The sequence below is a fragment of the Mercenaria mercenaria genome, chromosome 1, assembly GCF_021730395.1.
Source record: "Mercenaria mercenaria strain notata chromosome 1, MADL_Memer_1, whole genome shotgun sequence".
Taxonomy (NCBI): domain Eukaryota; kingdom Metazoa; phylum Mollusca; class Bivalvia; order Venerida; family Veneridae; genus Mercenaria; species Mercenaria mercenaria.
In genome coordinates, this window is record NC_069361.1 from 31,995,637 (window position 1) to 32,103,708 (window position 108,072).

A 108,072-nucleotide genomic window follows, 5' to 3' on the forward strand; every position below is an offset into this window, starting at 1 on the left:
CTCAGCCATTTTGTCTTTGTCTAAAGAAACAGGCTCAGACATTTTGTCTTGGTTAACTGGAACAGGTTCAGCCATTTTGTCTTTGTCTAAAGAAACAGGCTCAGACATTTTGTCTTGGTTAACTGAAACAGGCTCAGCCATTTTGTCTTTGTCTAAAGAAACAGGCTCAGACATTTTGTCTTGGTTAACTGAAACAGGCTCAGCCATTTTGTCTTTGTCTAAAGAAACAGGCTCAGACATTTTGTCTTGGTTAACTGAAACAGGCTCAGCCATTTTGTCTTTGTCTAAAGAAACAGGCTCAGACATTTGTCTTGGTTAACTGAAACAGGCTCAGCCATTTTGTCTTTGTCTAAAGAAACAGGCTCAGACATTTTGTCTTGGTTAACTGGAACAGGCTCAGCCATTTTGTCTTTGTCTAAAGAAACAGGCTCAGACATTTTGTCTTGGTTAACTGAAACAGGCTCAGCCATTTTGTCTTTGTCTAAAGAAACAGGCTCAGACATTTTGTCTTGGTTAACAGGCTCAGCCATTTTGTCTTTGTCTAAAGAAACAGGCTCAGACATTTTGTCTTGGTTAACTGGAACAGGCTCAGCCATTTTGTCTTCCTTTACTGAAACAGGTTCAGCCGTTTTCTCTTTGTCTAAAGAAACAGGCTCATTCATTTTGTCTTTGTTTACTGAAACAGATGTGACAGGAAGTCTTGTTTTTCTTGGATTATTATGTATGTATAATTTCTCTGAAACATTAAGGTACAGCTGACGACTTCAAATTCTTTTTCCATGTTTTAAGAATAGACAATTTTAAATGTAATGTTTCAGTCATATGGAGATTTTCATAAATGTGTTTTGTCATGTGACCAATGGAAAAAGAAAATATTTTCTTACTGTAAGTAGCTGAGTACATCAAATATTGCCGTCATATACAAATTATATCCCAAGCCATCTGTAGTTTTATAATTTAATCCTTTTAAACCAAAACAAAACACAAAATCTATACTACCAGAAAAATGTCAAGACTTAACACAATTTGCACAGCTTGCTTGAACAATTTTGTAGTGGGTCACACAAGGAAAATATCTGTGGTATCATTAATCCCCCGCCGTGGCGGAGGGATTATAGGAATGGTCTGCGTCCGTCCGTCCTTCCGTCTTTCCGTCCGTCCGTAACAAAATCGTGTCCGGTCCATATCTCCTAAACCCCTTGAAGGATTTTCATGAAACTTGGGTCAAATGATCACCTCATCAAGACGATGTGCAGAACCCATGAGTCAGCCTTGTCAGTTCAAGGTCAAGGTCACAACTCAAGGTCAAAGGTTTGAGCCTGCCATTTTGTGTCCGCTCTATATCTCATAAACCCCTTGAAGGAATTTTATAAAACTTGGGTCAAATGATCACCTCATCAAGACGATGTGCAGAACCCATGAGTCAGCCATGCCGGCTCAAGGTCAAGGTCACAACTTAGGGCAAAGGTTTTGAGCCTTCCATTTTGTGTCCGCTCTATATCTTCTAAACTCCTTGAAGGATTTTCATGAAACTTGGGTCAAATGATCACCTCATCAAGACGATGTGCAGAACCCATGGGTCAGCCTTGTCTGCTCAAGGTCAAGGTCACAACTCAAGGTCAAAGGTTTGAGCCTTCCATTTTGTGTCCGCTCTATATCTCCTAAACCCCTTGAAGGAATTTTATCAAACTTGGGTCAAATGATCACCTCATCTAGACGATATGCAGAACCAATGAGTCAGTCATGCCGGCTCAAGGTCAAGGTCACAGCTTAGGGTCAAAGGTTTGAGCCCTCCATTTCGTGTCCGCTCTATATCTCCTAAACCCCTTGAAGGAATTTTATAAAACTTGGGTAAAATGATTACCTCATCAGAACGATGTGCAGAAATTATGAGTCAACCATGCCAGCTCAAGGTCAAGGTCACAACTAAGGGTCGAAGGTTTGAGCCTTCCATTTTGTGTCCACTCTGTATCTCCAAAACCCCTTGAAGGATTTTCATCAAACTTAGGTCAAATGATCACCTCATCAAGAACTCATGAGTCAGCCATGTCAACTCAAGGTCAAGGTCACAACTGAAGGTCAAAGGTTTCAGCTCTGTATCTCCTAAACCCCTTGAAGGATTTTCATGAAACTTGGGTCAAATGATCACCTCATCAAGACGTTGTGCAGAATTCATGAGTCAGCCATGTCAGTTCAAGGTCAAGGTCACAGCTAAAATCAAAGGTTTACCCTTTCACTATCCATAGCAGTGGCGGGGGATATAGCTGTCTTTCAGACTGCCTTGTTTTGAAATTAGGCCAGCATTTTTCTGACAAGAGGGAAGTTTCAAGTTTGGTTGAAAATGACTCAGTGGTCTAGGAGATGTTCTTTAAAGAATTTATGAACATAGATGTACGATGGACATCCAATGATACTAAAATCCCACCATGACTTTGTGCTCAGGTGAGCTAAAAACAGAAAAGATATAAATAGGCCAGAATAAAAATTAATACCTCATACATAAAGTGAAGAATGCCATCCTTTTAAAAAATGCTTGTTTGCATTGCACCTACCAACACCTCAATCACATTCTAATTTTACTTCTGAAATAGACTTTTTCTGCACAAAAGTCAAATAATGTATCACCTTTCAAACATGATGACTTAAGGTATTCCCATGTAATAGTATACCTCCTTTTGATTAGTATTCAATTCCTACAATAAACCTATTCTGACTTAAATTTTTCAAGGGGCATAGGTTCAAGCCACATTGGGACCAATTTTTCCCCCTTATATTCCTTTTTGCTAATAAGTTTTTACTTTATGTTTCAAGACTAAGATTTATCGTACGAGTAAAAAAATTTCATTTCGTAAGTGATTTCTTGCTGTTCAAAGTGAATTTACCTCTAAAAACAGAAGGGGGCAGAGTTAGACATCTTTAAAAATACTGAGTTACATGTGGTAAAAGTTCTTTATTTTGCCTTTACTCTTTAGATTTCATACTGTGGAAGGAATGTATCTGCCCCAAGGTTATTTCTGAATGAAGTGAGCAAAGTTTAAAACAGTCCCACAGGACTTGACCTTAATTTTTCAATGTTGGAGTTAGAATTCTGTCTCATTAATTCCTTTTACCGGAGGCACCCTAGAAAATGATATTCACAGTTTTATTGTGTTTTATAATTGTTTACCAATAATTTGATGTTTCTTTTATAAAAACTAATGGTATAATAAATTCTCTGCAAACATTTTGGACAGTGGCAATCAATTTGAAAGTTGTCTCTACTTGAGCCTGAGGAAATATCATGAATTATACAAAATTTATTTTTAAAAAAAAACAGCACGATAAAAGTTGTTTAAATTTTGCAAACAAGTCTCTCACTGGATACAATATATTGCTGTAACACTGTTTTGAACATTTGAAATATTCACCATTAGGTGGGTCATACCTTAAATTTATTACAATTTTTGACCTAAGTTATGTTAAACATAAGACTTAGTTTTCTGTTTTCACAGCTCTGTATTGATGGAAAAAAAGTATAACAACAACAAAAATCAACTAATTACCAGCCTCGTAAATTCTGAGCTGAAGCATAGTGGTCAAACAAACACTTTTTTAAAGGTTGGCCTTTTTAAACTTAACTACAATATAACATTTATAACTTAACAACAAGCTTTCTCATATGCAACATTTCAATTACAACAGAATGGAACTCTTTAAAGTAACAAAATCCTTAAGAACAACTGTCTGACATGCATGGATGCCAATTTGATGCCTGCACTATGCATCACTAAACCTGCCCTATATCTCTGACTGTAAACGGATTTTTTCCATTTTAGCTGGAAGAAGCTGAACCATTTCCTTACATATATCCAGTTCACTTTCAACAAGTGTTGCCGCAGAAGGATTTCTTTTGCAGTAGTCCACTATAAACTGGTAACAATCCTTGCTTTTCTTAATGTTCAGTAGGCGAGTTTGCACATCACCTGTAAGGAACTTAGAGAACAATCGACCCATACAGAACATCGCCACCAATCCTGGCCTAACATCGTTAACTGGAAACTCATCCGGATAAACTGGTTTACCTCCCTTGAGAGTATTCAGGTAATCCTGATAGTACTTTATGCTCTCGCTTGTTAGAGAATTCAATTTTTTCACATGGTGTGGAGTTGGACGTGAACCCTCACCGGATGCTTCCATTATTGCTAGCTTAAGATCATACATGGCGCTATATGTATCAGCGATTTCAAACATCAGCTGTCGACAGACTAAAAGATAGTGCTGAATACTAAGCTCTTTCAGGACTTCGGATAACATATCAATTCTTCTCTTGTGCATCTTACACTGCCTTTCTAAGTCAGGTTCAAAATATGACAAGAATTTGAATGACAAGCTGTGATCCTGTACTATGGAAACATAGTCCGGACAGTGATAATCAAACTTGTAGAATTCTTTAGCTCCTTCTATCCATTTCTTTATTAAAAGAAAGACAACTCTAGCTTCCTCGAAGTTTGGTAGAGGCTTATCAGTTACCTTTTCCTCATGGGAAGTTACTTCTAGATTAAACCTTTCATGAACCTGCTTCTCCCTTTCGATTTTTCTTCTCTGCTCTGAATCAAGCACACTTTTTTCTACATTTTGATTACTTTCAGCAACATTTTGACTTTCACCCTCATTTTCATTAGTTCCAGTAGCTTCAGTATTTTGAGACTCTGCATTACTATTATCTTCTGGCTGACTAGCTTCACTGTCATCCTGTTTGATTTGATCATTTTCAACATTTCTTGGAGTGCTAGTGCTACTAACAGATCCTTCATTCTGGGAACTGTCTGCATTGCTAGTAGCTTGCCCACTTGTTGATGTACTAGCATTGCTCTGAGTTCCGCTTGCAGCCGACCCGCTCCTTTTGTCTGTCTCCCCTTCTTCACCTTCTGACTGACTAGCTAATTCTTCTAACTGTTTTTCTTTTGAATATTCAAGCAAACCTAATCCATATTTAATCCAGCATCGCTGAATATCTGCTTTTGCTTGATTGATTTTTTCCTTCATCTCATCAGGACAGTTCACATTATTTGCTTCAGCTTGTTCAAAGATAACTTCAGCACTGGCTAAACAATGACGAGACATTGTAAAATCCCTCTCAGTCATGTAATACTGTGATAAAGTTGCTGCCTGCAGACTCCAGTCCAAAGAATCTAAGTTGTGCGAGTCCAACTGCCTCTGCAGTGTGAAATGACAGTATTGCGCTGACACATCTGCCTGACCAAGATGTTGATAAACCTGTGCAAAATAGAATAACGTATGGGTATATGTACTCTCCAAATGCGTGGCTCGTTCAAACTCTAACTTGTCCATATCATCTCTTGGAGGAGACAGAAACTCGTCAACCATCCACGGTGCTCCACCAATCACATTTTTAAAGTCTATGTACAGCAATTCTGCTTGTTTAAAATATTCCAGAGCCTCGTCAGGCTTTCTCCTCCCTGTCAACAGAATTCCCATATTGTTCAGTGCTTCCAGGTATATACCCGTACCTTTCAGAGTTAATTTAAAATCCTCCATCTTTTCCAGACATTTCTGCAAGTGTTCTTCTCCAGTTCCTTGTTCCTCTGTGCTGGTATAATTGATACCTGAAATGTAAAGAGATTATTCTACATTTAGTTCCTTTTTCGACTAATATGTCATGGCGCTAAAATCTTTCCAGGTTTCCCTAAAATCTCTCAACTTCTCCCTAATTTTAGCCGAGGGAGAAGTGACTTCTTTCTAAAATCTTAGCCTAGCGTAAGCCCTGTTGGTTGTTTTTTCCCTATCCATTTTCAATTCTGTTCCCATATTGTTTGTTTGTTTCTTTTATTGTTTTTATATAAGTTATATAACATACATATTAGGGCCATGTATTGAATGGAAAAAATCGATATAATACGTATTGCAATAAAAGAAGGATCAATACACAATACGTATTGGCGATTCAATACAACAGCTACTTGGACCTATTACTTCAAAGCTGCAACATAACTGGTCCAAAATAATTGTTTGTTTTGTGAGAAAATGAAAATGTCTAGTTGTGTGGGCTCCTATAAAATTGATAAAGAAACCTTAAAGCACCATCTTTTTACCTAATAGATGTATCAGTCTATATTACAGAGCTATACGTTGGCAAAATGCATATACTTCTGCTTATGAAGTGGTAAATTTCGACTGAGAACTTAATATGTATGCAAGGCCTTTATTAGTATATCAGATCTTTAAGTTTGTTTTGTTTTTAATTTATTTCTTTAATTTTTAAAATTGCTAAAATTAAAACAGCAATACGCGTGGTAACAACATCTGTGTAAATGGAATTCACCGAAACTGAAATTATGTAGCTGGTGTGCCATATGGATTTCATTTCATATTAGCGAGTGATTTTCAGTCAGTGTGCAAATAAAAAGCTAATGAAAAACAGAATTTTCTTAAATCATGTGCTTGATTTACATGAGACGTCATGCATGCTTGTTGGCAGATGTCTTTGAACTGAGCTGTCAAAACAAAATATGAAAGTAGGCAGCGACTTTTTTGGGATATAATGGCGGCCCGAAAATACAAATTTAATTTCTCTGAATATTTTAGTGTAAAGTGATAACAAGAGCACCGCCTTGCGGGTGCAGACGCACATCTGATTTTTTTTGTCTCTGTATAATAGAAATATTGTCCTACCCATGATTTTCTAAGTCCTAAAAGGGCCATAATTCTTGCAAAAAGGCAGGATGGAGTTATGTATCTTGCTGTACAGTGTCAGCTTATGATGGTGAACAACTGTTGCAAGTTTCAAAGCAATAGCTTTGACAGTTTAGGAGAAAAGTTTACCTAAACAATAAACATAAAACTTATCCAAGAAATCTGATATTTTCTAAGTCCAAAAGGGGCCATAGTTCTTGCAAAAAGCAGGCTGGAGTTATGTTTATTCATGTACAGGGTCAGCTTATGATGGTGAACAGCTGTTGCAAGTTTCAAAGCAATAGCTTTGATAGATTAGGAGAAAAGCTGACCTAAACACAAAACTTAACCAAGAAATCTGATATTTTCTAAGTCCAAAAGGGGCCATAATTCTTGCAAAGAGCAGGATGGAGTTATGTTTCTTGCTGTACAGGGTCAGCTATTGATGGTGAACAAGTGTTGCAAGTTTCAAAGCAATACCTTTGATAGTTAAGGAGAAAAGTTGACCTAAACATAAAACTTACCGTATAACCCCGTTTAAACGCCCCCGGGGGCAATGCATTTTACGAAAAATTTGATCCAAACAATGTCAGTAACTCGTATAAACGCCCCCCTATTCATCCCAATTCACGCACTGACATATTAACCCGATACGTCATCGTACTGGGAATCTGTGTAAAGTCGCGCGCTGAGTGACGTGATCCGAGTTAAATTCGATCAATACTGTAGCGTTTATAGCCCAGATGTTTATGTGTATTTACCTGCACCTAGCATATTCAGTACTTACACACAGTAGATTTATTTGTGCCATGCCTGTTGACGTGTTTAAAAGTTTGTGCTAATAAAGTGTGTTTTTTTTTTAAATTCATTTGTATTGTTATGGAATTGTTATTATCTGGATATTATTGTGTTGGATCTATTTTTGAAGGTAAGATTTTTTTATTTTCCCCAAAAAACGTGGGGGGGCGTTTATTATAGGGGGAGCGTTAATACGGGGTTATACGGTAACCATGCAATGCCGATGCCAATCAAGTTATGACAATAACTCATCATTTTTTTTCAAAATATCAGATGAGCTAAAAAAAATGAAAAAGTTTAATTCTATTTTGTATTAAAAGGGACATCACTGAATATATCGATACATAAAGAAAGTAGATATGCGTATACATCGGTGTAAACATGATGCTTTTTGTTTGTTTTGGGTTTAACGCCGTTCTTCAACAGTATTTCAGTCATGTAACAGCAGGCAGTTAACCTAACCAGTGTTCCTGGATTCTGTACCAGTACAAACCTGTTTTCTGCAAGTAACTGCCAACTTCCCAACATGAATTATCAGAGGTGGAGGATGAATGATTTCAGACACAATGTCCTTTATCAAATCGTCACGGAGAACATACGCCCCGCCAGAGGATCGAACTCGCGACCCTGCGATCCATAGACCGATGCTCTCCCTACTGAGCTAAGCGAGCACGCAAACATGAATATTCAATTCATATCGATATACCGGTATATTGATCCAGCCCTAATACATATATAACAAGAGCTGTCCGTAAGACAGTGCGGTCGACTTTCCTCAGTGCTTGACTCAAAATTAGAGCTTTGCCAGTAAAAACTTTATAAAACTTTAAACAAACATTCTAAGTTAAAAAGGGGCATAACTCTGACAACATTCAAACCACAGTTATGGGGATTGTTTCTCCAAGTGTTCACTTTGATAATTAATAACTATTTCAAGTTTCAAGTCTATAGCTTTGATAGTAACAGATCAGAAACTTTAACAAAAAAATTCTAAGTCAAAAAGGGGCATCAGTCTGTCAAAATTCAAACAGAGTTATGGGGATTGTTTCTCCTGGTGTAGACTCTGATAGTAAATAATTATTTTAAGTTTCAAGTCAATAGCTTTGATAGTAACAGAGATATTTGACTTTATCAAAAACTTTAATCAACGGCGACGCCGACATCGGGGCGAGTGCAATAGCTCTACTTTTTCTTCGAAAAGTGGAGCTAAAAACTAGGGAATGAATATTCTAACATTCGAAAATCGCGCAGTCTGGTCAGGATCCATGCTGTTTGCTAACGGTTTCTCCAATTGCAATAGGCTTTGAAAGTGAACAGCATGGATCCTGACCAGACTGCGCGGATGCGCAGGCTGGTCTGGATCCATGCTGGTTGCAAATCCACTATGATGGTTTTCTCATGGTGCGACTCTAATCATTATTAAAACAACCATTTCATTACAGTAGCATTATTAATTCATTTAAACAACTTGTTATTTCAAGTAAACTTTACAAGAAAAACATTGTCGTAGAAGTTGTAATAATTGTATTGTAATAATTTGGATTTTGAAAATTTAATAAAAGATAATTTTCTATATTTGAAATAAATTTGCACATTCTAAAATGAAGATTTTTAATTATTCTTTCATTGATTTTCATTGCTTAAGCCAATTTGAGTCTTTCGATCGAAAGACATGTTGTCTCTTGAACAAGAGACAGTGTTTAGATCAAGAGAATGTCCCTCAATCCAGGGGAAGTCTCCAACCTGATTACAAGAGGAACACACTAAGGCAAAGTTTCGAAGTGAGCTGAAATGTTACATACATGTCAAGTCTCCCAGATCGTCCGTGAGACTCACAGATTTTCAGTCCATCTCCCGGTCATACGGAAATCAATTATTTCTCGCGGAAATCCAAAATTCCAAGTTTATTTTATCATGATTGTATCAATCTATATCGCTAATTACACACTGTGGCTGAAGTAATTTAGTACTCTATCGATAAAAGTTTAACAAGGTCACGCACTGATGACATTCTGCCAACAGGTGTGTGTACTATGCTATTTTTAGCTCACCTGTCACATAGTGACAAGGTGTCAGCTTTTGTGATCGCCCTTCGTCTGTTGTCCGTCCGTTGTCCGTCCACAATTTCTTGTCTGCATGATAGTGGTTTCATTAATGATTTTATTTTATCCAAACTTGCTTACAACTTGTATCACCAGAAGATCTTGGTTCCTTTCTTGAACTGGCCAGATCCCGTTATGGGTTCCAGAGTTATGGCCCCTGAAAGGGCCAAAATTAGCTATTTTGACCTTGTCTGCACAATAGCAGCTTCATTTATGATTTGATTTTAACTAAACTTGCACACAACTTGTATCACCACAAGATTTGGTTCCTTTCTTCAATTTGCCAGATTCCATAATGGGTTCCAGAGTTATGGACCCTGATAGGGCCAGAATTAGCTATTTTGACCTTGTCTTCACAACATCAGCTTCATTAAATGGGCAAAACAATGGGATCGGAATTTTTAATTTTTAATAACTTTTTAGCTCATTTATGGATTTTTAAAATTTAAAGTTTTGAAATACTTATAATTTCATATTTTTGTATTCAAGTATCTTTTTTTAAATGAAAAACCATTTTAAATTGACATATAATTTTAATAGCGTAATGATATTCAAAACTTTTAGAAAAACACTGTAAGTTAACTGTTCATAATTAATCCATTTTATTTTGAAATAATAATTAAAAAGTGATTAACAAATTGCTTGTTTTATAAGCTTTCCATTGATCAAAAAAATATTGATATAATTTGTGTTTTAAGAAAGTTTAGGCTGTTAGAAAAACATCACTTTTTACAAAAAACTTGGACGTTCGGCCTCTGTCCACCCGACCAATGACTTATCAGTTCTAAAAATAGAAAATACAATGGATTTGTATACAAACACGATCTCTCCTATTCCTGAAAAAATGCTGGTCGATAAATCTCCTCTTCTTCTTCTAAATACTACACTCCCTCATAATAATGAAGATTATGTGTAGGCGCTGGTGAATTTAAAATAACTAAAAATATAGTGTTTGAGAGCTAAAAGTTTTTTTGTTTTTTTTTTTGGTTGCTTTTTTATTTCGTTTACAAAATTTGTACAGTAGAATGAGTAGTTGCTGTTTAATATCCTATGGCTGAGACAACAACAGGCACAGTGACGTTGGTCTTAAATGTGTATACTGTGGCTGCTTCATGAGCTGTGATAGGCAACATGTTCCACTGGCTAACAGTTCTTGGATAGAATGAAAATTTATAGGAGTCTTTGGATGTTCCTGTGTGCCTGAATGTGTATATGCTACCATACCTTGTTCTTAAACCTGTAGGGACCAATAAATTATTTTCAGGGTAAATAACTACAATATGATGGACTATTTTATAAAACATGACGAGTCCTGAGGACCAGACCACTCATCTATCGCAAGAGATAGAGGACGCCTTCCAAGAGCAGAGTCGTGCTTACAGCATGGATTGATCTGCAGAGGGCATTTGACAATGTCTGGACTGATGGAATCCTTGTCAAGCTGATGAGGACTGGAGTAGGCCACATGCTGAGGTGGATTAAGTCATACCTCCACAACAGGAGAGCAAGAGTCAGTTTAGAACATGCCAACAGTAGGAAGTTCCTGTTGCGTCATAGTGTCGCATAAGGCGGAGTCTTATCCCCTACACTCTTCTTGCTTTTCATCAATGATCTGGTGTCTGAACTACCGAAAGGAGTTAAGGCTGCTCTCTACGCTGACGATCTGGTGTTATGGTGTAAAGAACATGCCACTACAGCCACATACAGGATGCAAGAAACCATCAACAAGCTTTCAGCTTGGGCTGAAGATTGGTGTGTATTGATAAATACAGAGAAATCGTCCACCACTCTATTCTCCCTGTTGTCAAAGCAGAGGGCGGGTAAAATCAAGATGGGAAATACTTCGCTGATTGAAGCAGACAAGGCAAAATACCTTGGAGTGACCTTTGACAAACGGCTAACCTGGAAGCCCCAGTCAAGCAGAAGGGAAGGCCCGTAGGAAGCTTGCCATGATGCGCTAACTTGCTGGAACAACGTGGGGAGCAAATGAGCAAATACTCAAGACAGTATATCAGGGAACATTGAGACCCCATTTAGAGTATCTTTATAGCTCAACTGCCTGGACCACTACTGCCAAAACTAACCAACAGGCTTTAGACAAGGTTCAGAACCAAGCATTGCGGATCATGACAGGTGCTACAAAGCCTACGCCAATCACCTTCATGGAGAAGCTAACAGGCACACAGCCGTTACAAGACAGAAGACATGCAAAGGTTCTGCTTCAAGCAGAGAAGTTCAGGTCTTTTCAAGACCATCCCACGAAAGCCAAGCTAGATGGCTACACAAAGAATCGGCTCAAACGTAGCAGCTTCGTACATAAGGCAAAGCAAACCAACGACTCCCAGGCCCTTCCCCAGCCGCATAAGGCGCCGCGCTACCGCGGCGCCTTAAAACACGAAATACAGCTTCCCGCAGCGCTTAATTATCCCGCGCGGTGCCTCAATTATTAGCGCAGCGTCCGATTTCATCCCTGTGAGATACCTCAGGTAAATATCGATCGGTGAAGTTTATGAATACACAGTGTAGCTAGCTGTTTACCGTGTACTGACGACACGTGTTGATGAAAGTCTGTGTTTTCATAAGTTAACTGGAGCAGGAGTGATTGGATTATAATTAGTTAAAGATCATAATTAGTCTATGCAACGAAATGGGATAACAGCTGGTGACGGCATGCATGGGTAAGTTAATTGTTATCGAGTAATAATTAGCACAGAAAGGCAATTGTATTAAAATGACCAGTGATTCTTTGACTGAAGTTTGAAATCATTGTTCCGGATGAACTGAAGCAAACTTTTTCGAGGATGTTTAATTACCATTGTTTAAGATGCTATTAATTTCTAAATATTAAACTTTATCTACTATGATATTTTTGTTTCACTTTGCTTTTGTATCTCTCAAAGTAAACATGAAAAGACCAAATGTTACAAGTTTCAGTGGAATAACAAAATTTAGGGCAGGTTACCTAACCATCGTTCCTGGGAAAGACCAGTTCCAAATAAGCAACTGCCTACCTTCTCACGTAAAGAACCGGGCTAGTCGGTAAAAGGGATGAATGAATTCTCTTCTGCTGTATTTCAAGGAAGTCAATATTTCTATGCTAAATAAATATTGATTTATTTATTTACTGACTATATTTACAGCATCATGTATGGTCCAAAGAATTTTAGAAGAAAAAAAAAACAAGAAACTTATCAACAACAAAAAAGTTATGATTCATTTTGTCAAGTCATTGAAACATGTCATTGTAACTTCTGTTTTATTTCAGGCTCTTTCATCACTCTTCTCCCTTGAAGAAGACCGGGCGGTTATTGAATGGGCACAGGCGAATCTTAGCCACCCTTACCACAGATGAACACTTTGAGCACCATGGAGTGGATTGTTGGTAATCTGTCCGAGTCTCACCCAAACCTGAGCAAAGTCGCTACAGTGGGACTGCTTCTACCAACCTCCACAGCTGGTGTGTATACATGTTCTTTCTGAAACTTGCTGCTTGCAGTAAAATACATAGTTAAACTTGAAATACAGAACCTGCTTCTGTGTGTATAAAAGCTGCAATGGTGTTGTTAACACCCACAAATATTTAACAGAAATACTGTTGCAATTCATTGTGCAGAAGAACACAAGATAAATGTCAAATCTTAGGAACTTTTACAATATAAATCCATCCTTGGTTATCCTTGCTCTGGGAAAATAAATACTTTTTTGTACTTTCAGATTGTGAGAGAGGTTTCAGCAGTTGAATGTGTAAAGACCACCCACCATTCACCGGTGCGCATGAAAGTGCTTAATGCCTTACTCATGGTGTCCATGCAGGGACAAAAACTGAATGACTTTAATTTCAGTGGTGCAGTAAAGGAATGGCACAGAGCCAAAGACAGACACTTACCGGTATATGAAAACAAAAATGCCTATGTGTTGTTAGTGTTAGTACAAAGACAAAGAAGTGGAAGGACATATGTGTTGTTCGAAAATACATATAAAAGAAGTGGACATCTGTCATGTCTGTGTAGTGTATATGATATATTGATGGTTATATGATTATGTAAAAATGTAAAAGTAATGAAATACATGTTGTTGTGTTTTTTTGCATATGGTATACTTAAAAAAGCACCATTTGGGTTCGATTTTTTAAAAAAAAAATCGATCACGGGAGGGGAAACCCCTCCCGCACCCACCCCTTATCCCGCCACGCAAACTTTACCCCAGCGCCTTAAAAAATTTCTGGGGAAGGGCCTGGACTCCCCTAGGTAGTGAAGACATTATAAACCCACTAACAAATGATCTGTCCTCAGTGACTGTGAGACTTGCTGTTCCTCATCTTGACCGCGGGAAGCAAGAGGATGAAGGCATTCAGAAGAGCCCCACACTTGCTATGATCAATGAAGACTATCCTCCGGAATCATGGACTCTTGACTATACAGACGGATCAGCCACATGCGCCGTCAATGTTGGAGGAGCAGGAGTTTTCATTCAATACCCATCTGGCAAGAGAGAAACACTACAAGCAGCCACAGGAAAACGCTGCAGCAATTACAAGGCAGAGACTGAAGCACTCATGAAGGCCGTCTCAATGATTGAAAGACTCGGCAGAAGAAAGCTCCTCAGTCGTCTTTCTCACAGATGCACTGTCTGTCATGGAAGCTCTGATCAACAATAAAGCTCCGCAGCTAGCCAGGAGAATGCAGAGCCTGAGTATAACCTGCAAAGTAGCACTTCAGTGGATTCCATCCCATTGTGGACTTGCAGGCAATGAAGAGGCAGACAAACTGGCTAAGCTAGGAGCTCAGTCAGAGCAACCAACAGAACCTGTGAGTTACAAGGAGAAAGTCACCATCATCAAGGCACTAACGAGACCAAGGATGGAGAAAGATGCTTTTCATCTCCTTGATCGGTCTGAACAAGTGATGATGGTCAGGCTCTGCTCAGGGCACAACAAGCTCAATGCTCACATGTACAAGAAATACAGACTGGCGTCAAGAGTCTTGCTCTAGTTCTTCTGATTTCTAGGGTTGGCCAATTCAAATTATTTAACATGTCTGAGACCGAGCTAGTGTTATGATAATGGCTGGTGACAAATCTTGCAGCTCTTCTCTGAACTCTCTCAATCTGATTTATATGATTTTTAGTGTGTGGGTCCCTGACTGTCAAAGAATATTCCAATTTGGGTCTAACTATGGCTTTATAGCGAGCATAGCTCGCGAGCAATTGCGCTACGTGTAGCTTGCCTTAGGCAATGTGAAGGCGAATATAACAAAGGTGTGCCGAAAGAGGCAAAGTGATGTAGCTGAAAAATTTTCGCCAACGTCTGGGCACCGCCATTTTTTTCTACTTCCGTCAGTCGGGAATTTTTTTTTTTTAATTTCATATTTGAGTTACAATCTCTATATTCATTTAGGTGTCTTCATTTTTAAAAAAGTTTTGTTATGGAAATAATTTCAATTTTACTTTTATTTTACGAAAAGCGCGTCCCTAGCGGACAGGTGCTCACAGGCAGTGAATACAGAACTTCATTTGATTGTATAATATTATCCATCACTCAAAAATAATGCAAGAAAGATTTCCAGTTGGTAGAAAAAATTATCACTTTCTTTTAAAAGATTAAGCATTGGCCAGAAAATGGGATAAAATGTCATTAATAAGCATAAAGCCGAAAGAACGCAGCAAACAGGTAATGACTTCACCGTGTCCAGGTTTTTTTTCCGGCTGTTTTTATAGCCGTTATTCGGCTATATTCCCAATGCCAAAAAGTATGTTTTTTTCCCAAAATGAGTGCAAAAATTCCCAATCTCTACATTCTGAAAAAAAAATCCATAAAATTGCACAAACATTGACCAAATTATAGACAATCTTGTAATGGAAGTATGTTAAAGAGGTTGCACAATGTGAAACAAGTGTATGAGGTAGTGCTTGAACAAATCCTTACTATGTCCTATGGGACTAAATATTTCCCAACTTGGAAATTTATGCGTCAAAATTCCCAATTTTGGGGGTATAGGCGATGTTCCCAAATTAGCTAGAAAAAACCCTGGTGTCACCGGCTTTACATAAATTTTGCAACGTATGATATTCGCTGTTACAGGTATGATGACACTAAATTTTTGTTTGACTTTCTTTTTAAGTGAATAGGTTCTCGTGAATTATTTTAAGCAGTGAATAGTTTCTTTGTTGTTTAAGCTAAGCTCGCTCAGAGGCTTTGCCTTTTTCATACTTTTGGCATTTTCTTTTACTTTTGAGGAACTAATTTTTAAATTTCTACGAAGAAAACCAAGTGACTGATTTGTAGGGCTGTGGATCGTCAGAGAAGTGGCAATCCGATCCGCGAGTTGGGGCTGACGATTCACAGATCGAACAATGGATCACAAGCAACAACTTATAATGATACAAAAAAATATTTATGCAAGCCTGTTTTCTTTATGGAATCTAAACTTTGCAGCTCTCATAGTGTTCAGTTTAATAGTTCTGACTTATGTTTATACGTTTTGCTCATTAATTAAAGTCAGTTTTCTCGGGTGGACTTCTGTAATACTCGGCCATTCTTGCAGATGAACGATATGACGTTGGTCATAAATATCACAATATTTAGTAACAGTTTTGCATTTTTTGATAAGAAAATTAAATTTGTTGGAAAGAAATTTGGTATTTAACTTTTTATTGAATTTAATAACTTAAACGATAAAAATTTATTCTCTGTTTTGACAGATTTCATATTAATTTTAGTTCGAATATAAGACCGATGCTAACTCTACCAAAGACATTTGTTTACATCCGGTTTAGAATCTGACAACGCGTAATCGTATTATATGTGCAAGAAAATTCATTGAAGACGTTTAATGTGGCTTAAATTTATTTTTATTGATAGAATTGTACATATTAGTTTTATTACATGTATTAATGAAAAATATCGCGATCCAACGATCTTGACAATGACGAATATCCGCAATCGAACTTTTGGTCGAATTCGTGGATATCCAAGTACTCTGATACCCGTTACAGCCCTACTGATTTGCCTTATTCAGGGCTTTTTCTGGCCATTTTGGGAAAAAGGCCCCTGTGCTTTTTGGGAATTTTCGACTAGCGAATACTGTCATATTGGGAAATATATGTATCGGTTAAACATCCAAATTAGGAAAGTATTTCCATGAAAATCAGTCTTTTTTTTTCCTTATGTATATTCCTGTGATTTCTACTGCTAATATTCATAAAAGGAAACTGCTTTATATTCAAATTCAATAAAATCTATAATACTATGGTTGCACCACTATAATTTGCAACAAAATACCTAGGTCTAAAAAAAAAATTTTTTTTTTTTTTTTTTTTTTTTTTTGCTTTGATTGGGAATTTTTGAACAGCTATTGGGAAAAAATATGCATATTTGCCATTGGGAATGGGGCCGAATTTCGGCCCCGTGGGACACGCTGAAAAAGCACTGTTATTTGTAATGGAATTGATGTGTTTGTCCCATTTTAAATTATTCTGGTTTGTGTCACCCAACTTCCCAAGTATTTTGAGGATTCAACTTTTTCTAAGGCATGATTATGTAATTTACAGCAAAACTGGAAGATTGTCCAGGAAACTTGGCATTTATGAAGTTATAAACTACAAGATTTGGTTGCCCAGGCCTTTTTTCTCATATTTACGGCATTATCCTGTTATTTGGTCCGCGGACCAAATAAATTCCAAAACATTTAAATGATATGTTTAGCTTCGGTTTTGTAAAAAATCATAGTGTATCCATCCGCCATTCTAAAAAAAAAAATCATAGTATATCCATCCTCCATTCACTGTTGAGGTCATGTAAGGTCGCGTAGGAATACACATAATAAATTATACATGTGCGGACCAAATACCAGGAGTATATATATAGAGACGAAAATGTTTTCCAATAGATTCGTTCTAATGCCTTTTAAGGGGAAGTAAATAAAGTAAAGTAATAAAGTAAGGTTAATATAGAAGTTTTCAGATGCAGACCAAATACCAGGAGTATATATAGAGAGATGAAATTGTTTTCCAACAGATTCATTCTAATGCCTTATAAGGGGAAGTATCCCCGGGAAAAGGGTTTTCTTTGGGGGATCATATTTTCAGAAAATGGGGCTTAACAGTCTTTTGGGGGTGACATTCTTAAAATAATTCGTTAATAATAATATAGAAGTTTTCAGATGCGGACCAAATACCAGGAGTATATATAGCGACGAAGAATTTATTTGGTCCGCGGACCAAATACCAGGAGTATATATAGAGAGACGAAATTGTTTTCCAATAGATTCATTCTAATGCCTTATAAGGGGAAGTATTCCCGGGAAAAGGGTTTTCTTTGGGGGATCATATTTTCAGAAAATGGGGCTTGGCAGTCTTTTGGGGGTGACATTCTTAAAATAATTCATTAATATAGAAGTTTTCAGATGCGGACCAAATACCAGGAGTATATATAGCGACGAAGAATTTATTTGGTCCATGGACCAAATACCAGGAGTATATATAGAGAGACGAAATTGTTTTCCAATAGATTCATTCTAATGCAGTCTTCGTCGTAACTGGGTTGCCCGAAGTCCGGGACAAGTAGATCCTGTTTCGGGCAAGCCAAAGTTTTCAGGTGGTTGCCCGAACGGACAAGTGCTTTTTTCCAAAATTTAAATCCCTTAATTTTCACAATGATTACAGAATTTCATGAATCTGAAATGAACATCCTAAATACTAGCTTTCATATATTTATGCATGAATTGATGACTTCACATTTGCAATATATAAAGTAACTTTACAAAATTCAGAAATTACATCCCTAAAATTACCTGAATTGACTGGAATTTACCCGCGAATCGTAAGGATATCAAAACGTCATGCCAGTAATTTTCCATTCCACGAGCACGTGCGACCTATCGTATCGCCGTTACTTTTGTTTATCGACATGTACACAAAAAAATGCGTGTAGTGCATTCATTTTTTAATATAATCGCTTCAAATTTTCAACACTGCTTGAGAAGTTATATAGTTTGAATTCTATAACAATTTTACTAAGATATCGACAGAAATGTAGGCAAAATTCTATAAAAACAACGAAGTTTCATACAATTATTTGTTAAATTTCAAACAGCGCGATCTTAATTATTAATTTATTTCTAAAAGTAAATAAATAATACATACTATAGTCATAAATTTCAGACTTTTGACAAAAAAGTACAAAAAACGGAATTAAAAAATCTTAAATAATGAAAAAGCGGCAGCAATTTAAATACATCGAGTTGAAAACGATTTTCGGCAAACTGTTTTCTGCAAGTGCGGCAGAATAGGTTACGGGACCTCGTGAACGTAAATAAAAATTGTTTTAAAATAAAGCAGTATGATGTCGCTGTGGTTTTTAATAAGTTTAATAAGTAAATGAATCTTTGTATTTTTTTGACTCAACACTATGTCAGATATTCTTTTCAAACAATAATGTAAATTCCTTGAGGGCAAATAGGTCACAGAGGTAGGATATCTACTATTATCGTTTGACACATTTACCTGTCAGTTTATACGGGATATTATATATTCACTTTTAAAAAAATTAAAGAAGATACTTTTTTTACTGATTTCTTCTCAGCAATTTCAAGAACCGAGGCCGTACGATCAGACAGTGATGTGTCACATGGCGCGAAAATATGACGTAATGCCATGACAATCTCGGGCAACTATACCGCTTTGATCTCCACTTCAGAAGCCACGATACCGACACACTTCTTTTAGCTCTTTGAGGGGGTTTTAATTGATGATGAAAACAAGGCCAATTACTTGTTTATCAACAGAATAATTACCGATAATTGTTAAACACGGGTGGGTTGATGATGTTTATTTTGTCCATATTTTTTTTTTGGACACGACGCCGCGGACTGTGATAATAGGCTACATTAAAATTTTACTTGATAATAATGCTTCAAAAAGAAACAAAACAAGAGCATCGCCTTGCGGGTGCTGACCCTCATCTGATTTTTTTTGTGTAATAGAAATATTGTCCTACCCATGATTTTCTAAGTCTAAAAAGGGCCATCATTCTTGCAAAAAGCAGGATAGAGTTATGTTTCTTGATGTTCAGTGTCCACTTATGATGGTGAAAAACTGTTGCAAGTTTTAAAGCAATAGCTTTGATAGTTTATGAGAAAAGTTGACTTAAACGTTATACTCAACCAAGAAAATGATTTTCTAAGTCCAAAAGGGGCAATAAATCTTGCAAAAAGCAAGATGGAGATATGTTTCTTGATGTACAGGGTCTGCTTATGATGGTGAACAAGTATTCCAAGTTTCAAAGCAATAGCTTTGATAGTTTAGGAGAAAAGTTGACCTAAACATAAAACTTAACCAAGAAATCTGATATTTTCTAAGTACAAAAGGGGCCATAAATCTTGCAAAAAGCAAGATGGAGTTATGTTTCTTGCTATACAGGGTCAGCTTATGATGGTGAACAAGTATCCCAAGTTTCAAAGCAATAGCTTTGATAGTTTAGGAGAAAAGCTGACCTAAACATAAAACTTAACCAGGCAATACCGACGCAGACGCCGACAACCGCTCAAGTGATGACAATAACTCATCATTTTTTTTCTCAAAAAATCAGATGAGCTAAAAACAAAACAAAAAACAAAAATACTGACCTACCGACCCTACTTTCTTTGGCTATGCCAGCAGAAACACAAAACATTTTTTTTGGGGGGTGGGGGGTGCCTAACTGCCTAACCTGGCTGATCCATTATTGCAGTTAACTTTGAACAACTGCACAATATTTTAAAGGCCTAGGCCCTAAAAAGTAAGTTTTAGAAGGATAGTGCAAATTTGAACCCCACACCTGGCATAACTAGATACTGGTATTTATAAGTCTTACTTTTTTTCTACAGTTTTCTCCCATAATTTCTGTCTGCTAGTTACTTGAATATTGCAACATGGTTATCCACTTACGTTGGCTTAGCCTGCCCATGGATAGTGTGGGTAGGTTAGTTGACTACCATTTAAGTAACTGCATGTTGAATTAAGCATAAACCAAAATACATCATATTTATAAACAAAATTATTTCGGGCAAGTAAAAATGTTTTCGGGCAAGTGGTTTTCTTAACTTACTTGCCCGAAAGGACAAGTGCTGAAAAAAAATTAAGGCGAAGACTGTAATGCCTTATAAGAGGAAGTATCCCCGGGAAAAGGGTTTTCTTTGGGGGATCATATTTTCAGAAAATGGGGCTTGGTAGTCTTTTTGGGGTGACATTCTTAAAATAATTCGTTAATATGGAAGTTTTCAGATGCGGACAAAATACCAGGAGTATATATAGCGACGAAGAATTTATTTGGTCCGCGGACCAAATACCAGGAGTATATATAGAGAGGTCAGGCATTCTGCAGACGTTTACCCACAATTTTACATTCAGATCAAAAGATAATCATGTACTTCGAATGAACCCATTAACATAGTTCACAGAGATGTTAATATGCCTTGATTTTGATTGCAAGTTTCAATTGACCGTTAGTTATGGAAGAAGAAAAATTTACACACAATGTATGATAATACAAGACATTACTGGAGATGCTAAAAAGTGGCCAAATCTAATTAGAAGACTGTTTTGAAAGATAGGTGTTAAACATTTTGATCATTTATTATTAGCTGCATTCGTGTATGTCAATGGATTAAATCCAGATATATTTCTAGAGTTGGCTTATCTGACAAATTTGTGCAAGGATGAGAGCGGATATAAACATTTTCGTGATTTATTCCGTCTGTTTGACGAAAAGAAATACAATCTGTAAACATTTAAAATGAATAAAGGCTTTACTAATTTTGTGCTGGAACTGCTCCTTTAAAACTTGGATATTTCGTTGTCCATTTGCTGTTGAAGTAATTTTGGACTGCTAATTGACATGTAAGTAGTTTTTATATTCGGTTACATTACGGAATAAATAGCATTAGTCTATTGATACAGACTATAGTCACCTGAGGTTAGGGACTTTTTTTTTCAACACTAAACGGAATAAATAGCATTAGTCTTTTGATACAGACTATAGTCACCTGGGGAATGAAAAAGACTTTAGGGACCGGTACGCCTATAGTGCGCAATGGAAGTAAAGTGCGCAATGGTGCGAAATGGAGGTAAAGTGCGCAATGGAGTCAATTTTTTTATAGCGTCGATTATTGGGTAAACTTGTTGGCTGTAGTTAACTTAATGGAAACGTTGTTAAATGCCAAGAATTGAAAATGGCACACAAGCAGCATATATTTGGGCTAATTCAAATTGTGCGCAATGGAGGTGAAGTACGCAAAGAACCTTTTTAGGAGCGATAATTGGATGAATATTTAGAAAATACTCACAGTTGTCTGTTTAAAAATGTTTGAAAGATTTTATTTACTCTCGGTAAATGCTATTGCAATAAAATGATAGATATATCATAATTTTAATTATTTCTATCATTAATAATAACCCTTATATAACTGCCGACTTAAAAAATAAATCAATTCTATTGTATAGTCAATTCTATTGTATAGTATAGGAACGATTATTATTGTGTAAACTTGTTTGAAATAATGGAATTGTCGTGAAAATTCTTAAAAAAAAATAGGCACATAACAGATATTTGTGCTAAATCACTGACACGCAATGGAGGCAAAGTGCGCAATGGAAACATTCTATTAGAAGCGATAACTTGATTAACAAACAAGAGGGCCAAGATGGCCCTAGGTCGCTCACCTAAGAAACACTCCATAACAGTGTAAAACATGTTTGACCTAGTGATTTCATGGAAACAAATATTCTGACCAATTTTCATTAAGATTGGACCAAAAATTTGGTCTCTTGCGATAAAACAAGCATTTTCTTAGATATGACCTAGTTTTTGACCCTAGATGACCCATGTTCAAACTCGACCTAGATTTTATCAAGGCAATCATTCTGACCAAAATTCATGAAGATCAACTGAAAAATACAGCCTCTATCGCATACACAAGATTTTTCTTTAATTTGACCTAGTGACCTAGTTTTTGACCTCAGATAACCCATATTCAAAACCGACCTAGTTTTCATCAAGGCAATCACTCTGATCAAATTTCATGAAGATCAATTGAAAAATACATCCTCTATTGCATACACAATGTTTTTCTTCAATTTGACCTAGTGACCTAGTTTTTGACCCCAGATGACCCATTTTCGAAATCAGCCTAGATTTTATCAAGGTAATCATTCTGGCTAAATTTCATGAAGATCAGTTGAAAAATACAGCCTCTATTGCATACACAAAGTTTTTCTTTGATTTGACCTAGTGACCTAGTTTTTGACCCCAGATGACCCATTTTCGAACTTGGTCTAAATTTCATCAAGGCAATCATTCTGACCAAAATTCATGAAGATCAATTGAAAAATACAGCCTCTATAGCATACACAAGGTTTTTACGTGATATGACCTAGTGACCTAGTTTTTGACCCGAGATGACCCATTTTCGAACTCGGCCTAGATTTTATCAAGGTTATCATTCTGACAAATATTCATGAAGAAGAATTGAAAAATACAGCCTCTATCGCATACACAAAGTTTTTCTTTGATTTGACCTAGTGACCTAGTTTTTGACCCGAGATGATCCATTTTCGAACTCGGCCTAGATTTCATCAAGGTTATCATTCTGACCAATATTCATGAAGATTAATTGAAAAATACCACCTCTATCGCATACACAAGGTTTTTCTTTGATTTGACCTAGTGACCTAGTTTTTGACCCGAGATGACCCATTTTCGAACTCGGTCTAGATTTCATCAAAGTTATCATTCTGACCAATATTCATAAAGATTAAATGAAAAATACAGTCTCTATCGCATACACAAGGTTTTTCTTTGATTTGACCTAGTGACCTAGTTTTTGACCCAAGATGACCCATTTTCGAACTCGGCCTAGGTTTCATAAAGGTAATCATTCTGACCAAAATTCATGAAGATCAATTGAAAAATACAGCCTCTATAGCATACACAAGGTTTTTCTTTGATTTGACCTAGTGACCTAGTTTTTGACCCGAGATGACCCATTTTCGAACTCGGCCTAGATTTCATCAAGGCAATCATTCTGACCAAAATTCATGAAGAAGAATTGAAAAATACAGCCTCTATCGCATACACAAGGTTTTTCTTTGATTTGACCTAGTGACCTAGTTTTTGACCCGAGATGACCCATTTTCGAACTCGGCCTAGATTTCATCAAAGTTATCATTCTGACCAATATTCATAAAGATTAATTGAAAAATACAGCCTCTATCGCATACACAAGCTAAATGTTGACAGACGACGGACGACAGACGACAGACGACAGACGCCGGACGCCGGACATCGAGCGATCAGAAAAACTCACCTGAGCATTGCTCAGGTGAGCTAACAAAAAACAAAACAAAAACTCCCAGCTACAGATTTTTTGTTTAAAATAGTTTTACTTTATTTATTATCGGTAAATAATATTGCAATAAAATGATAGATATATCATAATTATAACTTTAACGAGTTTTAATAACCCTTTTATTGCTTTATCTAAAATAAGCCGCTGACTGATTAAGGTGTGTAATTGAATTATCAGGATTATCACACCTATGCTAACTGATTAAATCACGCATCTGGTAAGTACTTCACGCTATTTTAATTAGTTACATCAAGAAAGAGCGCATGTGTTTATTGATCTAATTATCGCTGTATAATGTCTTTTAATGTAAAAAAAAAAGTAATTATGTAAGTTTTGAGATTAAATATCCTAATGCTACGATTGTTCCAAGTTGTATTATCGCCTTTCTTAGCTATACAAGTATAAATTATTCTGAAAAATATTAACACATAATAAATAAAGTGTCATAGGTTTACTGAGCAGTGTGTAAATATTATATTTTTTTTTGTTTATATGTACCATACTATTGTTCTTTTATCATATTATATTTCTTATCTTATCTGTATATTTGGATGAATATTTAGAAAACACTCACAGTTATCTGTTTAAAAATTGTTTGAAAGATTTTATTTACTCTCGGTAAATGCTGTTGCAATAAAATAATAGATGTATCATAATTATAATTATATCTATCATTAATAATAATCCTTATATAACTGCCGACTTAAAAAAATCAATCAATTCTATTGTATAGTCGTTGTAAACTTGTTTGAAATAATGGAATTGTCTTGAAAATTCTTTTAACAAAGAATAGGCACATTACAGATATTTGTGCTAAATCACTGGCACGAAATAGAGGCAAAGTGCGCAATGGAAACATTCTATTAGGAGCGATAACTTGATCATTCATATATATATATATATATATACTCCCAGCTACAGATTTTCTGTTTAAAATAGTTTTACTTAATTTATTATTGGTAAATAATATTGCAATAACTTTAAGGAATTTTAATGACCCTTTTATTGCTTTGTCTAAAATAACCTGCCGCTTGATTAAGGTGTATAATTGAACTATCAGGATTATCACACCTATGCTAACTGATTAAATCACGCATCTGATAAGTACTTCATGCTATTTTAATTGGTTATATCAAGAAAGAGCGCACGTGTTTATTGATCTAATTATCGCTGTATAATGTTTTTTAATGTATAAAAGAGTAATTAAGTAAGTTTTGAAATTAAATATCCTATTGCTACGATTGTTGTCTCTTATAATTCTTAAATAGAATGGTCTTGCAATAGTTTGTTGTATATATGTCGTATGCAAGAATGAGACGTAAATAAAGATATAAAACTACTATTGTTATTAAACATATCATTTTATATTTCTTATCTTATCTGTATAAAGATGTATTAAGATCTACATGTTTTTGCCATTTTTTCCCTTTTAAATATTATTCTTCCATTTTACAATTGATATTAAACCAGTAGACTTTTAGCATGTTTTTTATAATGAGTTTCAATTCGAGTGTTTGTATGTTTAACATATAATTTATAACCTTTTTGGGAAAATTGTTTAGAGAAATAAAACTATCTATTAACGTAGTATTGTATAATACCATAGGTGAAATAAAGTTATCTGTATGTCTGACTGTCTGTCTATAATTTTTTCAAAATGTTAAATCATGGGTTCGAATCTATCTAGAATTAAATGTCTGTGTATATTGTTCTAATGTAATTTATTTGTTTAAATTCAGTTGTTTGTTGATCTGACTTTGTCTGAACTTCAGGAAATATTGATATAGAAAAATTCTTTTATGACTGTTATTAAATTTAAAAGACTTAGGGCCGCGCATATATGACATATATTATATGTTTAAAAAATGTATAAAAATCTAAATGTTTTTGCTATGTTTTCATCGCATTGTTTCTTTAAATATATTATTTCTGTTAAAGAAAAAATTGAAATTATTCTGCATTTACCATTACTTTTAAATCTATCAAATGCATATGTTTGTATATTTTTAACATCATATATATCATTCAAATACGATTAAAATTAGTATAAATATATAAAAATAACATGTAAAAATATAAAATTATTTGATGTTTGTGTTTCCTTTTTAATTATTATTATTTAATTACCCTTCCAATGGTATTTCCTATAAATAAATAATCATCCCTAAAAAAATTGACTCCATTGCGCACTTTACTTCCATTTCGCACCATTGCGCACTTTATCTCCATTGCGCACTATAGGCGTACCCTTTAGGGACTTTTTTGGTAACACTATAGGAACTCCTTTTTAGGATGGACTACTTTTTGACACCAATAGGGTAGAAACACCGATAAATAATTTCAAGAAAGTTACATTAATACAAGAAAATAAGACCGGAAAGTTTCTGGTCCGCAGACCAAATAACAGGATAATGCCTCCACTAGAAGACAACATGACTGTAAATCATTACCAAGTTTTAATTCAAGAGCTGCCCAGAGAAACTGCAAATCCTCATCAGCATGGCGTTTGTCAGCAAATTTCTTCAAAACTTTCTTTACAGTCTTGTAATTTTCGCGTGCCTTATAAAGTGATCTGTATGGTTCGTCTTCTGGATCATCATTTGATAGCTCTTCTGCGTACTTTTTCGCTTCCGAGAGGTTTTCGTAACCTTCCCGTAGGAGGAAATCTTTCCAAGCCGCCATTTTGGATGCTGAAAAGACCCGCACCGAATGAATTTATCCGTATGCATAATGTGCATCGCAAAAAAAATTGATAGGCCTGTAACATAATGTTAAGCTTTTGTAGAAAAAAGATATACTGATAAAAAAATCAATAGAATTTATAAGTAAAATAAATTATATTTTCTCCATTCCTGCTTTACCCAAGGGGAAAGTACTCTTAGAGGAAGAATTTTTTGACGATGGAAACATATTCAGATGCATGTGATTTTATACAAGATCACAAAGTTGCATTAGCGTGTATAGTGACTACAGGTTTATAGCTTAACATTTTTTCTTTGCAATGAAATTCGTATGCTGCAAAATTGTTCTGTTTTCCATATGGCAGTGGCTAGTGAACCGTCACCGGTGCAGCAGACCCGAGGTCTACTGCACCGGTGACGGTGCAGCAGACCTGAGGTCTAGTGCACCGTCATTTTTGTTATATATAAAGCGTAGCCTTTATTTGAGGTATAATTATAGGATGTTGTACTTGGTAACATAATATATGAACATTATTATAGAAAAATCTTGACTTACTTGTTAATTTACCGTTTTACCTCAACACGCTGATCTTCGTTCTTCGGCAACACAAAGAAGTATAAAATACATATAGCTCTTTGGGCAACAGTAGTATCCGCCATTTACTAATATAATTCCGAATATTAGTAGTGTGTCGCTATCGGCAACGATCGGTAAACAGTAGGGCTGTCATCGATAGAAACGATATCGATGTATCAACGATTTTTTTTGGTCGATCGATTATCGATTCCCATTTTCAAAAATCGATATTTTACAGGGAGAAAAAACTACCCAAATAAACACTCAGACCCTAAAAAACAACTTAAGTTCACAAAGTTGTAAATTTGGATGAATGCAAAAAAAGCAGTGAAGGCAAAATAAAAATGAAAGATGTTATTAATTTTTATGTATTTCTTTATTTCATAAATACAAATACAACACAATCAAACAGAAATATGGAAAGTAGGCAATAAAACTTAAAATAGCATTTACAGGAAGGTATATAGTATTATATGAACAAATAGGTCGTTAATCTAACTTAATAATCAATATATCGATGTATCGTTGATATTTGTCTTCTGATATATCGGTATCGTCGATACGCCTAAGACCCAATCAATGACAGCCCTAGTAAACAGAGCGTTCAGTTATGACATAATGAATTTCATTGAAAAAAATATTATTTTTGGATTTTAATTAATAGCATAATTACATTCATGTCAATTAAATTTGAAAATTTGGTATTAATTATTTCTGTATTTTAAAACTTAAACGTCTATGAAAACGAAAATTCGAACTTAATATCTGATTCATTATGTCACATCCAGGCCACACCAAGAGGAGGCGCTCTTATCATGGCCCACCCCCACCAAACCCCTATTTACAATTACTATAGGCCGGCAGCTTCCAGAGCGCCACAAGGCTGTATTTACATATTATACATAACCCCTTTTTATACATTTGACCGGCAGCTTTGAGAGCACCACATGGCCATATTTTTTGTTTTTGTTTTGTTTAAATTTTGTTGTTTTTTTTTGGTTGCCGCTATTCACAATCGGTCGGCAGCTCGATGAGCGCCACAGAGACCGTCTGTACAAAATATTTACACTGGCTTTTTCAATTTTTATTTTGTATCTTTATACACTTTATACACAATAGGTCGGCAGCTCGAAGAGCGCCACAGAGACCGTAAGTAAAAATTATTTACTTCAACTATTTCAAGGTTTTTACGTCAATGTTACTGTTGATTTTTTACATAAAAAAGTTGTCCATTCTTACAATTGTCACAGAACCAGTTTTGCACTTTGGGCGAGTTACTGATGCCAGCGCAGTGGTAGTGGAACCAGTTTAAACAACTGTCGCAACCAACACATCGAGTCTCCAATTCAGAATTACAAACTTTGCATGTCCATTGTCTACTTGACTTTTGCAGCTGAGAAAGTGTAGCCTGTATTTGGGTCCATGCGTCGTCTTCAAGATATGGTTTTATAAGGTCAGACGGTACTTCAGCTGCTGCCATGAAAATTTTCTCTGGATCGCACTCTATAGAATCTTCAGTGATTTTTCTGTTATTTTTAATTGATTCTTCAATGACTTTTATATCGACAAACCAAGAGAGGATTACCTTGGCCTTTTCAGAGTCTTGTAAGTTATCAAACGCTTGTGGCCCTTTGTTTTTTTTCAGCTTCAGACGCTTTTTTGGAAGACCTATTACTGTTTGCTCAGACCCCTTTGGTCTTCCTCTCTTTCTGATAGTGGCAGGCAAAGATATTGAAGCGATGTTTCCTGTTACCGAGACCTCAGATGTCGTGCATTCCCCGGTTTCTGTCGGACGTTCAGCGTCCTCAGTACCGCCGGCTTGTGCAACGACTTGAGGATCTTGGATTTGATTTGTAATGGGTTGGTCGTTGATTATTTCTTCCGTCTCAGAGTTTGAAGGTGAATGTGCTTGTATGTTGCCTTGTGGTGCGTCAGTTGAGTTTTGTAAGTTTAATGTTTCTGTGTTAATCTCCTCCGTATTTAAATTCGACGACTGCTGTGTTTGAATGTCATTACTGTGTGACTCTATAATAGGGTGTTGTATGTTTACTGTGGGATTAATTTCGGTTTCGTCTTCGTTATCAGTGTTGACCATCGTCACAGTAGACTGATCGTCTTCTGTACCGTCTTCTTTGGGCATGATGTCGAGAGTTACATCATCACCTCGCTTCCACGACTCTAACAAAGCCTTCAATTGGTCGAGTTTAACTGTGTATTCGTGGCCACTGCTTTCTGCTACGCATGACGCAATTTGTTGGCAAACATGTGAAGCAGCCCGGAATTTCTGTTGTTGTGATTTTGGTTTTGCCGATAGTGATAGTGATGTTGTTAGCACTTCTGTTGGTTCAACGGTACAATTTAATCCTTGGAGATAGTAAGATCTTGTCCATCTTTCATGAACTAATTCTCTATCGTAGATAGGCTGGTTTTCATGTTGTCTCAGCGCAAACATGTGACAGCATGGGAGAATGTATTGTGTGTAAAAAGGACAGGTACACCTGTTAACAGAAACCTGGTATCTGTATGTGTCTTCTCCGTATGCTTCAACAGACTCTTTTTCTGATTTGTCGAGTTGTTTCTCCACCAGTCCGTAAGCGTAATGCGTAAGTAGTTGTCTATACTGGGCATTGTCTGGGTTTGTAGCTGAAATGCATGGAACTTTGACTGCGGTTTTGGACATTTTACCATCTAATTCAGTCCGATGGGACCCGAGAAAAGAAACAAATTCTGTGGCAAATTGGTTCAGTTTCACATGTTTCGATATAACCTGCTTCAGTTTCTGATTTAAGCTTTCTAGTCTATTGTTCGTCTGATTTCCTAAACAGTATGCTGAGGACAGACCTGTGACCCGTTCGTCCCTGATTGGGTGCCACGAGTTCTCGAAGTATGTGTTAACAGCTTCACAACCGGTGTTTTTTAGAGTTTCGTGGTGTTGACTGTACTCAGTTTCATTTCTCGCGTAACTTAACTTTTGAAGGATATCCAAGATCTGCAGTCTCTGATCAGCCGATATGTTCATTTTCTCCATGGTGACTTCCCGCCTGAATGTCCTTAGTACATGAAATAGACATATTTTGAATTTTGCTTCGGGAAAGTACCGCCTGAATACGTCACGTTCTACGAAGTCCTTGTCCGACATCACCATTTTAACGTCTTCCCATTTTGGATTCTGTTCTTTGAAGAGACTGACCACCTCCGATATCAACTCCTCTGTTTCGTCTGCCACAAGCCACATTCCAACAATTTCAGATTGGCCGTTACCATTCTCTACTAATAAAATGTAACACGGCATACGTAGGTCATTCAGTTTGTATGTGGCGTCTATACAGAGAAATTCAGGAAATCTTGCAAAAGTTTCGCGCATTCGTTTGTCTTGAAAGAATATTCCTCTCAGTTCATTGCTGTCATGAGTGATAAGTTTCACGTAGGCGCCATTCATTTCAGACAAGGCATTAACTGTTTGCTGTAGTATGGTCATATCAGTGTTTGTGACATTACTTTTAGTCTGGACATTGTGAATATCTTTTAGTAGAATTTTCTTCCCGCTTTCATTCATTAATTGTGTTTGTATCATTTTTTCTATTTGCTTTCACTTTTAACATGGTAGACACATTTTCTTTTTCAGTTTTGTCAAGTCGACGCTGTTGAAAGAGACTGGAGAATAATTCACGGTTGATATCATGATTGTGTTCCTCGTTCACGGATGCGACTACTAACTTCTGACCATCAGATGATGGTTTCAGTCTGATTGAAGCTTGGCAACCCATTTTGAAAGTACTGAAAAAAATATTATTCCCTTAATCTTAATGAGTTCAAGTGCCAATATGGTGCCAAAACAAATAAGTAAACTGTGAATTATATTGCAACTTTCGGATACAATTGTAATGAGTATACGGTATTTGAGCCGCGCCATGAGAAAACCAGCATAGTGTGTTTGCGATCAGCGACCATGAATATGACTTACTTACGGCATTACGTTCAATTATTATACCAAAATGCGTCTCAGTGTAAAACAGCTTAGTTGTTTTGCAAAATTTTATTCTTTTTTTTACGTGACTGAAATTGCAGGAAATCTTGCATGCTTTGTCATTGAACGTGATAACGTTTGTGAAGTAATTTTGACGGTTGTGAATACGTAAAAAACAAGATGGATGTAGTTACAGGAATACAAGTTCTTAAAATATAAAAATATATAAAAATTAACCATGTTTTGTAAACTGCGATAACAAAAAAAACTGTTGTTTTTTTTTTTTGTATTTTAACAGAAAAGAACATAATAGAACAGAACATATATTTTATATGTGCCATATTTTATTTTGGTCAATTTCGCTTACTATTCTCTGTAAAATGACAGTCTAATTTTGAAAATGCTTTCAAAGGTGATATTTGTATTTACAGATGAATGAGTTCTTAAAATTTTCAAACTTTAAAAAGAATTGACATCAAAAGAAAATAACGTCAGATGCGTTCTATTCTGTCTTCTTTTTATTCAACAACGGCAAAATTCAATGAATATACCTACAATGATAGAAAGGTCTGCCATTTGTTTAAAAAAAGTGGATTTGCAAATGTACGCTTTCGTTTAAGTATGCATTGTTTATATAATATAACACGAAACAAAAATATGCCTGAAATGAAATAATAGCTTTTAGACGTCCCGTTTTTATCATGTGTAAACTATTGATTTCTCATGATTTTGACGTCGTTTTTGTGTTACACTAATGGGTTGCAACTTTTGACGTTACGTCACTACATTTAGAAAGTACATCAGCGACAGTTTGCAGTTTAAGTAGACCTATACAGTTTGATGTTGCATAAAATTTCATTTTGAAGTTGTTTCAGATTTTTACCTGCTAAGTTGTCTTAAGACTCAATAAATGAATATGAATATCTCTCTTACCTGTTGGCACGCTTTCCCAAGCCTCGGCTTTTGAATTGTCTCCCGCCATTGATACAACTATATGTGACACTTGTGAACTTTATATCCGGATTGAAAGTTTTGTTTGGATAGCGAAATTTAGACTTTTCAATGGTACGCGAGTCACGCCGATAGAATTCAACACATTTAGATTTTTGGTATTCCGTAATTTTGTTTTCAAATTCAGTAAAACTAGAGAATGTCTCTCCAACGGAAAATGACATTGCAGTAGCCATTATGAAAAGATTTCATGGAATAATTTTGCCACGAAAATTTGAAAGTTATATAGGTTGTCTGCAAATGACATGCATTCCATTCTTTCAATAGCATGAAAAAGCCCGACATACCAAGAAATAGTTCCAAAGCTGGCCGATCTTTAATCTCATTGAATAAAAAGCAATTAACAGTAATTATATGTCATTAATACATGTTAATTGTGATAGAAACCCGTGCATGCAATTCTTTAAGGGGACGCATATTGCTACATTCACAGTTCATATAGCAATGCGGAAGGGGTGCATATTCAAGAAATCGATGGTGGGAAAATAAAAAACATATTCCTAAACTGATATAATACTGATGGACACCTGTAATATTCAGTATTTTGTGGATAAGGATGTGGTTCTATGAATGTAATAGGAAAACAGAGGTCTTTGTGAAAGTACATTCAACACAAAATATTAAGCTTTTGTATAAGGAAAAAACAGTTTTTTTACAATAACAGTGTTCCAAATAATGTTGAAGGGATGAGATTTTCTTTCTAACACACCAGGTTTGCTTAAACATGTAAAAATTTAACGCCACGTCTGTTCATCTCGGGATGGACGCCATATTTGTCATTGATAAAAAATGTAAACAAAAAAATCAGAGCGGGATTAGCATTGCAAGGGCATAACATGACATTCTACACAATGAATACCTTAGAACAGATATCTAAGATGCTACACAGGTCAGGCGGGTTAAATGCATAATGTCGATCACTTGAAATTCATCTTGAAAAGGTGGTTAATTTTAGTTTGTTTACATGGTTTTTAATTTTCCCACGACTTCTCGGCGATTCACTGCAAATGTATTACTGCGCCGGACGAAAGGTAACTCTAATAAACAACGGGAGACAACTTAGGTGTCAGCACGTGTACGATTTTTAAAAAAACATGTCGATGATTATAATTTCTTATCAAATAATGAATCCTATTCAGATATTCGCCTTTAATATTAGAAAATTATTAATTTCTGTGGACATTTGTCAAATAATATTACTTACAGTGGACTACTTTGCGCATCAAACTGGTTTCCGCTTCAGTTGTGAGGCACTTCCGTTATACTTTTTGACAACAATAACAAAACACAAAATGAATCAATAAAGTCACTTATAAACTGACTGCTACTTAAATCAGTGTAAGTAAAGTTGTTGTTACAACATTATACATGTTCGTTACGTTATGAGATAAAGTTTATCTTGAACTGCATAATCCATTAATTACGTTTAGATGATATTGCATTTACAACTTATTTGACCCCGTTTTTTTACGTGAATGACAGCATTCTCGTGCAACTCGTGCAAACAGAATTATTAAAAGTATGGTGGAGAATTCAAGGACAAATTATAAATGACATTAAAGTGAGGATAACTGTATATTCGTCCAGTTTTGATCATTGACATTCCTGCTGTTTTTTTTTTTAGTAACTTTTGTGAACAAGATTAGAATGTTGCTTTTGCACATATACATTGATTGGACCTCTCAACCAAATTTCATACCTTATTTTTGGGATTTTTAAGACAATACAATTCAAAAGTTTGTTGAATGTGTTTTGATATTTAAGTGCATTGTAGTTCATGAATACCAAGTTAAAAATTAATAATGGCAACATTTCTAGGCCTTTATTGTAAGCCACTAGACTTCTGTAACGATAAATGTTTAATGTATTAAGGGGAATATACTCTTTTAGTTTTGTAATGTGGCATTCCTTGACCACCGTATCTTTTCTTATGCACTACTTTGTAAACAAACTAAATAATGTGTTTTAGCTCACATATGCGAAATGAAAAGCAAGACAGTGAACTTATTTCACATTCTTTCTTTAAATTAGAATCTGTAGGACATTGATAAATGTTTGGACAAAGTGAAGCACTATTATTTTCGCACCAAAAAGTCTTAATTGTTGACTTTGAATGTACACAAGAAGTCTTATGTAATTCAACAATAACTTTCTTGTTTCAGTTTTTCTCATTTTTATTTTAGTGAGCAATCCTTTGTGTACTTATAACAGTTGAAACAGTATTCATTTCATTTACCAAAACCTTGTACTTTTTTGCAGGTAAATTTTATAATACCCCACCCACTTTTTTCTAATTTCAAAGTATGCGTCCCCTTAATAATCGTATTCAATTGGAAAACTAATTATACGGATTAGCATAGTTGTTTTAACAAACAACTATTGTTTATCAAATTGGTAACGATCGAAATGAAACAAACGCAGCTAAACTTCAAAGACAACTGAAATATGAAGAAAATAATGGTGTACGTATTTCAAAGAAAATTGGAGTATGGAAACTTCAAATATCTGTCTTACCCTATATATGATCGTACAGTCTTTAATAACTGGATGCTTTACTTTATTACATTTTAACAGTTAGTTATTTCACACATTGAGAATTAAGGCGATATTTCGCTTCATGGAACCTGAATTTCTGAAATATTGCCATCTTTCATTACATTTGTGACTTTTCACATTGGAATTATTAAACACGTTGAATCAAATTCATAAAATGCTCGACAGAACCTCACATTTTATTATTGACTGCCTTTATTATTTATACTGAACTCGTTTGATAATTTCAATATGAAAAGACACTCATGTAATATACTCTGTATGTGTATTTACGGTGAAAACTGTTTAGAATTTCGATATACATCAAGTTACACCTCACGAAATTCATGATAAAAACAGTGAAAGACAATACAGATTAAATTATATAATGAATGGAGGACTACTCTTAGGTTTCTTGTAAAAGACCAATTAATGATTGTATTATGCGTGTTTGTCTTTTATGTTGACAGCTTTGCTGTGAATCATGAGATAATTCAGTGTCAAATTTAATCATAATTGTTTTTCACTGTTGTAATCATAGATTGATTATTGTCAAATTCATGGCTTTGGTCATGAAAGTATAAAGCACTTGTTTTCAAGTTATGGGTCATTCAGAATTATGGCTTTTCAAGAGTCTTATTACTGGAATAACGAAAATGGACCATACTGTGGTATTTTTGGTCACAGTTTTGTCCGACGTCTTTGTGTACGATGGCGAAATGGTACTCTACGGAATGACCTACCATTCCATGGTGAAGCGCATGGGACAGGAGGACTAGGTGTTGTTGGGTTGCTGCAAAAACTACGAAGAATGAAGCTGGCCAAGTTCGACTTAGTGTTCATACAAATCGGCGAGAATGATATGGAGAAATATAACAACCATCAACTTCTCCGTGCCATGATGGACATTAAAAATGAATTCTACAGATGTGGTGTTACACACATAGTTTTTGGGAGCCTATTCCATCGCCACCAACGACGCTACAACAAATTGTGTAGACGGTTAAACAAAATCTTGCTGAAACTGCACCTTGAAAACATGTGGTCACACGGTCCAGAGTTGACCAACAATGACGTTATAGATACTCGTGATGGTGTTCATCTTTGGAGGGATCAGGAGTGGAAGTTCGCCGCAAGTATTAGCCACGCCTTGCTCTATTTGAGCCAGTACCGATGAAAACAGTCCTTTTCAGGGCTAATTCAAGACTCCTAACGGGGTCGACGGGCCATGTTTAGAGCGCCTTCTCGTGGTGTGGCCTGGATGTGACATAATGATTCTGTAATAAAGCTTGAAAACAAATTACAACATAGTTTAATGTTGTGAAATATATTTCATGGGCCATATTTCATACAAAATTTACATACAATTAAGGCCTACAATTAAAGTTTATTTATTGGCATAAATTACAACTGACTTTTGATATATTTTCAGAGAACATTATGTCATAACTGAACGCTCTGTTTACCGATCGTTGCCGATAGCGACACACTACTAATATTCGGAATTATATTAGTAAATGGCGGATACTACTGTTGCCGAAGAACGAAGATCAGCGTGTTGAGGTTAAACGGTAAATTAACAAGTAAGTCAAGATTTATCTATAATAATGTTCATATATGTTACTAAGTACAACATCCTATTATTATACTTCAAATAAAGGCTACACTTTATATATAACAAAAATGACGGTGCACTAGACCTCAGGTCTGCTGCACCGTCACCGGTGCACTAGACCTCAGGTCTGCTGCACCGTCACCGGTGCAGTAGACCTCGGGTCTGCTGCACCGGTGACGGTTCACTAGCCACTGCCTTTCCATATTTACCTATTTCAATGGAAACAGGCTAATTCGTACCATGGCTGATTCGGCCCAGGCTGATTCAGACCAAATATAATAAATTTTTTTGGCAGATTCGGACAACATACTTAGAATAAAAGTAGATAATGACCATATATTTTGGCTGATTCGTTTAACAGACTTTGATTTAAGAGTCAATAATGAACATATATTTTGGATGATTCAGCAATGATCAGGTCTAGGAAAGTGGTATATTTACAGATTATCTGTAAATTTACAGATTTTTCGATCTGTAATTTTACAGATTGTGTGTATGAAAATTCATGAAATTACATTTATTCCCAAAACTGCAGCTTGATACTAATTGGTTTATTTACAGTATGCACAAATTAACATCATTTGTGAGTTTCAGCCACTTTTATTGCCTTTGAATTTTTGGCATTGTCAAAAAAATCAAAGTCAAAGGAAATGACTTAATGTTACAATTGACCTTTATTTATGCATACGATAAGTAAATCAATTAATTTCAAGCTGCAATTTTGAGTCAAAGTATGATTTTAGCAGTTTCCAAACATTTGATCTGTAAATTTATAGATCGAAAAATCTGTAAAATTATAGATTATCTGTAAATTTACAGATAATCTGTAAATATACCACTTTCCTAGACCTGATGATCAGGAAATAATCAGGTTGGAGACTTACCCTGGATTTAGTCCAACTAATTTGACGCGATCCTAGGAAATATTGAGATTTTTTTTTTAATATGGGTCATATCCCCATTCGCGTCAAACACTCAAATAACCAAAAGAGTTGAAGCAACTTCTGATGAAATTTTCATCGCCGCCTACACTTTGCATGCTATAGGTTTAAATGTCGATTATTTCACGAATTGGCCATAAATTAAAATATAACTTACATTGTATCAAAAGGGATTCAATTTCTCATTAATCTATGTTAAAATTATCAAATAATATCCAAAATTACAAATTTTCTGGTGATTTAAACCTTTGTATGTACTGTACATGATCAACATTTACAATGTGTTTACACGCCATATAAAACCAATAACTTTACATGACTGTGTAGTGTGTACTGTGATTTAACTTCCATTATTTTGGTCCTTCAAAGTTTTGACGTTTAGATTGGGCCACATTTAAAAAAGTCTTTGCTGTCTCCCAAGTCTACTCTGTGAAGTTGGGTAGGTATATAGGCAAATTTTTTATTTTATTCCAGTGCTACTTATAACTAATATCAGAGCTACCAGCGCCGCTAAGCGGCGCCAACAGCGTCGCATTACGGTTAGGCGTATGAAAAACCAAATGAATAAAACTGTGTATAGAATTACTATCGAGTTGAAAATTCGTGGTAAATTTTTGGAATCGGTGTTGTTCGGGTTTCTTCCAGTACGCAATGCTCATAGTAATTAATCAGTAGGGTTGGATACCGGTTCCCGGTATTGGTACAATACCGAATAATCACTTTGAAAAGTACGGTATATACTGTTTCGTAAAAGAACCGGTTCCGATTTCGGTATTTCCATAAAAGTAAAAACAAAATTCTTACAAAATCTGCGGCAAAATAAAGCAGAAATTTAAGCAAATAGCGTAATAACACGATCAGCATTGTTTACTGTGATACCGCTCACTCAGAGTAACCTCCCTTGACATGGAGAGCTAACCGTGCGAATAGTTCCGTATGCTAAATATTACCTGAAATACTTCTTTTCCCGTCGTTTTAAACAACGCAAAACGATTCTATAAGAGATTGAAATTTGGCAACCGCCCGGGAAATTACCATAACCGAAATACACTCGTATTTCTTCAACAAATGGTATTTTTGAAGTGGTTTATTACCAAATTCAAACATATATATCATAAATAATTAATTTTCAAAAGGAAATTAAAATACTTTTGCACATTACGTCTTGTACACGATTGAAAACCAGCGAGCGCAGTGGAAATTTGCGCATTCGTGAATGAATTTCCATGTCCTAAAATTCTCTAATATACACCCGTATTTCTTTAATAAATCGTATTTTTAGGGTTTATGACAGAATTCAATCATACCTAAAATAAATAATTAATTTACAAAAGGAAATTTATTTGCGCAAAACGTTTTTTCTTTCTGCGCTGCAAACTTATCTGACGTCGAAATTTCTGAAAGTGCGTACAACTGTTACTTTCAAAATTACATTACCATTACAAAGCAAGTGATGTCAAAGACTTTAAACGCAGCATAATTACGTGCCACGTGTTGCCATTAAAGACGATATAAATTTTAATCCTATGAGATGTATATCGGGTAAGTTACATGAGTTTAAATGGAAGCCGCTTCTTGTAGGAGAAAAGCTGAGCGTGCTCCGACTAGCACTGACTGCCGTCCATTATCTAAAGAATACTCAAATAATATGAGAGGTATTTAATTTTAAACTCTATAGTCCTGTCGAGTATACATTGAAATACCATCCGTTAAAATAATTATTTCATGCGTCGCTTATTTCTGAAATAATAAAAAAAAGTTTGTGATTTTCTGGGACAACCCTCGTAAATTAATGTATTTTGACATGATGTTAAGTTTAAAAGTGTATTGAGGATTGCTATAATTATAAAGAAATTAACAGGCGAAAATCTGAATTGTCTGTCATAATTCTGAAATATTATGCACAAATATTTTTTCACACTGACATCTAAATCTTGAATATTTAAATTACATCAACTTGTCTTAAAAGACTCTGTCTGCTTCTTCATTTTATAAAGCTATCTTTGAAATTGTGACATGTATATCTAATTTATAAGTGGGTAATTTTCCAGCCTTTCAAACTGAAGTTGGTAACTTTACTGTTGAATGAAAAGTGGATGCTATGCAGCTTGTTTTCCCGCAAAATTTCATCCATTTTACCATGCATGCAGATACTTGAAATTTAAATAAAATGCATATATTGCAGTAAATGAAATAATGATTGTACTTGTTAATGTCATTGGAATTATAAAACAGAACATGCTGCTTTTGGTTCTGTTCATACTGATTTATCACACAGTGGAAAGGAAGTGTGACATAAACACTTTCAAGTTTGATGAAATTTACTCTGACTCCTACTTCACATTTCAGCATGCAGTTTAATTGCTTTCAAAAAATTCATGGCTGGTGGGGTATGCAGGAGCAAGGCTCATATGAATGGCAAAACAGTGCTTATAACTGGAGCTAATACAGGGATAGGCAAGGAGACAGCTAGAGACCTGGCACACAGAGGTAATCTTTAATTATAATGTCAAAATCTGCATATGATTCCATTACTGTACATAAATCTTTAGTCATGTAAAGTGGTCAAAACATAAAAATTGCTTGTAAACCATTTGTGTGTTGCCTTTGGCACATTTATTCCTTAAGTTGCCACTGCTCTTGGCCACTTTATGTACCTCTATCTGAGAAATTTACTAATTCAGTGACAGATCTTTGTTGATATTTTTAATTCCTCCTATCATTTATACTCTTTCTTGGGCTCTACATAATTATATGCATGTGCAGTTCTACAGGGTCACACATTAAACCGGAATCCACCTAAAAACCGGAATACACCGGAATACACGTTGAATAACCGGAATACACCTGTATTTTTTAATTTAAAGGTATTTTTGAAGTGTTTTTGATATAATTCAATCATATATATCATAAATAATTAACATACGGAAGGAAAATAAAATACGTTCACGCAAAATGATTTTATACGAGATTGAAAATCGGCGACCGCGCGGGAAATTTTCATAACCGAAATACACCCGTATTTTATTAATAAATGGTATTTTCCTAGAGATTTTTTGCAGAAATCATTCCTGTGTAATATAAATAATAATATTAAAAAAGGAAAATAAAATACTTTAACGCAAAGCTATTTTATACCAGATCGAAATCTGGCGACCGCTCGGGAAATTACCTTAACCGAAATACACCCGTATTTCTTCAACAAATGGTATTTTTGAAGTGGTTTATGACTGAATTCAAACATATATATATCATAAATAATTTATTTTCAAGAGGAAGTTAAAATAATTTTGCGCATTACGTCTTGTACACGATTGAAAATCTGCGAGGGCACTGTAAATTTGCGCATTCGTGAATGAATTTCCATGTCCTAAAATTCTCTTGTATACACCAGTATTTCTGTAATAAATCGCATTTTTAGGGTTTATGACATAATTCAGTCATATCTAAAATGAATAATTAATTTAAAAAAGCAAATTAAAACACGCAAAACGTTTTTATACGAGGTTGAACATTTGTTGAGCGCACGTGAAATTTGCGCACTCGTGGATGAACTACAATCGTTATTTTGTTAGCTTTAAACTTAGGTAGGTAAATTTCTTTAAAATTTTGATTCTTTTGGTTTAAATTATTTCAAAATAGTCTTTAAATGGTATTATATAATATTCCTTTATGAAGTATAGAGTAATCATATAAGCCAGCGCAGATGTATTTATAATTAAATTTCATATTTCAGATAACGGGAATTATTTTAACGCCAAGAATGAATAAATAATGATACTTACATAAATACTGAGTTGTTAAAATCCTTGTTCTTACACCATCATCCAAATTGCCTGTAGACCCATGACCCTTGCTGCTGAGTGGTTAAGAATGCTTGCTTGAAACAACTGTAACTACTCACTGATTGATATCAGACATTGGTTCAAGACTCACTACCGACCATGATACCATAATTGATGAAGTTGGACAGTACCATAAGAAGCATATGATAATTAGTACAAGTATCATTGTACAGATTTCGTCAGTTTTTTAAAAATGAAGAAACAAACTGCCTCTCTTAACATTTTTATTTCACACATTTAACAAGTAACATTTTCATTTTATTTCGTCAAACATACTTTCAACAGAAATAGTATTTCTACAGTACATAATATTTACATAATTAACAAATCAATATGGAGTGAAGTATTGAATATGAATATAAATATAGTAAATAAATAATAAATAAATAATAATAATAATAATAAAATGTTGTAAAGAGTCGGTGTGTACAACACCCGGCGAAGTTATATAACTCCCCTTCCCGACTACAGTACATAACATTTACATAACTAACAAACAGAAACATAGTAAATAAATAATAGATAAATAATAATAATAAAATGTTGTAAAGAGTCGGTGTGTACAACACCCGGTGAAGTTATGTAACTTCCCTTCCCGACTACAGTACATAACACTATGGTAAATCATTAAAATCATGGAGAATCAATATGTGGTTCTGGTTCATGTTTTTTCCTTTTTAAGCTAAGAGTTACTGTTTTTGGTTTCCTCTTTCTCTGACCTGACTTGCGCCCATTTGTCCTTGGGGCCAACACTGTTGTCTTGCCGTCCATCGACGTCACTTGTGTGCTGTCTATTGGGACGTGATGTCGGACACGATTGTAAGTATTGACCTTTTGTTTGTCAGTCAAGGAAATCCAGTCAGTCTTTGACCTCTCGAAATGTCGGTACATGTCCGTAAGCCGATAGTCACCAACTCTGACAATTGCGCTGCGAATGCGCTTGAACTGTCCATTGACCAAGTCCAGTAAAAGATTCACTCGTTTGGGCAGGGGCTTGGACTTCCAGTCAACAGTCTGTTTCAGGACATGATTCATACTTTCACAATTGTTGTTGGTCCAATGTTGTATAACCTTATTTTGACGCTGTGGGTCATTAACCTTCTCTTTCAGTACGGGTATCAGTCGACTTTGGAAGTATGTCAGGAATTTGCTCGAAACCTCTGTCAGTTCTGTCTCAATCTCCTTAACCTGTTCGTCGTAACAAATACTGTCATCTGCGTCAATGAGTCCGTCTTGTCCGAAAATTTTGTCGAGCATGTTTACCCTCTGTGTCTTTGATACCGTGTCGTCCGTCAGTATATGTCTAGCATTCTCCTCGAGATGTCTCGTACAAAGAACACGAGTTGCCTCTGGGAAAACAGTTGTAATGGCTTTAACTAAAGCCTTTTCGTCATCTGAGCCAATCACTAATTTTGATAGAGGGGTGTCATGCAATTTCAGCTTCAAATGATAAAAAAAATGACTGAAAGTTTCGAAGTCACTGTTATCGTGAATGAAAAGGGGCCCCAGAAAAATAGGATTTTGGTTTGTCCTTACATGTTCAATAGAAAGTTGTTTGTAACAAGTAACAGTGACATGCATTTTACATAACATGAACGTTTTATCAATTCCTAAAACTGTTTTTCCAGTGCAACACATGTTCTTCAAGTCCGTCAGTTGCTCGTCGGTATAACATATAAATGCGGGGGGCTTTCCACTAGTCCTTATTACAGATCTAACAAAGGGATTGTTGTCCGTCACAAGATTTTCTAAATGTCGTACTTGGTCCGCGAAATTGTCATTGTGTCCGTCTACTGTTTTGTCTTTCTTCCGTTGTCTATACTGTCTGTCTAAAACTTGTCTGTGGGAGGGTAAATCTAGTACGTCATATTTGTCAGCGAGATGGTTTGCAATCTGATGAGGTTTCATCTTTCCCGTTAGGTCGTCTATCTCCGTCATTACTTTTGGTGGTATCCTGTGGTATTCAGTCGTACGGTCACTCGCTTTACCATGGGGGGCAAGTCCAGGGAATTTACCTATATATTCCACAATAGCGTTGTTGCTATGGATACCACCATCTGCAAGCCAGGTCACTTTTTTCTTATACGTTTTCTTGACACGGGTACTGCACAGTTCTCAAAAGGTTCCTGATCAACGACTTCTAGACTGCTATCACAGTCACGGCTTTCAAGCTCAACAAAATCACAATCACCTGAACATGTGAGATCAACAAGAAAAGTATTCTTAACTAACGGCACAAAATGGTTTGCATGAAAGTCAGTCTCAACACGTGGTGCCGAGGCCGAGGACCACATAATTGTCACCGGACATGGCGTGTCTTCTTGCACATTACGTCCATACACTGTACGCGTAAATGCTACGGAAAGTTCACTCTTCAACTGTGGTGGAAAGTACGATTTGATGGGAATACCCAAAGCCGCACTCAAAGCATAGACATGTGCCATCTCAGAGAAGGATGTTTCCCGAATCGCGTCTGCTACCAACTTATCATATGGACTTGTCACTATTCTAATATCTTTTAGGAAGTTGTTATCCTTTTTCCTAGTGTTATAGGTTTTGTTGTTCATGATCAATTCAATTGCAGTTATCAACCTTAGCAGTAAGTGGTGCTCTTCAGAGCCACTCAGTGCCAAAGAAACGGCCCTGTACAAACAATTTCCGTCCCCTACTGTTTTTAGAGGTGAGTATTCATTTGTCAAAGATGGTTCAAACATTGTGATAATACTATTTGCCACATGGTCAATTTCAGTAGTAGCATGAAACAGTTCTTCCTTCATTGGTACGTGAACTTTGTATGTTGCCAAAAGCTTTCCCTCACATAAGGCCTGGTTCATTAAGGAATTTCTACGACCAGTCAGTTTCTCGACTGTAAGTCTGTAAAATTACAGATAATGTATGATCGAATTTCTTAAAAAGATGTCTAGTATTAATAATCATTAAGGTAGTTCTGCGCGTGAAATGTCTGGTTCTCTGTAATGATGGTCAAATATCTCATAACATAACACACGGAGCTTAAGGAGGTAGGTTACCTTGTTACAAGGGTAAATTCAAATTAGTTGAACCGCAACGTCTTTTTGTAGTCCGTGTTATATAAAGTTTTAATTGCTAAATTCTCAGTTTCGTTTGTCTCTGTTCCTTCAAGTTCAGTTTTTATCCAGGTTTGAAGAACATGACCCTCCAAAGGTATTTCATATGGAAAGAAGAAGGAAAATACGGATATTTAACACTTTTCAGTGTATTTTAGTTTCATTGATATCCGTGGAAGTCAGCATAATCTATATTTTTACTAGTATGCACGTTAGCTTTCTAATATAAGCTTAAAATGTATATGTCGCGGGGCTCGTGTTTCCATGGTAACGCATTTTCTCTCATTTTTAGACAGCTATGTATAAAAATAGGGGTTTTCGACGGCTTCAGTGCCATTCTGTTAATGAACAACATGGAATATTTGGGTAATATCATTAGCAAAATACCAAGCACTATACATGGTACCCTATTTTTCTTAAAGTTTAAAGTAACCATGACAACAGAGATGTTTAAAATGGCTTATATCTTGCTTTTTGTCGTAATTTCTTATAAAATAATATTGAATAAGATTATCTTTCGAGTTGATGTAGCTTTAAAACATATTATTTCTAACGTAAGTTATATTTTCGTGTTATCTGCATTTATTCAAACACATTTCTAAGCTTAGAATACTTACAGCAGTACCCCTCGTCTGGCATTGTTCATGGAAAAATCGTTCAGCATGCTACTGTTATTCTCATGGATATTGATGAAATGAAAATAAAAAGCCGAAGCTGTGTTTCTTAAATAGACTAGTGTCAACGCTTTTGAATTTTACCTTTAGATACATAGGTCACGGGCTTCGTTTCCATGGTAACATCATTTCAATTCAAGAAACCACAATTTTCTACTGAAATTTGAACAATTTTAGATCTTAGTTTTAGTATATAGGTAACAAATTATCAACGGAACCTGTAAAATAGGTATTACAAATCAAACTGCTAGATTTTTTATTTGAAAATGGCCGTAACAAGTAACCTCTCACCTAACTATATTCCAAATAACATTGGTTACCATCATCCATTTTCGTACATTCCGCATAACATTTCAATGTAACTACATAACAGAAGCAAAATATTGATTATTATTCAGAGCAAAAGACTCATAAAAATATTTCAGCAAATAATGGTTATTTGAAAATAGTTTGAATAAAGAAAATGCACAGAATTACGTACTTTCAAGATAAAAGCTATTAATTTTGCGCGGTAACTGACACGTAACGTCATGACATCAATGACGTCATTTTAAGGCAACATTGTTTTGAAGCGTTTCTGCGGCAATTTATTCATTATTTCTGCATTATTAAACCATAAAGCATCAGATCGAAGACACGTTCATGATTTGTTTTCAGAAGAATGAATATACAAACACATTTAGTTTGTCGTAAACGTCGTCGTAAATCGTCACGTTAGCTTCCGGTTAGACATGCGCACATACAAATATGAAGGTAACCTACCTCCTTAAGTGATGTGTTATTTATTTACAACTGTGAAAAGTTTTATCAAAATCTACAAGGTAGAAAAACTTCTACTCGCGAAAAAGTTATAAAAGTTTTGATTTCCCATAAAATCCCATTATGAATTACTGCGTGAGGGCCATATTTTTTAAATCGGTCTATTAAAAAAGAATACGTCCCTATACTTTTTATTTGCTGAAATTTCTATGTATATTCTACAAAATTGAAATATCAATAGTGTAATAAAATTCTAAAAAAAATTCGATTCAAACGTGCAGAACTACCTTAAAGGTGGCTGCATATCTTTGAGAAAATATATCAAATATTTTCGCGCAGAAATGTCGTATTTCAACAAGAAAAAAAAAGATTAATAAAGGTTCAAACACACTTAAAAGTTTGATGTTTCGTAATGATGTGTAATAAGTATAAATTCAATATTTATGACATTTTAGATTGAATAATTATGTTATTTTTACTCAAATGATTTCTGTGCGTTTTCTTTTTTTTGCATTTTCAGAAAAAAGAAACAGTCTTTATATTTGATTTAGCAAAATTCTTTTGTGATCATTATCATTTAATAATTTGTGTCTAAGAACCCTAGCCACCTTAAAATGACTCTAACTATCGATTACACAATGATCATATTGAAAGTTAAATAATTTTAACTAACGACGCGCTACAATACGCTTTTATCGTGACGTGGTCCATTTGTGTTTTCAGTTTCTTGTATTATAACCACCATTAACAGTTTAGGACTTATTCGTTGGTTAAGATAAATGTACATAATTGAAGCATAAATCTTGAATCTATCAACTCAAAGATACAATAAAATTACAATCATACACCGTTTTGACGGGTATTCATGAACATGTTGATTGGATTGCCGGTTGACACTTGTTATCAATTATTATGTCTTATCACCGCGATTGTATTGTTGATTGCATAATATTTGGTAATGACACGTGATCAATACCAATAATCTAACAAACAAAAAATGATGCCACAAAATCAATTTCGCGTGCGTAGTCGCACGATATTTTATCATAATTATATTTCAAACATCCAACTTGTATCAATTTGGTAATAAATACGTCAAAACATTTAGTCTTCTGAGCACTATGCGTATCATTTGTAAGACTGTATATTCTTAATCGGTAAAATGTTAATGTGTAATTTGAGCAGGGGCACGTGCAATTTCCATCCATAATTTTTAAACTTTTAGAACTTTTTCTGTACTACACGTTTTAAGTAACAGATCTTAAAGAAATAATTATATCTGTAATTGTAAAATGGATATGAACTCTCCCAGGTAATTAATTTTGAGGGGTTCAAATTTTTTCAGTTAACATTATATGGGTATAACGGAGCATTTCATGCGTAATCCAGTTTGTTACCTTAGTAAGCTGAAAGATATATGAAACAATAACTTACCGAACTAAAGCAGCACTGACATCGTACTTGTCTTCATTAAATCCACATGATTTGCACACAAATTTCAGAGAGGCAGGAGACCAAGATTTGGCATCCTCCTTGGACATACCACAACAAGTGTGGTGTGTCCACCTTTGACAATAGTCACATTTGATTCTATTAGTTTCACAAGTTTTATTACATAAAGTACATAGATCCATATTTCTGAATATTTTAGCAACAAGAACAATTATAGTTTTATACACAGACGTATGGTTTACCAAAATGGTAAATTGCATGGAGAAATGTTAGGTATAAATACAGATTTAGCTGAGAAATTATAAAGGGGTGTTAATACTCATTTAAGGTAACTTTTTACCATATCAAAGACCCGCAGTTTCGTGTGACAAACAGCAGTCGGCAATTCAAAGACTGCCGTGTCAACACTTTTTGATTACAAGACAGCAATTAGCAGCCGTGCGTCGGTATTTAAAGAAATACATTTGAACTTATTTTGTCGGTATTTCGTCATGGACTTCAAACCTAAAGTTTTAAAATCATAAATAAAAAGATAATTGTTTTCAGAAAAATCTAAGGGCATTTATTACAAACTACCAAGTATTGCAAACGAGGTGTCAATTAATTTGCAAACAACTTTCGCTTTATGAATCAGTGCATCGAATTTTTATAAAATTATGCCGATTTGGAATCGGTCTTGCAGTCAATATGAATGCATGACAACGTTTATTATTTACCTAAAAAGCATCTGATCGGTTTTAAAAATCTTTCAGAAAAAACCCGATTAGGCCAGATGATGATCATGAATAAATAAACTTTATTTCTTGGAGATATGTATACTCTAGATTAGGGTCATTCTCGTAAGCGTACATTATTTCCGTAAGATCGTAGAGTTATAATCTCGTATACAGAATTAACTTTTAATTAACTTCTCTCATTCATGTTTAATCTGATTGAGCATCGTTCTACATCTTACAAAAATTATAAAAATTGTTCATATAATAAAATACTATTTACTTTAAAAAGAAAGGCCGAGTGCATTGCAGTTATGGAAAATTCCCGTGCGCTAGTCGAATTTCGATCTCGTATAAATTCGTTTTGCGTTAATAAAGTAAATAATTAAGTTAATAAAAAAAAAATTTTCCATTTGTTAATTTATTATTCATAATATATATGAATGAGTTCTGCATTAAACCCTACAAAATACCATCTATTAATATAATACACGTGTATTTCGGTTATGATAATTTTCCGCGCAATCGCCGCATTTCAGTCTCTTATAAAATCGTTTTTCGTGAAAGTATTTTATTTTCCTTTCGTATATTAATTATTTAGGATATATTTGATTGAATTATATAAAAAAACTTACATAAATACCATTTTTTAATAAAATACGGGTGTATTTCGGTTACGATAATTTCCCGCGCGGTTGCCGAATTTCATTCTCTTATAAAATCATTTTGCGTGAACGTATTTTATTTTCCTTTCGTATGTTAATTATTTATGATATATATGATTGAATTATATCAAAAACACTTCAAAAATACCTTTAAATTAAAAAATACAGGTGTATTCCGGTTATTCCACGTGTATTCCGGTTTTTAGGTGGATTCCGGTTTAATGTGTGACCGGTTCTACACAAATGTTTTAATATGCCTGTTTTGGAAAAACAAACGTATTATGTTAATCATGTCAATCATATTTTGAGTTGGGAGTATAACTCAGTTGGCATATAGGTAGGTAGTAATGTGACAATGTGCAGAGTGCATGAACCAGGTTAGTAGGTCAAAGGTCAAGGTCACAAATGGAGTTCAAAGGTCTAATTTGTTCTTCATATTACGTGTTCAGAGCATAACTTAATAACCATTTAAATTTTGCATATAGGTAAATGAGGACGAGATTATATGTAGAGTGCATGCACTTAGATGGAAGGTCAATGTTCGGGTCACAAATTGAGTTCAAATCTGTCCCTTTTTTACAACCACCACCCACTTCAAAAAAGAAAATTAAAAAAATCACTTTTATTGCCTGTGCATTAGTATTTGAGTGCATAAGCAACTAAATAAACTGAGGGGAAAGATCAGCCTGAATATATAATTTTTTTTTATAGGATTTAAGGATATTTTAAATAAAACTCAAGAATTATGTACCAGAAGGCGAATGAAAATTTAATTCAGGCATGTCTCTCCTGCTGTTGTTTAGATGTGAATGTTACTATCCTGATATTAATTTTTATTTTTTGATATTCTGGGAAAGCAAAACACTTATTTCTGTAGCAAGCTACAGTAACTGTAAAAAATGTAAATGTAAAGATTGAATTTTACTTTTTGTGCATTTAAAATGGTACTGGTGTAAACCACATTTGGACTTCGTGCAAGCAAGATTCTTGGATGATTCTCATGAAGTCCTAATGTTGTTTATACCCGTCTAAATGCACATAAAGTAGTGTTTAATTCTTTAATGATAATGCCCCTTCTGGAGTTGACTTTAATTGCTTGGAGATAGACTAGTTGTATTTAAACATTCATAATTCTTCAGGAGCTCGAGTTTTACTAGCATGTCGTGATGTAACAAAAGCGGAGAGAGCAGCTGAAGATATCAGAAAGTCAACTGAAAATGAAAACGTAGTTGTGTATATTCTTGACCTTGCCTCACTTAAGTCTGTCCGCCAGTGTGCAAATGAAGTCCTAACTAAAGAAACCAGACTGGATGTCCTCATTAATAATGCAGGTAAGATTTAAAAGTGGGTAACTAAAGGTTATTATGCACCCCTTGAAAGAAAGGGAAGTATATTGTTTTGGTTATTTTTGGTTGGTCTGTCTGCTTGCCTTTCAGTAGGTCAACATGTAAGGTCCTCTCTCGGATTTGTTGAACTGGTTATGCTTGACTATCAGAGGTCAGATTAAGTTTGTCCGGAGCATTTCTTCTTCATGCATGGTAGGATTTTGATGTAACTTGGCATGAGTGTTCACCATTTTGTGACGGAGTGACAGCTGGCGGGCTCGACATTCTGCCTGTGGGCATACTTGTACTTATGCTAAAATAACGCTATCTTGGTTGGGCAACCAGGATAGGAAAATCAAATTTTAAAAATACTTCCAGTGAAAATTTTAAGAATCGGTGAACATAGATAGATGTAAATGATCAGTTAGTTAAATTTTGAACAAAACCATTAGATTAGAAGATGCTATTTTAAGATAGAATTATTCCACTGGTGTAGAAATAAATTGAAGTGTTACGCTTTATTGTAATTGTATTTAATACCAGTACTAGTAGGTTAAAGCTAGTTATGAAGGACAGAACATTTTATACAGCTCATTTCACACAACATAACCTGGGTTTTTTTTCCTAATGAGACTGCACTATTTTTTCTTTAATAATGATATATTAGATGCTTTTTGCTTTTAAGGTGTAATGTGGACACCAAACGTAAAGACAGCTGATGGTTTTGATATGCAGTTCGGAACAAATCACCTTGGACATTTCTTATTTACAAATCTCTTACTGGATCTAGTGAAGAAATCAACACCAAGCAGAATCATCAATGTGTCTTCCTTGGCTCATATAAGTAAGCTTTTTATACTACACCTGTTTCGGAAAAATGGGAAGTATTATGTGATGGTGCGAGCATCTGCCCATCTGTCCGTCAGTCATAATGGGTCTGGAGCATAACTTTTTAACTTTTAGATGTAATGATTTTAAACTTACCATATAGGTAGATGGCAATGTGAGATGCAAGGTTGCAGATTGAGCTAAAAGGTAAAAATTAATAACCATGCAAGGTGTTTACTTCAAACTTGGCATGTAGGTAGGTGACAATGAGACGATTACCAGAGCAGATGAACTTGTCTGAAAGTCAAAGGTCAAGGTCACAAATTGAGCTCAAAGTTCACATCTTTCCATCATATTTCGTGTCTGGAGCAAAACTTATTATGCCCCACTTCGAAGAAGGAGGGGTATATTGTTTTGCAGATGTCGGTTGGTCGGTAGGTCGTCTGTTGGCAGGTATGAAGACCAATCTGTTTCCGGATGATAACTCAAGAACGCTTGGGTCTAGGATCATGAAAGTTGATAGGGAGGTTGGTCATAACCAGCAGATGACCCCTCTTGATTTTGAGATCAGTAGGTCAAAGGTCAAGGTCACAGTGACCCAGAACAGTTCAACAGTTTCTGGATGATAACTCTAGAATGCTTGGGCCTAGGATCATGAAAGTTGATAGGGAGGTTAATCATGACCAACAGATGACCCCTATTGATTTTGAGATCAATAAGTTAAAGGTCAAGGTCACAGTGACCCGGAACAGTTAAACGGTCGCCGGATGATAACTTAAAGAGTGCTTGGGCCTAGGATCATAAAAGTTGATAGGGAGGTTAGTCATGAGCAGCAGATGACCCCTAATGATTTTGAGGTCAGTAGGTTAAAGGTCAAGGTCACAGTGACCCGGAACAGTTAAACCGTTTCTGGACGATAACTTGAGAACACTTGGGCCTAGGATCACAAAACTTGATAGGGAAGATGATCATGATCAGCAGAAGACCCCTATTGATTTTTAGGGCAGTAGGTCAAAGGTCAAGATCACAGTGACCTGGAACAGTTGAACAGTTTCCAGACGATAACTCAAAGCGCTTTGGCCTAGAGTCATGAAAATTGATAGGGAGGTTGGTCATGACCAGCAGATGACACCTATTGATTTTTAGACCAGAGGTCCAGGTCATAGTGACCCAGAACAGTTAAAACTATTTCCGGATGATAACTTGAGAATGTTTGGGCTTAGGATCGTGAAAGTTGATAGGTAGGTTAATCATGACCAGCAGATGACCCCTATTGATTTTGAGGTCAATAGGTCAAAGGTCAATGTCACATTAACTCAGAACAGTAAAACTTTTGTGTACAGTGACCAATAATTTCTGTTCCCTGTGCAATTACTGAATGCATCAAGGGGGGCATTTCATGTTCTACGAGCTCTTGTTAAACATTGACTTTAAACATGGCATGTAGGTAGGTAGGTAGTGATGAGACAATGTGCATAGCACATGAACCTGGTCTATAGGTTTAAGGTCAAGGTCACAAATCAAGCTCAAAGGTCAAATCTGTCCATCATATTTAGTGTCTGGAGCATACCTTATTAACCTTTCAAGGTATTGACCCCAAACATGGGATGTAATTAGTGATGATAAGACAATGTGCAAAGTGCTTGAACCAGGGTGGTGGATCAAAGGTCAAGGTCACAGCAAAATCAAATCTGTCCATCATATTTCGTGTACAGAGCATGACTTGATAAATGTTAAAGGTTTTTACTTGAAACTTGGGATATAGGCAGGTTGTGATGAGATGATGTGCAGACTGCAACAAATAACAGCCCCCCCCCACCCCCAGAATAAAACAAATCAAAAACATTCCTTTAGTTTCTTGCCCTTAAGTATCCTGCCACCACCACGGTGCACAAGCATGCAAACCCACATACACACACACACCCAACTTCCCCTCCCCTCTCACACCTTCCACCAAAAAAATCTTTAAAAATTTTTTTTTTCCTTTTAATTTTTGCTTCCTCCTCTGATATTACCCTTCAGGCGTATATTGCCCCCATTGGCGGCAGAACTCTTGTTGATATACTTAATAAATGGATTGCCAGTCAATTGGCAAAGCTGTTTGCAAACTCACTGGAGGATTCAGTTAATGATTGTCCAAGCCAGTATTTCAATACCTATTTTATCACATAACATCAGATATAACTTATCAAAGGAATTTTTACTTTTGCTAATCTAGGTCATCCATGCAAAATCTGGTAACCATAGCAGCTGAAGGGGAAAGCTTCAGAAATCTTGCACTCAGAAACCACTGGCTCGATTTTGAAAAACTTTTACAGAACTATACTTTGGATGACCCTCTGCCAAATTCCTTTTAATCAGTCTTTTTGGTTAGAAAAGTGGCTGCCAGGAGGTGGGGCTAATACTCACTATATGGCTACATGGAATACTTCGAATATCTTCTCGGCCTGATTTCACAATGATATTGCAGTAATGTTCCTTTTGTGACCATCTACCAGATTCTTTCAAGACATAAAAAACATGACAGCTTTGGAACAGGGCCACTTTTCTCTGTATAGCTTTATTGAAAATTTTAACAAAGACCTTCTTCTCTGAAACTGCTGGCTCGGTTTGAATTCAATTTCACAGCAGTGATCCTTGAGTAACCCTTTTCTTTCAAACAGTTTTTTTTTATCTAAAAAAAAACATGGCCACCAGTAGGGAGCAGAGCTAGTTTTCGCTATAATGGCAATATGGAAAGCTTTAAAAATCTTCTCCTCCCAAACAGGTAGCCCAATATCAAAATATTTTGACAGCAGTGTTACCTGGGTGACCCTTTGCCAAATCCCTTTAAACCCACTCCCCCCACATATACATTGCCTGGCCTTCTATATTTAGTAGAAACTTCTAAAATCTTTTTGCCAGAAAACAGTGGCCTTATTTCAAAATGCTTCACAGGTATTTTCCTTATGTAACCATCTACCAAAACTGTTACAATAAGCTGTGAAAATCTGTTGAGTGATCTAAGGTGTCATGGCCATCTTGTTTATATTTCAGGAGGAAAGATAAATTTTGATGATCTAAATAGCGAGAAAGGTTTTTCAACTATGAAAGCATATGCTCAGAGTAAATTGGCAAATGTTCTATTTACAAGGGAATTGAGTAAACGTTTACAAGGTAATGTAATGTTTGAAACTTAAAGTAACAACTTAATTGTCACCTAATCCTGTCATTCAAGGAAAAAAAATCCTGAGTATGAAATCTGCAGTTAAAGTGTGACTTAGTTTCAAAACATTAATTTTAATGTATTATTATTGTCTAAAATACCAAATATCAGTATATGGAAAAAATGAATGTAATAAACAATGTAAGCTTAATCTTTAATCTACAATTTGAATAGCCAAGGAGCTCAATTGGTGAATCACTAGAATGTTTGAAGTGTTTGAATTTGTCTACTGGATCACTTTCCCTCTGTGTATGTATTGGAAACTTTTAAAATCTTCATGTTAGAAACTGCTGGCTCAATTTTGAAATAATATCACACAGATGTATCTTGGATGACTCTGCACTGTTCAAATTCTTCTAATTTATCATTACAATGGCCTACAGGCTAAAAATAGAAAATTCTTCAAAAGACATCTTCTAAACTGCTAGTCAGATCTTAAAATACTTTAGCAGAAAGTTTCTGAAATTGTGTTTTACTCTACCAAAGGTGTTACATGTTTGAGCTGTGAGACTCAAAGGAGCCATATAGGACCATCATGACCCTCTTGTTTTTTGTCTCATTTACAGGAACAAATGTGACTGCTAATTCTTTACATCCTGGAGTTGTGGCTACAGAGCTTGTCCGATTCATAGACAATTATGTTTTGCCAGTGAGAACATTTATCAACTTGATGTATTACGGCCTAGTGAAACACTTAAACAAAACACCAGTCCAGGGAGCCCAGACCACTATATATTGTGCTGTGGACCCTGGCATAGAGAATGTCTCTGGAAAATATTTCAGGTAGTATTTAATTATTCATGCACTAGTGAAAGCAAGTTTACCAGTAAAGTTACCTGTTCTTTCATGTTGAAGAAGGCTATAAAACTTCATAGTTTTATAGGTCATAGGAACTTCTCTTTATGTTGATGTGCCCCTTCCCCCCCCCCCCCCCATGAGTGGTGGGGCATATAGATTTGGTCTTGTCCATCCAGTTTGTGACGCGCCTAGCTCAAAAAGTATTTGATATAAATTGATGAAACCTTGCATGAGTCTTTATCATGATATGAACTTGCGTACCTCCTATTTTTCATCTGGCTCCGCCCCCTATTTTCAGAGTTATGGCCCCTGAAATAGTAAAAATGCACATTTTTACCTTGTGACACGCCTAGCTCAAAAAGTATTTGATGTAAATTCATGAAACCTTACATGAGTCTTAATCATGATATGAACTTGCGTACCTCCTATTTTTCATCTGGCTCCGCCCCCTATTTTCAGAGTTATGGCCTCTGAAATGGTCAAAAATGCACATTTTCACCTTGTGACGCGCCTAGCTCAAAAAGTATTTAATAAGAATTGATTAAACCTTACATGAGTCTTTATCATGATATGAGCTGGTACGCGGTGTAAACAAAGATCGATTTTCTTAATTTTTGAGTCGGGGGAAATGTTTGGTCTTTTTCTGTCCCCATATATAGGACGCACCAGTCCTTCAAGACCAGAATCTCGTAAAAAACTGTGCTTCTTATATTCGTAGGATGACGGTACTTTTTGAGCTATGAGCATCACAAACAAAAAATCCACTATTTTGGCTATTTCAAGGGCTGTAACTCTGTAATAAGCAACAAAATTCTCAAGAAGAATGCCAAGTGGGCAAGGTCACATCATGATAAAGACTCAAGCAAGGTTTCATGAATTTACATCAAATATTTTTTGAGCTAGGCACATTATTAGGTGAAAATGTGCATTTTTGACTATTTCAGGGGCCAAAACTTTAAAAATAGGGGGTGGAAATTGCCAAAAAATAATAGGAGGTGCCCAAGTTTATATTATGATAAAGACTCATGCAAGTTTTCATCCATTTATATCATATACTTTTTGAGCTAGATGCATTACAAGGTGAAAATGTGCATTTTGAACTATATCAGGGGCAATAACTCTGGAAAAAGGGGCAGAGGCAGAAAAATAATAGGAGGTGCGCAAGTTCATATCGTGATAAAGACTCATGCAAGGTTTCATCCATTTATATGAAATACTTTTTGAATGTTAGACATTTTTTAACTATTTCAGGGGCCATAACTGTAGAAATAGGGGGCGGACCCACATGAAACATGGTAGGTGCGCTAGGTCAAAATAACAAAATATTACACTACAAGAAGAAATACACACATATATATTATGAACTGGAAGTGCTGTATCGGGAAAACAAATTAAAATACATTGTTTAAACAGCTCTCGATGTATGGTAGGCGCTCATTGAAAGCAAGAGAATGTGTTTATAATGGTAACCAATCCTTGTGATTTACTCAAGTGGTCGACCAATCGTATTTTACTACAAATAATTGGTGGGCGGTGTAAAAAGAAACATAATTATTATAGTAAAAAATTACAAATTAAAATGAAGAAAAAAATATGCTCCCTTCACACCCCCTCCTTCATGTGTGTATATAAAAGATACTGTTTAAGAGACTGATCAGTTTTCTTTCGCATTAAAACTCCAAAAAATCATGTCTACAGATAGAAAAATTAACTTTGCAGTAATCTGGAAAGAATTACCACAAAAAACGAGTGGAAAGAAACTGGTTTCTACATACATGTTGGATGCGTACATTCAGAATGTATTCATGAAAGAGGTTGGATGGAAAAACCGGGAACGTGTGCACCCGAATATTCCTTTCGTTTTTAGAGAAGAAGAATATTGGGATGCTTAAAGTTTGTTAAAGGTCCATTACTAAGGGAAAGTGAGTTGGCAATTTTTTTCATAGCCAGTGCATAGACTTCTGCAAGACACTAAATAATGAAGATTGGGAGGTCAAAAATTACAGAAGGTCTTTGGAACTCAAAGAAATGTATGTGTATTATGTTGAAATTTCAATGAATCGACAGAATGACCCCCCAGGTCTTTTTAACTTTCTTCATACTTCATAGAAAAATAATTGTACATATACTGCGATTTATTTCGAATTTCTACATACCAACTTTCATTTTCCAATAAAATGAAATAGTTTCTGTGCTTTTTAAATGAAAAAATAAACAGCGTTACTTATGATATTGAAATATACAACACTATGTTCTTGTTTTGTTTTCTTTTATCTATTATTTTTTTTCAGAAAAAAAAATAATTCTGTAAAAAATTCTGATTTATCAGTCCTGGCTCTGAGTATCTTGTCTGATAATCAGAGCTTGTGACCGATATCTCAGTATAAATACACTGCAAGTAGCTACTGCACCCCCCACACTTCCCCCTGAGTGAAATGAAGTAACTTCTTCAAAAATAAGCGTACCATAAAATAGAAAAAAAAGGTATGTGTAATATATACTATACACACATTATAATCCACATGAAGTATTATACGCGTGCGAAAGGCAATACCAACGCCATGTAACATGATCATTATTAGATATAATAGCTTGACCCGAGACAAAGGTCGATCAACCAATTTTGCACATACCGTATGTTTTAAGTGTCATACAAAATTTGAGTAGCTTCAAGAGTTATACAAAACATACGGTCTGAATACTGATGATTACGGAGATAGTTATTCACTATGTTCCGTGTTTATCTAAGCCTACCAGAGTTCTTTCCCTTGGACAGATCTGACTTGTTTTTTTTTTTGGATTTAACTCATTCAACCCGAGTGACGAGATATCTCGTCCTATGTCGGACCGAATTATTCATAATTAAATAAATAATTATATAATTATTTTTTAAACGCCTATAAAAATGGGGGACGACAATGTAAATTATTTTTATTATAATGAAGAGAACTCGCGAACCGATTACTTTATGGAAGGTGGCGTTTGTCAATGGTCGCGCTACGTTCGAATCCTGGATCAACAAATTAAAAATGCTCGACCTGAAATGCGAAATCTCGACGGCTGAACCGATTCGCTATTCCGATCTAAAATCGAAATATCGTAAAACGGAAGATAAGTTTATGTGTACTTTTTCTGTCGGCGTTAGACCGACCTCAGATCAGAAAAGGATTTTGAATCGGATGCTCAAAGTTAGCAGTTACGCCTACAACTGGTGTAATTACTTAGTCGGGGAAAAAGGCTTCAAACAGAAGCAGTTCGACTTGCAAAAAGTGGTCGCTAAAACTAACTCGATAGACGTCCCGGCCGAGTACAGATTACCCGGGGACGACTGGTTTTTAGCTCGACTATTCATAGAATAGTGAGCTATTGCACTCGCCCATGCGTCGGCGTCGGCGTCTGCGTCCGCGTCCGCGTCCCGATTTTGGTTAAGGTTTTGTATGTAGCTGGTATCTCAGAACCACTGTGGGAATGGATTGAAAACTTCACACACTTATTCACTGTGACCAAACTGACTTACATTGCACAGGTTCCATAACTCTATTTTGCTTTTTTAACAAAATTATGCCCCTTTTTCGACTTAGAAATTTTTGGTTAAGGTTTTGTATGTAAGCTGGTAACTCAGTAACCACTTGTGGGAATGGATTGAAACTTCACACACTTATTCACTGTGATGAACTGATCTACATTGCACAGGTTCCATAACTCTATTTTGCTTTTTTACAAAATTATGCCCCTTTTTCGACTTAGAAGTTTTTGGTTAAGGTTTTGTATGTAAGCTGGTATCTCAGTACTTACTAATGGGAATGGATTGAAACTTCACATACTTGTTCACTATCATGATCTGACATGCACTAAGCAGGTCCCATAACTCTACTCTCTTTTTTTTTTCAAAATTATGCCCCTTTTTCGACTTAGCAGTTTTTGGTTAAATTTTTGTATGTAATCTGATATCTCAGTATTCACTAATTAGAATGGATTGAAACTTCACACACTTTTCACTGTCATGATCTACATGCACTGTGAAGGTCCATAACTCTACTTGGCATTTTTACAAAAATTATTTCCCCTTTGACTTAGCAGTTTTTTGTTAAGTTTTTGTATGTAAGCTGGTCTCTCAGTATCCACAAATTGGAAGGATTGAAACTTCACACACTGTTCACTGTCATGATATGACATGCAGTACAGAGGTCAATACCTCTACTTGCATTTTACAAATTATGCCCCTTTTTCAACTTTGTATTCATTCAATTGACAAGGCTGTTGAATAGTCGAGCGTTGCTGTCCTCCGACAGCTCTTGTTAGATAATAAAATGTCGTCTATCAAGTTGACGGCCTGTAAGAAATCCACTCAGAGCAACCAGAAAAAGGCCAGGGTTACTCTTAAAAATAAAGATACCGTTACATTACGCGAAGGATCTTTCGAAGTACAGAAATTGTATGTCAGATTACTGACGAAAAAAGATATCGCCGACGAACGCGCGAGGCTATGTAGAATAGCGTTGATGCCGGGTAATTTCTCTGAAGATAGGTTTCTGAGACTGTCCAAATGCGTGTCCGAGATACCTCCATTGAGTCATGATATGAAGGTGTGTAAAAGAGCCAACGGAAAATTCGTACTGCAGATCCCGTGCGATCCGATCTATATGCGAAAGAAACGAGTGCACGCTTCGGACTCGATATGTTCCATCGATCTGGGAGGCAGAACTTTCGCCACTTGTTACGATCCTAGCAATCTGAAAGCGTTTCAGGTCGGACACGAGAAAAGGCTTATTCGCGCCTTTCATGATAGAATCGATCGCGTTCACCGTCTATTGTCGTACGCCCGACAGAAAAATCAATCGCAAGCCGCCCTAGACAGAATCGGACAACTGAAAAAACTTCATCTGAAACTAAAAACGTACATCGACGACGTGCACCTGAAACTGTGTTCTTATCTGGTCGAAAATTACGAACTTACCGTTCTGGGTAAGATAACGATCTCCTCTATAGTGAAGAAAGGTCGTTTAGCCAGAAGAGCTAACAGAGATCTGCTCTGCTGGCAGCACTGTAAGTTTAGGCAAAGGTTGTTACATAGAGTATAGGGGAAGGATAGAGAAGCCGTTATTCAAGACGAACGGTACACTTCAAAGACCTGCGGTAACTGGATCGCAAAACAACAAATTGGGTGGAAACGACACGTTTTATTGCGAAAATTGCGATTACAAAACTCACAGAGACGTAAATGGCATGAGAAACATTCTATCTAAGTATCTGAATTTATTTCCGTTTGCGCAGGCATAGAATTACGTTGTTTTTCCCTAGGCCCTACTCAGCCTGACTCAATGCGGAATATTGTTTGCTGTTAGACTTTGCTTTTATGCTCAGTCAAGGGCAAATGATGTTCTCGGGTTGAATGAGTTAACTAGGAGTTTGGAAAAATAATTTTATTGTATATAAAATAATTATTTTCTCTTGATTAAATTTAAGAGGGCCTAGTATCGGTGCATTTTTAGCTCATCTGATTTTTTTGAAAAAAAATGATGAGTTATTGTCATCACTTGAGCGGTTGTCGGCGTCGGCGTTGCCTGGTTAAGTTTTATGTTTAGGTCAGCTTTTCTCCTAAACTATCAAAGCTATTGCTTTGAAACTTGGAATACTTGTTCACCATCATAAGCTGACCCTGTATAGCAAGAAACATAACTCCATCTTGCTTTTTGCAAGATTTATGGCCCCTTTTGTACTTAGAAAATTTCAGATTTCTTGGTTAAGTTTTATGTTTAGGTCAACTTTTCTCCTAAACTATCAAAGCTATTGCTTTGAAACTTGGAATACTTGTTCACCATCATAAGCAGACCCTGTACATCAAGAAACATAACTCCATCTTGCTTTTTGCAAGATTTATTGCCCCTTTTGGACTTAGAAAATCAGTTTTCTTGGTTAAGTTTTATGTTTAGGTCAGCTTTTATCCTAAACTATCAAAGCTATTGCTTTAAAACTTGCAACACTTGTTCACCATCATAAGTTGACCCTGTATAGCAAGAAACATAACTCCGTCCTGCTTTTTGCAAGATTTATGGCCCCTTTTGGACTTAGAAAATATCAGATTTCTTGGTTAAGTTTTATGTTTAGGTCAACTTTTTCTCTTAAACTATCAAAGCTATTGCTTTGAAACTTGCAACACTTGTTCACCATCATAAGCTGACCCTGTACAGCAAGCAACATAACTCCATCCTGCTTTTTGCAATAATTATTGCCCCTTTGTCATTTGTTATTTTCTTGGTTGAGTATTATGTTTAAGTCAACTTTTCTCATAAACTATCAAAGCTATTGCTTTAAAACTTGCAACAGTTTTTCACCATCATAAGTGGACACTGTACATCAAGAAACATAACTCTATCCTGCTTTTTGCAAGAATGATGGCCCTTTTTAGACTTAGAAAATCATGGGTAGGACAATATTTCTATTACACAAAAAAAAATCAGATGAGCGTCAGCACCCGCAAGGCGGTGCTCTTGTTTTATTTTGAAATCATGGACGCCAAACATAAAGATGCTTTGAGAGTAAATCGTTGCGATTTAGTGGACTGTTTGACAGAATTAGTTGAACATGGACTGTTTGCGAGAATGTTAGAAACAAAGTCACATTAATCCAAGGTCATGTAGGTAAGACTCATACTCGATACGCCGAGCTCAAACATCCTCCGCTACCGACTATTTTCCATTGTTTCCTCGAAATGTTACAGGCTTTGAGTATGTCAGTTTGTCATAACACCTTTCTCGAAATATCCGTAATCGAAATACGCTCCTTTCTCTATTAACTCCTTCACGATCCCCAGATTATTTCTCCAGAATGCCATATACAGCGCAGATTCGCCTTTGTACGTCTCGCGATCTACTTCAATATCCGGATGCGTCAGCAAGAAACGAACCATTTCTATATTGTTCTTCTCGACGGCGTAATGTAACGCTGTTCTTCCGCTTTTACCAATGTTGACGTCGGCGCCTCTGCGAAACAAAAGACCTAAAATGAAGAATTCTCTTCGCATGGACGCCACGTGAACACACGTCAACCCTTCGCAATTTTGAATCGAAATGTCACTGATAGATCGAACAAGAGCGTCTACGGAATACCTGTCGCCTTTCTCACACGCGATATGTAAAGGCGTATTTCCCTTGTGGTCGCGAAGAGTCGCAATAGCTCCTTTGCTCAGCAAAGCTCGAACTATATTGATCTGACTAGTTAATACAGCGAGATGCAACGGAGTCTGAAGAAGATAGTTCTGAATATTCAACCAGCTTTTATCGATGAGTGTCAGAGCATGGTCGTTCATATAGCATATTATTGCCACATGAAGAATGGTATCTCCGTCCTTATCCGCATCATTTTCGATATGTAAACTATGGAACGTATTAACTAGTTCCATTTTTAACATCCAACACACACACCCCTCTTTATATGGTGGGGGGGTCTTTTCTATAATGTTTTACCTTTATTTTCTAATTAAAAATCGATTTTCAAACACCTACCCTCTACCAGAAGTCTTCGTTAAAAATCATCGAGAATAAAAATTCGTTTTAGTTTATATTGAAGAGAATTCAAGGCAAGGTTTCTGCTGCAATTTGCCAATGGCGAAAAAAATAAAAAATTTGTGAAAAAAGTTTTTGCCATAAATGTATTTTTTATAATGTGTATTTCTCTTTCTTAAGTACTCTCTGTCTTGCCTAAAAAATCAGTATTACCCGCGGGCGTTTCCGTTCATGATACACAATACACAGCGTGTCACCAACCAAGGGATTAGCGATTCGGCATCAATTACACAACGCTGCTACGTGCCTCTCGATCTTTGACTTTAATTTAAACATGCGATAAACCAATGACAGCTTTGGATATAGAACGCGTGACGTTTTTTATCGGCAAAATTATTAAGCTCCGCCTTTACATATGTCATCGTTGATTGAAGTAATTCGGTGAGGTAGTTTACTGTTATAGTAAAAGAAATGAAAATCATGTTTCATGGACTGAATTAAAAGACCCAGACAGCTGATTTTTACACTAACAAGTGGAATCACAAAAGTTGTGTCAATGTAGCCATTTCTAAGTTATATTTTGCAGCAAAACTTCGGAATGAACGACCCCCCCCCCCCCAGTTAGCTGAGAAGTGGCCTATACTCATCAAAGATGCACCCTACTATTTTGGCAAAAGAATAATATTTTTTTTTTTTTTTTTTTTTTTTTTTTTTTTTTTTTTTTTTTCAAAATTTAGACCCAGAAATGCACCAGAGGCCACCATTCCATACATATATTTCATGATTTTCCCCCTGACCCCCTCTCCCTTTCATCAAGAGGGTACTAACCCCTCCATTACCTCAAAATTTTGGACCTAAAAATGCACCAGAGGCCATGATTTCATGCCTGTATTTTAAAAATTTCCAGGGGGACAGCCCCCTGACCCCCCTCCCCAGCCCCACCTCCAATAAAAGTTTTAACAATTAAATAATGAAATAAACTATAAAAGTGACATATTGTTGCAACATGCGCAGTATGTTGGAGAATACACCTCCCTCCCCTCCGCTTAAATGCAACACTGACATTGATATTTTGTGGCGAAAAAAAAATTAGGGCCAGTGGAAACCCTGCAAGGGGAGTAAATACCAATGACTCGGGCAAAGCTAATAGCCGGTATCGGGACCCGGCATCTTAAATTACTTCTGTATAAAATGTAAAATTTAGAGCTCACATAAAATCTTAAGATAAAAAAATGCTGTTTTTCATTAAAATATATTTTACAACGCATTTCTGTAACTGATCATTAAGTTTTTAACAAGACCTGTGTAAAACTTTCCCTGCTTGTTTTCACACATTTTGCATTAAAATACTTGAAGCTCCATATCAGGTAGCCCGGAAATGGATTAACAGAATTTTGATAGTTGTCTATATTCAGCTTGTTCATCGAGAAATTCACGCCCGAGGCATTACTTACCTACTGTCACAATCTGCAAACAATTAACTGTTTAATCATACCTGGAGGCAATTGTAAACATGTGCATGTGAGATTTTAGACTGATACAATATGATCATAGTTGCTGATCCGTAATATTCAAAACAATTTGCAAACCAGTCTTAAATTTACGTCATTTTACCGCCATGTGCCATAGTGTACTTTCGTTTTCATTGGTGTCAATATTCATGGAGTGATCAGAGGATGCGGCAGTTTAGTGCTTACACAGAGTTTATGCTTTTTAATTTAAATACTTGCACAACATGCAGAAACATCGGCAATTGGTTTAGCAAAAAATGGCGAGTTCATAGAAACTATAGCGAATTTCGGCCAAACATAAATTTGGATAAGTGATAAGTGGGTATAAACATTTTTCCAGAATTCTGCTGATATTTTTTCACTGCGTCCTATACACGAATGCGACCTATAATCGGCCGATTACGGTATATGGCCTAGAATAATGAATCCTTTTCATTAGATGTTTCTTGAGGCTATACCCCATTAAGACTGCAAACATTTGAATTATTGCCCGCTATTTGTGACAAATGTACCAGTGGGGGGCACACTCTGTGTCCTACAGACACATTCTAGTTTTTTTAAGCTCACCTGAACCAAAGGTTCATTCTGAACTATGAGTAGAAATGGATGGTTCTTTTTCCACGATCTGTAATCCTCAGTTTACATAAAAAGCTTCTTTCGAAGTACTTGTCAGAATTAAACAAAACTTGGTCTGTAGCCTCTTCTTAATTACCGCTAGAATTTAAAATTAAATAGCCTTTGAATGACTTCTTTTTATGAACCGCTCAATTCATCTTCATTAAACTTGGTTTGTAGCATCATTGTAAGATTATCTTCCAGTTTTGTTCAAATTATGGCACTCTGACTTTTTAGGGGAGACTAGTGCTAAAAATAGGAATACTGCAAGTTTTTCTCATGAACTAAACAATGAATGTTCATCAGACTTGGTCTTTATTAAGGTGTCTCTCAAATTTATTCCAGTGAGATTAGGCCCCGTTAATGGGCCACTATCGTTAGAAATACCTTTAAAATACTTATTCTCTTGAACTGCTTGATGGATCTTCATCAAAGTACTTCTGGGAAATAGAAAGGTTTAGTACAAAGGCTATTTTTGCATGTTGTCAATATTTTCTGGTTGATTGATATTTGATGGCCCTTTGAAGATCATTTTCATGCCTGAACAGATCTTGTAAAGTCCTTGCATTAGATGCTAGTACCTAAAAACTCTTGAAAATGACTAAAACTCTAAAAAAAACACCTTAAAATACTTCAGTTTCGAAAAAAAAACTGCTTGAATTTCAACCAATACCTTGAAAAACATTTGAACTTAGCAACTTACTTTTCTAAAGAACAGATTTAAAACAGAAATAGAAAAAAGAAAGATAAATTGAAAGAAAATATGATATTTGGTCACTTATCTATCCTTGTATGTACCAGTAACAGTCGTAAGTATTGGTTGTTGAAAATAGGTAATAGAAATTGTTTAAACTGAGATGTCAACACCTAGTCTTTAGCAAAACAGTCCTTGAAAAAGTAAAAGAAGTATTTTAAAATCCCTTCAAAAGTACCTGACTTTTGTCTCATATGTTCTTTATGAACCATATCTCCCAAAAATATTGGGATGTAGGGAACATGTAGTTATAAAGAGGCTACGTTTTCTGCCAGTCTGTCTATTCTATTAATGCTGATTTTTAGCTCACCTGAGCACAAAGTGCTCAAGGTGAGCTTTTGTGATCGCCCTGTGTCCTCTGTCGTCAACAATTTGACTGTTAACACTCTAGAGGTCACAATTTTGGCCTAATCTCGATGAAACTTGGTCAGAATGTTACCCTCAATAAAATCTTGGACGAGTTCGATATTATTTCATCTGGGGTCAAAAACTAGGTCACCAGGTCAAATCAAAAGAAAGCTTGTTAACACTCTAGAGGTCACAATTTTGGCCAAATCTTAATGAAACTTGGTCAGAATGTTACCCTCAATAAAATCTTGGATGAGTTCAATATTGGGTCATCTGGCATCAGAAACAAGATCACCAGGTCAAATCAGAGGAAAAGCTTGTTAACACCCTAGAAGTCACAATTTTAACCCAATTTTAATGAAACTTGGTCAGAATGTTACCCTCAATAAAATCTTGGACGAGTTCGATATTGGGTCATCTGGGGTCAAAAACTAGGTCACCAGGTCAAATCAAAGGAAAAGCTTTTTAACACTCTAGAGGTCACAATTTTGGCCCAATTTAAATGAAACTTGGTCAGAATGTTACCCTCAATAAAATCTTGGACGAGTTCGATATTGGGTCATCTGGGTTCAAAAACAAGGTCACCAGGTCAAATCAAAAGAAAAGCTTGTTAACACTCTAGAGGTCACAATTTTGGCCCAATCTTAATGAAACTTGGTCAGAATGTTACCCTCAATAAAATCTTGGATGAGTTCGATATTGGGTCATCTGGGTTCAAAAACAAGGTCACCAGGTCAAATCAAAAGAAAAGCTTGTTAACACTCTAGAGGTCACAATTTTGGCCAAATCTTAATGAAACTTGGTCAGAATGTTACCCTCAATAAAGTCTTGGACGAGTTCGATACTGGTTCATCTGGGGTCAAAAACTAGGTCACCAGGTCAAATCAAAAGAAAAGCTTGTTAACACTCTAGAGGTCACTATTTTGGCCCAATCTTAATGAAACTTGGTCAGAATGTTACCCTCAATAAAATCTTGGACGAGTTCGATATTGGGTCATCTGGGATCAAAAACTAGGTCACCAGGTCAGATCAAAGGAAATGCTTGTAAACAATTTAGAGATCACAATTTTGGCCATATCTTAATGAAACTTGGTCAGAATGTTACCTTCATAAAATCTTGGACGAGTTTGATATTGGGTCATCTGGGGTCAAAAACTAGGTTACCAGGTCAAATCAAAGGAAAAGCTTGTTAACACTGTAGAGGCCACATTTATGACTGTATCTTCATGAATCTTGGTCAGAATGATGATCTATAGATCAAGTTCAAATCTGGGTCAGGTGGGGGTCAAAAAGTATGTCACTAGGTCAAATCAAAGGAAAAGCTTGTTAACACTCTAGAGGCCACATTTATGACTGTATCTTCATGAAACTTAGTCAGAATGTTAACTGTGTGTTAATCTTGATGGTCTCGAGGTCCAGTTTGAATCGTGGGTTTTGCAGGATCAAAACTAGGTCAACAGGTCAAATCAAAGGAAAAGCTAGTTAACACTGGAGAGGCCACATTTATGACCATATCTTAATGAAACTTGGTCAGAATGATGATCTATAGATCAAGTTCAAATCTGGGTCAGGTGGGGGTCAAAATGTATGTCACTAGGTCAAATCAAAGGAAAAGCTTGTTAACACTCTAGAGGCCACATTTATGACTGTATCTTCATGAAACTTAGTCAGAATGTTAACAGTGATGATGGTCAAGTTCGAATCTGGTTTTGCAGGATTAAAACTAGGTCACCGGGTCAGATCAAAGGAAAAGCTAGTTAACACTGTAAAGGCCACATTTATGACCATATCTTAATGAAACTTGGTGAGAATGTTTGTCTGGATGATCTTTGGGTCAGTAGGTCAGGTGAGCGATACAGGGCCTTCATGGCCCTCTTGTTTTCTGATAACATCCTATGGTATTCAAAAGGTTTGTCTCAAATTTACAGAAATATATCACTATGAAGTGAACTTTCTTGTTGACACAGGTATTATAGTCTGTTCTCTACATCTAAAGGTTATAAAACTGGCTGATAAGTGGAAATAACATAACATGCCCTTCATCTCTGTCATTTAATTAGTCTTCAGAACCTCCATACATCATACTGGGAAGTTAAAAGTTACTTGCTGAGAACAAAGAAGCACTGGTAAAAGCTTTACAGTAAGCTGTATATAACCAAAACATTGAAGGAAAAGTGGATGACCAGTATATGCAAATAGCAGCAACAAAATCAGTGATTATAAGGATCTTACATGACTGCCTGTGTAAGACAGGGTTTTCCCAAACACGAGGGGCAGTGTGGAATGGAACACCGAGTGCTTGCCAGGTTTTTTTATCCACGCTGTCCCGAGGGCTGGGAAATCACCTGCCTTACTTAGACAGTCGTGTTAGATCATTTTTCTTGACCACCGTTGATACTACTGCAACATTTTCAGAGATTTATTATAAATTTAAAATGGCTCATACACCATGACGTCATTAAATTATTAGGTCAATTTGGGCATGTATGACTTTCTTACCTTTTCCCTAGGTGAAAAATAAGATGGTCTCCTACCCGGATAACCTTGCCTTTCCCTGCATGGTAGGCAAGAAATTTCATCTTTTTTCCACAAAGTGTTTGATTCATACATTTAGCTGTGTATGACCTTGTAGAGAGAATAAGAATTCAGTTCCAAGCTTGTAGTATTCCTACTTTCTTTACAGTGTGGGGCCTCTTTGGCCATATGGTTATTGTTGGTGACGTTAAATCCCTTGCCCCTCACTTTTGTGGGTACAAAACTTCACCTCCAGCTGGCTTAAAGGAGATCGATGGTTTTGTCCAGGTGCCCACCTGTGCCGAAAACAGTACAGGGATTATATGACCTGTAGTTGTGTCTGTTAAACCCAACAAAAAACAATTTTATTACAGTGTCTTTGATTTTGAGGAAAAATTGCTTCAGCTCTAATATATGGTCCATACATTTCAGTGATTGTGCTATCAAGGAAGAAGCCCCACAAGCTCAAGATGATGAAGCTGCTGCGAGATTGTGGAAAGTCTCTGAAGAAATGGTTGGGCTTACACAGAAATCTTAATCAGGAAAAAAGCCTGACCGCTTAGCTCAGAAGGGAGAGCATTGGTCTACAGATCGCAGTGTCGGGAGTTCGATCCCCGGACAGAGCGTATGTTCTCTTTGACGATTTGATAAAAAACATCATGTCTGAAATCATTCATCCTCAACCTCTGATTCATGTGGGGAAGTTGACAGTTACTTGTGGAGAACAGGTTTGTACTGGTACAGAATCCAGGAACACTGGTTAGGTTAACTGCCCGCCATTACATGACTGAAATACTGTTGAAAAATGGCAGTAAACCCAAAACAAACAAACAAATAATCAGAAAAAAAACAGAAAAAAGTCATTGGGATTATGAACCGTAAAATATGATTTTGATATTGGGACATTCATTAACATCAGTAGCAGGTTTAAAAGATTAAGTGGTCAAGCAGATATCAGGTAGACCTCAGTTTAAAGTATTTTTATCTGGGAAATAGTGCCTTGGTATATTCTGATAACACTTTTATAGTCAGTATTTTTGTTTTGGTTTACTTTTTCTAATGTGCAGGAATATTTTCATTTGCATGACAATCATAATGGAGACTGCCGATTTCTTTTTTACCAAAATGTTAATTGTATGCCCAACATATTTAAATGTTTATATACCAGTTTTGACATTTTATACCGGTGTTTGACAAATTTTTGGTGGGGAGGAGGCACTTAAATTTGCCTTCTGTCCAGATGTCCATCCATCCGTCTGTCTGAATTTGTGTTATAAGCGCATCTGAAAAGATATACCTAGAGTCATGAAACTGTATAGGAATATTCTTCAGCATGGGAAGTTGTGCACTTGGCGTTTTGTTGGGGATTTTAGCCGGCAGTTCCCCAGATATGGCGCTTGACTTAGTCAAAAATATGCATAAAAGGCCTAAAAGTTGTGTTGCGCATATCTTAAACAGTATTTGACCTAGAGTCATGAAACTGTGTAGGAATGTTGTTTATTTATTGTGAAGTTAAGCATTTTCAGTAACATTCAGGATTCCCCTACCCTTCCCCATCCCAGGTCAGAAAAAAATGCTTACTACCTTCAGTTTTTTTGTGTTATTTGATGATGTTTTATGGACAGTCAACCCTACCAACAGGTGATATTAAATTGAACTTAGTCGAGCATTGTCAGCCATATGGTGATAGTAAGTGGGGGCACCAGTGTCCAACACATATCTGGTTAATAGTGTTCACTGTTGCATTGCATTTCAAACAAACCTTTTGTACTATTTTTTAAACATTTATAAAACCTAGGGGTATTGTTATATAATAACAATAAATTTGATAGACTGTTGTAGAGTTGTTAAAATTTGTAAAAATAAGAATCTCACAAATTTTACAGATTTATATCTCCTTAATGCAAAATTGTAACATTTGTTTATCAATAAGTATGAATTTGAAATATGTATGGAGCCTGTTTTCTTGTTAACTAAAATTGTGAACATTCTTAGCTCACCTGTCACAAAGTGACAAGGTGAGCTATTGTGACCGCTTGATGTCCGTCATCAGTCGTGCGTAGTACGTCGTCTGTCGTCAGTCAACAATTTCTAAAAAAATCTTCTTGAAAACCATTGGGCAGAATTACACCAAACTTCACAGGAATGATCCTTCGGTGGCCCCCTTTTAAAATTGTTCATAGGATCGAATTCCATGCAGAACTCTGGTTGCCATGGCAACCGAAAGGAAAAACTTTAAAAATATTCTTGTCCAAAACCACAGGGCCTAGGGCTTTGATATATGGTATGTAGCATCATCTAGTGGTTCTCTATCAAATTTTTCAAATTATCCCCCTAGGGTCAAATATGGCCCCGCTCCGGGGGTCACATGGTTTATATAGACTTATATAGGGAAAACTTTGAAAATTTTCTTGTACAAAACCACATGGCCTAGGGCTTTGTATGTAGCATCATCTAGTGGTCCTCTACCAAGATTGTTCAAATCATCCCCCTAGGATCAAATATGGCCCCGCCCCGGGGTCCCAAGTTTTACATAGACTTATATAGGAAAAAAGTTTAAAAATCTTCTTGTCTGAAACCACAACACTTAGGCCTTTGATATTTGGTTTGTAGCATTGTCTTATGGTCCTCAACCAAAATTGTTCAAATTGTACCCCTTGGGTGAAAAGAGGCCCTGCCCTGGGGGTCCCAAGTTTTATATAGACTTGTATAGGAAAAAGATTTAAAAATCTTCTTGTCTGAAACCATACGACCTAGGCTTTTGATATTTGATATGATGCATTGTCTAGTAGTCCTCTACCAAAAGGGTTCAAATTATGCCCCTAGGGTTAAAAGAGGCCCCGCCCTGGGGTCACTTAGGTAATATGTGAGTTATATAGGAAAAATTCTTAAAAAATCATCTGATCCTATTTCCAAGACTGTTTAATTATAATTACCTGATGACCCGAAGTAATATGGTGTCACGTGACTGTGACTTTGACCTACTGACCTACTTTCTCGTTTTTTAAGATACAGCCTTGAAATTTTGATGACATACACAGTTTTGCACACAAATCGTAAAACTGAATTTCATTGACCATGAATGTGACCTACTGACTTTCTTAATATTTTATCATCAGTTTGACATTTGAAACATGTAGCTCATATTACTCAGGTGAGCGATCCAGGGTCATCATGACCCTCTTGTTGCAAAAATGTCAGCTTGTATTGACCTTGTAGCAAGAACTGTGAATTTGTATGTACATTTATGTAGAATTGTTTACTTTTATATAGCTTGTACTAAGAATTGTTAACTGATCTAGATTATGCAAAAATGTTAACATTTATGTACCTTATGCAAAAACATGTTTCCTGTTATGAATGATCTATGCAAAAACTTGTTAACTTTTATTTGCCTGATTGCAAAAAAAAAAAAATAATTTATGTTCTTATATTAAAATTGTATTTTATCCCGAGGAGCTATATTTGACGTTTCGTCTGCAGCTGTCGTGCATCTGCGTCTGCATCTGTCAGTCTGTCGCAATTTTCGTGTCGTCATATCTTTGTCATCTGATGATTTCAAATAACTTGCTGATGTGTCCCAGTAGACGACGTGTCGCGCAGACAGGTCGTAGCTCAAAGTCACATTGACATTAAAGAGGCATGAGTGCGTGTCGTCATATCTTTGTCATCGATGGGATTTCAATACTGCAATTTACCACAGTAAGACGACTGCGGCGCAGACATCTACTCAATTTCAGGTCCACTCATTAAGGATTGCATGAGGTGTCGGTCCTACTTGTCATCGATGGATGATTTCAATAACTGGCTGAATGTGTACACAGTAGACGAGTGTCGCGCAGACCAGCGTAGTCAAGTCAATACACTACTTAAGTCATTTTCATGATAGTGCTGTGGCGTGTCGTCCTATCTTGTCTCAGCTGGTTAAATTCGCATGAATGGTGGCCATAAGACGACGTGTCCGCCAAACCAGCCAGGTCAAGGCAACTTACATCGGCCATACTACCATTCAAGTGCCATGGGGCATTGTCCTATGGAACACTTTCTTTTTTTTTTTTTTTTTTTTTTTTTTTTGATTTAAGAAAGATTTTTAGACCATCAATAAGAATTACATTTATACCTTCACTACTTGAATTCGGTTCAGGAGCCAATTAATCCTGAAATGCCGGGATTTGGGCACGTCAGCAGATTAGGCAGGCTCAAAGGGCCTATGAAACGATTAGCTGTTAAATCTGTTGGCCATTTCAAAAGGTGAGTTTTTGTGATCCCCCTGTGTCCGTCGTCTGTCGTCAACAATTGGACTGTTAACACTCTAGAGGTCACAATTTAGGCCCAATCTTAATGAAACTTGGTCAGAATGTTACCCTCTATAAAATTTTGGATGAGTTTGATATTGGGTCATCTGGGATCAAAAACTAGGTCACCAGGTCAAATCAAAGGAAAAATTTGTTAACACTCTAGAGGTCACAATTTTGGCCCAATCTTAATGAAACTTGGTCAGAATGTTACCCTCAATAAAATCTTGGACTAATTTGATATTGGGTCATCTGAGGTTATAATCTAGGTCACCAGGTCAAATCGAAGGAAAAGCTTGTTAACACTCCAGAGGTCACAATTTTGGTCCAATCTTAATGAAACTTGGTCAGAAAGTTACCTTCAATAAAATCTTGGACGATTTAGATATTGGGTCATCTGGGGTCAAAAACTAGGTCACTGGGTAAAATCAAAGGGAAAGCTTGTTAAAACTGTAGATGCCACATTTATGACTATATCTTCATGAATCTTGGTCAGAATGTTAATCTTAATAGTCTCAAGGTCCAGTTTGAATCTGGGTCATGTAGGATCAAAAACTAGGTCACCAGGTCAAATCAAAGGAAAAGCTAGTTAACACTGTAGAGGCCACATTTATGACCATATCTAAATGAAACTTGGTCAGAATGTTGATCTTGATGATCTTTAGGTCAGGTTCAAATCTGGGTCAGGTAGGGGCAAAAACTAGGTCACCAGGTCAAATCAAAGGAAAAGTTTGTTAACACTCTAGAGGCCACATTTATGACCATATTCTCATGAAACTTAGTCAGAATGTTAATCTTGATGATCTTTAAGTAAAAATTTGAACCTGGGTCATGTAGGGTCAAAAACTAGGTCATTGGGTCAAATCAAAGGAATAGCTAGTTAACACTTCAGAGACCACATTTATGACCATATCTTAATAAAACTTGGTCAGAATGTTAATCTTGATGATCTTTAGGCCAGTAGGTCAGGTGAGCGATACAGGGCCTTCATGGCCCTCTTGTTTCAGGATTGATTTACCAGACCAAGACTACATTTCATCTGATTTTTTCTTCAGTATTAAGCATTATTTATATTGCCACTTACTCGGTCAACAGATTATTCCAATGTATTGGCCGTCTAAGCTTGCACCTAATCCCTGCATATCCTTAGAATTGACCAGACCATAATCCTCAACTTTTACCTGTTTGCCCATTTTTGCTTTCATACTTATATAAGCCTTTACAGCATTTTTGTTCATTATCCTTTCCATATTGCATTATGTAACTACTAGCATTTGTGTATAATAACTTTAATGGCACTTTCAGGGATTCTACATTTGAACACTTTACCAAAATTGGATGCAGTAATTTTATGCATGTGCCACTCCATCCACTCGTCACTGAATTTTCAGTAAAGAATTGTGTCTACTCTGTACTCACGCATTCAACTGGTCGGCGATGTCTTGCCAGGCCCTTTCTTTCTCTTTCGCCCCTTGAGAGGCACCTCGAAACTTTCCAAAAATAATATCTGATTGACATAAAATCAATTCAACTGCGAGCGATCGCTCTCCTTCGCCCCAGTTGGCAGATCGTTTTTGTACCACTTTCTCCATCGGGCAGCTGATATCGATGTATGACAGCGATTCGCAGATTTTATAAGTTTTCTTCCTTCTATCGCGCGAGCTCGGAAGAGTTACCGTAATTGTAGCTTACACCAATACGAATATTAAAATATTTGAGTCGAAAGTTTTCACTCAACTGAGCAATAACTTAAGATTTTTTGTGAAACGCTCTCAAACATAATCACTCAGCTTAGTTGTTTATCAGACTTAAGTTATAACTTAAGTTAAAATATGAGTAAAAACTGAAGTTTTTTTGTGAAACTGGGGCCAGATCTTTAGTCTTTTTTTCTACATCCTGTACTTCTTTGTCACTAATTTTTTCATTTTATAAATTTATCATCAGTCTGTTCCTGATCACTGATTAGAGGATTAATATTAATTATACACTTAGGTGGTGGTAAACTGGGAATTTCCAAGTCCTTAATAGTGTCTTCCACTCCTGTAAATGTTGAATTTATAGATACATCCAGTCCTTAACACTCGCCATCATTTGTATCGTAATTATCCGCTTCAGGGATTGACATAGACTCTTGATCATGGTGGTAAAGGAAAAACACTGAGCTTGAAGCACAATCCTGCAATGTATGGTGGAGTTGCTGCAGGACAAATGTATCTAGAACACTGTCTTGTGGTGCTCATGGGTCAGAGTCATTCACAGTTGTTTTTTCCTTAGAAGACTTTCTATATTTTAACTTCCTTATTTTTATTTCTGATAATGATTTTGCGAGTACAGTAGTTTGTGTAGAACATCCATTTGTTCAGCCTGGATGAACTCAACACCTTTACCAGTCCATCTTGCTGCCTTTTGGCTGTGAAGTCTTCAGTTGCAAACAGCAGCCCACCCACATGATTACATTTGCCATTCCCGTTGATGCCAAGTCTGAAAAATACAAAAAACAAAATTCTTATTACAAATGAGATTTAGTATACTGAGTAACTGATATACATATGAGCAGCGTCATGCGAAAACCAGCCTCAGGATCCATACTGTTCGCTGAACATCTCATGATACCTATACTGACTGAATAGCGAACAGTATGGATTCTGAATAGACTGCACAGATGGATTCATACTGGTCATAATCGCCATAAGGCTGGTTTTCGCATGATGCGGTTCACATATATATAAAAAAAAGAAGATACAAACAAACCGATAACATCAGTGGAAATAGAAACTGATTAAAAATAGGAATATTCTTTCAAAACTGTACACACTGCATTTAACATCTTTGATAAAAGTTCACTCTTATAGCCTGTCCGTACTCTTAGACTACAAGTCTAGAATACCAGAGCTTATGTTTTCTATTCGTCCCAGAGAATACAGACCCGTACTGCTAGACACTGCCCTAAAAATGATAAATAGTATAATTTGTTAAGCCAAATGGGTATAACCATCTTTATATCAAATGCACTTTGAGCAACATTCAATTAGTACAAATTAAAGGGAAGTTTTATAAAACAGGAAAATAAATGGTGGGCAATCGCAGGCTGCAAACTTGACATCACTGTCTTCAAATACAGTTATCACTTTGTATTTCTCTTGTTTCATGAAAGCAGTCACCTTACATCTGACCCAGATAAGTCCACTGCTCTTAGCAATCACGTAACAAGTGACATGGCTTTCTGCAAAGAACTGGTAGGATTTCATTTTTTATGCCCCCGAAGGGAGGCATATTAGTTTTCAACTGTCTGTCCGTTCGTTCGTTCGTTAGTTCGTTAGTTTGTTCGTTCGTTCGTCACAACGTTAACTTTTTGCATGAAGGCACTTTACTCGCGAACCACTGCACCCAGGATCTTCAAACTTCACATGCTGATAGTACTTATTGAGTACACCACCCATACTGACTTTGGGGTCACCAGGTCAAAGGTCAAGGTCACAGGGGCCAATGTTAACTTTTTGCATGAAGGCACTTTACTCGCGAACCACTTCCCTCAGGACCTTCAAACTTCACCTGCTGATAGTACTTATTGAGTACACCACCCCTACTGACTTTGGGGTCACCAGGTCAAAGGTCAGGGTCACAGGTGCCAACGTTAACTTTTTGCATGAAGGCACTTTACTCGTGAACCACTTCACCCAGGACCTTCAAACTTCACTGCTGATAGTACTTATTGAAGTACACCACCCCTACTGACTTTGGAGTCGCAGGTCAAAGGTCAAGGTCACAGGTGCCAACGTTAACTTTTTGCATGAAGGCATTTTACTTGCGAACCACTTCACCCAGGACCTTCAAACTTTACATGCTGATAGTACTTATTGAGTACACCACCCCTACTGACTTTGGGGTCACCAGGTCAAAGGTCAAGGTCACCAGGTCAAAGGTCAAGGTGCTGCGGGGGGTATTTGTCACCATTAGTGACAGCTCTTGTTTTTTTTTTGTATGAAACACCTTTCATCTCACTGGCACCATATTTGTTGGCACGATCCACCAATATGTAAATAACTTTTTGAATGTAAAATTTGTAGATCACACAAATTGTTCGACCATAATTGACCGCTAATTATAAGCACTATATCATTATATGTTATTTCCTTGCTTTGGCTTGTAGGAAGAACACTCAACGGATTGCAATCTGGTGGTGTTTCACTTCCGCATTCACCAACCGCCAGACTTTCACTCACTTTTCCATTTAACGAAGCACTATAAGCACAAGCTACAAGACTATAGTATGTCCTTATTTCCTATCACCAGTTGTCCAAGATTCCACAAAATATCTTTCAAATCTTTACATGTATAAGTCCATAATTTATCAATATATATACATCGAACACATTATCTGTAGTTTTATCCACCATTGTTTTAATGATGCAATTAATCAATACATCCTCGGCTTCATTTTCGAATCAGTTCGATTAAAGATTAGTGGATTAACGGGATTTTGAAACTTGTCAATTGCAATTTTTGTACAAGAAAATGATAATAATTCAGTATATATGTAGATGCTTTACTGTTGTATTGCAAAACTATTATGCAAAGTAATCTGACAAAGAAACGTCTTTAAAAAAAAAAAGAGAAAAAACTAAACATAAAAAAAAAAGTAAATGTATAAAGTAATGAACAAAATGAGTCATTTTGAATAATTACACATATATGTAAACATTTGTGGTACAGTCAGATACTGACAGATCACATCAATACTTTTGTTCATGACTATATGATTGTTAACTTGTAACATTGTATCACAAAAAAATATGACTATACTTCTGAATAAGCTCCAATAAATTTTGTCTGTTTACAATACTACTTTACATGTAAAAAGGCAAGCTTTTATGATAGTAATGGTCTAGCACCATTAGTCTTAGTATAACTGTAAGAATAACACAGCATTCCATATTTTCCCAAAGTGTTGGGACAGCATAAAATAATTATTTTTTTCACTGTCCCAAGACTTACTTCCCCAAAAATAATTATAGTTTCAATACTCGTACTACTTGACTTTGAATTCATTTTATCACCCATAATATTGAACATGCCTTCAACCAGTGGGCCATGAAAACAGGTGAGGTTAGGCAAAGCCATCTCTCTCATGGCAGGATAACCCTTTACACCAGCCCACCAATGGTCTACCCTACTGTCTTTTTTTTCAGCTCAGGGAGTGTTTGGTCTAGCTGATACCTGTAGATTTTGGTAGAGTAGGCCTCTTTTTCATCACCATTGAGACCTGGGGAACTTGGATTGGGAGCATATTCAGGCAGCTGATGATGCGATCATGACCTCTAGCTGCTGGGTCAATTGCCGAGATGTTTCTTAAGAGTTTATTGTCCAGTGGCATATTCTTCAAAAGAATTTTTGCTGACATGATGTAGCTGTAACACTTCATCCACAACACAGTCTTTTGCACTGCTGTTGTGGACAGTTGCAAGAGTTGATGCGCCCATGAACATGTCAGTTCTGTTCATTATCATTTCATCTTTCAGTATCAGTGCTTCCGAGCCCTTTGTTGATCTGGGGATGAACTGGGGCTTGATGAATGTCTGTTCTCTGTGGTGCCTGTGTGCTGTCCCTATGACAGTAGATAACCAACCCAATATTTGGTGGAACACTTTTATTGAGTGATGGTAAAAAGCTACAATAGAGAAAAGAAATACAATTATCTATCATGACAAAACAGTTTCTACATGTATTAAAAACAGTTGAATACCTTCATATTACAATGCATTAAAACAAGAATATAAAAATGCAATCTCTAAAGTAGATTTTAGAAAAATCAAGGTACGAAAGATTGGGTATGAAATATTTGAATACGAAATGTAAATTTACAAAGCAAGCATTGCGCTACGCTACTTACGAAATATAGTCTACTATAGTATATGTAATAGAAAATTTATATCAAAGAAAATAGAGAAAACCTTTAACTTACACCGTGTGGCCATGAAAAGAAGGAAACTTTGAGGTAGCGGGGTACACTTCGAATTTTGGCCCCCGTCAATTTTTTTAATAATTAGAACTTCGTGATTTTGGATGTCTGTAAATTAAAGTGAGAGATAATGTTTGTTTATTCTTTAGAGAACTTAAACAGCAGCTGATACATGTAAAATTCTGATGTTAGTTGTAAAACTAACTGCTGCTAGCTTTGTATGAATCAATGAGGGAAATAAAAATCATAGAAGGGTTCCATGCTTGTTGGTTGATACTCCAGAACATTTTTGCTATTTTGTGAAAACACAAGATGGATGGGCCCCCATTCCATTAATATCCTGTAGTTCAGTAGGGACTATTAAATTGAGAAATGCAATAAAATTGGACATTGTTCCTGCAACGGGATCATTGTAGGCTGGTCAAAAAGTGCAAAATTGATGATTTTGGCCTTTGTTTTTAAATGGATGGTGTAAAACTTTCGTTTTGATAACTTTCTGTATTCTTGTATGGGAGTCCTGATCTTTTACCACTCGCTACATGTAAGACTGGCCGTGCCCAAAATTTCGAATCTTAAGTGTACCCTGCTACCTGAACAAATTAACGGGAACCGCTAAAAGCATGTTGTTTACTTTTCAAAAAGGAGAACGGAAAGTCTAAAGAATTACTTGAAACACGAAAAGTTTAAAAAATACCAACAATTAACAAAGGGCACCTACGACCTACTGAGGTACTTGACATAACAGCCTGTGAAGAATCCTGCCCTCTATTGCATTCCAGAAGTAGGTATCATGCCGCTAATTATACCTACCTTAGGTACATGGCCACTAAATGTACCTTCCGGCACAACATCCCCCCCAACTTTATAATGAAAGCTACAGTCCAGTGTGGGAGAAATGTTGTGAATAATAAAAAACATTCACAGATTTATTAGTCAGTGGAGAGCTAGAAGCCCTCAATAAACTGTACATGACTGGTAGTCACCGGACTGGACTGGAACCCTGGATATTGGACTGGAAGCCCAATAACTCATCTGGATAGCCCTTATAGTGTGGCTTCTGGCACTTATGGATATCTTGTTGAGGTGGACTACAAGTCCATCCTGTATGGACAATGGTGCACCTTAGCTGAATAGAAGTCAAGCTAATATGGACTGTATGTTACACTACTGGAACTGCCCTATATCTATAGAGATACACTGCATTGGCAACTGTAATCTCTAACACTCGCTCCACTGTTATCTGTCGGTGTGTTGCCACACTCTTGGCTGCTGTGAAAATCTGACTTGATGATACCTGGGATACCATACTTGGAAAATATGGGGCGTCCGACTCCAGAAACAAGCGGTTCTCGTCAGTGCTTTGAAGTGCTGCAATCTGTTCAGGATTGAATGACTTGGTCAAGTCGGTAAATCCAAAATAAGTTCTCGGAAAAATCTCCAACCATCTCTGTAACACATACCGCTTTCCTGAATCGGGTGATTCTGTCGCACCTTCTTTTGCAAGAAATGGAGAAGCAATAGAAAGGCTTGTGTGCCACAATTCCCTCTCATCCCACGGCAATGAATAACCAATATGTGGGGGTCTTCAAGCAATGGCAGTACGTTTTCCAGTAGTTCCACCTGGTAGGACCAGTATTTTATAGGCTCAGAGTGATCAATACCAGTCTTGCCCAGCGCTTACACTTGGGGATTCTATAAAAGCCTCAATAACTGCATAATGTCTACATCAATGCTATGTACACTGTTTCTTGCATGTTTGAATTGCAACCGACATATCCTCGGGCAAGTCTAGAAGACATTGTTCAGACAGATAGCTTCTTTGATCACAGTAGACAGCAACTGTCTAGTAGACCATGAGTTTGGTCTACTGGAACACAGTTAATAATATCATCCAAGTTTCCGACTGGATTAAGGTTAAGGTTATGCAGTGTTCTGTCCAGGTGGAAATGACTGTGGAAGGATCACTTGTGCTACAAACTAGTGCTGAATTTCTGCATTCTCTGGTACTGGATAGTTATCTTGCCAATACTGTGTCTCCTCTGCATTCCAGACTTGCAGCAATCAACAGGACAGCTTTCCAAAGAATGAGACATCCTGGTGAATTTGCCGGTTTCAATATGAAATGGTCTGGAATGGCAACCGCAGAAATCTGCACAGCTCAGCCATTGCTTCTTTTTGTCTAGGCGTTACCTTTGTGTTGTCAGCAGTACTCGGTTCGTCTAATGAAGTAGGCCTACCCAGAAGCCATCTAGTCACTTGATTTAAAGCATTTCTTATACTAGTACCACGCAGAACTTGTTCATAGTCAGGTCTGAAAATCCCGGGAAAATGGTACTTGAAAGCGTGTACCTTCATGTAGCTGTTTGGTTCAGTACAGCCAGGTACCCAGCAAGGCTTTTACCCATAGATTTTCTTCTTTCCTCTACAGCTACTCTGACCTGAAGTAGAATATCATCAGTCTTCTGTTCCTTCAGAACTGTTGTGGATATCACCAGATTCCAGAGGGACTGCTGGTGCTGGTCTTTTCTTCATGCCAACAGTGGATGGCTAGTAATCGACAGTCATACCCCTACCAAATGTAACATGGCGTTCAACATTCCTGAAGCCTGGTTGGTCTGATGATTTTGGCACTTTTTCATTCCCGTTCTTCCATGAGCTAGAAGCTCCACTGGAGGTACTGGAATGTGGTCCAATTTTGTTATGAGTAAGAAGCCCGTTCTTGGAGATGACTAGACGAGCTAGAAGCCCGGTCATCCTGGCAAGACCTTGAACGGCCTGAATGCTTTTTTCTTTCTTCAGCCATACTTGATGCCATTGAAGAATATTCAGAGTGCCGTCTGGGTTCATGTCTATGTTCTTTTGGATGTCTAGATGAAGAGCTAGAAGCGCTCTTCTGGTCTTCCTTGTCTTTAGATCTATTTTCTCTCGGATGTCCATATGAGGTGCTAGAAGCCCTCTTCTGGTCTTCCTTGTCTTTAGATCTATTGGAAGCTGTAGGAGACTTCGGCTTGGCGACTTTCTGAGGAGGTACTTTCACTGGTGAAATCCTGAATTTCTCAGCCTGTCTAGGAGACTTCCTTGGACTGCATTTTGAAGTAGTCGACGGTGAATCAGCCTACTGATCCACTTCCATTGGATGTGTTGGATCTGCTGCAGTTTCTATATTAGACTGGACTTGTGGCAATGCAAGAAGTTCATCTTCGTTGAGGTCCAGATCCAATATATCATCATTAACACTCATCTCTAGCTTCTTTTTTCAGATTTCGAGGTTGAAAAGTATCGGATGTCCCTTCTTTCTTTTATTGGATCGTATACTTGTTCTACAGGTTTAGGTAGATATGGGAGATTCCAAACAATTTATTGCTGATCCAATCCCTGTTTGCAGCCTCTTTCAGCCACTGTTGAAACCTTATCTGGTTTCTGCTGGCATCCTTTTCCTTGACAAGGATTAACATCTTCAACAGGGTTTTCAGCAGAAGTTCATCCTTTTTTCTCCCTGCCAATCTTGGGCAAAGTGAAAGGTTTTTGAGGAACTCATCGCTGTGAAATAGACACGTCCCCTTTCCAGAAGTTCTTCCACTGCGGTCGGGAAGTCTTTGACATTACTGTATTCAGCTATATTAAAAAAGTACAATCAAAATGACATACATTTGTGTTTTACGCTCACCCTTAACACTGTCTCTTGTCCTTAATTACATGCCTTGCACTTACATTTGTCAGTGTCAGTAGCATCAGTCACGGTGATGTTAATACAAGATCCATGAAACCATTCGTCACAGTAGTCACACTGTATCATAAATCTTCTGTTCCATGTTTTCCTGCAGATGCAATACACATTGTTATCATCATTACTGTCATCTTGCTATGAAAGGTCTATGTATTCAGGTGATTCTTTGTATTTCATAATCCACACGGGTATCTTTTGATCCTTGCAAGGCATCATTCTGTTGTGGTTCATTTCGAAAACCGCAATATGCAGTTTCACCCAATACAAATATGTTGTTTTACCCGATACGGATATGATGTATCGATTATATATTTTTTATGTACAATACGAAAAAAATAAGGTACCTTGATAGTTTCTCTCCATTCCTTATAGTATATTTCTCAATTCAAAATACATTATTTTATGGTAAAAATATATAACTGTTACACTACAAACGATAAAACTAAAGTGGAACTTTGTTACAGTGCATCACTAAAATGTAATGACATCAGTTCTGCTTACGAACGTTAATTTCCTGCGCTTTGTGTATATACTCTACTATAAGAAAGAGTGCTACAAAGAAAGTATTTCTATTTGCTTTATTTATTCAATTATTTGTAAAATAAGTATGCAAGAAAAATAAGTCAGAATAAAAAGCTTATATGTATACGATATGCAAGAAAAAAATTTAGTCATGTGTTTACAAATCTGGTAGAAATATCCGTCCCTTGGCCACCTGCGCATGGGCGGTAACTCAGCAACGGCGGCAAGCCTTGTTACTGCCCAATTCGCAGGTGCCCTAGGGACTGATATTTCTATTCGATTCGTAAATACATGACAGATATTATAAATCCGGAATTGTGACACCCCTGGAATTCAACAGTTAACTTTTTTGAAACCTATACAAGATTTGTTAATATTTATAAGTCTGCTATTTACTTTTATGGATCTTTAAAAAAGGAATGACCTTATTGCAAGATGTATTTCATTTATTAACCTTATATTTTCAGTTATAACCTTTTATAGAACTTATAGCAAGAAAAATAGTACCGTATTTATAGAATTTAATACTATATATGGCCTTTTTTGTCCAGTTTGCCAGGAACCTACATATTGTAAGAATTACTTACAATTTCTGGTGAACTGGACAGAAAATGAGACATATCTATTTAATACAAGCAAATTTTTTAACTTACTTTAACAAGAAAACTATTGTGATTTATTTTAAGTATTGACAAATGTACCATACGTTTGTTCTTGTTGACAATCATTCAATATGTATTATTCTTTGTCTTTTGGCACCTTGCCACAAGAATCCTAGTGTAAGTCATATCATTATGCCCCTTTCAAAGAAGTGGAGTATATTACTTTGTACCTGTCAGTTGCTCGGCCATTTGGTTAGTTAGTTAGTCCGTCTCTAGATTACCCATATTGTATTTGGGGTTAGTAAGTCAAAGGTGAAAGTTACAGGGGTCTGAACCTTGAAAACGGTTTCTGTTCAATAACTTGAAAACCAATTGACCTTGTAGTATCCTCGGATGGACCTTTCTCAGTTTTATTCAGAAGTTTCCATTTGACTATATGTAGGGCTGCCAGAGCTAAACATAGAAAATTCCATAAACAACTTTTCACGAAAAATTTAATGGACCAAAATTGATCTGTAGCACTCTTGACTTCTGTCAGGCTTGATGAAATGGTTACACATGTTAGGGTTTTCACAGCACAGCAGTAGATAACTTTAAACACTGTTAAATGGATGTTTACCAAAGTTGGTCAGAAGCAAGGTCAAAGGTCAAGGTTCACCTCAGTTGAGTGACTTGGGCCTGTTTGCGACTTTTGTCACTATTTTGTATTATTTTGTCTTTTCATGATTTATAATTATACACATTTTACTAGCTATCTTATTACTATTTATTTTTATTTATACAACATTTCTCATGGTAGTTATCTGCAGATGCTTGTTGAACAAGCTGTTCATTGTTTCTGGTCTAGGTACCAGTACTGTTTCAACAGGTTTTGGTTATGTGGATTTTTTGTTAAATGAAATATACTGTGTAAGAAAATGTCTGTTTTTTTTTTCATCATATAGCAATACTTTTTAGCTCACCTGAGTTATTGTGATTGCTCGATGTCCAGCATCTGTCTGTCGTCTGTCAACATTTGGCTTGTGTATGCGATAGAGGCTGTATTTTTCAACTGATCTCCATGAAATTTGGTCAGAATGATAACCTTGATAAAATTAAGATCAAGTTTGAATATGAGTCATCTGGGGTCAAAAACTAGGTCGCGAGGACAGATCAAAGAAAAACGTTTTGTATGCGATAGAGGCTGTATTTTTCAATTGAGGTTGATGAAATTTAGTCAGAATGATTGCCTTGATCAAATCTAGGTCAAATGTGGGTCATCTTGGCTCAAAAACTAGGTCACTAGGTCAAATTGAAGAAAATGCTTGTTTACACTTAAGAGACCTCATTTTTGGTCCAATCTTAATGAAAATTGGTCAGAATATTTGTTTCCATGAAGTCACTAGGTCAAACATGTTTACACTGTTACGGTGTGTTTCTCTGGTGAGCGACCTAGGGCCATCTTGGCCCTCTTGTTGTTGTTACTCAGTCAGTTGACCTTAGTAGTTACAGATGAACAGCTGCATCAATAGTCTTCCTACAATTTACCTCCAATTATGCTCAGTTCTGAATATTTACATTCTCCCTGTTTGTTCCATTGAACATTATGAGGTTCATTTTGTATGAACTGCAGAAGGAAAGGCACCAAGGTTACGAATAAGCTGCTGATGCTGCATAGTGATAACATGCCACTGTTTTGACGATGCTAGTGAGTAGTCAGGGAGAATGTTCCTTAGATGATGTTTTACAATTGTTCTGAATGGGGGAACAGAATGACTGGGAAGTAGATTCTAATGTTAAATACAACAAAATGTGTACAATTTATAAAACAAAGAACTTGTGAGAAAATGGAAAGAAAATATTATGTAAATGGAAGATATTAAATTTTTTTTGGAGTTCATGTGAAAAGTATGACAAAATATGATCAGCAAGTTGATAATGAGTCCCTAGCACTGTTCCCTGATCTGGATCATATTCTGTTGTCCATTTGGCATGAACTGAGAAAAAAATTCATGTCTTAGTTTATCCATATTTGGTAACATTAAGATGGAAGTTATAGGCACACATTGTTTCAAATTGTTGAAGAATGTTTCTGTACCGGCAAGCAGCTTTAATTTAAGGTTTAGGAGTATATCACCAAAACACAGAAATATTTTATAAATGAACAACATCGTTACCAATATTTTACCTGACCATTACATGTTCTGCCGTACTGTCTCTTACTGAAAATATTCTGAAAAAGTTGTCCCCCTTTGAAAATGAATGCCATTTGTAAAGAAATAAAAATAAACAATCGCTGAAAACTGTTCAACCTAGTTATGTGAAATTTCAACACTCGCGCGCTATTACAAATGCATCAAAACAAACATGTGTAACAGTTCCTTGAAAATGGTGAGTTTTTAAAAGCGCTTGACTGTCTGGAAGTGGGGCCTGTTTAAACAGTTCTTTTTTCGGAATTCAATGCTTATATCAGTATACTGACACTTGTTTTGTAGAGTAATATAAGTAATATACACGCTATCATTACAAAAACAACAAAACAAGTGTCAGTATACTAATATAAACATTGAATTCAGAAAAAAAGACTGCCTAAATGGGACCCACTTCCGGGCAGTCAAACGCTTTCAAAAACTCACCATTTTCAAAGAACTGTTACACATGTTAGTTTTGATTCATTTGCAATCGCATGCGAGTGTTGAAATTTCACATAATTAAGTGGAACACAGTTTTTAGCAATTGTTTATTTTTATTTCTTTACAAATGGCATTCATTTTCAAAGGGGAACAACTTTTTCAGAATATTTTCAGTACAGGACAGTACAGCAGAACACGTAATGGTTAAGTAAAGTATTGGTAACAATGTTATTCGTTTATAAAATATTTCTGTGTTTTGGTGATATACTCCTAAACCTTGATTCGATTTGCTCAGAATAATTTGTAATTTAGTAATTTTGTAAAATTTCTGTTGACAATCGTGGAAAAATTAGGAACTGCACCTTTATTGGTACCACTTATGTAACTGAAGAAAACATTACCCTATGTGTATCTTTTAAAAAAAAAAAATATTGAAATTCCTTAGCTTACTATTGCATTACTACTCCTTGTGTTATAAATTGAAAGTTCTGCTTGGTCAAGTTTATCGATTAAGTGTATGACATGATCAACGGGACAGCTATGTCATTGTAAATGAACTAATGCAATCCTCTGTATCATGCAACTGTTAAATGACATCGTTCAAAAGAAGTTATAATTAGAACAGCTTGTTTAGGCAAGGAACTGCAGATCATTTTGCCACACAGCTTTATTATATTTTAAACTGCCTTGTATTATTCTAATACTACAGTGTGAGTTACACTCATGATATTAACTCTATATATATACTATTAGTTTTCTAACGCTTTACATTGTGTCTAACATTGTGTACATAAAATGTTTTAACTCGGAACATATATTTTATTTGATATTAAAAGTGGAAATTCACTGACTTACAGGTCTTGTTTTCATTTTGTACGTTGTTAGGCAGAAATATACATATTTGTGCAATAACTTAAAAAGGACTTTCTAGCTGAACATGAATTGGTTGAAAAACAAAACTTAGAAGAGACTATGCATCTTATTCAGTAAAGTCCAAGTCTAAAAACAAGTATGACAGTGAAAATTAAAAGTCTAAAAACATGTAAGACAGTATAAGAACTTTCAAAAATGATGTAAAATGAGAAAGTTATTAACAATATTCTTTCACTAATAGATATTTCCCTTTATTCCAGCTAAAAAATTAATCATACTTTAGAATGGAAGAGGGTCATGATTACCAAACACTTGAGCTTGAAATTGTACTGTCAGTAAAAATATAGATGCTCACTTCTTTGTTTTGACAACTGTTTCTTGCTTTATGATGATCTCTGATCATTTTAAGTGTAAGAGTGGCTAACATAACATAAATAGTAAAGATGATAAACTAAAGCAATCTATTTAAAACAGTGTTTGCGAATTTAATAATATTTTGCAATGTAAAGACATCATAAACACAAAATGGGCAGTTTCAATAAGTCAATTTTTAGCTTGACTATGTCACACTTCATTTCCAGTCAATAACTGGAGAACCATTTGACCTAGAATCTTCAAACTTCATAGGGTGGCAGGGCTTATGGAGTAGACGACCCCTGTTGTTTTTGGGGTTACTCCATCAAAGGTCAATATCACAGAGGCCTCAACATGGAAAACCATTTCCGATCAATAACTTGAGAACCACTTGACCCAGAACGTTGAAACTTCATAGGATGATTGGTCATGCAGAGTAGATGACCCCTATTGATTTTGGGGTCACTGCGTTAAAGGTCAAGGTCACAGGGGCCTGAACAAGGAAAACTGTTTCCGGTTAGTTACTTGAGAACCACTTGACCCAGAATGTTGAAACATCATAGGATGATTGATCATGCAGAGGAGACTAACCCTATCGATTTTGGGGTCAATCTATTAAAGGTCAAGGTCACAGGGGCCTGAACATGGAAAACCATTTCAGGTCAGTAACTTGAGAACCACTTGACCAAGAATGTTGAAACTTCACAGGATGATTGTTCATGCAGAGTAGATGAACCCTATCGATTTTGGGGTCACTCTGTTAAAGGTCAAGGTCACAGGAACCTGAACATGGAAAACCATTTCCGGTCAGTAACTTGAGAACCACCTGACCCAGAATGTTGAAACTTCATAGGATGATTGGTCATGCAGAGGAGATGACTCCTATCGATTTTAGGGTCACTATTAAAGGTCAAGGTCACAGGGGCCTGCACATGGAAAACCATTTCCGGTCAGTAACTTGAGAACCACTTGACCCAGAACCCAGAATGTTGAAACTTCATAGGATGATTGGATTTTCAGACTAGATGACCCCTACTGATCTTGGGGTCACTTGATCAGAGGTCAAGGTCACATGGGCCAGGCCGCCTGAACATGGAAAACAATTTCCAGTCAGTAACTTGAGAACCACTTGACCCAGAATGTTGAAACTTCATAAGATGATTGATCATGCAGAGGAGATGACCCCTATCGATTTTGGGGTCACTTTGTTAAAGATCAAGGTTACAGGGGCCTGAACATGCACAACTGTTTCCAGTCAGTAACTTGAGAACCACTTGACCCAGAATGTTGAAACTTCACAGGATGATTGTTCATGCAGAGTAGATGAACCCTATCGATTTTGGGGTCACTCTGTTAAAGGTCAAGGTCACAGGAGCCTGAACATGGAAAACCATTTCCGGTCAGTAACTTGAGAACCACCTGACCCAGAATGTTGAAACTTCATAGGATGATTGGTCATGCAGAGGAGATGACTCCTATCGATTTTAGGGTCACTATTAAAGGTCAAGGTCACAGGGGCCTGCACATGGAAAACCATTTCCGGTCAGTAACTTGAGAACCACTTGACCCAAGTAGTATTAGAAATACCGATTTTAAAACAATATGACCCCCCTGACCCCTTGTCCCTATTCTATAAGTGCACTTTAACCTTTCCCTAAACTTAAAATACTAACTTAGTACCCTTAATACCCTAAAAATCTTTTAAATCTTTAGTTAAACCGAACGAAAACCTTTGGTTTAACCAAAAAAAAAGATTTATTTTTTGGCCCGGACTGCCCAATGTGGAAAATTAAAAACCCAAGGTTTAAACCCAGTTAAAACCAACTAAAAAGTTTTAAATACATAGTATAGTTGAGTTTACAGATAAAATATATTGTTTGAAAAAAAGAGATTTACTGATTAAAAATCCTCATATTTACAAAAAAAAACGGGAGAAAAATGAAAAAGGCTACTTGTTCATTTGTGGAAAAAATAAATCAAAGTTTGTTAAAAAGTCGGGGGTTTAAATTTAGTTTTCACAAAGCAATGTTACTTTTTACTAAGAAAGGTTTAACCTTCCAGGATATAATTTTTGTGGGCCGGAAACCCCTGTAATGGACCCTGTCAATGAATGGAGCAGTTTGTTGGACCTGATTTTTGTATGACAGTGGTGTAAAAAGGGGAAATTGGGGGATAACAAATGTTTCAATTAAAAAAACTAAATAAAAACTTTTGGGAAAGAAAAATTGAAAAACATTTAGTTGAAAAAACAGCCATCAAAACAAAATACACCTTGGTCCGGACAAAAATAAAAAAAAGGGGGAAAAGGGGGTTGGCAAATTTTTCTCCCCCCCCGGGAATCACATGGAGCGATGAATTGCGAAGAATTAACAACCAAATTAAAAAAAAAAAAATTTTAGGAAACGAAGGTGATGTTAATTATTGGATACTGGTCCGATTTTAGTTGACATGCAAGCTTTTTCAAAAAATAAAAAAGGAGTAAAGTACTTTTTAAGTTTTTGATATATTTAAAAAATTGTTTGGGGTTATTCCTTTAAAGAATAAAACTGGAGAATTTTTACTAAGCTTTTGAAAAAATAATTTTAAAAGGACGATTACCAGAAATTTTTTATGGGTAGATGAAGGAAAAAAATTTTTAAAATAAAAAAATTTAAATGATTTTTAATAAAAAAAGATTAATGTACCATACTTTAATAAAGGGAAAAGGTGTGTAATAGAAAGTTTTAAATAAAATTTTAAAAAGTAATGTGGAATATTTTACAGCAAATAATATTTTTACTTATTTAGAAAATTTGCAGGATATGGTTTGATAAAATAACAAAACAAAAATTCAGTAAAAAAAAAATGCCCCAAAACCGAAGTATTTAAAATTTTTAAAAAAAAGGTACTGTTTACTTTAATTTTTTTTGGTGTTTTAAAAAATACCAAAAAGTAAAACAAATTTAAAAATTTGGGATCGATTTCGCTTAAGAAAAATTAAAAGACATTTTGAAAAAGGATATACACCAAATTGGACAGAGGAAATATTTAAATTTTTTTAAATTTTAATAATCAAACCCAGAACATACCTTTTAAAAGATTTAAAAATGATGAGAAAATTTAAAGGGTTCTTTTTATGAACAAGAAAAATTACTACAAAAGAATTTTTTAAAAAAGAAAAAGTTATTAGCGAGACTATAAGAAAAAAAAATTTTATAAAATGGAAAGGTTACAATGAAAAATTTAATGTTGGGTACCATTTAGTAAATTTGGGAAAAAAATTTTTTTTAAAAATTTATTATAAAAAGGGTCCAAAAAAAATTTAAATTTTAATAAGGAATAGAAAAAATAGATCAGTTAATAAATTCACAAACCAAACTAGCTGTGTTACAAAAAAAGTTAAAAAATTTTGTGGGAGAGTAAGTCCCGGGTTTATTATTACCAGGGTTTTTGGTTGTTCAGCCCCAACCCTTTGTTCCAGTTTTTCTATATTTTAGCAGTTGCTGGCGTGTTCCATCAGAAATTTTAATTTTTTTAAAAAACAGACTAAAACTTGACGACAAAAAATTTATTTTAAAAGACATATCCAAATAAAACAATTTATAACAAAACCGGTTTTGGAAAAGTAATAAGAAAAGAGAAAAAAGTTTTTTCAGGATATTTTTCAATACTTTAGAAATGCGGAAAAAAAAAAAATTTCAACCCTTTTTGGAAACGTTTTGAAGGAAATTTTAAAACTTACGGATATAAAATAAAAAGAAGAGGTTTTTTAATTTTAATTAAGATTTTTTTATAAGTATTTTATATAATGAGAAAAATTATATCAGTTGAAGGTAAAATTGCTCGGGGAAAAAGTACGTTTTTAGATATTTTTAAAGATTAAATCCTAATTTTAATAAAATTCCAGAACCAATTCCGAATGGCAAAATGTTATGGACCCACGTGCAACCGAAGGTTCCGCTTCGAAAATTTAATTCATATAACCTTTTTGAACTTGTGCCAAGAACCTTCCAAAAATTTTTATTCCTTTTCGCTAAAAACTTTAAACAGTCATATAAAAATGTTATTTTGCTAAACAGTTTGAGGGTGTTTTGTCTTGAACGTTGTATTTAACAAACAGTAAACGTTTTACAAAACAAATCACGACAGGGGTTTTTTAAAAAAGGACCCCGAGTGGGCAGTTACAATCTTTTCTTAATTGATCTTTATAAAACCATACGGAAAAAACCCAATTGAGGATTTGTTTTGTAAAACGCCCAGAAAAGTTTTTAAAAAGGCTTCAAAAAAAAAAACAGAACGGAAGAAAATGGGTTTGGGTTTAGATTATTTAAAAAAACTCAAAAATTACACGAAGAATGGTTAAACAGAATTCTAAAAAGGTTTTAAAATTTTTACTTTGAAAAAATTTAAAAAATGACTTTAAAATCTTATTCAAAAGATTAGATAATATTACCTATTTTTTTAAATGTTCTTTAGGTGTTTTTTTTGAGATTTTTTTCTGTAAGTATTTATATATAGAGGTTTAATAGAAAGGAGATAAAATGTTTTATGCCAAAAATTATTAGCCTTTAGGGAAATAATGAATCCAGCAAAAATTCATAAAAGAAAGTTTTAAAAAGAAGAAATGTTATTAAATAAAAAACTGATAAAATAGTTAGCGATGAATATAAAATACTTTATTGATAAATTCAAAATGTTATAGTCCTTTTTTTAAAAAAAAAAATTATTTGATGGAACTTGGTTGTCTTTTAATGAAGAAAAAAATGCTGTACCCTGGTACTAAAACCTCTATTTTTAAAAAAGTTATGTGATTGTCCCGACCAAATAATATTGAAACAACCCAAAAAAATTTATTGTCCCCGATGTGTTTTAAATGAAAAAAAAAAATAAAAGAATTTATGCAGGTCAAAAAGCCCTTGGTTTTTTTTGGGGTTAAAAAAATGTGCTGAAAAGGAGAAAACCGAGTAAATGTGGAATTCAAAAAAAATGGAAAAATATTAAAAATTAAAATTTTTTTATTTTTTTTAAAAGATAATTTAAAATTTATTTATTTTATATTTTTTTAAATTTTTTTTTTTAAAATTGTTTTTTCCTTTTTTGCTTAACGAATTTTTTTTTAAATTAATTATTGATGGAAATCGAGAGATCTACAAAACAATATTATAAAAAATTTGAAAAAAAATTACTATAACAAGATCCAAAGAACAAATTTATTTAACTTAAAGGGCTCTTATGAAATATTAAACTGAACTTAAAACTTTAAAAGGTATAAAAAAAAACGTTGTTTTAAAAATAACTTTTGCAAAAAATGGATAAAACTGAACAATTTTAAATCAGCTTATTTTCAACAAAAGGGTTAGAAATTTTTAAAAAAAACGAAAAAAAAAAAAATTTCTCAAGCTTTTTATGAAATAATAAAAAGAATTGGGAAATTTGGGTTTCTGGGAAGTGGGTGGAGAATAGAGTCAGTTTATGTCATTTTTAAATGATATAAGTATAGTCCTTTTGGGGCTTAAGTTATTTTGAAATTTCCAAACCATTACAAATCCCAAAGAAAGGAAAATTTAAAAAATATAAAGAATTTTGATAAAGATTTTTTTAGATGGTGTCTTTTTTGCTTTTAAAAAAATTCCCATTTAAAAAAAACCCCCATAGGTTTCAAAATATAAAAAAATATAAAGATCTTTATTATACTGGAATTAAAAATTTTTTGTTAATTAAATCAAATACCTAAAAAAGAAGTTTTAAATGAATATCATTTTTTTATTTGGTTATGAAAGAAAATAGTATTTTTTCCCTTGTACTACAAATTCCCTACGAAGAACACGTGACATGTGTTAATTACTTGATAAAATAAAAAAAAATAAAAAAATTAAAAAAATGATGTGATGTAAGCCCCCGAATGTAGTCAACATTATGTTTGGAAAAAGACTTTAAAAGATTAAGACTAACAAAACCAAAAACCAAATAGAAAATATTTTTGTAAAAGTTGCTTACAACTTTTTTTCAAGAAAGAATATTAAAGAACATATTCCAAATTGTTTGTTTAATGGTACCCAAGGGTTTAAAAATGCCCAAAAAAGGGGGAAATAAAGTACAATTTTAAAAATTACCCTAAAGGTTTAGCAGTCTTTTGTAATTTATGTGATTTTGAATCAATAACTAAAAAGTTTTTTAATGCTTTACATCAAATAAATCTTCATTTACTGAACCATTCAAAATCATTGTTTTTGGTTAGGTATAAAATTTTTTTGTTTTTAGACGATAAATATACTAAACCAACCCCATTTTAGGGTCCCAATGCAGTTTATAAAATTTTTTGAAAAAAGCTTGGGAAGAGGGAAAATTGTAAAAAAATTTAAAGAGCACTTTCAAGAACTAAGAATGTCTAAAAAAAATTTAAAAATTTAAATTTAAGAAACAAAAAATTTTTTCTATCTGTGAAAAAGAATTATAGAAGATTCATCAAAATAAGAGACCATTGTCATTAAAGGAAAATTCAGGGGAAGTGCTCACTCAAAAGTAATATTAATTTTAAACTAAACATAAAATTCCTGTTATTTTTCTTTAATTTTAAGAGGTTTGACGGTCATTTTTTTATGCAACAAAAAGGAAAATTTTTAAAAAAAAAAAAGTTTCAACAATATGGAAAGATATATGGCTTTATGTTTCCGATTTGGGCTTTATTGATTCATTCCAAATTTTTGTCTCAAAATTGGAAAAATTAAAAAAAATTTTTCCGATTTAAATTTTATCTCAAGAATTTTAAAAAAATAGAATTTTTAAAAAAAAAAGGTTTTTCCTATGATTACAGGATTATTTAAAAAAATTTTAAAGAAAAAAAAAAATTACCCTTTTAAAAAAGATTTTTTTTCAATTTTAAATGAAACTAATATTTTGAAATGAATATGAAATGCTAAAAAATTTTTTGGGAATAATTTAAAATTAAAAAAATGGGAAATATATGATTATATTTAAAAATGGTTTTATTTTAGCTTGTATTTGTTTTGAAAAATATGTTTTGGGGTCTAAAAATTAGATCCTTGTCTTTTTTTTGTAGTCCTGGTTTAGCTTGGGATGCAAAGTTAAAAATGCTGGAATTAAGTTAGATTTAATAAAATGAATTGATAGTATCTTTTTATTTAAAAAGGGGTGAGGGGGAATAAGTTATATTTCAAAAAAGTACAGTAAGCAAACAATAAATATTGAAGATTATAATTCAAAAGAAGAAAGCAAAAACATTATTACCTTGAGCCAATAATTTTAGGTTGGGTAGTGTAATTTACCCCCTGGAAAATTTTAAAATTTTTAAACCCAAAAACATTTTTGAAATTAATTTGCAAAAGGGAAACAAATTTTGTTGAAAGTGTCTTGAATACGAAAGAATTACATACTGTACTAAGATTATCCTTTGCTTCTGAAAAAATTTTAAAAAACCCGATCAATGGGTTTTGTTTTGAAAAATATTTTAAAAAGAATTTGAAATAGGAAAAAGTAAAGTAAAGAAGTTAGTTCCAACTTTAAGAAAAACCCAAAAATTTTGTGTTTATTTTAAAAATCTTGAAAATAATAACCCTTGGGTTTTAAAAATAACAAAAATTCATAAAATATTAAATTTTGACGAAAATCCTTGGGTTTAAAAATATATTTTTTTAATACTCAAAAAGTCTAAGAAAAATTCATTTAAAAGGACTTTTTTAGTTATGAAAATTCTGTATCGGTAAACATGGAAAATTTCGCAAGAGGGTTAAATTAATTAACCAGTGAAAAAATTTTATTAAAATAATAGCCAAAACCTTCATTTGTTAGTTAAAAGATGTTTAAACAAGAAAATTTTTTTGGTTTTCATAGAATAAAAAAAAGTTTGTTATTAAAAAGACCTTGTTATGTTTGGAAAGTGCTTTGATTTATCAAAAAAATTTTTAAAGTATGATTTTCATTATAATTAATTTGGAAAAGTACGAGGGTAATTTAAATTACTATTCAGACACTGATTCTTAGTTATGAAAAAAAAACCAAAGATGATATGAGGTTTTTTATAAGGACAAAGATTTATTTGATAATAGTGATTTTCGAAGTATTCAAATTTTATTTTGATATAATAAAAAATAATTTTGGGAAAAATTTTTAAAAATGAAGTGCCCCGGGTTCCATTTTTGAATTTTTTGGGTTTTAAAAAGTAAATGTTTCTTATTTATTAGAAAATTAAGTAAAAAGTTAAAAATGTAAAAGGAAATTAAAAAAATTTTTTGTTAAGAAAACAAAGTTCATAAAATTATAAGATACTTTTTTAATTCAACCCAAAAATAATCACCCTTTTAAAGTTATTCGTTTGATAAACAAATCTTTCAGTTATGTTATAAATAAAACATCTTTTTTAAAGTTTGCGTAAAAGAAAATTTTGTAATGGGATTGATAATAGTTATTTAAATTTTTTTCTTAATTAATTCTTAAATTAAATTAAATTATAGAACCATAAAATTGTTAATGAATATTCATAAAAATTTAAAGAATTTTAAAATAAATAAAAACATTTTTTTAAAATTTTTTGCATATTAATGAAATAGATTCATTTTTTTTATTTTTTCTGATAACTTTGAAGATTATTTTTTTTATTTTTTTTTTGTAATTTGCTTTCCCTTTTTCTATTTAATTGCTCAAAAGATAATTTAATTTCAAATTTAAAAATTTTTCTTACATTTTACCCTTTTGCCAAACCCGGACTAGATTTACGTTTTCCATGAAAAACCACCATCGGTATCTTGGGTATCCCGTTAAAACAAAGGAGGTTTTCTTATTAATTGGCTTTCTTTTTTTTTACTTTTTCATTTTATTATTAAAATTTTCCCCATTATATTAATTATTCATTTAATTTTACTGTCCTTTTTGGGTTTTAAAATAATTTATAATGTTTGTTCATTTGTTTTAATTTTTAAATTTTTGTATTTTATACTTTAAATCTAAAACGGTACTTTATTTGTAACTTTTTAATAAAAAAATAAAAAATAATTTCCGCAAGATACTTGTTTTGTTTTGATATTGAACATTGTTGTATTTTACTTTTGGTAAAACTTAATTATTCTTTCGGCGGGGGAAGTCCAAAGGGTCAAAAACTTTTTATTTAAGTAACAAACCCCAATGTGTTCCAGGCCCCAATAGAGTGTCAAATTTTATTATTCCACATCGTCCTTTATTTTATTTGGAAAAATTTTTTCTACTAAATACCCCCCTAAAGTTTTTTTTTTTAATAGTTTCCCCATTTTCAATTAAAAGTTAGAAATGGTTTTTGTTTTTAAATTTTTTTTTTTTTTATAAATTTTATTTTTTTTTTTTTTTGGAATTCGTCTGAAAGGTTTTCGTTGAGAACAATCTGTGCCCTTTTCCACTTAACAAAGAGTAATCAAAGGTATCCTTGGACTAGCACCCAACTCCCTAAAAACCCCGTTTTGTTTTTTTTTTTGGAAATAATAATCCGATCTTAGTTGCTTTTTGTTAGGTGAAAGTATGGGTATCATTTTCTCTTATCTTAGTGCTGAAATCTCCTTTTCCCAAAAGTTTTTATAACACAGTATGGCCAGTCCGAAAGGGCCCCAATGCCTAGAGGGGAAATTTTTGGAGCTATTTTTGCGCCATTGGAAAAATTTGTTTTTCCTAACAAACCAGCAAAAACCCCTAAAATCCACCTTTTTTGCCCTTGACTGGACTTTTGGCTTTTGGAATTTTTTATTTTAACCCCTTATTTTTTGCAAACAGTTTTTTTAATTTTTTAAATTTGTGTTTTTTTTAAAAAGTAAAGGGAAAAGTTTCCCATTAATTGTCTGTTTTAAATTAAAAAGTAGGGGGGAATTTTGTTGTTGTGGTGGGGCAAAAATTTTTTTTTTGGGCCCTCTGTTGGGTTTAACTTTATATTCAATATAATTTGATGTCATATATAATTTTTTTTTATTTTTTTTAATTTAATTTTTTTATTTAAAACAAAACAAGTTCTTTTAAAACAAAAAAATTTTCTTTTAAAACAATAACAAGTTCATTTCCAATAGTTTTATTTCAAGTTTCCTCTATAATAAATTGCGTAAATACGAATATTAGCTGTGGTGGAATATTTATTTAGTTTTAATGTAATATGCTTAGGTCTTCGTAGTTATTTCCTTTTTATTTTCCAAGTTAAAAGAATAAATCCAAAAAAACTTTAAAATTTGATCGATTGAGACCCCATTTTTTGTTTTTTTTGTTTATAAAAAAAATTAATTATTTCATATATTTCTTGATCTTGTGTTTTTGTTTTGGATAAAAAAAAATTACCAACTTCAAGAGACAGAGCTCAAATGCAATTTTCATTTGCTGCAAAATTTTAAAAATGTATCTAACAAATGTGGATTTGTTCTTGGTTTTACTTTATAGGTCGTTGTAAATAAACAAATAATGTTGGGGTTTTGTTACACGCTTTATTTAAAAGGTTATTTTTGTTTGTTGTGTATCAGTTGTTTGTTATCATTTCCCGAAGGTATGCCATCTTGTTTTTTTAAATTTTCGTAGTAATTAGATAAAACCCCAAATTCATTAAAATTAAAACGCGGCCCCCATGATAAATTTTTTTACAATTACCTCCTGGGTCTCGCCATCTTAAAATTAATTCATCTCTTTGTCGCTGCAATTTTATTGAATTTGATTGGAGGTATATATTATTTTTAAACCAAAAAAATGAATAATTATTTAGGGGAAATTTAGCATTTCCCTCTTTATTACCCGGGAAATTAATCCTTTTAACAGAAAACCCCCGAATTTTCCAGTGACCCTTCCCTGCTTGCATTATATTTTATCAAATAAATAAATATTTGTTCCAGTTTTTTTTGTAATCTTCGCAATTAATTTAATTTTTACTTTTTTTTTTTGTAAAAAATTATTCAATCAAACATTTTTCCATTTTGTTTAAACCAAAATTTGATCAATTAATGAACTGTTTTTTTTAATTAGGAAATTTTCCCCAAAGAGCTAATTCCCACATCAGAAAGCTTACTTTTTTTAAAACTTCTTCAAAAAAAGCTTTAAAACCAATCAAAATTGAATTCATCATTAATTGAAAAGTGATATCCGTTTTTTTGTTTTTTTAAACATTTTTTCCCCAGGACGTATTAAAGCGTTCTAATTGATAGGGTTTTTAATCTTTCACAATATTGTTTGTTTAAACAGTTATATTATATTTTTTTTTTTTTTTATTAAAGTTAAAACTTTTTTTTTTTAAAAAAATTATTGTTAATACGTTTTTGTCGAGCTGAATTTCCGACCCTGACAATATTCTTTTTATTCTCAAGGGGGGGAATACCCTCCCTTTATCTTTTATTATTTTTTTTTTTTTTTACTTTTATTCTTTTCTTGTAATTCCTTGGCAATTAAAAATTACCAACTGCCGGAGCAGGTTTTTTTTAAATTTTTTCACCATTTTTCAGCGCTAAATTTCAATTCTGTGCCCCCCTTTTTTTGTTCCACTTTCAAGTGCTGCTTTTCTGCTTTTTCCAAAGTTTTTTTTCCAGCTGTGCAAATTTGAAGATGCATCTCCGCTTGAAAAAAATTTTCGTTAAAGTGTAAAAAGATACCTGTTCATGTATGATTTTTTTTCCCGTGTGAGTCAACTAAATAAATATTCCTTTTTTTTGTCAAAAATTTTTTGTACTTTATAAAACTAAAATTTTAATTTCATATTTTTTTTAAAATTTTAGTGAAAACTTTTTTCAACCTCATTAAAATTAATTTATTCTACCAAATACATCTGTAATATATTTCTAATTGAATTTATAATTTTTTTTAATTTCAGAATTTCCAACTCTTTGTGGTTCTTTTGTAAACGGAAAAGCTCTTTTTAAAATCTGAGTATTAAAGCGGGATAATATCACTGAAATTACCTCAAAAAGTGAATTATCAATAAGATCACAATGAATGTAATTGTATAAACAGGTTTTTTATTTTTTGGTGTTTAGCCCCCATTCGGTATTTTCAATGCTTTTTTTAAAAACCCAAAGCAATGTTAAAAATTTGACATTCTTAAATCCAAAAAAAAAAATTATTTTAAATTGAAATCAAAACTTAAAAATATTTAATAAAATTCCCAAACTTATTGGAGCAATTTTGATTTTTTAAAATTTCAAATTTCATTATTATTAAGTTTCCTAATAAAATTTTTAATTTTTGTTAATGTAAAAAACCTTTTGAAAATATGTTTTTCCATTCTTTACCATTATTGAAACGATTTTTTTTTGTCTTTTCATCATATTATTATCCAAGATTTGGTCATAGTGTTAATATACCCAAAACCACAACTAAGTTTTATTTTTATCTAAAATTAAAAAACGTTTAAATCTGTTGTAAATCACTGGGTATTTTTTTTTCTTTAACTGTTTCGAATTTAAATACTTTTTTTTGTTCATTTTTTTTAAAATTAAAACTAAAGTTTTAAAACTTTTTTTAAATCAAAATTAAAGAAAAAAATTTTTATAAAAACTTTTCATTTTGTTCTGGTAATTGTAAATTCTTTTTAATGTTCTTCTTTGCAAATCCTTCTTTTTTTAGTTCTTCATTATTTTTCCAGCCAATTAAACCCACAATTACTCAAAGTCATTCCCCCAATTTTTTTGGTTCTGGACAACGTCAAAACCCTTCCCTCAAATTACTTTTTAAAATTTCATAGTCTTTTATTGATGGAATCCTGCTTTTCTGTTAATTCTTTAATATTTTTATTGAATGATTTGAATGTTTTTTATTATTTTTTAATCTTTTTTTAATCAAATCAATCAAATATTATCTACTTCTTTTAAATTTACTTTTTTTCCCCTGTTATTCTACCCTTAGCAATTAACTTATTTGCCCAAAAAGTTTATTTAATTTAATAATTAAATTCCATATTGTCCATTTGGAAAAAAATTTATTGGGTTATGTGTTTTAATTCCCTTTTCCCCAAAACTTTTTTTCCCGTTTTTTGATTAAAATTAGTCTCTATATTTTTTTTTAAATTTTTTACTCAGCTATAATTGCTTCCTGTTGTTCAGATCATGATCTGTTTTTTTTGTCTTTCTAGTTATTGCCCCGATTTTCTACCCAATTTTTTTATTTCACCCATACATGTTTTTGATCCCTCTACTTCTTCCCCAGTCTTTTTTTTTCGGATTTTAGTTTTTGTGTGAAAAAAAACAAAAACTTTTTGTGGTGTGTTTATTTTTTTTTACTAAAAGATCTAAACAATTTCTTTATTAAATAATTAAATTCTTTTGGTCTTGCTCCAATTTTTCTTTTGATTCTTAGTTTTATCTCTATCTTCTTTTAATGGTTGTAATGGTTGTTGTAGTTTTGGGGTGGTGGTTTTTCCATTAACTTTTTCAACATTTTTTTTATTTTTTTTTCATGATCTTATCAGCAAACTTTTTGGAAGTGCTAATTGCTCCTTAATTCAGGTAAGCTTTTAACGCTGATATTGTTCTTTTTTACTTTCTATTTTTTCAGTAAATTTGGTTATAAATTTCAGTATACATGTCCCCATTTGTAGTTTCTTTTTTTTTCTCTCATTATTTCTTCTCTAAGATCTTCATCTTTGCCCAACTATTTTTTTTTTTATTCTTATTTTATTAAATTTTTATTGAAAATTTTTATAATAAAGTAAGATATGAACATATTTTTAAAATAAGTAAAAAAATGAAAAAATGTAAATTTTTATAAAAGGGAAATTCCAAAATTTTGATACAAAAAAATGATAAACAATAACTTTACACAATTTTCCCTTTTTTGCCCGATTTTATGTTTTGAATGTTAAAATGTGGATCTTTGGATCTGGAAAAACAATACATTAATGCAATACTTCGAAAACCCCTTATATTTATGTAAAAAATACTTGTATGCTAAAAATTTAGAAAAATCTAAATATCAAAATTTAAATTTAAAAACTTAACCAAATTGCAAAAAAAATTTAAGTAGTCCAAATGAAATATTGAATGTTAGTGATTCCCAACCCAAAATTTAACCTTTTGGAATCTTGAAATCAGAAAAAAAAAAGTAGTAATATTTTATGTTTTGTATGTGAAGATAAAAAAGTTCAAAAAGAAATAAAAAAACTTTTTCAAGGAGTCTTAAAAAAATGTTTTGGGTTTTTTATTTAAATCAGTCTTACTATAAAAAAACCCAAAAATTTCGATTAACTTTTCCCTTATATTTTTTTTGAAAGTCCCGGTAAAAGAGAAAATAATATGATTTGTAATGAACAAAATATAGATTTGATTCATTTGCTAAAAGCAACAAATCAAAAAAATGTTTCTTTTTTTGCAAACCAGGGAAATTTTTTAAAAAAAAAAACTTTATGGTAAAATTTTAATAATTATATAATGGGAGTTTTTAATGATGTAAAACAAATAAATGAATCTGAAAAATATAAGTAAAGTTAATTTTATATTGATTTAAATGATTATGTACTAAAAAACAATACAAAAAACTTAGAAAAGGACATGGAATCATATCTTCACAGAAATAAAAGGGAATTGATAACACAATGAACAGGATTAGTATGGGGGTAATAAAATAATCAAACCCAGGAAAACCAGTAATCCCCGATTTATTTTCGGAGATTTTTGTTTAAAAAAAATTCAAAGTGTAATGATAACTATAAAAATTTTAAGATGTCAAAAGTATAAAAAAAAACTAGAAGCAGAAGTAAAGAATATGAAGAAATTTAAAAAAAGATTTTAAAAAAAATTCATTATTGTAGTGAATTACAGGTAAAATTGAAGAAAATGAAAGTATGATGTTTTTAAGAATTGAAGAAAATTGATTTTGACAGATGACAATATAAAAAAAAATTTTAGAACCAATTTGAAAAGTTTTACATTTAAATTCAAGAAATTAAAAGTGTTGATTAAACCCTGAAGAATAAAAGACAAGATTAAGAAGCTGAAAAAAGTTACAAAAAAGTATCGTTGAAATTAGAAAAAGAAATAAATAAACTAAATATGAAACTGAAAAACAAAAAGATTTTTTGAATTAATTTCAAAAAAACTTGCGAATTTTAAAAATGAAAAGGAAAAAGGGGAGTTTTACAAAGAGGTGATGATCATGCACAGATTTGAGGATTTTAAAAAAGAAATTAAATTTTAAAATAGATGATTAAAAAAAAAAAATTCGAAAATTGGTTATATTTTGAAACCTCATAATTTTAAAATATGCAGACTTAAGTAAAATTACAAAAAAAATTTTAAGAAAATTGACGCGCTTAAGCTAAAGTTGAAAAACATAAAATGAAATGGATTTTGTAGTTGAAAAACAGTTAAACAAGGAGAGTTAATTACTGCTAATACTGAACAATTTAAAAACAGTTAATAATCATAGAAAAAATTTTAGAAAAAAACTTGTTGACTGTTAATAAAGTGAGCAGTCACAATATAAAATACGAAAAGGGTTTAATAAACTTAAAGGTTTATTACAAGAAGTATTAATGAAACTAATGATAAATTTAATGTAAAATTAAAAAAAAAAATAAATGTTTTTAACTTGCGTTAAAATTCAGCTAAAAAAAGAAGAATCAATCACGCTAATACCCCAAATAATTACTGCTAAAACTAAAACAATAACCGCTAATGTGGGAAAAATTTCCCCTTACCCAAGAAATTTCAAAGTAAAAAATGTTTTTTAAAACAAGAAACACAATTAGCTGAACAAAGAATTGTTGACAATTTATCTGTTCTGAAAGTTGCTACCAAAAGACTTGGATTTAGCTGAATAATTTTTTAAACTTAAAAAGAAAAGACAGGAAAATAGAAAAAAGGGTAGAGGAGTGAGACATGAAGTGTTTCTCTTTGATACTATTTAATCATCTTTTGTTAATACAAATGAAAAAAATATTTGACCCTCTGGTGCTGGTACACAAAAATTGAAATATGGCCCGGGTTTTAAATTTTTAAATGAAATTTGAAGTAAGACCCGGAATTATCGTGATTTAAAGATTTTATATATGGACCAAAATTATAAAATAGTGTATGATAGCTTTTTAGTGGTGTGTTTTTGTCAGAAAAACCCGGAACTTCATTTTTTGATATTAAGTTTTTTTTAAAGGGGACGGCTTTTAGGGAACCCGGAAAAAAAACCGACTAAAAGCCCCCATCCCCATTTTTTATTTAGGTGGGGGAATTATAGACCTCGGATTTTTTTTATTTTTTGTTATTTGATAAAGTAAATTAACAGCTGGGCAGCTGAGGCTTTTACATGATCAGTTAAAATTATGTATAAAAAAAAAATTAAAGTTTATTAAAAACAAAGGAAAAATGTTTTATATTATCCTTATGAGGATTCAGCATTACAGAAGTAACTTTATGCTTTTTTTAGGGTAGTTACATTTTATTCACAATTTCGGATGAACCTGTATCTTAGATGGAAACAGACTTTTGGATTAAAAGTTTAATTAAAAATTTTATTACTATGTGTACCCCAATAATATACTTCTAATTGAAAAAAAGTCAAAACTTCATATTTTATTAAAAAAATAATTCTGCCAAAAGTTTTTCCAAAATCTGCCAGTTTTCAGACCTGCCCCAAACGCTGCCCTTTGGGAGAAAATGGCAGGGTTTTGATTTGGGTTTAAAATTGTGATTTCCCCCATAACCATTTTTAAAAATGCATTGTTTTCCTTTGACAAACAGGACATAAAGGACAAGTATGTGTTTACAAATGGACAAGCTCTCAATAAACCAATTTTAATTTTATTTGTTATAGGGTATTTTTGTTCTCCATTTTAATGAAACTGATCTTTTCTTGATATACTGGGCAATCAGGAAGTAAATACGCGGTGTTAGATATTTTTAAATCATTTTTTTCAGTTGTATCTTTGATAAAACTGGGGGTTTTTAATTGTCCAGCATTGGTCAGTCCGGACCAAAGACTAAATCTTTTTTTTTTGGTTAAACCAAAGGTTTTCATTCGGTTTAACTAAAGATTTAAAAGATATTTAGGGTATTAAGGGTACTAAGTTAGTATTTTAAGTTTAGGGAAAGGTTAAAGTGCACTTATAGAATAGGGACAAGGGGTCAGGGGGGGTCATATTGTTTTAAAATCGATATTTCTAATACTACTGACCCAGAACCCAGAATGTTGAAACTTCATAGGATGATTGGACATGCAGACTAGATGACCCCTACTGATCTTGGGGTCACTTGACCAGAGGTCAAGGTCACATGGGCCAGGCCGCCTGAACATGGAAAACAATTTCCAGTCAGTAACTTGAGAACCACTTGACCCAGAATGTTGAAACTTCATAAGATGATTGATCATGCAGAGGAGATGACCCCTATCGAGTTTGGGGTCACTTTGTTAAAGATCAAGGTTACAGGGGCCTGAACATGCACAACTGTTTCCAGTCAGTAACTTGAGAACCACTTGACCCAGAATGTTGAAACTTCATAGGATGATTGGATATGCAGAATAGATGACCTCTACTGACTTTGGAGTCACTCTACTAAAGGCCAAGGTCACAGCGGATAGACAATAGAAATCCATTTCTGGTTTATAACTTGAGAACCATTTGACCTAGAACCTTCAAACTTTATAGGGAGATAGGAATTACAGAGTAGGTGACCCCTATCATTTTTGGGGGTCACTCCATCAAAGATCAAGCCAGGTCACAGGGGGCTAACATAGAAAACTCTTTCCAATCAATAACTTGAAAACCACTTGACCCAGAATGTTGAAACTTACTAGGATAATTGGACATGCAGAGTAGATGACCTCTAATGATTTCGGGGTCACTTGATCAAAGGTCAAGGTCACAGGAGCCTGAACATGGAAAACCGTATCCAATTCATATCTTGAGAACCACTAGGCCCATAATTTTGAAATTTAGTGGGATGATTGGACATGCCAAGTAGGTGATCCCTATTGCAGCCAACCATCAGTGTCTCTTTGACTTACGCTCTTGTCCCCTATTGACTTCTTGCTTATATGATTATGCATTGGGGGAGCATCTTCTAGTTACTTGATGGATTTGTTTCAAACTTAAAATAGTTATTCCTAATCATATGGCACAAGGGCCATAACTCTCACACCAACATTTCATGAATTATCCCCCATTTTTACTTTAAATTTCAGGTTAAAGTTTTGATGCATTTTCACTCTATCTCAGTTATTACTGAATGGATTTGTTTCAAACTTAAACTAGCTGTTCCACTTTATCACCCACATCATACGACACAAGGTCCATAACTCTGGTACCAATATTTCATGAATTATGCCCCCCTTTTACTTAGAATTTCAGGTTAAAGTTTTCATGTACTTTCACTCTTATCTCAGTTATTACTATATGGATTTGATTCAAATTTAAAATAGTTATTCAACATCATTATTCACATCATATGACACAAGGGACATGACTCTTGTACCAATATTTCCTGAATTATATCCCCTTTTTTACTTAGAATTTCAGGTTAAAGTTTTGATGCACTTTCATTCTATCTCAGTTATTACTAAATGGATTTGATTCAAACTTAAAACAGTTGTTACACCTTATTAACCACATCATATGATTCAAGTTCCATAATTCTGGTACCAATGTTTCCTGAATTATGTCCCCCTTTTACTTAGAATTTAGGTTAAAACTTTGATGCACTTTCACTCTATTTCAGTTATTACTAAGTGGATTTGATTCAAATTTAAAATAGTTATTCAACATCGTCACTCACATCATATGACACAAGGACCATAACTCTTGCACCAACATTTCATGAATTATCCCCCTTTTTACTTAGAATTTAAGGTTTAAGTTTTGATACACTTTCACTCTATCTCAGTTATTACGAAATGGATTTGATTCAAACTTAAAATAGTTGTTCCACCTTATCACCCACATTATATGACACAAGGTCCATAACTCTGGATCCAATATTTCATGAATTATGCCCCTCTTTTACTTAGACTTTCAGGTTAATTTTGATGCATTTTCACTATATCTCAGTTATTACTTAATGGATTTGATTCAAACTTGAAGTTGTTATTCCACATCATCACCCATATCATATGACACAAGGTGCAAAAATCACTCCAATATTTCATGAATTATTCCCCTTTTTGCTTAGAATTATACTTATTTAATGTTCTTTATCTCTCTTATTACTTAATACTTTTGACACAGACTCAAGTTATTGTCCAATATCTTCATTCTTATTGGAGTCATTATACACTGGGGGCCTCCGTGGCCGAGTGGTTAAGGTCGCTGACTTCAAATCACTTGCCCCTCATCGATGTGGGTTCGAGCCTCACTCGGGGCGTTGAATTCTTCATGTGAGGAAGCCATCCAGCTGGCTTACGGAAGGTCGGTGGTTCTACCCAGGTGCCCGCTCGTGATGAAATAATGCACGGAGGGGCACCTGGGGTCTTCCTCCACCATTAAAGCTGGAAAGTCGCCATATGACCTATAATGTGTCGGTGCGACGTTAAATCCAACAACAACATTATACACTAGTGACAGCTCCAGCTTCCCCAGATGTGCCCAGTTTCACTATCCAGCATCAAAATAGTTGAGTGCGCTGTCTCCTGTAACAGCTCTTGTTTTAATTTCAAACTGTCCTTTTTGTAACACAATGATAGCTCGCAGGTCAGTTTTCAGTTAATTCATCATTGTGTGTATTTTATCTATTATTGATTTTGGTAGATAATCCTGATAATTCTTACAAATGATACGAATTCTGTTTACATGCGTAGGTCATTGTTGGTATTTACTACTCAAGCAAATTTCGTAACATCGGAGTGTTTTATCCATTACGTTTTGGCCTAAATGACTTTGTTTACTATTATTAGCGATCAGATATTGCGAAATTCTCAAATGAAATTGATTTGGTCAGCCTTAATTACTTTATTTTTGTTTTCGATGGAATTTTCATTAATTGGCCAGAAATGTTAATTACTTTGTTTACCTGTTCAGCATATTGTTGTTGTTTACAATTTATACAAAATGAATCACCGTTGAATGTTTTATCTATTAGATTTGACCCTAATTATTTTGTTTGTTTCAGTAACAGTCATTTATTTACGAAAATACACATTGGTGATTGATTCCACATCTGTTGTTTACTATTATATGAGTACATAATGGACGTTTTGATTGACATGTTTTGAAATTGCTTTGAATATTTTGAAATACTTGTAAACATGTTATTGCGTTGTAGTTCGTAAAAACAGGTATAAATACTCAGAGAATTAAGAGAAGATAGGAGAATAGGGAGAGGAGGACTTAGTCAAGAAAAGAGAGGACTGAGTTAAGAATCAGGAAGTTAGAAATGTTTTACAAAAATGGGATCGGATAATTGGCAGTTCGGATCGGTTCAGATCAGCTCGGTTAAGTTCGATTTTTTGGGCTCGGGTTTAAGAGCGGGTTAAAAATAACTGTGGAAGTTTTAGAATTGACTATTATGTTATAGAACTTTTGGACTTAAGAATAAAAAATTAATTAAAAGTTTGACACGGGAAAATACTATTTAAAAAGCTGATGTATTTATACCTGAATTGACTGTTAGTATAGTTGACGTCTGTATAACTTTGTAAATAAAACCGAGTGTGAAAAAACTGCTGACTTTCTCAATCTATTCAACCAGTGGTGGTGTTACATTTTAGGGATCACAAGACACAAGTGCTAAAAGCAGGTTAACCTTTCAACGACTTCTCTCGGCTGCCTGATGGATTTTCACCAAAAATGGTCTATACTATGTTCATATGGATCTCTCTCAGGTTGTTTCAAAATGATGGGCCCCATTTAGATACCACAAGAGCTAAATTTATAAAAACACAACACTTTTAAACAACGTTTTCTCATGAAATGCTTGATGGATCTTCATTAAACTTAGTCTGCAGCGTCCTTGTAAGGGTCTTGTAAGGTTCTGCTTGGCTCCTTTAAAGAGACCGCTAGAGCTAAAAATATATAACAAACTTTCAACAGTTTCTCGTGAACCACTTAACTGATCTCCACTAAACTCGGTCTATAGCACCCTTGTATGGATCTTTCTCAAGTTTGTCCAAATTCTTCAAGGGGTCACCATGCCCAAAAACGAAAACTGTCTGCATGAACTGCTAGATGAATCTTTCAGATTTTTTTTCAAATGGTTCTGCTAGGCCTCTTTCAGGGGTTGCCTGAAAGAAACACATAACAACTTTTTTCTTGTAACCACTTGATTTAAGGATTATTGATACTTTTGTTTGCTATCACTTGCAATATATTTCATAAAAGGAACAATCAAGAGCTAATTATTTGCAATTATCTCACACTT

At 34.5% G+C, this 108,072-nt stretch overlaps 3 protein-coding genes and 1 long non-coding RNA gene across 7 annotated transcripts; 2 read left to right on the forward strand and 2 right to left on the reverse strand.

Annotated features, from left to right (window-relative positions):
- Positions 1 to 943: 943 nt before the first annotated feature.
- On the reverse strand, positions 944 to 26,660 carry LOC128557066 (KIF-binding protein-like). Its single transcript, XM_053543636.1, has 2 exons — positions 26,404 to 26,660; positions 944 to 5,606 (listed from the first exon to the last, which is right to left on the reverse strand). The coding sequence occupies exons 1-2, from the start codon at positions 26,633 to 26,635 to the stop codon at positions 3,778 to 3,780; spliced, it is 2,061 nt and encodes a 686-aa protein (XP_053399611.1). The 5' UTR covers positions 26,636 to 26,660; the 3' UTR covers positions 944 to 3,777.
- LOC128557075 (uncharacterized) lies at positions 12,112 to 13,674 on the forward strand. Its single transcript, XR_008371013.1, has 3 exons — positions 12,112 to 12,250; positions 12,838 to 13,029; positions 13,287 to 13,674. It is a non-coding gene; the product is annotated as an uncharacterized LOC128557075 (long non-coding RNA).
- A 113-nt stretch (positions 26,661 to 26,773) lies between the features above and the next one.
- On the forward strand, positions 26,774 to 69,712 carry LOC128557068 (retinol dehydrogenase 12-like). Of its 4 annotated transcripts, XM_053543652.1 has the most exons (8): positions 26,833 to 26,926; positions 36,154 to 36,304; positions 39,627 to 39,767; positions 49,611 to 49,802; positions 50,482 to 50,640; positions 53,661 to 53,780; positions 54,396 to 54,612; positions 56,347 to 56,863. In XM_053543652.1, the coding sequence occupies exons 3-8, from the start codon at positions 39,656 to 39,658 to the stop codon at positions 56,492 to 56,494; spliced, it is 948 nt and encodes a 315-aa protein (XP_053399627.1). In that variant the 5' UTR covers positions 26,833 to 26,926; positions 36,154 to 36,304; positions 39,627 to 39,655; the 3' UTR covers positions 56,495 to 56,863. The 4 variants fall into 4 exon arrangements, with proteins under 4 accessions (XP_053399624.1, XP_053399619.1, XP_053399633.1 ...); XM_053543649.1 differs by lacking the exons at positions 36,154 to 36,304; positions 56,347 to 56,863 and adding an exon at positions 68,307 to 69,712 and having other exon boundaries at positions 26,774 to 26,926; XM_053543644.1 differs by lacking the exon at positions 36,154 to 36,304 and having other exon boundaries at positions 26,774 to 26,926.
- Positions 60,770 to 62,156, reverse strand: LOC128557073 (NF-kappa-B inhibitor alpha-like). The gene has a single exon (XM_053543666.1). It carries the CDS (start codon positions 62,036 to 62,038, stop codon positions 61,361 to 61,363), a length of 678 nt encoding a protein of 225 aa, XP_053399641.1. The 5' UTR covers positions 62,039 to 62,156; the 3' UTR covers positions 60,770 to 61,360.
- Positions 69,713 to 108,072: the final 38,360 nt, after the last annotated feature.

Coding starts and splice junctions, on each gene's coding strand:
- LOC128557073 (XM_053543666.1), bottom strand. CDS start 62,038: ATGTTAAAAATGGAACTAGTTAATACGTTCCATAGTTTACATATCGAA.
- LOC128557068 (XM_053543644.1), top strand. CDS start 26,854: ATGGAAACATATTCAGATGCATGTGATTTTATACAAGATCACAAAGTT. Junction 39,768..49,610: donor TAGAGACCTGGCACACAGAG/GTAATCTTTAAT, acceptor ATAATTCTTCAG/GAGCTCGAGTTTTACTAGCA. Junction 49,803..50,481: donor TGTCCTCATTAATAATGCAG/GTAAGATTTAAA, acceptor TTTGCTTTTAAG/GTGTAATGTGGACACCAAAC.
- LOC128557066 (XM_053543636.1), bottom strand. CDS start 26,635: ATGGCGGCTTGGAAAGATTTCCTCCTACGGGAAGGTTACGAAAACCTC. Junction 5,607..26,403: donor AGCTCTTGAATTAAAACTTG/GTAATGATTTAC, acceptor TTTACATTTCAG/GTATCAATTATACCAGCACA.